Source organism: Equus przewalskii, chromosome 3, assembly GCF_037783145.1.
Source record: "Equus przewalskii isolate Varuska chromosome 3, EquPr2, whole genome shotgun sequence".
Lineage (NCBI taxonomy): Eukaryota > Metazoa > Chordata > Mammalia > Perissodactyla > Equidae > Equus > Equus przewalskii.
The window spans coordinates 33,169,331-33,309,702 of NC_091833.1; the positions used below are offsets into that span (position 1 = coordinate 33,169,331).

At 53.7% G+C, this 140,372-nt stretch overlaps 4 protein-coding genes and 2 long non-coding RNA genes across 19 annotated transcripts; 4 read left to right on the top strand and 2 right to left on the bottom strand.

The window, feature by feature from the left end:
- Positions 1–8,738: 8,738 nt before the first annotated feature.
- On the bottom strand, positions 8,739–31,993 carry LOC139082249 (uncharacterized). Its single transcript, XR_011538058.1, has 3 exons — positions 31,711–31,993; positions 9,436–9,981; positions 8,739–9,196 (listed from the first exon to the last, which is right to left on the bottom strand). It is a non-coding gene; the product is annotated as an uncharacterized lncRNA (long non-coding RNA).
- On the top strand, positions 30,544–32,044 carry LOC139082250 (uncharacterized). Its single transcript, XR_011538059.1, has 2 exons — positions 30,544–30,676; positions 31,249–32,044. It is a non-coding gene; the product is annotated as an uncharacterized lncRNA (long non-coding RNA).
- Positions 32,045–32,649: 605 nt separating this feature from the next.
- FOXF1 (forkhead box F1) lies at positions 32,650–37,493 on the top strand. Its single transcript, XM_070612440.1, has 2 exons — positions 32,650–34,571; positions 36,036–37,493. The coding sequence occupies exons 1-2, from the start codon at positions 33,437–33,439 to the stop codon at positions 36,194–36,196; spliced, it is 1,296 nt and encodes a 431-aa protein (XP_070468541.1). The 5' UTR covers positions 32,650–33,436; the 3' UTR covers positions 36,197–37,493.
- A 13,912-nt stretch (positions 37,494–51,405) lies between these two features.
- On the bottom strand, positions 51,406–76,145 carry MTHFSD (methenyltetrahydrofolate synthetase domain containing). Of its 10 annotated transcripts, none has more exons than XM_070612441.1 (8): positions 75,280–76,145; positions 71,595–71,698; positions 70,100–70,213; positions 67,079–67,192; positions 64,897–64,987; positions 61,813–61,925; positions 61,402–61,527; positions 51,406–53,075 (listed from the first exon to the last, which is right to left on the bottom strand). In XM_070612441.1, exons 1-8 carry the CDS (start codon positions 75,293–75,295, stop codon positions 52,581–52,583), a joined length of 1,173 nt encoding a protein of 390 aa, XP_070468542.1. In that variant the 5' UTR covers positions 75,296–76,145; the 3' UTR covers positions 51,406–52,580. The 10 variants fall into 10 exon arrangements, with proteins under 10 accessions (XP_070468542.1, XP_070468543.1, XP_070468546.1 ...); XM_070612442.1 differs by lacking the exon at positions 70,100–70,213 and adding an exon at positions 70,246–70,359 and having other exon boundaries at positions 75,280–75,417; XM_070612445.1 differs by having other exon boundaries at positions 70,100–70,359; positions 75,280–75,336.
- Positions 76,146–87,410: 11,265 nt separating this feature from the next.
- FOXC2 (forkhead box C2) lies at positions 87,411–90,309 on the top strand. Its single transcript, XM_070612452.1, has one exon. The coding sequence runs from the start codon at positions 87,943–87,945 to the stop codon at positions 89,449–89,451; it is 1,509 nt and encodes a 502-aa protein (XP_070468553.1). The 5' UTR covers positions 87,411–87,942; the 3' UTR covers positions 89,452–90,309.
- Positions 90,310–96,747: 6,438 nt separating this feature from the next.
- On the top strand, positions 96,748–102,168 carry FOXL1 (forkhead box L1). Of its 5 annotated transcripts, XM_070612455.1 has the most exons (4): positions 96,770–96,880; positions 98,439–98,561; positions 99,022–100,018; positions 100,192–102,168. In XM_070612455.1, exons 3-4 carry the CDS (start codon positions 99,184–99,186, stop codon positions 100,314–100,316), a joined length of 960 nt encoding a protein of 319 aa, XP_070468556.1. In that variant the 5' UTR covers positions 96,770–96,880; positions 98,439–98,561; positions 99,022–99,183; the 3' UTR covers positions 100,317–102,168. The 5 variants fall into 5 exon arrangements, with proteins under 5 accessions (XP_008514966.2, XP_070468556.1, XP_070468554.1 ...); XM_070612453.1 differs by having other exon boundaries at positions 96,775–96,880; positions 99,022–102,168; XM_008516746.2 differs by lacking the exon at positions 98,439–98,561 and having other exon boundaries at positions 96,775–96,880.
- The last annotated feature ends 38,204 nt before the right edge of the window (positions 102,169–140,372 follow it).

Below are 140,372 nucleotides of genomic sequence, written 5' to 3' on the forward strand. Positions count from 1 at the left end.
CTGGAGAAGGAGGAATTCTGCCTCAAGACAGCAGCCTGAGCTCCTGCTGGAGTTTCCTGCCCACTTTATGGATTTCGGACTTGCCCATCCCGTGATGGCATGAGCCAGGTCCTCGAAGTAAATATGAATATTTGTATAAATAAATATATATCTATATCTCATATCACATGATGATATCCCTGATATATATTGTATCTCACATGTATAATGTGTCTCGTGTGCATTATATTTACATACCTGTCTCCTATTGGTGTTGTTTCTCTGGAGACCCCTGACTGCTGGGTGGAGCAGGAGGGGCCCTCCTCTCACTGTTACGACAATAAGATGACCAGCCACAGCTGTTTCTTCAGCGCCGGGCACAGCGCTGAGGGAGTCCATGGATCTTCTCACTCAACCAGTGTCCTTCCTTTGTTTCTGGAGACTTCTGAGTGAGAGCCTGCTGCCTCTAAGGGTGTGTGCATTTAAAATTTATATTTCTATGGGCCGGCCCAGTGGCGCAGTGGTTAAGCGCCCATGTTCTGCTTCAGTGGCCGGGGGTTCACCGGTTCAGATCCCGGGTGCGGACATGGCGCCGCTTGGCACACCATGCTGTGATAGGCGTCCCACGTATAAAGTAGAGGAAAATGGGCACGGATGTGAGCTCAGGGCCAGGCTTCCTCAGCAAAAAAGAGGAGGATTGGCAGCAGTTAGCTCAGGGCTAATCTTCTCAAGAAAAATAAAAAATACAAAATAAAGTAAAATTTCTATTTCTAGACGGCGTTCCCTAGAGAGTCCAGCGATTGACATGCCCACCAATAACAGATTTCATCCAATGGGGAAGAAACGTTATCTTGGGAGCTTTTTCATTGTGGTAAAAACCACACGACATAGCATTTACCGTCTTCCCCGTTTTTAAGTGTCCGGTTCAATAGTGTTGAATGTACTCACATCGCTGTGAAACAGGTCGCCCTAACTTCGTCTTGCAAATCTGAAACTCTGCACCCGGGAACATCAACTTTTCTCTTCCCCTCCCCCGGCCCCTGGCACCCACCGTTCCGCTTTCTGTCTACGAATGTGACAACCCTAGGGACCTCCTCCAAGCATCCTCCCCCGACCAGAAAGGAACGTGGGGCGAGTCACGCATATGGGGCGGCCGCCTGTGGTCGTGGGACGAACCAGAAAGACAGCAGTTCTGGACGCCGAGGCGGCGGACTGCCCTCCGTCCACTCCCCATCCCTCCCACGGTGCACCCCAAAAGCCACTGGGGGCCAGATGCTGTTTCTGTCGTCGTCTAGACGCGCGTTGTTCTGGCCTCTATGCAGCCGCCAGGCCCAGGCCCTGCTAACACATCTTCCACCGCCCGCTCCAGATTTGCTTCCCAGGCAAGTGAAAGGGAAGCGTTTCCTACCACGACGCCCCCCATCGCAGCACAGCGGAGGGTCTCCGCACGGCCGCTGCCGGCTGAAAGACGGCCCCCAAAGACAAATGCCCACGTCCTATGAACCTGTGGACGCGACCTCTCCTGGACAAAGTGTCTTCGCAGGTGTGAGTTCAGAAGCTTGCAGGCAGCTCATCCCGGATGAGGATGGGCCCTGAGTCCCGACAGTGTCCTTCTAAGACAGAGGGGAGGACAGGCCGTGTGAAGATGGAGCAGAGACTGGAGTGACGAGGCCACAAGCCAAGGGACCCCTGGGGCCCCCGGGAGCCGGACGAGGCAGGGAGGACCATCCCCCGGAGCCTCTGGAGGGAACGCGACTCTGCCACACCTGGGTTTTGGACTCCTGGCCTCCAGGACCGTGAGAGGAGAACTGGCTGTTGCTTTAAGCTGGCCAGCTCATGGTCATTTGTCTCGGTGGCCCCAGGACACTCAGACGTGGGGTTACCGCCGTTCTCTGCCACCTCGGAGGTCTTGTCTCCTTTCTGCTGGGGAGTGTGGTTCCACGTAGAAAGCCTGGGACGGGGGTCCAGGGTCAGGGTGCTACTGGCCTACAGCTCTCAGACCCCCTGCGTCTCTGAATGCGCCCACCACACCCGCCCCTCAGGCCAGGCTGCAGCACCCAGCCGAGTCCCAGGGCCTGGCCTCGCTCCTCTCGGCTTCCCCCTCCACGCCCGGTCTTGGGTGCGGGCAGCCGCCCCTCTACCTGGGGCTGGCGCGAGGCCCCGTTTTGCTTCTTGACGTGCAAAGGGCGGTTAGCAGCAGAGACTCCGGGCCCTCCAGACTCCCGGGATGGGACGCCAGGGCCCAGACAGCCTGATTTGGAAGTCGAGAGTTTCTCTGCGCATTCCTGCCATAGCATCCTAATCCCCCCTGGTGAAACACAGAAGAGGCCCCACGGTCACCAGTCACAGAGCGGAGGGGACGGACCCCAGCACAGCGGCTCCCACGGCAGAGCGTCGGCGTCCCCTGCTCACACGCACAGAAGAGAAGTCAGGCAGACGGTTCCAGGATGGCATGGAGGCGCCGCGGGCTCCCAGACCTGCGACCTGGGCCCCTCTGCTGAGCTACCCTGTGCACATCATGCTTCATGTCACGAGACGCCCATGAAGCTGAGAACAGCACCTCACCCTGGGCCAGACATTTCGCTTATCCTGGCTTGTTCAAGACTCACAACCTCCAGACTTGGCCCTGTTTTCAGAAGAGAAAACAGGCCCAGGAGTGGTGGTGGCATAACACGCCCACAGTCACAACCAGTAATTGGGGGAGCAGGGGTTTGAACCCAATCTGTCTCCAGAATTGGAACTCACAACAACTATGCAAAGCCACGTGAAGCACCCTCCTGTGTGTTTCTTCCCTGATAAAAGCAAAGTCTCTTTTCCACTTGCCTCCTTCTTTCTTGCTTGGGGTGTGGGAGGAAGGGTGTGATGTTTGAGCTGTGGCAGCCATCTTGTAACCATGAGATGAGAAGCCAAGGGTCGACGTGTTGAAGACAGCAGAGCATCAGGATGAAGAAACCCTGGTCCTCAATGACATGATGGCATCATTGAGACACCACATCTGACCTGGCCTGCTCACCAGCAGATGCTTTATGATGTGAGAAACATACATGTCCTCATTGCTGAAGCCAGTTTTTCTGTGATGTGCAGCCAAAATGCATCCTAACTGATGTGGCAATGAGTGTGGGGCATGGCAAAGCAGGCGGTTATCCAGTGGAAGGACAGGTACGGAATTTAAGGAATAGGGAAGTACCACGCTTCCGGAAGGAACAACCTAGGGTCGCACTGGGGACCAGTGACCTCCCTCGAGATGCTTCCTCCGGTGAAGGCACAATTCCTGTGACTTGTCTTCTAACCCTGCGTGCGGAAGAGTCACCTGGGGAGCCTGTCACAACACAGGCTGCTGATTCAGTGGGTCTGGGGTGGAGCCTGGCAATCTGCATTTCTAACAAGTTCCCAGGTGACACTGATGCTGCTGATGGGGGACCCAATTCGAGAACCCCCACAGCCGGCTCCAGGAGGAAAGACTCAGATTGTCTCAACTAAGCTCAGCCGAGCAGCCCTGGATGTGTCAGCTGCTGCCCGGGACCAGACGGAGCTCCTCCCTGAGGGGAGAGGATGAGTAAGCCGGGAACCTGCCCGCAGCCCCCAACACTGGGAGCCCATGTCGGGAGACACCCATCCTCACTAACAACATCCTTATTCTGAACCCAAATCCGAACCCCAAGTTCCTCCCGTCCATCCTGGTTCTGCTCTAAGTCAACACAGAAAACACAGACTTATTTTGTGGCCATCATTTTTAACCAAACGTTAACTCATTAGCAAGAAATAAGACGGTTTATGACAACCAAGGGATCGCACTTTCCCTCAAGCGCATTTTGACGTTCTCCTGGGACTCGGAGGGTGACACCGGGTCAGCGTGGGGGAGGTGTTCCCGGGGCTGGGCGTGGAGACGTCCCTAGGACGCCATCAGCCCCCACCGCGAATCGTTGCACCCAGGAAGGGGGCGCCTGTTGCCTGCGCTGGAGAAGCAGGGCGGGCCCGGCGAGGCGGACACGGGAATGGCATGCGGACGCCCCCGTGGGCAGCAAGGCCGTGTGGGTCTGGGGTGAACACCGCGGGCAGCATCACCCCACAGCCTGCGTGCGGCCTGGAAACAGCAGCCCCGGCCGTCCGCGGGGCCATCAGGACAAGCCCACGTCCTCCCTGAAAGGCAAAAGCGATGGGCGCGAACAGGGCGAGGCTGCTCGCCCGAGAGGAGATGGGCCCACTTCCCGGGGAGGCCACCCCGCTCTCTAACCACAGGCCCGGGAGCATCTCCTCTGGAAGAGGAACTCGGGGCTCCACTTGCTCCCATCCCGAAAGGCTGCCAAAGCAGATGGGGGTTCCTCCGGCCGGGTGAGGACATCTGGGAAGGGCCATGAGGGAACTTTCTGGAATGATGGAAATGCTCTCTCTCTTGACTGTGGTAGTGGTTTCACGGGTGCACGTGTGTCCAAACTCATTGGAATGCACACACAAAATGAGTGTGTCTTACTGGATGTAAACTAGACCTCAGCAGAGCTGATTTTTAAAAAATGAAACACAAGCAGTGTTGCAGCAAATATTTCTTACTGCCTGCCCAGGAGCCATCCTTCCTTTTTGATAGTAGGAGAGCCCACCTCCCACCAGAGAGCCTGACAATGCCAGCTTCTCATTTCCTGTTTCCTTGCAGCCAGGAGAGGAACGTGTGACCCAATTTGGGTCAACAGATCCTAAACAGAAGGGCTTCTAGGAAGATTGTGTGTGTCTTCTTTCGCACTCACATGGTTGTATCTGATGTGACAGCTGGAGCTGCTGCCCCCATTTTGTGAGCTTGAGGAAAGACTTCCCCGGCTGAGCAGCATGATGGAAGGACCAGATTCCAAGGTGTTATCAAGAACCACGGAGCTGCCCTGCCTGTAGGATTCTTGCTGTGCAAAGGGACAAAATCTGTTCCTTTTTTCAGCCACTATTGGTTGAATATTCTGTCAGTTTATGATACAAATGCTAATATCACCCCCAACCAAAATAAATAACAACTTTTCATTCCTCTGCACTCGACCCGTAATTCCTCTGTATGTGCCTCTAGGCCACGGTCCTCAGACCGGCACCCCCTGGTCCCCTCCCTGACGCGAGCTATGATTTATCAACGCCCTTCACAAAATGCAGTGCCCAGAAGCAGACGCCAGGTTCTGCATGTGCGCAGACAGGCACAGCACTGGGGCAACACTAATTCCCTTGGCCACACCCAACCAAGCCTGAGGTGGGTCCTGGTCATCAGCGTCGTCCTCTGGGTTCTGATGACCCTCGGCCCCGCTGGCCTCCGCCTCCTCCATCTGCCCGGCTCTCGCTGTGTGGACAGGCTCTCTTGCTCACTTTCCTTCTCTGCCCTTGGATCTCCCCAGCTGTTCCATTCTGGGTGGGAGAGGAAAATGCAGCAGCGAAGAGTCCAGACTCTGGGGGGAGCCTGCCACGGTTCGCTACTTCCGAGTCGTGTGACCCTGGGCAATTACTCATCTCTCCGAGCCTCAGTTTCCTCTCGAATAAAACGACAATGAAGGAAACGCCTTCTGACGTCGACAGCTCTTAGCAGAGTGCCTGCTGCACGCTGACAGCTCCGTTAAGAACTAGCGGCTGTCCCTATGTGTGTGTTTGGGGCCTAACAGACCCAACTGTCCAGAACAAGGTTGTCCAGACGGGCCATCAGAGGCAGCAGGAGGATGAAAGTTCAGTGTCACAGGAATGAGATGGAGTCCCAAGGCCGGCAGTGGGCCGCCGTGAGAAGCTTATGAAAACCACATGGCCGCGTATGTCTTTCCAGAGACCTCTGCTCTGGGACCACCTGTCTGTGGGCAAAATGAAGACCGTGGTTGTTTTCATAGCTACCTGATTACAACGCCTAATTTAAAAAAATGTTTGCCAAAGCCCAACCGAAATACAGCTCTGATGGGATCTACACGGAACCTGCACCTTTTATAGACATACTTTCATTTAGAAGCGGATGCCTTAACGTAAAAATAAATCTGATATCTTAATCTAGGTGGAGTGATCGCAAATCAAATTTACCATGATGTGGAACTAATTTTTGCAACGTGTCCCTTGACGCGCGGTCTGTCAGAGTCAGAGAGAGAAACACCCCACTGGAGCGAAGTCGCGTTTCCAGGTGGAGAATCCTGGGCCCAGGCTCTCAGCCTTTCTCTTCTTCGTTCAGTTTTGCTGAGAACAGAAGCTCTTTCCCTTCTGACATTAAGATATTCTTGTGGGTCTCAACCTTCCAGACATAAAACTTCTGGAATCTTGTCCTTAGTTTCCGCTTCACCTTCCACCGCCTGTGAGAAGGCCCCTCAGAGCAGAGTTGGGCAGGAGTCTGCGGGGCGCCGGGGAGGCCTGGGCTTCTGTGTCCCCAGCGGTCCCCTCCTGAGGACCAAACCGCCCCGAGAGGCAGTGGCTGCAAACGGCCGTCGTTGACCGAGTTCAGAAATCTGCAGTTTGGGCCGGGCTCATGGTGAGAGCTGGTTTTCTCTGCGGTCTCGGCTGGGAAGGTTTCCTGGGGCTGCAGGACCCACATCCAAGACGGCATGCCCACGCAGCTGGGTGCAGGGCCGGCTGTGGGCTGAGAGCAAGCCGGGGCTGGGGGCCGGGGGCCTTGGGGCCTCTCCATGTGGCCTCTCCCAGGCCACTTGGGCTTCCTCGAAGCATAATGGCTGGGTTCCAAGAGCGAGGGTCCCAAAACCTTGGAAATCCCATCCCGTCACTCATGCTGTCCCCTCGGGTAGGGCTCGTCACAGAGCCTGCCCAGAATCAATGGGAGGGGACACAAGCTCTGCCCCTTGATGGGAGAGAGGCAAGGTCTAGAAAAGCATGTGGGATGGGAGAGATCGGTACCCCCAGCATCAAAGAGACCTGGGTTTTAGCCCAACTCTGTCGTATGTTAGCTGTGTGGCCTTGGGCAAGCTCCTTAACTTCTCTGAGCTTCAGTTTCCCCAAATATGAAATGGGGTCACTCTTCCTAATGTTTGGAGAACTAAAGGAAGTGAGGGGTCCGACAAGCTGTAGATCGACACACGTCGGTGTCCTTTATCGTTTCCCCACTGAGAGGAGTGAGATTTTTCATTCACAATTATAGAAAAGTGCTTTAGAAACTGGTGACCTGATGTATAATCAATAGTTTTTGTTGCAAATCCGTTTCATGAACCGAACAGGACTCGACAGAGAGCAGGCGGAAGCAAACATGCCCCCTGCCCTCTCACCCCCCTGAACTCTGTCTGGGACCTCGTGACCCGCTCCCGGGTGAGCTCGCAGGTGTCTACCGGCTCCCAAACTTTCTGACCCAAGTGGTACAGTCCCTCTGTCTTGGCTTCATCAGTCCTGCTTGGCGGGCGCTCTGCTGGGGTGGCCTCGCTTTGTGGGGCCACCTGACACCCACCGCCTGGTTTCTGGGGCCTCTATCAGAACCTCAAGACAAGGAGATGCGGCTTCAGCATCCTGTCACAGCATTCTTGACTCCGGACAACAAGGGGAACTGTCCTGGGAATGTTCCTAAAACCCGCTCCCCAGGCTAGACTGCAGGCGGGAGGCTGGTGCCCTGGCCATGTGGCTGGGGGGCTCCGGGAGCTGGGGGCCAGCGGCCAGTTCACCTCCTACCGTGTGACTCGGCTTCTCCCCACCCCAACCTCCTCGTGTTGGACGGGGCGGCCGCGGTCTTCCCACTGAGGGCTGAGAGCCGAGCCCTCGGCGGGCCCCGTGCAGACAGAGCGGCTCGGGGAGCAACGTCTGCGCACATGTTCTCTGCGGATCCTGAGGTCAGACCCGATTTGCTCCTGTGCCCCCAACAGCGCCCGTGGCTGGGGCGTTCCTTGCACCAGGCTGCAGGAACCGGCACGTCGGAGCCCACTCCGTCCAGGTGGCAGGAGGTGACCTCTGAGAACAGGACAGAACGCTCCCCACCCTCAGGACACGGCCTTCGAGAGGGCGCTTTAGACACCAGGCAAACAGCACAACTGCGGATGGCGACGAGCGAGGGAGGAAAATGAAATGAGGGGGCGTCCGTGACGGTGTGGCAGGGGCCTTGGCGGTGGGGCGGCCGCTCCACGCAGGTGAGGCGGGGCGGGGCCTGAGGAAGAGTCCACGTGGGCTGCTGTGTCTCCAAGACCCCCTCGCCCCTCCTTACCCCTTCCCATCCTTCCCCAGCCTCCAAGAGGCCACAAGTGGAGAGCTGGACAGTGGGTGCAGTGGGGAAAGTGACTGGACCTCTCTGTGCCTCAGTTTCCCCCCTGTAGACTGGGGATGATGGTGAGAATAGTCTGGCCTCCTAGAATTGCCGAGGGGACTAAATGAACGGTTGCCCAGCGAGGGTCGAGAACAGGATTCCCATCACTTTGTTTCCAAAGACATGGGTGCTGAGCACAGGAGGCCAGCGCCACTGGAGGCCCTGGGATGGAGGAGGTCACAGGAGTGGGGGCCTGTCCCGGAGTGAGGCGGCTCCCGCCTGCAGCCCGGCTCGGAGGGGCAAACCCCGACCCAGTCCCGGAGCAGCTGGCCCTGCGGCCGTCCGGGACCGAGCGCGCTGGTGAGCACTTCTGGGAAAGGCCCCCTCCCCCTGGAGATGGGCAGAGCCCCAAGGTCCACAGACGCCGCCACACACGCGCTGTCTGGAGCCCCCACCCCACTGCCACGCCGGTGGGATGGTTAACCCACTGAAGTCACTGAACCCTTTCTGTTTGTTTCATAAAAAAATGTTTTCTCTTGGTTTTAGCCACATTGTTGTTTAAAGGAATGAAATAATTGAAACACGAGGAACTCTATGAAGGCTTGGATTTTTATCTCTATGAGCACATCAATTATATAGACAACATTCGGTCTTTTTTTTTTAACCAACACAATTTAACGAATTTTATTCACTGCCACTGATTTATAATGCCATCTCTTTTATTGAACAAATACATACATATGCACGAAAAATGAGATCTCTAAACCTGTACGCGGTCCTGGGGCTGCCACACCCGTGTACCGCTCACTGGGGAGCTTAAAACAGCAGAAATTGAGTCTCTCGCGGTTGCGGGGTCAGAAGCCTGGAATCGAGCGGTCGGCAGGGTCGGTTCTTTCCGGGGCCTCTGGTGGAGGATCGATTTCAAGCTCCTCTCCCAGCTCCTGGTGTGGCCGCCGTCCTCGGCATTCTACTCCCTCCAGTCACTGCCTCTGCCGTCACGTGGCCTCTCCCCAGGTCTCCGTGTCTTCACATGGTGTCCTCCTCTCTGTGTATCTGTCTCCATCAATTTTAAAACCAATTTCTTTGCCCATCTCTGGCTAAGCTGGATGAAAAACCCTTTCTCCATTTCTATGGAGTCCACACGCTGCCACTGTCTGGGTTGTGGAGGAGGGTGTGCCCTTGGGAACCCAAGCCAGAGGGAGCAGCAGGGTCTGTCAGTTGGGATGAGGCCAAGGGAGGTTGGGATTCTCCCTCAGTCAGTGCTCACCCCCAGGGGCCCTGGGAGGGCTGACCTTTAATGCAGAAGTCGAGGTGAAGATGAGGAGGGCATGGAGGTGATTCTTCAGTCCCAGGGGACTCTGAGCACACACTCCTCTCTGCACGGCAGCCAGAGTGGTCCTCCTCGAGTGGCAATCAGCCCCACGGTTCGCTCCTAAGCTCCAAAGATGCTCCCCAACAATGCCACCCGGCCTGAGGTGCAAGGCGGGCTCCTGTCCAGAGATGGAGCCCTCCCCTCGAGTCCAGGCTGGGCCTCTACTGCTCTGGCCAATAGAATGGTGGTCTGGGACATCTGAACCCAGGTCTTAAGAAGGCTGGAAGCTTCCACATCGTCTTCTGGGGATCCAGGCACCCTGTTATTAGAAGCTGGAGCCACGTGGCGAGGCCACAGGGAGAACTCACGTGCTCCGGTGAGAAGTCCCGGCTGAGCTCCCCGCAACGGCCAGCACCAACCAGCAACCAGGAGACCCAGCGGCCTGGACGTCCAGCCCAGCTCATGCTATGGAGCATCACACAGAGCAGAAGAACCGCCCGGCGGAGCCCAGGCCAGCCACGGAAACCTGAGGAAGAAGAAGATGGTCATTGTCGTAAGCCACTACATTTTACGGTGGTCTCTTACACGTCAAGAGACATGGCAACAATAGCGAACAGAAATACAGATCTGTGTCTGCCAAAAGTCAAGCGCTACAAAATTTGTAACACCACGATTGATGATAGTCTCAAACTGGGACTGAGGGCAAGTCCCTCGATAGCAGGACGACCAACAGCCTGCATCCTGTGTGCGCTGGGATGCCAGACAGTGGTGGAGACGAATAAACCACGACTCCATGCAATGACCCGGACAAATCGCACACGATGCCACAGAGGGAGGGATGCCAGGTCACAGCGCGCATTCTGAATCATGGCATTTACACCACGCGCACGAGGAGGCAGGACTCCACTGCGCCTGCGTGGAGAGCGCTCCCCTTTGGGTGCGTCGGAGTCAGCTCGGGCTGCTAGAGCAAAAATACCGTCGACTGGGCGGCTTAGACACCCAGCACTTATTTCTCACAGTTCTGGAGACTGCGAGGTCCCAGATCAAGGCGCCAACAGACTCGGTGTCTGGGGAGAGCCCACTTCCTCGTCCATCAACGGTGCCTTCTTGCTGTGTCCTCACCCGGCCGCGGAAGGGCCGGGGAGCTCTGCGGGGTCTCTTCTGTGAGGGCATGAACCCCATTCAGGAGGGCTCCCCCCTTGTCACCTAGTTCCCCCTCCAAGGCCCAACTTCCAAATACCTTCACGGGACTGGGGACTAGGATTATAACATACGGACTTTGGGGTGACACAGACACTCGGTCCGTTGCAGGGTGGTGGTGATGGCAGCCGGGCACGAGGGGCTGCCGGGGGAGGCGGATGATGTGTCTGCGTCTGCTCGCCACTTAGAGTGTGCGTTGCCTTTGAGAAAACCCATCGAGCTAATTTGTGGACGTCTCTGTGTACATGTTCTATTTCAATAAAGAGTTCGTTTTCAAAGTGTAAATAGAATTTTTTTCTGGTTATCTACTGCTGCATAACAAATCATGCCAAAATGGAGTGGCTTTACTATTTCACCCAGTTTCTGTAGGTCAGGAATTCGAGAGGGCTGGGCTGAGTGGCTCTGGCTGGAGGGCTCTCCTGTGGGCGCAGTCGCAGGGGGCTGGGCGTGGGTCGTCTTCTTCACTCTCACTTCCCACCTGAGCTCGGGAGACTGGAAGGGTGGGGTGGGGGCCGGGGTGGCGGGGGCTCTGGGCATCTCTCTTATCTTCATGTGGCCTCTGCACATGGTCTCTCCAGCACCGGGCCTTCTGAGTACCCTGACTCCCTACAAGGCTATCTGAGCTCCAAAGGCATGTGTCCTGAGACAGCAGCCACCTCCTTTCCTCTCCTGGCCTTGGAAGTCACACGATGTAACTTCTGCCACATGCTATTTGCAGTCTCAAAGGTCTGCCCAGGTTCAAGTGAGGGTCATACTGACCTTGGACTCCCTCTGAGAGAAGGGGTATCAAAGAATTGCAGACACATTTTTAAAACCACCAAGACACCAACTCACTCTCCTTGTCAAAAACCACCAACGGTTGGCCATCACATTTAGAAGAAATCCACACACTTTTCCTGGCCCTCCAGACCAGCAGGGTCACCCTAGCCCTGCCCACCTTTCCCAGCCCTCTCTGCCTCCTCTGCTTTCTACTCCCCGCACCCCAGCCAGACTGGCCTCCTCTTGGATCCTGGAAGACAGCACACTGCTTGCACCCCAGGGCCTTTGCACGTGCTGTTTCTTGGTAGAACGCTCTTCTTCCTGATTATTGCCTGTCCCACTCCTTGTCCTCCAGGCCGTAGCTTAAATGGCACCACCTCAGATGTGCCCTTCTTTCCCACCCCTCTTTTCCCACTGCCTGGTTTTGTTTGCTTCATCACACTTCAGTCTCTTGGAAATTAGCTTTCCTGTTGATTTGTCCTTTCTTGTTGTTAATCGTCTGCCTCTCCCAACCAGAATGGAAGCTCCTTATTAACCACCAGGGCAACGCCTGGTGCTTAGTAAATATTTACTGAATGAATAGATGGGTGGATACTAGATGGACTGATGACACAAATACAGAACTAAAGCGTCCTTTTCATGTATGTGCTTGGCACTGTGCTGGATGCTGGGGACAGACGATGGCCGAGGTGCAGGGAGACGGAGGCCCACACCTCCAGCCAATCACAGGCAGCTGGTCGAGTGCTCGGCCCGTGCCATGAACAGAGCCCTCTCTGGGCACAGGGAGGGACTGTGCTGCCGTGGTGCTGCATCTGATTGGCTGTCAGCATGCACTCCTCCGTTCTCACGTGACTTCCTGGTCTGCAAAGTAAAGAACTACATTTCCCAGACTCCCTTGCAGCCAAAGTGCTGGACGTGAATGAGATTCAGCCAGCGAGATGCCTTCGCACAAGACCAGGAGGCAGAAGGGAGGCACCCTGGCATCGGGGCGGGGGGCTGGGCTCTGTGGGCGCGTGCAGGCCTGGAGACTCGGTGCTTTCTGGGGCGGTGCTCCAGCCTCCAGTCACCTGTCTCCGGGGGTCAAGAGGCCAGTGGGGTGGGGACTTCCTGATCCTGGACCGCAGGCACAGCTCTGTTCCTTAATTCAGTAGATCCAGGGGCGACTTCCTGCTTTGTGTGTGAGAGAAACATGTGGCTCTCTTGGCAGGTCAATTCTGTTTTGCTCCAGAGTCAGTTCTGGAGGCCCAGTGAGAACACACTCCTCCAGCCTGTCGATGGTTTTGGAATCCCCTAACCCCCAGTTTTAAGACCCAGTCTATGTAAATACTTGGAGTGCATATCACCTGCCACGACTGGGATGGCTGAAGAGATGAGGAGAGTGTGAGGGAGCAACGTCCAGCCACTGCATTTACAGATATTTCAGCAGATCCCAAAACATCCTAAGAAAACGGAAGACACAGCCCGCCACCTAGAAGCTCCAGCCACGAGACAGTGCAGCATCCTGATAGTTGGTGTCCAGGTGGCTCGTTGCTTTGTTCACCTTTTTATCCAGGTGTTGAGCATAAGATTTTTTTTCTTGAGGAAGATTAGCCCTGAGCTAACATCTACTGCCAATCCTCCTCTTTTTGCTGAGGAAGACTGGCGCTGAGCTAATATCCATGCCCATCTTCCTCTACTTTATATGTGGGACGCCTACCACAGCATGGCATTTTGCCAAGCGGTGCCATGTCCGCACCCGGGATCCAAACCAGCGAACCCTGGGCCGCCGAGAAGTGGAACGTGCCCACTTAACCACTGTGCCACCGAGCCAGCCCCCTGAGCATAAGATTTGGTCGACTGCCTGCTTCAGTGATTTTATAGAACAGCAAATACTCAATTATTTTCTTCTGCTCCATGACACAGTTAAAAAAAAAAAAAGGACCAGAAGTCTATGTTGTTACGCAGTCTAGTCCTGACACTACCACTACCACTGCTGTGCAAACTGGATCAGCCGCTTACCCTTTCTGGTCTTCATATTTCTCACTGCAAAATGAGAGAAGGAAACAAAACCACATCAAGTTTCCTTCCAGCTTTAAATGTCTAGGAATCCTTTCTATTCTTCTGGATGTGTGAGTGTGTGTATGTGTGTGTGTGTTGTGTACGTGCATGTGTGCATGGGTTTAATTCATCCTTATAACCAGTGAACTCTGCACAGCTCCCTGGCCCACTACCTACCTGGCCATGTTGGTTCCTATGAGCTCAAGAAAGGTGATTTTAATTAAAAAAAAAAATTGACCATGGAAAAAAATCAAGTACACAAAAGTAAGGAAAACACCATAAGCAGCCCCATCTGCCTTTTGTCGGCTTCAACAACGTATCAACTCATGTGCAATCTTGTCTTGTCTCCATCCCTTCCCAGGTCCCCTTGCCCCTGGGTTATTTTGAGGCAAGCCCCATCTGTACGTATTTCACGTAGTATCTTTAAAAGACGAGGACGGAGCTATTTTTGATGGTGATGCAATTGCCGGTCCAAGTAAACCTTTTCATCCCAAAGTTAGCTTCAAATTCGGGTCACAAATTCTCTTTGCAAATCCTGCTTGGAAAAGAGCCCTTCACGAGCACAGATGCTCCAGATGTCGCACAAACACTAAAACACGAATAAAAACACCCTCCCCCCATGCATTTATTCCTTAGAATGCAATTTTTAGAGCATCAGGAGTGATTCTCGGGTGGTCTACAGTCAGCCATTTTTCAGGAAACTATAAACTCAATATGGAAATTGGGCAATTCATTTTAACATCCACCCTCGCCAGGCGCCAGCCTCCGCACTATCCCCTGCAGCGCCTTCATCTTGCACGGGCAGAATTCCTCCTCCTGAGTCTGATATGCAGTGTCAGTGGCGCTGATGAGTGGATCCCCAGGTCCCCTAAGCACAGAGGGAGGCTCTGGAGCCCGGTGCCACACCAGCCCCTGGCTCTTCCACTCAGAAATGTGTGACTGCAGACAAGTCACGACAGGTCTCCAGGCCTCCATGACCTCATCCACAGAACAGGGATGGTAATCTCCAAGTCACCCTTGGAATGTTGCTTGGAGAGTAAACGAGCTAACAGAACACTCAGCTGGGTGCTGCCACGCAGAGAGGCTCTGCAAACACTGTGGTCTCAGCATCTTCATCCTGTTTTACAAACTGGGGTGAGGGTTCCTGAGGCCAGACGCCAATTGTACTCAGCGTCAGTCTCCCCACAGGGCAGCTGTCAAAAATCTGTGTTAAACCGAGAGAACAGACTCAAATCTGATCCCAAAAGGGAAAAAAGCTGTCTGAGTACACCCCATCCTTCTGGATCTTCTGCGATTTCCTCCATTGCTTGAGCAAGCCGGCCACAAGGAAGGCATTCAGGCTCATGTCCACAGGGGGAGAAAGCAGAGAAAAACTCTTTTTTCACAAAAAGGACTTAGTTTGTGCAAGAACTGCAATTTCGAGGCCCCGGACGACACAATTGGAGTATTGTACTTCGGGCTCCTCGTCGGGGCAGCCAGCTCTCCCGACAGTAAACACGCTTCTAATGAAATAAAAGTTTTGGGCAGCAGATTCTCCCGCCGTGAGTAACAGGCAGTGTGCTTCCAAGAGCATGTCAGACTGAATGAATTTGTCATCTCGGATGGAGACCCTCCCAGCAACAAAACAACCTGAACAGCGGCAAGGAAGCCAGCCCTGCATATGGATCCCAGCTTCTGATTCAGTCCACAGTTTGTCGAAGTCAGCGCTTTTGGACCCACCTGAGGCTAATGAACACGAGTGGGATCACCCAGCAACACGTTTATGCCTTTCCTGCCCAACCATTCTTTCTGGGTTTTGTTCTTGGAGCTCCTGGGTAACACAATGTGCAGCCCAAAGAAACTCAAGCCCTTAACGCACATTGTCTTAAAATAACAAACCACATATATATTTCTATGAATCAACAAAAAATACATCTTGCAACATCATGTCATAGGAATTCTGCATGATTAAATCTGTTGAGTTTCTCCCTGTGTCCCCCACCCCCCTGAGTCCCTGAGCCTTCAAAGAAGCCTGGGTCCAGAGTGACCTTGGGCTTGAACACCTGTGAAGTACCTGGATCATGCTTCGTGAAGGTGATGGGGCTGGGGACGGGGATGATGCCCCCACAAGAGGCAAGCCAATCAAACTAAGAAGCAGGGTCACACCACCGAACATGAGAGGTAGAAGGCCTAGCCTCTAGAGAGCCAACACGCAATCCCCATTTCCCAGAAGCAGCAGCAGAGGCTTGGAGACGGGCGGGACCCGGCCAAGGTCACGCAGCTGTGAGTGACAGCACAGCATCAGCACACAGTCCAGCACTCTCCCCTTGGAACTGCAAACACCTCCAGAAATGGCCACGACGCGTAAAGATGAAGAAAGAGCGTTGGCACCCCTCCCTTCGCAGGACTCAAGTTCAGAGGGCCCCGGGACTCCCTGCTGTCTGTTTCCAGATGGGCAGTGGGCAAGAAAGGAAACAGGTGAACCGAAAGGACAGCGCCCCAGGACAGTGGGAGGCTGCCCTAAGAAGGCAGTGTTGGGGATCTGGTTGGTGTGTGTGTGTATGTGTGTGTGTGTATGTGTGTGTGTCTGTGTCTGTGTGTGTGTATTTAAAGGGGGGGTCAAGGAGGTCTGCACTTGCCCCAACACAACCCACATCTATCTGGCAGGAGCTCCCAGAATCTCCGGGCAGGACGTCCACAGGGAGGGGATGGAGGCATTGGTGTCCCGCCCAGCCTGGAAGCCAGGGAAGTTGGGCCTTGGCCAGCAGGAGTTGGGGGCCACAGCGCCTTTCCTCTAGGACACACCTGCCCTGCCTGGGAGAGGGGCCCATTAGCCTCATGATTAATCTACTCCCTTGGAGGTCTTGGGCAAACATTTAGACTGGGGACTCCCTCGTCTCATTTGTCCAAATATTTGTAGCTTGTGGGTCACCCGGTCACTTCCTGAGAGGCTAAATTTGGGGTGGTTTGGACCCACACAAATACCCATCCCCCTAGCATTGCCAGGACCAAGCCGAGTGTCACCAGTGTTTCTGGAAGCCTCTGGTGCCAACCAGGGCCACCATGACATCCAGGATGTTGGGCGGGGGGGGGGGAGGCAGGGAGTGAGATAACATTTGGGCATCTTCTTTCACGGGGAGCTCCTCACTGGAGACCATGCAGTGGATCTCAGCTACTCCTGGCAACTGTGGGTCTGGTAGTCTTCAAAGATGAGGACGATGGGGTCCAGACAGGGCAAGTAAGTTACCCAAACTGGTGGGCACAGCTGGTGAGGGCCCAGGCCCCATCCAAACTTGGGTCTGTCCAACCCTGGACTCAAACCTCCCACACCTTCTGACATAAGTGGTTTCATTCATTCATTCATTCCATCAGCCTGTAAAGTTGCTTTTTACCAGCATCCTCCTGGTTTTTCTTTTGGCCACCATTTACTGATCTTCCAGCCTGAGTCAGGAGCTAGGCTCCAGCCTTCACATTAATATGTGATTTGATTCTCTGAGCCTCCCGGAGTTGGGGGGGGGGGGAGATATGACTTCTCTCTCCATTTATAAATTAAGCTACTGAGGTTCAGCAAGGCTGGGTAACTCATTCAAGGCTGCACAGTGGAAGTAGACCCACTCTAGAAGTCACATGTGTTGACCATACCAAGCTCCAGACCATTCCTCGCATGGTTGCTGTGCCACATTCTTACAACACTACCAATGGCTTTCTCCTTGCAAACCAAGCAACGGTGCCGCGGGAACTCGGAATTTGGGAGCCAAGACCAGACGCGGTGGATGTAAACGATCTCTTTGCCACTTAGTGATGTTGCTCCTCAGCGGCCGCAGACCAGTGCGCACGGAGGCGGCGCCTTCTGGCCCTCGGGAAGCAGCACGGAGGCCGCACCCGGTGCCAGGCGTGGGGCGGGGGCGCAGGCGAAGCCGGAAAGGGCCTGGAAGCTCAGCTCCGTCCTGCCTGGGGTCGCCTGGAAGCCGAGCCTGTACTTAGTTCTCCCTGGTAAATAACAGCTCTGGTTTCTGCTAAAAGGATTCATTCCCAGAACACAATAATTTTCATCTCCTCCTCACTACAACCCGTAGTTTACGGCTAAATATACGCCATAATGAGCCGCCGGCCTGATAGCGTCGTTAAGGAGATATTTGACCTCGGGTTTAATTGCAGGATGGAATAAATGGTTGGGACGCGCAGAAGGGGCCCCCTGCCAGCCTGAAGGCGAGTTCAAGGCTCGGCTCTGAAATCCACCAGCCCCGGAGAAAGTGGTGGTGGTGCGGGTGGGGAAAGCGGCTCCCCCGAGCCCGGGCCAGGCCGCCAGGGCGGTGAAGGCTCAGCAGCCAAGTGTGGCTGATTTGGCCCTTGGCCGGGGCTGCCTCTGGAACCCTTCTGTGTGGGTGGACAAGGGAGACAGCTTAACCCTGGAGAGCAGCCCTCACGGGACCCGCTCCCTCTTTTCACCTGCCCCCCTGCTTTCCAAAGTCCCTCAGAGCAAAGCCACTCCCACCCCCACGGGCAGAACACAAGGTCAGCTGGGCACACGGCTGGGAATGCACATCGGCCACCAATCGTGACAGACTAAATGCCAGCTTGAGGTGGCTGGCCAGAACGCAAGGGGAGCCGGGTATGCTGACGACCCGGCACCTGCTGAAGGCTATTGAGCGAATAAAACACGTGCTGGCAGACAAATTGGCGACGTGGAGCCCAGCAGAAGCTCTGAGAGCAACTGCGCCGGGGTCTCTCACCGCTGGGCCTGCGACCCCAGCGCTTCTGCATGAAAAACGTGGCCGGCCAGGAGCCTGTGACCCCGTGCCCAGAGGAGAGGGGGCGGATTCCGGCCTGCAGCAGCGGAGGGTGCTGTACGGCACCCGGCTCCCCTCCTGGATTTTTCCCTCTTCTGCTCAATGTCAAGGCTACAAAACCCGTCAAGGGAGTGTCAGCGGAGTGCACGAGTTTGACAAATGGCAACTCTTCGAAAGAAAGGGGTGCCAATAACTGACTTAGGCCCAATTTGTCGGATCTTGGTGGTTCTTACTTGGGGGGGGGGGCAGTTGTTAGGGATTTTGAGAGACCAGTGAAAGCTATGGTGCTGCTATTCCCCCAAATGCACCCACACAACTGGTTTTGCACCTCCCACCTCCAGATGCTTTGATTTCAAGTTAAGAATGCTCCCCACACGCACACACAGCAGGGTGATGGACTCCATCACCTAAGATGCAGGAGGCACACAGATCCACCCTCCCAACCCCATCAAAGGGGTCCCACGTCAGTTTCCAGGAGTTGGCAGGGAACCCTGAGGTGGCAGAGGAGAGAGGAGCCACCGTCCTCAAACAGAGGTCCTCTCTCCGTGTAACTCACCCTCACACGTGCACACACTCCACCTAAATCTAGGGGTTAGAATGAATCGCCCTAAGAACAATTCTCCCCCAGATGGGAGAAAGTCTACACGCAGAATTCTAATTCAGCTGAGTAATTATCCTCCTAATTCCCTCTTCCCTGAGAGAATTTTTTTCCTTTGGTTCTCTCCACTTCTTTACTGCTGGGATCCAGGCAGATTGCTGAGTCAGAACGAGCCTGGCCTTCCAAGCCTTTTTGAGTAATGCGTCTGCTTTGTAGTGATGGGGGAAGCAGAGATTCAAACTGGGGGATGTGGCCCCAAGGCTGCTGGCAGAGCCCACTCTCCAGGTTGGAAGCCCCAGGCCAGGGTGTTCTCTAGGCCGCCGCCTTCCATCTGCAGTGGCCGGGCACCCTATGTGACAAGTCCGAAGCGGAGCTGATTGGAAAGGGCGGCCAGCAGCGTCTACACAAGCAGAGTGTGGTGAAGAGCTGTGGAAATGTACCGGGAAAAGCCAAATCTCCCCAGAACGAGGTCCTCTAGGAAAAGATTAGACAAGGCCCTGAATTTTCCACCGGGCTAGCCACTCGCCGGTGTCTGTTTCACTTTGCCCGTGGAGACGCAGCCGCATAGTGTTGGGAAAGGGGCCGGGGATGCGTTTGCAAGAGGAAGGGCGCTGCGCATCCGCGCGGGGCGCGGTCCCGCATCAGCCCCGCTCCCCTGGCCCAGGCGACACCCGTCCCGCCGGCCACGGCAGGCCTCCCGCGCCGTCGGAATCTCTCCACCGGCTGCGGGCGCGCTCTCCTTCCAGCTGGGTCCCGCCTGTTTTTACTCTGGGTTCTCATTTAACTAAAGACAAGGAGTCACAAGCCGCCAGGCGCCGCCGCGGTCCTTTCCAACCAAGGGAGGAAAAGAGAGCGGTGGGTGCTGAGAAAGAGAGAACATTTCCTCTTGGGATGGGGGCCTTGGAGCGGCCTATGGAAACACAACTGCTTTTCCCCAGAAAAAAAGTCATCCAGGCCGGAAAGCGAATGTCAAAGCCAGAGCTAATTATATTATTTTAAAATAAAGAAAAGAAGAGGGAAAGGCGGCCGTGAGAGGGAGGAGGGAGACTGAACCCCCACCCGAGTGACCCGCCCCAGTTATCTGGGTGCGCTTTAAAAAAAAGGCGCTGCGGGACTTAAATTCGGGTTTTTCTTATCCAGAAACCTGACTGTGCTACTGCGGGGTGGGGGGTTGGGATGCCAATTCCACTCAGTTAGAGGAAGGGGGAGGGAGGTCCCGCCAAAGGTCCGGAGCGGGCCCAGCGCGCGCGCCCCTTTGATTGGGCCTGGACGCAGCACCGCGAGGCCCCGGCGGCTGCAGCGCGATCGGCGGGCTGTTTGTAATTCCATCCTTTTTTCATTAACATAAACACCACTTGAACAAAAATATACATGGCCACCTACTTCGCCGGGAAACACGGCCCAGCGCCCACCGGCCCGCGCTCGCCCGCCGGCCAGGCCCCTGCCCTCACGGCGCGCCCGGGCGCCCAGGTCCACGCGGTCCACGCGGCGCGCGGGGCCCAGGCCGAGGCCGAGGCCGCCTTGGGGCGGCTTTGAAGCCTCAGGCCTCCGGGCTCTGGGGCGGCCCCCCACAGCTCAGCTTGTCATCCCGGCTGGCCGCCGCCGGAGCCCCGACGGAGGTGCTGAGTTGTCAACGTAAATTCCTAGTTAAGCCACTTGTTGATAAAGCCCCGGGGCAAATTGGTTCCTCTTTACCTGCGCGCCCCGCCCCCGCCCTCGCCGGCGCGGCCCTAATTGCAGGAGGAGCTCGTCGCCGGCGGCGGCCTCGGCAGCGAGTTAATTGAGTTGGAACGAGCGCGGTCTCCGTTCGGCGGGACGCCTGGCGGGGTGAAGGAAGGAGCTGGGGGGCGGGGGGAGACGCCGGTGGGACCTCCGGCCTCGGAGGCTCACGCTTGTCCGGGTGGGCTTTCGGTGGAGCAATAATGGGGGCGAGGGGGTGGACTCGGTGACCATCTGGCGGCTCTCGTTTGTGTGCGGGCCTCCCCCGTCCGCGTTCACGCAGTCCGGATCTCTGGTTTGCAACCCCCACACCCCGCGCGGGTGCGTATGCGCGGGTTCCTCGGGCCCAGCCGGATCTCCTCCAGCCCCAAATCAGAGCTGACCAGCGTCGGCGGGAGTCCTGGGTCTGTCTGGGCTTCGCCCTCTTCCACCCCCGTCTGCAGCCCCACTGCGGCCCCCACGCCCGCCCGAATTAAGAATTAGGAGAGTTTTGGAAGCTGCATTGAGAAATCAGCCCGACGGGTCCAGTGACCCCGCTCCAGGCTCGTCTACGCAGGCACGGGCAGGTGGCAAACAGAGCCAGTTTCCCGCATACGTTCCGGTCCCAAGCCACGTAGCTGGAATAGTCCAAACAGTAGACCTTTGATGTGCATTTTGCCCTTTGCATGACTGCATAATCTTGGGCATCCGCTAGTTCCCATTACCAGTATAGACACGTCCCAAACAATCTTGCACTCAAAAGGCATTTCCCGGCTTCGCAGGGAAAACCAACCAACCAACCAACCCGGTTGGAGGCACCCAAGCTTCGGGGACCTTAGACTTCGATCCAGGCGTCACCCTCTAGCGGCAACCCGGGTTGCATCCGGAGTCCAGCGCCCAGAACCTTCCTATATGCCCGTCTTCTTTCCTGCGCCGGGCGGCCGCGGTATCCCAGGCTGGGCAGTCCCACCACGGTCAAAGTGGGGCGTCGGGGCCTGAAGACGCGCGCAGACTTGGTCTCCAGAAGGCGCCCCTCCGCGAGCGTGAGTCCCAGGTGCGCCCCGCTGCCCAAGGCCCCCCAGCCTCTGCTCAGACGCGCGCTGGAGAAGGCTGAGCCCCCCGTCACCTCTCACCGAGGCAGGGCCCAGCGAGTGAGAAAGGGGTGCCCACTGCCCCCACCCACCGAGACCCTTCCCCAGCCTGAGAGTTTTCCCATTTGCAGCTCCAGCGTCCCTCACCCGGTGCCCAGGCGCGCGCCCCCTTTCCCGGGATGGTCGAGGTAAAATAAACACCGCGTTCACGCTAGCAGAACCCATCATTAGCCCAAACCACGGGGAAAATAATTGCTTCGTCGCACAACGAGAGCGGCAGTAACCAGCCGGGTCTGCCCGGGACCCTCCCGCCGCCGCCGCCGGGGCCTCGGGGCCCGCGGAGCCGCATCGCAGCCAGGGCCAGCCCCGACCTCGGGGGACGGCGCCCCCAGAGCCCCGCCGGGCCTGGTCCGCGCCGGGAGAAACCCGTTGCGCGCTTCCGGCGAGTCCCAGGCACCGCCTCGGCCGAACGCCAGCCGTCGGCGATTCTTTTCTGGGAGGCAACGTAAAGAATGCTCGAGTCAGACTCGCAAACCGGAGTGAGTGTCGGCTGCCTGAAGAGGGGGGAGAGAGAGAGGAGTCCGGGGCAGGTGGGCGGTGGCGAAGGGCGGCTGCCCCGAAGCGAAGTCCTGCGGAAAATGCTGCTGGGCGGCGGAGAACCCGGGGGCGGTGGCGAGGAGGCTGTTAGAACGCTTATTGCTGGTCTTTGAAAAAAAGAGTGAATTTGATTCCTAATTGCGTTAGTTTTCATGGCGAATTAAATGGGTCTTAGCCCAATTTGGGGAGGTGGGAATGACCCCGGGGGGTGGGGGTGGGGGGAAGCTTTGCCTGCAGCTGCCACGTGGACCTAACTCACTCTCAAGTTTTAACAGCCAAAAGGGAGGTGGGAGGAAAAGCGAGATAAAAGGATCAATTTTGACCTTGGGAATCTAACAACATGTTTAAAATACTTGGAGGTTTATGCTTTTTAAAATAGCGGTCTTATACATCTTCCCATGTCAGAGGGAGAATTTTTGCTGGTAATTATTAAGAAAAAACACCCAGGGTAAAAATTAATTGGTGCCCGGGTAGAGAAATGAAATGCACGTCTGAAAACCAGGCACCCCAAGGTAATTACTTTTAAAAACGAACCCCAGCTAGCGTGAGATCAAATCGTTCACGGATTTGATCTCAAGCATCGAGAAAAGACGTTTCAAAATAAAAGGACTAGAAAGTTTGAGTGGCCGCTTTAAGTTTTCACCTTGGTTTGATTTTTAAATTCTACCGCATGGAAAGCCACTGGCTGGTAAGAAGGTGACACTGAGCCAGAGGCAGAAATAATAATAGTAAAAAGGGACAAAGCCACATTTTCCACGCAAGGAGCTCCAACCGTTAGGCAGAGGAGAGCAGCTGGCGGGGTGTTCAGCAATCACTCCAGAGGGAGACCTGGTGCCCGACCCCTGCTCCAAGGAATCCCCCTGGAGGTCGGCTCCCCGGGGGCTCAGGGACCCCACAGCCTCCAAGGCGCTAAGTGGGGGCTGCTCCAGTGTCTGCATAGCCATAAGCCCTCTTGCCCCAATTCTGTGCCACCAAAAGAGGGAGGTGAACATTTCCCCTGAGCACCCTGGGAGGGGGCAGTCTAGGGGCTACGAGCCCCCCAGCAGGATGCAAGCCGGGTGCAGGTCCAGGCCAGGCCCCCACCGCCCACTGCCCCGGCCTTTCTCAGAAACTGGACGGTCGGGGAGGGTGCTGGGAAGCGGGGTGGGTGTTGGGGGGGCCTCCACGGGAGCCCTCAGCTTCACCCCCCCTGCCCGGTGGCTCGGGTGGGGACAGGGCGGGACACGGGCTGGAGGCTGTTATTTTGGTATTACCTGTGGTGGAAAGCTGGGGGCTTCGTTAGGTGGAGCCTCTGAGTTTAGGGGGGTGACAGTCTCCGTCTTCTTCCTGGATTTGCCAATGGCAGCCCAGGGTCGGGAGGAAGGAGGGAAGCGTCTTACAGCTGACGGCACAATCGTGGAGCCCTCGCTGTACCTCGCTATCGAGTCTGTGAAGTGGGCTCAGCAGCACCTTAGCACAGGCCGGGACACTGCCGGGCTCAGTGAGCCTCTAAGGACCACGCTGCTCTCATTTCATCTTCCCAACAGCCCTGGGCGGAGGCACCTTTACTTTGACTGTCGTGCAAATGAGAAAGGGGGCTCAGAGAGGTCAAGAAGCTGTGCAGAGGTCACACAGCAGCTAGGGCTGGGAAGTGGGATTCTAACCCAGGTCTTCGGCCAGGCCAGGCCCTGTTCCAGGAGGCCACCCTACGAGGGGAGGTAGGGGCTCTGTTGACTGCAGAGGGTGACCAGGGACCAAGCCTGGCCCATGTGTGAGTGGCGAGCACACCTGAGGCTTCAGGATCCTTCCACATGTCAGGAAGTTGGTTCCTAGTCATCAAATGGCCCCGGGAGCTGCCTCTCCACCTGACACACAGCTCTCTCAGTCCGTGTGGGGATTTCAAGCTACTTGTCCTTCCATACTGCCTGGGGCGGGGGGCTGGGGGGGGGGGGCGTGTGTCACTGGAGCCCACAGACAAGCGACTTGTCCAAAGTCTACATGGGCTGATTCCCCTGTTGTGTTCACTCCCCAGGCTGGGGCCCCACAGGTCTTCGGGGACTGCAGGAGAAGGGGTGAGGAGTCCCCCCAGCACCCCAACCAATAACAACCAGGCTAACAATGACTCCTTTACTGACCCTTCTCAACTACCCAGAAGGGAGGGACTATCACTGTTCTTGTTCTGCAGAGGAGGAAACTGAGGCACAGAGAGGTAAGGCCACCAGCCCTGGGCCACGCAGCAATGGAGCCAAGTCTCCATGCGGTTTTGTTTGTTTAGCAGTTCTGCCATGGTTCCGTTGACGGTGTCCACTCCCACCCCACCGCCACCCTGCATAGACCCCTTCCAGCACTTGTCCTCTGCTCCTCAGGCCAGCTCTGTGCATGGGTACTGACGTTATCCCCCCTTAAGATAGGGAAACTGAGGCACCCAGAGTTTAAATCATCTGCCAGGGCTCTCCTGGTCTGCCTTGCCCTTGGCTTCCTCGGCCTTTACTCACAAACCTCCCCTGGGACTCTGCAAATGGCCCCTACAGAGACCCTGCCAGACTCTCTTGGGAAAGCCCCACCCCAGGGCTAAATAGGATGAGGTCCTGGCCCCCCCAGGAAAAGTGGATGCAGAGCAACTCCAAGGTCAGAGAGGTCAGAGCGGCCACTGCCTGCCCGAGGGCCTGGAGCCCCAGAGAGGCTGTCCAGGGTGTGCCCAGCAGGGGCTGCGCCCCAGACATCCCCTTCTCCCCCTCTCCTCCTCCCTCCCTGGCCCCTCTCTCTGTCTCTTGCTTCCGCCCTCCCTGTCCCCTGCTGTCTCTCTCTCTGTCTCTGTCTCTGTCTCTCCCCACCCCTGCCGCCTACACACACTCCTCCCTGCAGTCTGGGCCTTCCTGTCTGACCCCAGCCATGGCCCCTAGCTTTCTAGCTGCCCCCACAGCCCGAAGCAGACCATGGGAATCCATCCATCCATGTGAGTTCTCTCTCTCTCTCTCTCTCTCTCTCAACCTTGGCTTTGCTCTGGTCTGTTCTTGTCTCTCTCCCTGATTTGCTCACAATCTCTGTGTGTCTCTTGGGGCCTCAGTCTCTGCCTCTCTGACCTGCTTGTCTCTGGGTTCTGATGACACAGTATCTGCGGTCTCTCTCTGGGCGGGGGATGAGGGGGGTCTCCGTGTCCCCTGGCCATGTGTGTCTCTGTTCCAGTACACAGGGCAGGCTGCCCAGCACCCAACCCGGCCAGCTGACTTCCCGGGAGCTGTGTCGCCCTCACCCATGTCACGCACACACAAGAGCTGGCTCTCTAGTCAACTGTGCAAAAAGCAGGCCCAGCAAAGCCGTGGAAGCCCATGCATGCCCAAGTGGAAATCCTTCCAGGGGCCCTGGGGCAGCGAAGTTACAACCCGGCTGGCACAAAAGGACCCACGCCAGACCTGGGGATGGCGTGGGAAGAGGGTGTCACCTCCCTTTTCTCAGCAAACCCTTGGCTGTGGGCCACGCCCTCCAACAGGTAGAGCCCGTCCTCTCTCCCCCATCCTGAGCTGGGCCAGGGCTGAGCGGATTTTGGTTTCTCCCTAAAAATAACACTTGTTTTCCTCATTTTTAACACCCTTTAAACGGGAAGAGACAGAGCGGTGCCAGCTATCAGAGACCGATGGGCGCATTTCAAGACACACGGGCAGGTTTCTGGGAGAAAATTGCTGCTTTTCATTAAGACACAAATCTGAGCACACCCCCCTCCCCTCCCTGTCTCGCCCAGCCCTGTTTCCCCGGGTCTCACTCTGTTCTAACTCCCTCTTCCCTAGGGGGTTGTATGTGTGTCTTATTTGATCTCCCCCTCAAATCTGAGAAACAGAATACCTGGCCCTTGAAATTTAATTTATATTTTCCTTTGGGTTTGGTGGGGATTTTCTTTTTTTGGAAACGCATTCCTTTTTCATCTCTCTCAACACTGTCCCCCACTCCCACCTCAGAAGGACAGATGGCCACTGGGAGAGTGACAGTCCCCATGTCTCTGTTGCACCTTGAGCACCCGCTCTCTCCTTCTGTGTGGACCCTTTGCTCAGAAACAAAATCTGAGGGACACACGCTCCCCCCACACACATCCTCACACACCCCCGTGCTGGCAGGAACATCCCGCCATCTTTCTGAGCATGGCCGTCCAGGCAGCGGGGATAAAAATATATCAGGATGGTTTGGAGGCTGCCTCTGTGGGAAGGGGAGCTGCAGCCGCGCCAGGCATCCGTCTGGGAGCCCAGGACGCTCATGTCCCCAGAGCGCTCTGTTTCTTAGAGCAGTATGCACTGCTAATGCCAGAAAACTCCCAAAAATCTCGCAGGGAAGAGGGCTGTAAATTCCTGGGCTGCAATGTTGTCAAATATTTCATTGAAGAACGTCATGGAAAATGCGTGCTTTCGGGTAAAAGGGCCAAGTGGAGGCGGCAAGCTCAGGCTGCAGCAGCGCACACACCAGCTGCTTTTTTTTTTTTCTTGACCAAAATATGAACCTCTCTCTAATGTACAGCTGACAGGGGAGATTAACTGCCAGGGCCTGGGTGCAGGGTAACCCCTGCCCCAGCTGCTCCCCAAACCTGGCCCTGGTGGTCTGCACAGGTGGGGTGCTGAGGGCATCTGGTAGGGCTGGGCAAGGCCAGGGGTGCCGCCTCCCTCTCTCCCTCACCTTGGGATACCCTCATGCAGAGTCTCCAGGGGCCCTAGAATCTGGCTTGCTACTGACAAGAGGGGACAATGAGACTACCTTGGTTTGAAGTTTGCTTAGGTAGCAATGGGCACACGGGGGGACAGCGCCCCGAAGTGTGGGTGTGCAGCTCCAATCAGGAGCTTTCCCAAAGGCCCTGGCACACTCGGGCGTTGGGGACCCCCAGGATTCAGGGCCCCCTTCCGGTGCCCATTCTATACACATCTCTTGTCTCTGCATCTTCTCTGCGCCTAATGCAGACAGAGGGTCACCTCGTCCCCAGCTCACAGCCTCTCCAAGACCCATACAGAAGATGCCCCGTCCCCACATCTCCATCCCATTCCACGAACCGCCCACTCTCTCCAGCACGACAAAGCGAGGAAAAGTTGCTCCGACACCACAAAAACAAAGTGGGAGAGTCATTCTGCTTCCTCAGGACCTGAGATCAAAACAGACCCTGCCTCACAGGGCTACAGTGGGGGTTTCATCTGCTAGCAGTGACCTCAGGGTGCCTCTGAAGGGCACAGCCAGGCCTCGATAACCGTTAGCTGGGCGACCACCGCGTCTTTATTTTTGTGTTAGATCGCATGCAAACCTCCTGACAGCCTTCCATTCCCGTCGCCATGCTCTACTGTCCACACGCTGCCTGACGCCTGGGGAGACAGGGTGCCACCATGCAGACCCCTCTCCTTGCCATATGTGGTCCCCAGGATGCACACCGCATCGCCTACAATCACCCACGCTGTTCTGTGCCACAGGCGTGGAATTGTGCGTATTTTACAAGGTTCGTGTAAACCCATACCATGTACGATATAACCCGTTCTATCACACACGCACCCTACAGCAGTCTGTGTAATGCTATATCATACGGTCTGCAGAGCCGACAATATTCTAGGTCTGGAATACATTATGTTGTACACACCCCCAGACTATACCCTATGTGTGACCTGCTATGCTCCACACGTTTAGAATGTCCTGTGTATGGAACACCTCACAGTGTGCACGAATATTCTGCATACACAATGTGCTATATTGTTCATATCTTAAAACACTCACTATGCACGCAGTCACTGCACCGGACCCACGTCTTAGAACGTTCAGCGTAGGAAATGTGTTCTGTTTGCATGCCTCACGCTATTCTGGGCGCACAGCCCTTATGCTGTGCACCCGCCTGAGTCTTCAGTGCCTCTCTCGGTCCACAGTTCTTGCCCCTCTGGGCAATATCATGCATACTGGCATGCACGATATGTGTGCACATCTCGAGTGTGTAGAGAAATATCCTACTTATTTTGTGCACAGATCATTTTATAATCCGGGGGAGGGAGCACGCTCTGTCTCTTCCTGACCCTGACATTTCTCCGCCCAGTCCCCTGTCCCCAAAGCCACATCCTCAGCCACAAATATCCCACCCTATCGGCCCCTCGGTTCTCCCTATCGACGCCCCCAGGCCAGGCGGCTTTCTGTACTGCCCAACGCCCACCTCAGGTCTAGGGCCCGGCCCGCCCTACCTTGTGTCGCCTTTGGACGTCGCCTGGAAGGAGTTGGAGGGAGCAGGGGCGAGGGAGGCGCAGGCCGGCGCTAATGCAGAGCAGGGGCGGCGGCGGCGGCGGGCAGGGCGGCTGCCCTCGCGGTGGGTGGTCGGCGGCCGCCCCTGCCCCCGCCTGCGCGGCCGGCCCGGGCACGATCCGAGCTGGATCTGGTTCCCTGCTCGGGTTACGGCGGCGCGCTCTCTGCCGGGGCGGCTTCAGTTAAGCAATTAGCCAGTAAAAATACCTTGGGCTTGGGGAGTGGGAGACATCCAGGCGTGTCTGTTTTTACACCCCCCTCCCCGTTTTGGGATTCCTGGTGCCCGCGCGGAGGCGCAGATTTGCTGTGGGACGGGATGGGGTCTTCACGGATTTTTAAGTGAACACCGAAAAGCTGGCCCCCTCCCTCTCCGCGTTTGCTCCGTTCGCCCCTCCAGCTGGGCCCCGGGTTTTGCTGGTTCTGTTGGACTGTCCACCTTTCCCTGCCGCCTTGTCCAAGGCTTCCGGAAGCCCTAAGAAATACATCCCACTATTCGTCCCATTTTTTTTAGGTGAAGGTTGGCATGGTGATTAGAGCTAATAACACTGTATCATATAATTGAATGTTGCTAAGAGAGTAGATCTTAAATGTTCTCGCCACAGAAAAGAGATGGTAACTATGTGACGGCATGGAGGTGGCAGCTAACTCAATGGTGGAAATCCTTTTGAACATATAAATGTATCAAACCAATACATTGTACACCTCGAACTTCTACAATGTTATGTGTCAATTATATCTCAATAAAGCTGGAAAAAAATTAATCAACGAACAACCCCTTCCCCCCAAAAGAAACGAAGACACAAGGAGCTTATGCCACATCTCTGCACCGTGGAGGCTGTCAGCCTCCACGGTGACCGTGAGTCTGGGGGGAGAGGGTCTCTCTGCCTGGCCTCTGCTGGCGTGCACCCCGCGGCCCCAGGCTTCATCCCTGGTCCTGCTGTCAGTCCTGGGTTTGTATCCTGGCTCTGCAGGGTGACCTAGGACATGGGTAACCTTGCTGAGCCCCATCTGTAAAGGGACAGTAACGATGATCTGGTAGGGGCTTCTGTGAAGATTAAACAAGCATCTCTGGGGCGTTTAACCAGGGTCCTGGGTCCAAAGATGGGAGGTCATGGGCTCGTGGGTGGGCTCCAGGTGTTTGGAGAAGCCTTTAAAATTATTCCACAGACGTCGCAGGTGTGAGCCTCGCGGGGGATAGGATGTAATTTTCAACAGTTTATCAAAGGGATTCACGGCCCAGAGAAAGGTTAAGAACATCCAAGGGGGTGTTTGTAAGGCAATGACCAGTACGTGGTGCGTGGCCAGCAAGTGAGAAGTCCTATTATCACTATCGTGTTTGTGGTGGTTGTTATTTTATCCCCGTCAGTTGTCGGATGGGTCTCTCTGTGCCCTTGAACTTGGGAAGCCTGGGGTGTGTGGGGCGACAGAAGCTTTTCCAAACCCCACTCTCTCCACTCCTGGCCTGTAATGAGGCATCCGGTAAATGCAATGATGGTCTGTCCTTGGAGTTAGAGAGGAAATGTGGAGGGAGGTTCACCTGGCAGCCCTGGGTGACCCAGGCCAGGGCCTCACTGGGTCTCAGTTTCCCCATCCCCAAAATGCAAGATCAGGAGAGCTCTCGGGGCATCTTAAAAGCTGAGAGCATAGTCTCTGGGCCCGTGGGAAAGCCTCTGTGCTGTGGCTGTGGTTTTTCCCAGAATTGAGGGGGGTCCCCTCCAAATTACAGAGCAGGAGCCCATTCCTTCTCCCTCTCTCTCAGGCCCCCACCTCTACCTCCCCCCTCGGTGGGGATTAGGGGCTGGGGAGAGCCTCCATCTCCCACATGCCTGAGGCTCCGCGGCCACTGGCTGGCCCCCTCTCCCTGGACCCGGTGACTGCTGTCCCTCCCCTGCAGAGTCTGGTTTGGTGTCAGAGCCTGAGGGGTAAGTGGAGGCCAGGTAGGGCCCCGACTTCACACTTCCTCCCCAGGAAGGTGGAAGCACCCTCACCCCACAACACACAGGAGCCCCCAAGGGGAGCGCGTGAGAGACATGATGTGCAGGAGGGAAGAAAACTGACCTGGGGCGTAGCCACAGATGGAACCTGCCGGCCGCTCCCTCCCAGCTGGGGAGGGCCTAAGAGGAAAGGCGGCCACTGGGAAAAGGGGCCCCCAACTTCACGCTCTACAGAGCCCCCCACTTTGGAGGGCTCCGTTGCGGGGGCGAGCGAGAGAACGGGAGCCATGACTGTCACTTTCTGGGAGCCGCGGGGGTAAGCGATGCTGCCCCCAATTTAGCTCGGGAGCCGGGCTGCCTCCCCCGCTCGCCTCTCTTCTAAAGGCCAGATGTGCTCCCAGCAGCTGGCGGTAGCGACCCCTTCGCGGGAACTTCCCTCCCGGCGCCGCCGGGGCCTCCTAGCCTGCAGCTGCCGTTTGGCAAAAAAAAAAAAAAAAAAAAAAAAAATAGCGATGGAGGGAGAGAATGTGAGAAAGTGTGTGTGCGTGTGCGCTCGTGTGGAGCGGCCGCGCGTGCGACTGTCTGCGCGCGTGCGGCTGGCTGTGCGTGGGCGAACGCCCGGGGAAGGAGTGTGTGTCCTTAACCGAAAGTGTGCTCTCCGCGGTGGGCAGGCTGTGCGCTCGTGCGAGGGTTGGGGGCGCCTGAGCTGTGCGAGGGGTGTTCTCTGGGAAGATGTGCTCGAGGCCGTGCGCGGCGCTCGGGGTGTCTGGTCCGTGGACGCTGGCCGGACTGTGTAAAGTGGAGGTGGGTCCGCCAGCGCGCAATTACCTGCGTGAAGACACAACCACACACAAGGCAGTCACGTCCCACACTCGCTCTTTCCCCTAGGCCTGCCGGGCTCTCTGCGCGCGGAGCCGAGGCCCGGAGCGCCGGGCGGAAGCGCAGCGCGGAGAAGGTGACTGTCATCTGAGAGCGCGGCTCCACCGGGGAAGGCGGCGACCGCCCGGCAGGCTACGCAGGCGAGCCCCCCAGCTCCTCGCAAGGACGTGCCAGGCGCCCCGAAGGCGACCAGGCGTCTACCACCGACGCTGCAGGCGTCCGAGCGAGGAGAGGAGTCAGCGGGGGACGAGGAGGCCAGAGAAACCCGAGAGGCCGGTGGGCTTTGAAAAGCGCCGCGGGCCGCACTCCGAGCCCGGCACAAGCCTCTCGCCCCAGCTCGCGCCAGGACACGGCGTCCTGGCTCCTCGCGACGACCCTCGAAAACATCCCTCGGCTCCCTCCTCCCAACCCTGGGCCCTGGCCCGAGGGGCCGGCCGGGTGCCCCTCAGTCTACGCGCGAGCAGCACTCACCTGGGTCCCTGCGCACCGCGTTGCGCCCGGCTCCAGCGCCGTCCTGCGCTCGGCGCCACTGTCCCCCCTCCCCGGTCCTAGCCCGAACCCCAGCGCTGCGAGGTTGGCGGGGGAAGGCGTGCGTGGAAGCCCCTGCTGCGGGCAGCCAGGCGCGCGAGGGCCACCCAGGCCCGCGCTCTCCGCCCGCGCAGACTGCTTTCCGGAACCTGGCCGGGCGCGCAGTGTCAGAGGCCCCCGCGGCGGCGGCAGGCCGAGCCCACAGGGGCATTAGGCCAACTCCCCCGGCGCACGCGGAATTCTCTATTATTATTATTAAAGAACCCCCCAGAACGTGTTTACGTTGAACCGTATAAACTTCCTGCCAGGGCCTTTACCATCTACGAGAAATCAGAACCTGCTCTCGGAAAGTGGGGACACCGGGGCTCCGGGGCCAAATAGGCGGGTTTTCAGTGTGTGTATGGGGGAGGGGGTCAACTGGGTTACTTGTGGGCTCGGATCCGAGCGTGGCTAGAGTACACGTGAGTGAGGGTAGGCGCGAATTTACGCTCCTGTGGACCTACTGTGTGTGAGTGAGCCTGAGCACTGTGTATGCGTGAGTGGGAAGGCACGCTTGGGTGCAAGTTTGCACATCTGAGTCTGCGTAATTTACCGGGTTTGCATGTGCATCAGTGCATGCGCGTGTGTGCATGCATACACGAATGCACGGGTGAGTGAATGAGCGGGGCCGCTTGTTCGGGGAGCCTGTGCGGTTTTGGTCCCCGCAGGGCCAGCTGCTCTCACTCGCTCCCGACCGGCCCGCGGCGCTGGAGACAAAGCGGCAGCGACCCGCCCAGCGCTTTCGTTTTCCGCCCGCGCTCGGCTCCGGCGGCCGCCCGCCTGCTCGCGCGCTGCTGGGCGAGTCCGAAAAGTCCCGGGCGCGGCGCAGTCCTTCCCGGGGCGGGGAGAATGGGTAGGCGGTCCCTCGCGGGAACACACGCCCGCTGGCCGCGGGGACCCGTAGCCGAGTTGGCTGTGCCCGCGATGGCCAGGACCCGGAGGCCGCCGCCGCCGCCGCCGCAGTTGCGATTTGCCACCGGGCTGTATGTGTCGGGGAAGGCCAGGGACCCGGGGTGCGTTTCCCTCCGCGCCGCCCGAGCAGGGAAGGCGGGGGCCTGCGCGCAGCGGGGCTGAACCGCGGGCCGAGGGCGCTTTAACACTTGCTCGCCAGGTTGGTGGAGGCGGGGCGGGTTCTGCAGGCGGTCGCTGGGCGGCGAGGGTGGGGGCCCTTTAAGCGCCCACCAACGCGGGGGCCGGAGGGGGGCAGGGAGGGGAGGGAACTCCTGGAGGGTCTTACGCCGGCCCGCGAGACGCTGCCGAGAAGAGATGCAGAGAGGGCGGCCCCGGCTGGAGTCGTAGAGCCGAGCGCCGCGGGTGGCGGGGACCTAGCGCTGCTCCCCGCGGGGGCGCACGGCCGCAGGCCCTGGAGGTGGTGCCTCCCCCAAGAAACCGGTGGGGGGGCTTCCTCGCGGCCTCCGCCCGGGCTGCCAAGGCGCTGCTCTCAGCCTCCGCTCGGCTCCTTCCCTTGTGGGAGGGCGAGAGGGAAAGAGGGAGGAGAGAGAGGTGGGGGAGGAGGGAGCTGGAGAGAGGGGGACTCTGCGCCAACCGCCGGCGGATCCAGCAGCTCCTCGAGGAGGACGCGCGGGCGGGGGAGGGCGCGCCGAGGCTCGCTCGGGAGAAGCGGCCGCCGATGACGGCAGAGGTGCAGCCAGCCCCGCGCGCGCAGCCCCCTCCCCCTCGCCCTCCTCCCCCTCCTCCTCCTCTTCCTCCTCCTCCTCCTCCTCCCGGCTCGTCCGCGGCGCAGAGCAGCGGCGGCAGCGGCGGCGGCGGCAGCAGCCACCCGATGTCTTCGGCGCCCGAGAAGCAGCAGCCACCGCACGGCGGCGGCGTTGGCGGCGGCGGGGGAGGCGGCGCGGCCATGGACCCCGCGTCGTCCGGCCCGTCCAAGGCCAAGAAGACGAACGCCGGCATCCGGCGCCCCGAGAAGCCGCCCTACTCGTACATCGCGCTCATCGTCATGGCCATCCAGAGCTCGCCCACCAAGCGCCTGACGCTCAGCGAGATCTACCAGTTCCTGCAGAGCCGCTTCCCCTTCTTCCGCGGCTCCTACCAGGGCTGGAAGAACTCGGTGCGCCACAACCTCTCGCTCAACGAGTGCTTCATCAAGCTGCCCAAGGGCCTCGGGCGGCCGGGCAAGGGCCACTACTGGACCATCGACCCGGCCAGCGAGTTCATGTTCGAGGAGGGCTCCTTTCGGCGGCGGCCGCGCGGCTTCCGAAGGAAATGCCAGGCGCTCAAGCCCATGTACACCATGATGAACGGGCTGGGCTTCAACCACCTCCCCGACACCTACGGCTTCCAGAGCTCGGCCGGCGGCCTCTCCTGCCCGCCCAACAGCCTGGCGCTCGAGGGCGGCCTGGGCATGATGAACGGCCACTTGCCGGGCAACGTGGACGGCATGGCTTTGCCCAGCCACTCGGTGCCCCACCTGCCCGCCAACGGTGGCCACTCGTACATGGGCAGCTGCGGCGGCGCGGCGGCCGGCGAGTATCCGCACCACGACAGCTCGGTTCCCGCCTCCCCGCTGCTGCCCGCCGCCGCCGGAGGGGTCATGGAGCCGCACGCCGTCTACTCGGGCTCCCCGGCCGCCTGGCCGCCCTCGGCCTCGGCGGCGGCGCTCAACAGCGGCGCCTCCTACATCAAGCAGCAGCCCCTGTCCCCTTGCAACCCCGCGGCTAACCCCCTGTCCGGCAGCCTCTCCACGCACTCCCTGGACCAGCCGTATCTGCACCAGAACAGCCACAACGCCCCAGCTGAGCTGCAAGGTGAGTGGGGAGCCTCTGTCCCAGCCCCTGGGGGACGGGACATCTGTGAGCACTCTGGCAACCCCAGACGCCCAAGCCCTGACCGCCCTGGGCAACAGCCGGCACCACTTCTGTTGGGTGCCAACGCCAACGCTCTGGGCAGGCATCTGCGCTCCAGGTTGTCCCTCTGCCCCACCTCACCCCCTTTGAGGGGTGAATGCAGCTTGGGGCCCCCAGTCTGGGCCAAAGTCTCCTTATTTCTCTTTTTCTGTTTCAACTGCCGGCTGCGGGCGGCCCAGAGCCTGGCCAGGTAGGCCTCATTCTCCCCAAAATGTCTCCAACCGCAATATTCTACATCCCTTCCAGTTCCTTAGCCCCCTCACGCCTCAACAAGTCCCCAGGATGGAGCTGGGACCCCAGCCCGGGCCAGCTGGCTCACCCTCCTAGGGAGGTCACCCAGAAAGCTGCCAGGAGCGCCACCTCTGCTCCGGCCTGGGCAGGGCGGCTGAGTTAGGCCCAAGGCCGCCTGGCCCAGCACTTGGACCCCCACGCCGGCCTTTCAGGGGACCAGGTCTGGCTGTGCCAGCCTGGAGTCAGGGACACTTTGTGGAGACGGGAAGAGGGGTGCCGTGGCCAGGCCCAGAGGAGGCTCTGAGTGGCAGGCCCCACAGACTCTTTGTTTCTCAGGATCCAGGTTTTCGGGTCCCCGGGTCCCACCCCATCCTCTGAGAAAGAAGATTCACGACCATCTCGGCTCCTGAGCTCTCCATCTCAGCACCCGCCAGCAGCCCTCGGGGCCTAGTTCTGGAAAGAGCGTGCGGGGAGCTAAGCAGGGCCTGTCGCGGGCAGCTGTCAGCAGCCTGCGGGAGGCAGGAGCCAGGCTGGAGGCCGAGGGCTGCCTCTCCTCAGGGGTCGCCCTGCTGGGGCTGCTTCAAACTCCTGGCCTCCATCTGCCCTGTCCTCCTGGAGGCCGCCCTCATCCTGGACGGTCCCGCCGCTTCCCTGCTCCGGGCACGGCCTCGGCTGCACCGGGGCCTCCGCAGCCTTTGGAGCTGGGAGGCGGCTGCCTGGCGGCCGGGTGCAGGCCGGGCTGCCTTTGGGGGGGAGGCCGCCGGAGCCCTCGCTGGCGTCTGCCGGTCCGCTTTGGCCCCTCATCGCTTCCCCTGCAGCCTCCGGAAGCCCCCAGGGCCGGGTGGGTGTCCCAGGCGAGAGAGGCTGAGGCAGCGGGTGCTCTGGGGAGCAGGGATCGTCACTGGTGTCCCGGAGCCGTCCGTTCCTTGGGGCGCACAGGCGAGGGCCGAGCCCCGGGGCTGCCTGGTCCCGACCCAGGGCCGGGCACGGCGGGAGGGCGGGCGCCCGGGCCCTGCGCCCCAGCGGGGCTGGGCTGCCCGTGCGCCCCGCCGGCCGCGCCGCTTCGCCGCCTTGAATCTGGCCCCAGACGCTAACTCTTGACTCCCCCACCCCTCTTGTCGCCTCGCCTTGCAGGCATCCCGCGGTATCACTCTCAGTCGCCCAGCATGTGTGACCGAAAGGAGTTCGTCTTCTCTTTCAACACCATGGCGTCCTCGTCCATGCACTCGGCTGGCGGCGGCTCCTACTACCACCAGCAGGTCACCTACCAAGACATCAAGCCCTGCGTGATGTGAGGCCGCGGGCGTTCCCGGCTCGGGCGCCCGCGCAGGGACCTCGGACCCATCGCCAGAAACTGCTTTATTCTCGAGGTATAACCGTCGGCAGAAGAAAAGGGTTTGACCCCTCCCCAACCGGATTATTCGGAAAGCGGTCCCCAAGGCAAAGACCCAGCGCGGTGGTCGGCACCTCCTCCCCCACGCCCTCAAAAATTCAAAAAATGGTGGCGGCGGGGCCTGATCTGACTGCAGCTGTTGGTAAATAAATATCTATTTTTGATCCAATTGAAACCGACCGAGAAGGTGCTGCATTGGGGAAACCCTCACCATCTACACAAGATTCTGCTGCGGTCTCTCCCCCTCCCCACCGAAGGCCAAAGTGGGGAGGTTTATAGGAAAAAGGCAAGCATGTGAGACCGTCATTATCAAATACTTTATTTTTTGGTTGAGTATTTATCTTTTTATTTTTAATTTTTTTTTGGAAAGAATGTCTTGGAACGCGCAAGTCTCCTTTTAGAGCCGTCTTTGCAGGGAAGGGGGGGCACGAGACACCTCGCTCCCCCCCCACCTCAGAAGTCCTCCGTGACCACAGGTGGATCTTTGTGCAAACAACTTGCATTTCTGAAGCCACTGTTCGTCTTAAAAAAGAAACCAGAAGGAGCCCAGAAGCGGGCGGCCCTCGGGCCTCTGCCGTCCCCCTCCGCCTTCCTCTCCTGCCTTCTCTTCAGTCTTTCTGGTTTTGTTTCGAATTTTCTTTGGACTTTCTTGGTGGGTTATTCCTCCGGAACCCCGGCTGCCTCCCCATCTCTACTGTAAACCTTCCGGGGCGAGAGCGAGGCGAGCAGGGCGCCCGCCGCGGGGACTGGGCAGGCCCGGCGCGTGGAGTCAGCGTCGCGGGAGCAGGAAGGTTAAGGCACTTTTAAAACTCTAGCAAGGCTCATCCTGTTATTTATTCTACTTTCTTTCCCTAATAATCGAAACACCGCATAGGCTCCTCCGTTTATCAGTATTAATGGTGTAACTTTGTTGGCAATATTTGCCGAGTAGAATTTTTTTTTTAGATATCCATTGTAAATTTGAAACAAAGTCCGATCTGTGTAAAAACAAATTTCCATATGTTTTATATAAATATATATATAAAATGAAGGACTACCCCCCCCTTTTTTTAGTATTTTGGCTGCTGGGGTGCAGCGTTTGTGACACGTATTTTAAATTTCCTTCTGCACTGTATAAAATGACAATTTGAGGATGTTTTGCCTTTGTGTATTTTTTCCTAAAAAAAAAAGAACAAAAATAAAAATGTATAACATTTGTATCTGGCCTTTAACATTGTATCAACTAGAAATAAAATCGCATGAGCATCTGATGGGGACTGGGTTTGCCCAATATCTTCCAAACTCCAAAGTGTAGACAGAAACCGCCTGGGACCTCCGGACTTTTTTCTTTTTTTGGTATTTAAAATATGGGTGATTCTTAATACTTTTTTTTCTTTTTCTTTTTTATTTGTTGGCTAACGCTCCTCTTTTCACTCTTCATTTCACATTGAAGTGAAATGTGGATAAGAGTAACAATTTTTCTTGGCTTCTGTTTTTTAAGAAAAGCCCTCCATCCCTCTGAATGTCATTGCTCGTTTTAAAGAAATAATCAAACGTTTAAAGAAAAACTGTAGTCCTCCTTCCCGCAGGGAAAACCGTATCTATGTAAAAAAATATATATAAATATATACAAATTATATTTTTTACCTTTTTTGCCACTCCAAGACCAACGAGCGTTTTACTTTGTTTCAGACTTTACGTTCCCATGTTCTATCTTTTATAAATGATGAAAGGACTTTAAGTTTTGTGGTGTTCTGTTTTGTTTTGTTGGTGCTCGATGTGTGGTTTCCCCCGCTGGAGAGGAGACTACAATTTGAGCGAGAAAAGGGCCTCCGATGGGAGAGCAGGGTGATGGGAAATTTTTCCAATCAGGTAACATTCCCCCCAAAATCATTAGGGGAGGAAACATTATTTTAAGCCTGTGTCGCCTCCTGGCCACCCTCTTTCTATTCCAATTCCCGGCTACCCAGGAAAACAAACAGTGAAGTCACTTTGTTGACGCGGCGGTTCGAGACCCACCGCAGTTTCTCCGCGTCGTGGGGTCCTGAGTCTCTGAACCTGGTTCTTCTCAAATTTGACATTTTGGACGTGAGGGCAATCTCTCCGGTGCTCTGTAACATCAAAATTATCAATAAACTCGCCCAGGCAATTAATGTCCCTAGCTAACAGCTGTCCATAAAACGGAGTGGGGATAGAAAGGCCGGTGACTCGCCCCTCTGGGTCTCGGGCGGGACGAAGCGGCGGCCCGGAATGTCCCGGGGTGTCCCGGGGTGTCCTGGGCGCAGCGCAGTGTCGCCCGCACGCGCCTAGCGCTGAGCTCTGGGAGCAGGTTCGCAGAGGGCGGAGAAGGCACCGTCCCCGGGCGGAGGCCACCTCTCTGCATCCCCGCCTCCGAAGGTCGCCCTGGAAAACAAGACCAGAGAAAAGCCCCCAGGCCTCCAGCGCGGGACATTGTGCTCGTTCGCATGCAGACCACCTCAGCAGGCGAGAGCGGGGCCCCTCCTCCCTCCGTCGGAGACTGCGCCCCAATTAGGCTAGGACGGAGGCTGCGGGGGAAGTGGGGCTGATTAGGAGAAACCCAATGCCAGCCCAGCCGGCGCGCTCGCTCCCTGGTCTCCTACAGCGACTCCAGGCCCCGCGCCCACTCGCTCGGCCCCTCGGCGCGCCAGAGACCTTCGTGCGCCTGGTTGTGCGTGGCTTTGGCGCCGCTGGACCAGAGTCCGGGGCAGCGGTGAACCCGGCTTCCTGTTCATCTCCCTGACGGCGCCTTTATTTCGGCGGGATCTCCCAGGGCGCCCACATCCTGGCCGGCCAGGCTGGGCGGGGGGCACCCAGAACGGCCTGTGCAGGAAAACCGGCCCGGGGATGCTCCTGGCCTCTGTCTCCCGGCCTGACCCGGGGCCTGGAGACGAGAGAAAAGTCCAGCCTTCCCCGCAGAGACAGCTTGGCTCCAGGCAAGCCCGAAAGCGCCGGATTCCGCAGGCAAAATTGCCTGCGCGCCCACGTCGGAGATTTCTCACCGCCGCAGCTGCCGCGTGGAGACGGCGCTCGCTTGGCTTGTGTCTCCGCAGGGCCCATTTCGGCCCTGGCTCGCCCGGGGGCTGCGGGGCGAAGCGCCCACCGCCGTGCGCTGCCACAAAAGCGTGCCTGGCATGTGCAAGTTACAAACGAGCTTAAAATGTAAAGGCCCATCTGAGCCTGGTGCAAAATGGCGGGCCCTGCATGCGTGACCAGTATCTTTCTAGCATCCTCGATAGAATTAATTCAAAATCTCTGCACATACCTTTAGAAGGTTTGTCTTGGAACAATGCGGTCAAGATGCCCTAAGTGTATGAATCCCCAGAATAATATAAGGCCCGGAGGCGGGAAAGTGGCAAGGATGGATGGACGCTATAGGGTTTCTGTTTGGGATTACACGTCCTGAGGACGCCGCGGTTGTCGATTGGGACTGACGGGCACGCCAGAGTCTCTGCGGCTTTTGCCCCTTGCAGCCCAAGCAGGGCAGCAGGAGTGCCTCGTTGCGGCTGCCGGCTTCCTCACTGCAGGCGGACCGGCCCCCGGTTGCCTGGGGCTCGCTGGCTCCCAGGTCCCACGTCCGGAGCTGCAGCGCTGGGTGGGTGGAAGGCACACAGGGTGTGCGCTTCTGATGGGAGGGTGACTGGCCCGCCAAGGCCCGCTCTATCCCACTGTTTTCTTTTCCCTTTGGGGCTGAAGAGCTGGGCACGATGAGGGGGATGGTGGTGCGGGAAGGCCTGGCTCCCCGCCTTCCAGCAGCCCTCTGGCAGGCAGCTCTCCCTGAGTAGTAGAAAGAGGAAGCTAGAGTCCCCGCTCTGCCAGCGTGTGACCTGGGCAAGCCGCACCACCTCGGAGCCTCGGTTTCCTCCTTCAGGAATACTGTCCTTGCGCTCTGTGGGGGCAGGGGCTGTTTGAGGAGGTGATGCTGGTCAGGAGTAAAAGGCTCGCCCAGCTCTGTGGTACCCAGACAGGAGTGGCTGTGAGACCCACCCATTTCTCAGCCTCCTCTCCTAGAGGTCTGCTGGTGTGTGCGTTTGAGGAGGTGGGAGTGGTGCCACACAGGTTCAAGAATTCATATTTTACAAGGTCCCCTGCTCAGGCGCCCGACGAGCAACTAGTTTGGTAACTGGTACGCTCTTGATCTTCCAGTATGACACGCCTGGACTTTCGCTCCCTCCCCAGGGAGAAGGAAGACATCCCACAGGACTCAAGAGATGAGATTTTGACAATGGGGTTGGGTCTAAGGCTTGGACGTGGACCCACCCCCAGGATCTCCTAACCTCCAGGCCAGAAGCCCCCAGAGCCGACGACATCATTTTTGATGGTGGTGCGGCCCAGGAACGGCTCTCATCAGGAATACTCGGGGTGTCTGCTCAAACTGCAGATTTGAGGGGCGCGGGCACCCAGAGCCCCTGGTTTAGAATCTCTGAGGTGGGACCCAGGGACCCACAGTCTTCACAGATTTCCAGATGGTCCTGGTGAGTGCTAACGCTTAGAGTCTCTGGGCTCCTGAGAAAACCCTGGAGAAGGCGGCTCAGCGTGGCCTCTGCTGCCCCCTTCTGCCCATCGGCCCTGGGCCGGTTTGTGAGTCTGAAAATCAGCCCATTGAGAGAAGGTGGAGGCCAGGCAAGCAGACACATGGCTGACGTTTGCAAGGCCAACCGTGTGCGAGGCCCTGTGCTGAACCCTCTTCACACACCGTCTCAGTCATCCCCACGGCGGTCCTCTTAGGCAGGTGCTGTTACGACTCCCGCTGTCCAGATGCAGAAACTGAGCTCAGCCAGCTTAGGGGACGTGCTCTGGACACTGCTGATAACAGGCGGAATTTGGATTCAGACCCAGAACGTTCTGACCCCAAAGCCCCTGCACCTAACCATTGTGATACATGGCTCCTGAACGGCCATTTTCCTCCAGCCCCAGGGCCTAGTGAATAAAGAGGAAGGCTGAAGAGTGGTCCATGCTCCAGCCTCTGCCGGCTGCCAGCCGGGAGATGGCAATGGCAGGGGCCACACCTCCCAGAGCCCTCCCTGCCCTTGAGCTGGGGGCACTTATGCAGATGAGGTGGGGAGACTGGCCCAGCAGGACCAGCTCAGACCCCTGACATTTGCCTCCTCTCTGGGGTGCTGGACTTAGATTTCATGGGTTTCCACCACGGCTCCCTATGAAAGCTCCCTTTGCCTCCTTGGGACCCCCTAGTCCAGCGGAGAAAAACTCAAGTCAAAGTTGAAGCTCAAGGTAAGAGATGCCAGCTAGGGCAGTGCAGGTGGCTGTGCCTCCCGGTTCTGCTTCTGGAATCTTCTGGGTATCAATAGCTCAGCGTTCTGTGCTGTTTTAAGGAGAGAGGTCCTTGCTCAGCATCTCCCAAAGGCAAGCCATGTCCATTCACGATGGGACACTGAGTTATCATAGGACCGAGACAAATCACGGCCCTTTAACAATCATACTGATTTATATGCTTTGGGGATGGGCAGGGCAGAGGGTTGACTGATGTTTGCAAGTATGAAACATCGTTGGCATGAAACAACAGACAGACAGAGGAGGAGCGCCTGAGATTCATCCCCTCGAGGCATGGAGCGCCTGCCCCAGGCTGCCATTGGACTGGACTAGATCCAGAGACGATATCACCAAGGCCAGGGCACCCCGACCCCAGCAGAGGCAGAACACTGGCGCTGTTAGAGCCCCCGGTGTGAGCACGGTCGCCAGGGGAGCCCCTCCAACTCCTGCAGCCTAGGCTGCCTGTCTGGGGCCTCTGGACTGGTCCACAGTGGACAAGCTCGCTGGGGTCAGGCGTAGGCCATACCCAATGGCTTGTTCCCCCAGTGCTTTGTGTCAGCAGGACGGCAGTGCAGGGAGAAATAATGCAGCCCAACAGTGGTGACAAGGCCATTAGAGCATCTTATTAAACCAGCGACAGCACATAGGGAGAAGGCATAGACCATGCGACCTGCTGTCTACCGCCACAGGGGAGCGTGCAGGTCCTCAAACGTCCCCTGGAAAAGGATGGAAACGACTGTGTCTCTGGAAATTTCCCCCAAAGCAGGCAGCGTGTTACTGGGTCCCCCCGTGACCCCTCCACGTGGTTGCAGCTCTTGTGAAGCTGGGAGGGCTGGGCCACCTCTGTCCAAAGGGCCAGAGGCTGGCAGGACGTGGGCAGTGGGTCTGGTTAACTTTCCAGGGGCCTTCACCGTGATGCCCTCAGCAGGGACAGACCTCAGGGTCAGGGGACCCTCCTTGGGAGAGGAGGGGCAGCCCAGCGGGCATCCCACCCATCCCGGGGAGGTCGGCCGGCTCTTTCTCTATGAGGCGGCAGCGCCACCTGCTGTCCGCTTCGCCGTTCGTGTTGGGGCGACTGCAGAGACTGACGCAAAACTCACCAAGGACGAAGGGTTTCACCCAAACGTGCACAGCAGAAGATGTGTACAGACGAACCTGATTGCTGTGTTTCAGCCCCTTTGACCTTTGTTAAGGGGTAGCTGGTTCTTGGGGGGAGTGGATCAAAGTAAATTAATTTAGACTTTTCCTAATTACATAAATGATAGGGCTATTTAAAATAAAATAAATAAACCCTAGAAAAGTGAAAAAAAAACAAACACTGCCTCAAACTCTGGCCCCGAGACATCTGTGTGGGCCCAGGAAACGTCTGCCTGCACACAGACCCCCGCTGTTCCGGGAGAAGCAGAAAACCAACGTCATGGTCCAGACTGTGGGAGCCCAGGACCAGAGTCTGAGGTCTGGCTCCACCCCTTCCCAACTGTGTGACCTTGGGCGGGTGCTTCCCTGCTCTGTGCCTCAGCTTCCCCATCCATAAAATGGAATGATGGTACGAACACTCTTCTCAAAGCATTGTGGTGAGGCTTAAGTGAATTAAAAATCTATGAGGCACTTACAGGTGAAGAAATCAAGGCACAGAGAGGGTAAGCACTTTGACTGAGGACACACAGCTAGGATATGTCAGAACTGGACTCGCTGCAAACCCTGCTGTGAATGGCTTCAACACCACGTTCCTCAACCACTGAATCATCTCTCTGGCATTCCTACAAGCCACTGTGGCTTCCTGTCACCCCCGAGGCCCTGCTGGTGGTCAAGAGATGATCAATCAGTGTTTCTCCGGAGGATGAGCTCCTCCCTTGCCAACCGGGAGAGGCCCTGGGGCTGAAAGCCAGCTTTGCTGTGTGACCTTAGCATGTCACATCACCTCTCTGAGCCACATCTTTCTCACCTGGAGAGTGGGAACATATCAGAAGCCACTTCGTGGGATCCTTCCAAGGGTGAGTGAGTTAATCCGCCCTCCAAAGCGGGGAGGGATGTCGAGTTTGCTCACAACTCAGCACCTCAGGGCCTGAGCTTATTGCTTCCAAAGTGCAAAACGTCCACATTGCATGGTCACACGTCAGCTCCCATTTTAACCTTTGTGATTTATGGACATCGAAATAAAGGGTTCCATTCACAGGAAGAAATCCTGCCCCCTGGAGCACCAGGAGGGTGGGCTCCTCCGTTTAGAAGTCTCTGCCTGTTTGAAAGATCGCCAAGGCGCTCTCCAGGGAGAACCTGGGAAGATGATAAGGACCGGCAAAGGATGGGGACTCGGGGGGAGAGCGTGGTGGGGGACGAGCGGGGCTCTGCCAAGCAGAGGGAACCAGCCGCCACAACTGGTGCCTTGGTTTCCTCATCCTCAAATGCAATAAGGTACCGGACTATTTCCAGCTACAGAGGCAAGGCTGGCCCAGCGCCCGCCGCGTGATGGGCTCCCAACAGGGGCGGCTGCTTAGCAATGTGCAGGTCAGAACTGAAGGCAGGACAGGCGCACACGGAGTGCGGACCAAACCCGCTGCCAGGGGCCCCTCCTGCAGGCTTCTGCACTGAGCAGACCGGGCCCACCACCCACCCCTGCACCCCTCTCCCAGAAAATGCCCCGGGTTCGTCTGCCCCTTTCTCCCTTGGGTGGCAAGTGAAGACAAGCCACGGGGAGGGAGGACACACGGACGATTCTGGCTCAGGCTGTGATCAGCTACGATGCAACTCTTGGCTTCAAGACGGACCGGCTGGGGGACTACGGACAAGTCAGTTCCTCTCTCTGCACCTCGGTTATCAGTCCGTGGAACAGCCAGGCCCCTCAAAAGTGACTGGGAGGATTAGGTAAAATTACGTATTTGCATATTGATGTTTATAATTTATATTTATATATCTTCAGTAATATACGTGTTTACAAATAAATACGTATAATTTATATATGAATATTATCTACAATATAAGTGAAACTATGCAACTGATTATTAATGAAGAACAAACACCCTCCAAACTGAAAGCAACAAAGTCACTCATGTCCCTCGGGGACGCAGCGGGAGGGGCTCAGAGGAACGGCCCGCCTCCGATCCAGGAGGCGCTGGCCGAGACAGCTCACCCGGGGCTGGGGGATCCACTTCCAAGATGGCGCCCCCACACGGCTGGCCAGGGGATGCTGGCTGGCGGTCCTCTCCGGGGGGCAACTTGGGCTTCCTCACAGCATGGTGGCTGGGTTCCAAGAACCAGCGTCCCAGGGAGACAAGGCGGAAGCTGCTGGTTTCTCAGCCTCCTCATGTGCGCTGGCACAGTGTCACTTCTGCGGCAGCCTATCAACCAGGCTGGCCCAGAGCCCAGAGGCAAGGGGATGGGGCACAGACCCCTTCTCCGGATGGAGGGAGCGTTGAAGAACTTTGGGGCCGTGTTTTACAGCTTCCACAGCATTTAAAACAGCTCAGGAAATTGGGGCCATTAGCATCAGAAGGGAAGTGCAGCTGGCACCAGATGCCAACCCAGTTGAGGACGTGGCCCTCCCTGAGCTGCAGGAGACGGGGGCCAGGGAGGCAACACCCCGGAAAGAACGCTGTTGGGAAGCCTCACACATTCACCCGCACGCTGGCCTCTCCTTTGCTTTCCCGTACGGGGTTCTGTGGAAGATTTATTCTGAAGAAAGGCCCCCCGAGGACCCCGCCTCGTAAAACATTTTGAAAGTGACTAGAGTCCGTGGTCCTTCAGTTTTAGGGTTATCTGTTCCGTTTGGAGCATCGGTTGGATTGGATCCAGATAAAGGGGAAGTGAGTGTAGTTACCCGAGTCCGGCTGTTTCTGCCTGGGGCTGGGCATGTGGGAAGCAGAGTGGAAATGCTGGGAGCAGAGCCCTCTTGAGCCAGGCACTCCCAGGGGGCCTGCGGGGGAGGGAGGTGATGATGCACGTAATGCTCCCCAGGAAGGTTAGAAGAAGCGAAGGGAAGGAGTCCTCATTTTTGCTCTTTGGCAGAAGTGCAGAACCCTTCATTATCTCAAGCCAAATAAGATCGTCTGGGCCTGGTTCCTTAAAGCGCAGAGCGAAGGTTTCTCAGGCTCAGCCAGCAGGAGTGCAGGGGTCGGTTACTGATGTCTGCGGGGGGCAGGATTCCGAAGGAGGAGAGCTCACCTGACTTTACCAGCCCTAGACCCGTCTCTGTAAATGTTGCTCTCATCTGACGTTTTATCCTCTCTCCAGTATCTCTTCACCAAACGTAAGCGCTTTTGTTGTTTTAGCTGCCCCGGCTCCCTTTTCCTGGGTAGTTTTGTTCTCAGCCTTTCTTAGTTATGGTCTTGTGTCATCATCAGTTTCTCTCTCCTTATGCAGTGTCCGGGGTGAGGTACACATGGGTCACTGGACGAGAACCAGGTAGGCCAGATTATGCCCAAAGGATAACGGGAGGGCGGGCCTACAGAGGAGGTGGGTAGGACCCCTCTCCCAAGAGTCTAGGCTCAGGGGCTGCTGGCTGGGTTGTGGGGGATGGGATGTAAATGGCGCTATCCTTGCTCGTCACCTGGCAGAGAAAGTAAGTAATGGAGGGAAGTGGGCACAGCTCTTGGGGGCAGAGACCAGGGTCTGAGCACCAGCTTCACCTCTGCCTGAGTCGGAACCCTGCCCAAGTCCCTCAAGCCTTCTGAGAACAGCTCTTTCTGTTTGCAGCCATCCTTTCGTTCACGCGTGTAAGGAATCCTCACCAAAAGGCTGGGCTTTCGCCCACGGGCAGGTGCAGCCCAGCCTCAGGGAGCCTCCAGCCCAGCAGGACCCAGAGGTGAGGACGGGGTGCAGAAGCGGGAAGAAGTCTGGAGCGATTATCTCTACGGGCTCAGCTCTGCCAGAACCGGCTGTGGTGTCGGGTGGGGGAGTCCCTTCCTCCTGAGCCGCCTCAGTCTTCTCATTTGCGAAAGTGGGGAGAGCATCGTTTCCCACTTCACGGGGCTGAGACGGTGTGTGCTGGGGCCTGGCCCACAGGGAGCACGTGACACGTGCTAGTCCGCATGGGCAGCCAGCCGCCGAGGACGAGGAGGGACATGCTCACCTGTGTGTATAGAGGGACCCGCCCCAGCCCCGCCTTGAGCGTTCTGGAGGTTGATTTTAGAAGTGGGAGACAAATGGAAGGAACAATTATCCTGCCCATCATTCCCAAAACGATTTAAGTAAAACGAAGTGAAGTCACCTACCCAGAGTGACGAATATTAGGAAAGAGCACACGGAAATTACCATGGTCTCCGAGGGGGTGGGACTGCTCTTTGCCTGGCATTTCCTGAACATTCTATCACGCTTGTCCTTAAGAGTCCTCTCCCGCCGTCATGTTCTCATCACTTTGAGGCATGCTGGGAACCCTATGCACACAGTCTTTTCAACCAACAGCAGAGCTGGGTCCCTGAGTGAAATACTTCGAATGGAGAACAAGGGTTCGGGGGACTTCTCCCAGGACCACTGCTGCTCTTTATCTCTCTGGGAAAACACTTCTGCGCTACTTGCATCGCTCAGGTGCCGCCGCACAGAGACCATCGGTGCAGAAGCCCTGCAGTGTCACTGCGGAGCCCTGGCGCTTCAGTGCCTGCATCACGGCTCTGCTGCTCAATCAGGCAACGGAGGAAAGAGGCCTCGGTCTTGTCCGGCCGGCCAGCCGCGTGTCCCACCCATTTCATCGGGCCGTGTGGTGGCCTTTAGGGAAGATGGGAGCAAGGAAGGAAGGTGGAAGAGACTGAACACCCAGGAGTTGGGGTTTCCTCCTGAAGACGGAATTCTTTTCCGGACGTTAAACTGCATTGTGCTATCAGCTTCCCCCTCCTCCGCCAGGAATCGGTGCCCGTCCCCAGGCACCACCGAGAGGCCGAGTCGTCTACGCCTGCGGCTTTATCAGCCGACTCCGGGGAGCAGATTCGCGGGCCACGTTTTTGTACAGCTGAAGTTAAGAGGTTCTTTATGGGCTGCACTTGGCAGCGTCAACAAGGGTGATGCTGAGTAACGGCCCAGGACGCACTCGCTGACTCTGCTCCTGGGAGGGCTCCTCAGCGAGCGCCTCCTGGAGGCTCATGTGGATTCCGTACCATCAAAACCCGACATCCTAAGGGGGACCAAGCAATCAGTTCCTCCTCACATTCCGAGTCCCGCTCAGGAAGCCCGTCCCTATCCCGACACTAGAAGCCTCCTCCTGCACTATCGCCAAACTCCTTTCTGCTTCTCTGTCTGTTTAGACACTTGATGGCACCGGGTCTCACTGTTCTGTGTGGGATGATTCAGGAACCCGAGTTGATTGATTCACCCTTCAAACAACGGCCGGTACATCTCACTCCATTTCTTAAACAAACCCTTCCCCCTCTGAAATTACTCTTATGTTCTAGATCCCCGCCTGCTTTGGAACTTTCTATTCTGTTCCGCCGATGTGCCGATTTGCTGACGCCATCCTGCTCTAAGTACTGAAGCCGTGTAGTAGCTTGACACCCAGAGGGCAGACCCCTTTTCCTCGCACTTCACTATCCTTGAGCGATTACGGTCCACCTTATTGAGTGTCGTGAACAAACCCTGTTGGGATTTTGACTGTCAGCTATAGAGTGTCTTACCGTCTTCACGATGTTGAGCCTTCCACCTAGAACACAGCACGTCTCTCTATTCAGCTCTCATCTTTTTCCGGAAAGTGTTGTAATTCTATCCATATGAGCTCTGGACTGCCACGAGGTGTATCCCCAAGTACTTAGCAGTTTTTGTTGTTACTACATTAAAAACGAAGCTTTCAACCAGTTACTGACACTGGATGAGAAGGACACTCATTTATCTGCTTCCCTCGTTTTGGACTTTGAGGACATCTTCAATCTCAGGTCAAATCTGTCTCCAGCTGACGAGAGTTTCAATTCAATTACTTGCCCGCTGTTTCATACCTGTCGTCTCCAGCCCCTTTGCACTGGTGTCAGGAAGAATCACGTGGCTTAATCTTCTGACTCGCTGCGTCTATGTCGTCTGCTTTCAGCTTGACTCCTAAGTTTATTCTACGTTATTTTCTAAAAAGTGTTTTTTTCTTTCTCACTAGTTTTTCTGTTTGATGGATACGATGGCTTTCTACTTACCTTCTGATTCCTGTTCTGACATTTCCCCAAGGGTTAGATACTGTTCTGAGTTGCTGATTTTCCTCAAATGATTGGTGACTCAACGTCTGCTCCCATGCGTAGGTGAGGGCCTGGGTTGGCGGTGCTGGTGAATTCCTCCCCACTCCAGCATCCTGTTATGGGAAGTACACGCAGGCTGAAGAAGTCCGTGCTCCGATGCTGCCTTCCGCAGCCGAGGGGCGCTCTTCTGTGGCTTTGATTGTCACGTGCTCTTGCCTCCTGTTGGCCGTCGCTCGCCATTGTCTCTTTTCCATTCTCTCTCCTGCTTGCTGTCTTTCTTCTCTCTCCTCCACATCACATCTTCTAATACAGCTGCCAATGTTATACTCACACATTTTTCTTTTTAAAAATACCTTTACTATCCTGCTCAGCTCTTTTCATTTTGGCCTACTTTTGGCAAGCTCTCTTTGGAGCATGTTGACCGTGGGACTTTTAATTTGAGAGCCCACCATTCCCTGTGTATTTCGAGATCAGAGCAGAAAAGGGCAACATTTGACACTTTTTCACAGAAAAGTGGAAACTATCTTCTCAGGTTTCTCAGGAGCACAGAGCAGATGTTGCCTGAAGTTTACTTCCGTGCCCAGGAGTAAATCTTTCTCACAAATGCTCTTCCTTCCCACCTTGATGGTGTGTCAGGTCCTTCAACTCCGAGATGGCCTTCCGAAGGTGTCTTCAGCAGCGCTCAGGGTGTGTCTTTCGGAGCACACAGCCGGCGCCCATAGGTCCTGCCTTTTCACTTGAGTGCCGTCACAGACGCTCCGATCTCAAACCAGCCAGTCCAACGACCACGCCACGTACAGGCGGCTCCTCAGGCAGGGGAACATAGTTGTGTGCACCTTCTTCTGTCTTGGGTGAAACCCATAAGCCAGAGGCCAGACCCCATGACACCCAGCCTCCCTCTCGAGCAGGATTACCCGCTGCTTCCAGGCTTTTCCAGCTGCTGTGCTGACCCACCCCCTCCTGAGATGCTCTCCAGCAAGCTCAGAGCCGCTGTCACCACTGCCCTCTTCCACCAGGTTTCAGTGTTCATGACAACTTTCTCACCTGAGAAATGGCTCCAGGGCCGTCACCACCATCGCTGATGCCCGAGCCCAGGGCCTGCTATGGGTGCTGCCTCAGACCCTTGTTCTGGACACAAGGCCATCAGATGGGCACTCTGGGGCAGTCCCAAGGTCTGCCCCCCTTGGAGCTGCCCTGCTCCATCTGAGAGGCGATCAGTGGGGTGTATGAGCAGCCGGGCCCCAGTGCCCTCGACAGTGAGCCCACGGTCAGAGCACTTGCCACGTGCAATCCATGAACTTTCAAGGCGCTATGTCATCTAACCCCCACAAATCTCCAGGGGGTACTGTTGCTATGCCCATCTACAGACGAGCACATGGAAGTTCAGCGATTAAGGACCTCCCATACCAAATGGTGGCAAAACTGATGCTCCCAGCCAAAATCTGTGTGATTCTGAAGCACACGTTGTTTAAAACCACACAGAAGAAAGACTGGAAATAAGTAAGGGGCGATGTCAAGGCTGCTTAAGTGGTGGGGTGATCTATACTTCTGACATGCCAAAATTTCCAGAATGGGTGTTTATTTTATAAACAGAAAACAGTCTAAGTGATGGTGTGCAGTGGGCCTCAAAAGAGACACACAGGCTGTTAGAACTGGCTGGGCCTTAGAAATCAAGTTCAACCCTTCTGTGCTAAAGGTGAGGAAGCTAAAACCCAGACAGGCTACGTGCCTTGCCCACAGCACTGGAACTGGGGGCAGAGACGCAGTGGGACAGGGCTCCGGGCTCCCGGGGTGCAGCGCTCACTGTGTAGAGCGAGGGGTGAGCTGCTGGGAACTGGGCAGCTGCACATTCGGCAGGAGTCTCCTCCCCGCCCGCTGGCAAAGCCACCCACCACGCAGGCAAGTAGAGGACGGGCCCAGGCATCAGACAGCTCCCCGTGGAGGGCCCGCAGATGCTCAGCACCTCGTCAGGTGGCCATTGCCCGTGACTTTCCCTCATCATGAATTTTACGACGACGATGCTGACAATACTCAAGAGGTGTGGGAACAAAAAGCGGGGCCACTGAGCACTGCCTTGTAATCTGGCAGGCAGCCCTGGGATGCACCACCCCTCCCAGGACTGCCCGAGGCAGGAAGGAGCAGGAAAGGCTGCGGCTGGTCCATCCGGGGTCTCCGCTCAGGCGCTCACTCTTTAGTTTTCCTTATACTAATCTATTTTCCACAATACCAAAATGATAAACTGATCCGTATTATCTGTATATCAATGTATCTGGACTATTCTGGCTGCAGGCGACAGGGAACCCAGGAGACCTGGCTTAACCGGGAGGGGTCATCACTGAGTGCAGGACTCCGCGGTCTCAGGCAGGTGGCGGCAGGCAAGGCCGCATGCAGGGCTCCCTGTGGTGGGATCAGGATCCAGTTTTTCCCTCTAATGGTGGCAAATCAACGCTAGAAAAGTCAACAAAAACTAAACCAGAACACGTCAAGTATGGGACAGGTTTTGGAAAAAAGAAGACAGAAACCAGAGTGAGGGGTTATGATGGTCAGCTCGCTGCTCTGGGTGGGGGGGGTGAGTGGGCCTCTGACACCCGAGCTGAACGCCAAGGGACAAAAACACCACGAGGACCAGCTGTGCGGACGGGCACGGACGGTTCAGGCCGAGAAAGAGGGAGCCGAGAGGCCCCAGGCTCGTTTAATTCACAGCAACTTAGAAAAGGAGTGCGTTTAATGAGCAAATCTTAGGACAGATTTTCTGTCTGAAGTCTCCACAGTATTTTCACTGTGAAACCAATGAGAAAACACCGTCTCAAAGGGAGACTGATGGCCTTGACAACGTTTTCTTGAAAGCCCGTGCAAGGCCTGCCCTCTTGAGGCAAATAATGCACTTAAAACATGCTCAGTAAGACCCTTGGCGAAAAAGTTAAAGTTTCCAATGTATATACATGTGAAAAAAATAAAATCTCCACTTAAATGCTTATTTTGACTTTTTGCCCAGGATCAACTGCAAAAGTGCTTCTGTTTAGAAAGCACAGTTCAGCCAAAATCCAGCGTGTTTTTTAGGAACCGAGGACTGGAGGAAAAACCCAGAACACATCAGGCACTGGGCACGCATGAGTGTGTGTGTAAGACTCTGTCTACTACGTAGGCCGGGACAATGCGTCTTCGGAAGCCAGTGTCTCCCAGGGGCAGAGCTTCCTGCTGCATGAGGACAGCTGGCTGAGAGCGGCGGGGGCTCACCCAGAGGGTGGGCTGGCTGGAAAGGTAAGGTGGGGACGGAGGTGGGACCTGTTCGACCCAGGCTCCATGCGGGACCGACTCTCATCTCTGACACTAGGACTGAGTGGTGACAAGCAGTTTGTACCCAGGGGACTGACTACCTGGCTTCTGCAGTTTGCACACAGCCCCCTCCAGCAGTGGCAGCCAAGGAGCCAAGCACACGAGGGCATTTTCTGGTTTTGGCCCTCTGTGCTCCTGCACTTGGTCCCTGCCAGGGCCTCTCCTGGCAGGATCCTCTGTTCCTCTTAATTCCCACTCCCCTCAAATCCAGAGCACGCACTCTCCCAAATGGCTGTCACCACTTACTCCCACTTGTTTATTGCTCACTCAACCCCCTGAACCCTCCGAACTGCTGTCTCTACGGAGAGAGCCACAGGTCTATACCACCCGGCTGGCCAAAGGACCGAGATAAACTAGAGCCTGCACACACTGGGTTCCCAGCCTCCCGCACGTGGGAAGGGTGTCACTGCTCACTCCCTACCCATCAGGAGACTGCCAGGCAGTAACGAAGGCTGTGACTCCCTAGGAAAGGCTCATGCAGCCACAGCTCTGCGTGTCCTGCTCCGTGGGCCGCTGAAGCTCCACGGGGACTGGAGCAGGGCATTGTCATAGGTCAGCGACGGCCGGGCGACGGTTAGGGTGCGGTTCTCCAGGGCGGGTGTCCACCAAGTCACTGGGCCTCTGCTGCCTGGCCAGTGCCACCCTCAGGCTGTTGGCACCCAGGCGTAAGTCCTGCAGGCAGGAGACGGCCTGCTGGGCTGAGGCGGCGTCCGGGTAGTGGAGGAAGGCCCTGCGCTGTGGCCCCTGCCAGCTGAGCCGCAGGGGGGCCGCGCCACGGGCTCTGAGGGCCGTCTTCAGCTCGCTCACTTGGGCATCCCGGGGGAGGTTCCCAACGTAAACAGTGTCAGCAGGCACGTCTTCCCGCTGCGTGGCTAGGGGTAGGGCCTGGGGTCCCCTGAGTGCACGCAGTGGCGCCGTCTGCAGGCGGCTGGCGTCCAGGTCCCGTGGCTCATCCTGCAGGCTGACATCCTTCCCAGCCTGCTTCTCTCGGCTGCGAAGGCTCCTCAGTACTGGGATTTTCTCCATCATCTCACAGCTGATCTGAAAGAGTAAAACAGCCTGGCTATTCTCAGGGTGTCCACAGGGGACCACGACATGATCACACAGGAGGGGGAAGTGAAGTCACAGGGGGCCTCTGCCAGGTGCTCTCGTGAGCAGCCTCCACCTGCCACACTGCACCAGAGGAGTAGACGATGAATGGCCCAGCCTGGCCCTCTGGGAAGTGGGACCCCCACTGTCCTAACCAGGAGCTTTGACCCCCCAGCTTGTCACTAGAATGAGGGCTGTGATGGACCTGGTGACCCACAGGATACTGGGGGTCCCCGCCTCACGCCTGCCCCCTCCCTATCCCTTTGGGTGGGGTGCAGTCTTTAACAGATTCACAGGGCTCACCTCCCCCTCGTCTCCACCCCTCCACTGAAGGAGCGCATCTCAGCAACTGGAGCTGCCAAGGTTTGCTGAGAAAGCGCAAGCAAGGGAACCTGAACTAGAACGCCACCTTTGCAAAGATGTCTAGCAACGGGCCATCAAGCTACAACATAATGACTACTGCGCAAAAGGTTAAGTTCCAAGGAAGGGGACTTCTATCCGCAGGTCTGATCCAAGCATTCCCCGAAACCTGCCACAACCGGGCGGCACGAGAAGCCCGGTACGGGAGGCTCGGCCAGGGTGAACAGCTGGCATCGGCTCCATCCAGCCCGGAATGAGACTGCAGCCTCCATCCCGGGGGCGGTGTGCTGGGGGCTGCCCACAGGCTCAGGCGGCATCTGGATAACTGAGCCGAGGGCAGGGTTGGTCTCACGTTGTTGGAGGAATCACACGGCAGAAGAGGAAGAGAAAGACACTGGTTTGTACTTTCTGAAAATTCTTTCTATAGAGATGCTTTCTGTGTTTCTTTTGGGCTCAAAGCTTGTAAATGATCATAGTTACCAAGAGGCAAGCAATGGTCCCAACTCGGGGCTTCCCACAGACGTGGGTCTGTCAGAATACGGATCAGCACACAAGGTAGACAGGGACAATTTTTCTACAAAATTAAACAGTTCACTAGTATCAATGGTCTCGTTATTTTCAGGATCAAATGTAACTTGGAGCGATGGTTCTTATCCTCGGCAGGAATCAGGGACCTCGGAGAGAAGCTGGGGTTCCTTCTCAAGAGGGGCTCCCCACAATTATGTGTACAACTTCCCAAGGTCTGTTCATGGGCCTCCAAACCACAGGAGCCACACGAGCCCCCGCTAAGACGCAATGAGTCAGGTAAGATTTAGAGAAACACAAACACAGAACAGTGCTTTGCCTTCTCGCAAGCCTCAAGGCTGCTAGTGCGCATTGATTTAGGACGTGGCTCTCTCCTGGTGCGGAGGAGAGGATGCTCCCCACCTCAGCAAAGCCTCCTCTGTGGGTCAGGGCCCCCCACCGTCGCTGCCCTCGCTCCCCGCACTGCCGCACGCAGCAGGAGCCTCCGCGGCGGCACCCGTCCACTCTGGTCTTCGGGCGGGACAGACTCAGCTGCCAGAGAAGGACGCAAAGCCAGGCCCGCTCCTTCTAATGTTTCCCATTGTTCAGACGCAAAGAAAAAACAAAGAACCATCACGTCTATGCCATGGAGACAGTCACAAGATGTGACTGCTCTTGTATAATCAAAAAGAAGTTTTCCCTTTCACCCTCTGCAACGTTTTTCAATCGATTCATCCGCAGGTGACTGTACCCACAGACCAGCATCCTGGAGCTCTGGGTCCCAAAGAACCCAAAGGTGATCCAAGTCCAGCCAACAGCTCCTTCCCGAGCCCCTGGTCTACCTCCTTATCTGTCAGAATAGTTAAAAACAGATCGAACTGGGCATCATTAGATTCTTCAGGATTTCTTCAGTTACTACACCTAGTATTCAGAAAGGATGAGAAAATTCAAGCTGCGATTACAGTCAGAGACAAAGTGTGAGTAAAGTGAAAGAACTACACGTTACTCCACTCCGAGCGCGGCTGTGGGAGCCCCGAGGCGTGCCTCCCGGGAGGCACAGCGCCCGCTCGAGCTCTGGGCCAGGGGCCACCCTGCAGGGCCGTGACTCCCGGGTGTTTCTGCCGGCGGAACCACAGGGCTCCCTGGGGCAGAAGGAAGTGTCAGGAAACAAGGCTCCATACCCAGGCAGCAGAAATCCATTCTGAAACACGTCGTGTGACGCAGAAACACACGCTCCGGCGCACAGCACGGGGAGCCGCTTCATCCCGAGCCGGTGCACGCGCCAACCAATGAGCCAGAGGATCGTGAAAACGTGTACCACAGTACGAACTTATGGAACGGCCGCGGCACACCCGGCCGAGGCAGACGGGTCTGCAGAAATGGAAACGGTCGTTTCGGGAGCGAGGTCAGCCCCCCTTCCACACTCCCCCACAAGTCCAATGGAAAAATCTCCCTGAGCAGGAGCTGGCTTTTGCCACTTGCCCGGTTGTTTGCCATTTCTGGACTCTGCGGGCCAGCCTTGGTTGGTTGCTGTCCCCACAGACAGAAAGGCCTCTGTGAGCCCACAGGATGGGGGGCTCTTGCTGGGGACAGGGCCACGGGGGCAGTGCTCGGTTTCTCCTGGTTGACAATTAGCAAGATTTGTTACGTTTTGTCAATTTGCCATGCGAAATGGAAGATTTTGCTTGTTAATCAAACAGAAAAAAATATTTCTGCCCTTCTGTAACTAATCATTCCATTTAAAAAATCATATAAAGCAAATTTGATTTTCTTTCATATGCTACAACCACTCTTCACGGAGGCGTACAGGTGTCATTTATAAATACGTATTCTCTTTCAAGATGAAATTTACAGACTTGTCCCCTAGAAGCATGCGATAAGTCTAATACAGATGAGAACTCAGACTCTCAAGGTGTCTGCTGCCAACGCAAGAGGAAGAGACGCGAGCTGTAACCATACCTCCGCTACACACTGGTTTTACAATCGTGGGCAAGTCACTCTTCTTCCTGCCTCTCACTGTCCTCGACCAGAAGGTAAGGAGACTGGCACAGATGATCTTTAAAGTGCCTCTGGGTCTAAAATGCTACAATGTGTTTGAGCAGCTGCTGGCAAAGATAAACAGAAACACTGGGGTTTTCTGTGAAGTAGAACTTAGGCACCGATTGTCAGTTCTCTTGCGTGAGATTAAAGCTTATTCACTGACGGAAATGCGTTTGGGTACCTCCAGATGACCAAGGTGAAATGACTCCAGGATGAGGCATGCTTAGGGGCAGAGCCCAGCACCTGCAGGGCACCCACGCCCGGAGGCAGCTATTCCCTTCCTAACCACAGTGTCTCAATCATAATGCAGCTCACTGAAGACACCTTGTTGCATACAGCTGATCAAAGGTGCCACTTAACAGAAGTCTCCATAGGTTTGCCCCTTGAAGGACAGGCAGGGGCAATGACCACACCATCACTGAATTGGACGGTGCCCCAGTGTCAGGAAGAGACAGGCTACTTGGAGCGGCATGGAAGTCAGTACAAATTACTTAGCAGGGGCCGGCCCCATGGCATAGTGGTTACATTTGTGCACTCTACTTCAGCGTCCCAGGTTTGTGGGTTCAGATCCCAGGCACGGACACACACCACTCGTCGGCCATGCTGTGGAGGTATCCCACATACAAAACAGAGGAAGACTGGCACAGATGTTAGCTCAGGGTGAATCTTCCTCAGGAAAAAAAATAGTGAAAAACATTGTTATTTTCTGGTGTCCATGGTGTTCCATATCCCAGAACATCAGCCCCTTGGGGAAGAGCAGGCATAAGCTTTGCACAAACATGTTGGACAGAGCAGTGGACACAAGCTCACATACACAAGCACACGAATTCTAAGAACCGGTGGACCTTGAACTCTCATCTTTACCACCTCTGAGTGCACTGGGAACAGAGACTATACAGCTTAATGCTGTGAAACCAGATTCAAACACAGCTAGGATGAAAGTCCAGCTTGGAAGATGGTTACCAAATCTGCTGTCTTCTCCACTGATGAGTTTGATTGGGAAAGTAGCATGTGCTTGCTGTGGGAAATGTTGGGGGGAAAAGGAGAAAAGAAATCTGAAACCCTACCTCGCAGAGATAACTAGCTAATATTCTGGTATATTTCTTTCCATCTATTTTCTACGCACATTTTAACATAATGAGAACACAAAATTACATATCAAACATATAAATTTATATTCTGCTTTTTCCACTTGATACGTATTACCCCAGGAGCATCTTCTCAGGCCATCAAATATCACTGTGTGCACTTGAACTGTTGGGTTGGTGTTTAAGTGACTAACCTTTCCCCCTATTTTGAGGCACTGCCTTAGACCTGAATACATACAAATCAACCTTCACCTGAATTTATAAATATTTCCCTAGGACAGATTCCCAGAAGGTGAGCTATTGGGTCAAATACAGTAATTGTTTTAAGATGAAAGCATCTGGCAGCCCTCCTACCCCGCTGGCCCCATTGCAGGTAGGTGTCAGTTCATTCAGCTGTTGCTTCCAGAGAATGCGCGTTTATGTGGGATCTGAAGCTGAGCTTCAGTTCCCAGGGCTGCGGCCCCTCAGACGAGCTCCTTTCCCCAAACCCTTTTTCTTGAGGAGTCTGTCATTCTCAAGAAGGCGATCAATGCAGCACGTTGTGACCATCGGAGAACACCCTCCCAGACAGGCTGTGCAGGGTAAAGAGGCCATGCTGTGGAAGCTACAAAATGACCTGTTTCTTTGAGTCTAAACACGAGAACAACCCTGGCAGAATCCCATTTCCTTAATTAAGGAGAAAATGAGCTGAGCTGAGAAAGTGAGACACCCAGATTTTGGTCCATGGTGTCACGCTGCCATCCCCGGGAAGCAGGACGATACCTTTACGGCAGTTACTGAGGGGAGCACGGGGTGCAGTCGCTCGACCTGTGGCTGTGCCAGGGGGTGGGCACAGTCTTGTGGGTGCCCTGGGCCCCTCCAGGACAGCTGTTTCTCCGGACCTGCAGCCACACCCCGCGGTCTGCCCACGTCTCCAGGGTATTCCTAAAGTCGGTCCTTTACCCTCCCTCTGCCTCAATCGAGCTCACAGGAAATAATAAAAAACGCATGGATCTCGGCTGTCCAGAGGTCCAGCCCCTCGGGGCTGTGCGAGGGGAGCCGGGGGACACGGGACAGGCCTGGCCTCGTCCCATGGTGGGCTCCATCCTGCCGCAGCTGTCTCGACGCGCGCCTGGGTCTAGCAGGCGGCTATGCTCCTGAGCAGGACGTTTCACTGCTTGGCTGCGATTCACCGCACGACTTGCAGCCCCGGAGCCGACGGGCTGAGGGTGGGGCTGCCGGAGGCTGGCTGGTCAGGGACCTCGGCCACCTGCAGTTTACTTCTGCCAGAGCCCAGGCATCTGGGCCAATGGTCTCGGCCCATCACAGATCATCTCGCACACGGCTGTCCCCAGGTAGGGACAGCAAACGGTCACCTGAGCTGGAAGAAGCGCCCGCGGTTCAGGACGATGCCCCACCCCAGCCTTCAGGTGTCCTGCACCGTCCTCTGCCCAGCAGAGACCACGGGGAATGCGCTGCCCTCCCCGGGGGGACTTGGGGCTTGGGCCCAGGGAGTGCTGGGCTCTCAGGGGAGGTGGCCTGTGGATGAGGGGAGTGGTCGTGGCACCTTGTAGCTCGGACAAGTCTCCTGAGTTCTATAGGTCACCTGGCGAGGAGACCACCCTGAGGGACAGAGGGACCCCACATGCAGAGCAGACGTACCTTCCAGGAGGAGGAGGGGAAAGCAGAACGTGTGTGGGCCTCCCTCCCTCCTTCCTGCGTCTCTGTCCTCCTCCTTCACTGAGAGGCAGTAAAGCGCACGGCGAGGCCCCACGTGACAACACACAGCCACAGAGAGACATGGGTGAGACCCAGTCTCGGCTCAGTGAACCACCCAAAGGACTATCGTGAGGACTCTGCCGCCAGCACCAAGATGGACACTGGGCAACAGGCTCCAGGCAGATCTCTCACAGTGACTAACCACCATCTCACGTTCGTGACCATGACGACAGCCAAGGCTCACCAGGCGCTGGGCGAGGCACTTTACACACGCGGCCTCCCACCAACCCTGCGAGGACAGGACTGACAGCATCCTCGTTTCACAGACAAACAAATGGGGGCCTTGGAGAGGGAGCGCCCGAGGTTACAGGTACAGCGACTAAGTGGGGCAATGTCACCTTCTAAGCTCACGCTCTCAAGCACCAGACCGTCTGGCCTCCCGTATTCAAGTTCACGAGGCACAGGCGGAGCAAAGCCGCGTGACCTCAGAAGGCCGGTCGAAGAGATCCACTGCTGGAAGCGACTACAGTCGGGCAACAGTCCACACCAGGCTGGTCTCCAGGCTGGGGCAGGACCTTCGCTGCTTGAAAAGCTGGAACGAAGGCCAGGGATTCAAATGCTGCACTATCTTTGTGTATGAAGAAGGAGTAAAAAAATGCATCACATTTTGTGCTTATTTCACAACCTTCATTTGAGTGGTCTACAGTGTTTAGAAGAAAAACACAATTCCAGACATTCCAATAAAATAGACAAGAGACAAATCCTTGGATTTTAATACCTACATGATAAGGAGTCTGTGGGTAGAATACTGTGGAAAGATATACCAATGTTTGCCAAATAGCCGATCTGAAATAGTATCATAACCCAGCATCAAACTCCCCCCGCCCCTCCCCGAATCTTCAGTGGAACACAGGGACTTGCCCCACGTCGACGAAAATGCACTCTGGCTGCACTGCAGCAAGGCCAGAACGGAAACCCCAGGGGCCAGGGAAAGCCACTGCCTCCGTACGATGCACGCAAAGGGACGACCACTGGGTGGTAGAACCGAGAACACAGGACCCAAATACGAGAAACGGCCTTTTAAAAGTGTGAGATTCTTGCCCAGGCCTCATGAACAGTTAGCATCTTCCGGGAAGAGGGGACGAAGTTGAGGTCCCAACAAGCAGCAAGGGCCCCGAGGCCCCACACACATCAGTGTGGCTGACCACGTCTTCAGAAGCTTTGGCTGAGTTTGTTTTTTATGTAAGAGCGATTATATTTGTCTAACCCGACCGATGCCCTAATTTGTTGCTATTTTTATATTTTTCTTGTTAAGATCTGCAGAATGTAACCATGGCTATTCCCCAAGGCACCATCTCTCTCTCCCTGCAGAGGCCACCCAGACCCCTCCTGACGTGCGCTGCATCTGCCCTCATCTACGAAGCACAGGCCCCCCGGGGACCTGCAGCTTCGCAGTGGCCAGCCCCGTGTGCAACCTCCCCAGGCCCGTGTTCCCAGCTCTGGGCAAACGCCACCTTGCCCCTATGACCCGCGCGTCAGCCTCCCCTTACAGGGAAGCGGTGGATCTGAATTGCAAGGTGAACCCAGGTTCTTATGAAAGACACCAAGGGATGTTTTAATATTCACCAAGGGTGCCACCACCTTCTCCCTGGTGCTCAGGGGGCACTCACTTCTGAGTCTCGCAAGCTCCTCCTCTCTGCTTTTATCAGGGGCTAACCTGGAAGGGGTGCAGACCCCCGACGGCCCAAACCCCGCCTGGCTGTGGCGCCTGTGTGCGTGCAGGACGTTTCGGCTCAGCGTTCACCCTTGGAGGTGGATGTTGCTGACTGCCTGTCCCCAAAGGCAGGCTGCCTTCCAACTCTGGGGGATTCAGGTTTGAGGAACGGGAAGATGGACAAACACGCTTCTTTAGCCGAGTCTCATTCCAAGGGAAGCACAGCTTCACCCGCTTGCTCAGTAATTCTGGCTGCTTGCCAGCAGACGGCGTCACAACCCTCTGACATGCCGGCCTAAGGCTGGCTGCTGGGTCCAACTCCTATTGCAGACTAACCTGTAGTATGTGCCCCTGCCTATTCTGGAGATAAAAGTCAGGAAGGCAGCAGCTGAGGAGGGCTTTGGGTACTGCCTCCCACTTGATTTAGTTCTGCCTGCAGATCCAGACTGCAGGAAGAAAATCTGGGTTTGCGAAAGGGAAAACCGTTGAGACAGGACGTTACTGTGATAGGACGTAGGAAGACAACTCAGAAATGAAAAGCAGGAGGCAAACAGATCCAGGGCATTACCCCTCCCAGTGGATGTGCTCACTGCTGCCATCTACAGCGACGTGTCTTGTAGCAGTAGACCTTAAACCTAGTGCTTGTCAGAACCTGCGGTTCGAAAAGTAGATTTTTGGGCCCATCCCTGGAGACTGATTCAGGAGCTGAACTGTTCAAAAGCTCACGGGTGACTCCAACGTAGAGCCATGCCAGGTCTGGGGACAGCCGCTGTGCCAGACAGAGAACACAGTAAAACAGGAGACGCCTCTAGGCTATGGGCCAGAGCTGGCTACGGGACCCTGCGGCCTCCCTCGAGGCCACGCAGTGACCCACCTTTGACCAGATGATTCCTGCTGGCTTCGGGCGCTCACACCCCGTGGCAATGACCCTCGTTGGAGTGAGAATATAGTCCACTGTGAGGTCGTGATCCTCAAGGAGCGCTTCAGGTATGTCAACGACCTGGGCAAACAGAAGACGGTAGAGGGGCTGTCAGGGAACCGGCTCGTAATGTCCATCATGTCCATTGCACTACTCAGTTCCATGCGGTGCGTCAGTACGACGTTCCCAAACCCACTCCGGATGAGGCCTGCCTGCTCTGTCAGCAACCAGATCCAGCTCCGGCCAGTCGACACCACTCACGACACGGCAGAGCCAAGGCAGAGACCAGTCCCTCCCACCCCATCCCATACCACCCCCCAAGAGGAGCATGGCGGTGGATCTGAGTGGCCCCTTCCCAGGAAGCACCTGGCAGTCGTGGACGATGGTGACCACTGGCGTCTCCGGGCTAACTGCTCCCATGGACACCATCATGGCATATTCTAGATCAGCATAACCTTCTCCCTTCCCAATTCTCCAGCCTAAGAGACAACACAGAAAATCACCATCTCTGTGGAGTCTGGCTGAAAATTATTCAGGAGTAAATTTTTAACCACATCACAATGGAAGGAGAAACTTGGACCCAACATCCCTGGCTCTTCCGTGGAAACTTCCATAATAACCCCACAGGCAGCCCACCAAAAACGGACTTACAGGAGTTAGAGAGGAATAACACTACTGATTATGTACAGTGGCTACCACTCAGTAAAGTGAACTTCAAACCTCTGAAACAGGGAAACCTTTCCCTACAAAGGAGACCCAGCTTGCATTCACCTGAGTTTTATGTTGGCAGGACTCACATTTCAAAGTAATGAGAGAGTAGTTTTTAAAAAGACTAAGAACAAATTCCTATTAATGGGAAAATCTTTTTCATGCGTTTCCCTTGGAGAGAATATAAAAACTCAAAAATCAGGGATACCGACGTGACTGAAGACAGCACAGCCTTGTCTTGTAAAAAGCATTCAACAGTTACCCCATTCAACCCTAAAGTTCCTGAGGAAAGGGCGGGTTAAGGAGCGCTAGCCCCATTTCGCACATTCGTAAACGGTGGCAGTAGAAAAGGATCACCTGAAGCTCGAGGAGAAGCTAAGCAGGAGGAAAGAACGCAGCAAGACAGGACACGTTAAAATGCCTTCTACCTCCCAAAGGAGTCCACATGTTCCCCTCCTTAGGAGGCCCATGGCGTTTCAGAAATTGTGACTTCTACCTAACATCACACCAGTGTCGTCACCAAGATTATAAACATCATCGCTCATGCGTCTTTCTAAGATTCTGATCTGATCATGCTGCTTTTACAAATAAAAGCTGTGCATGCAAAGAAACAAGAGAAAGGCAATTCAACAGAAAAACAGCAAATGATATGAACAGTCCCCAGAAAGAGTCAGGCAGATGAACAGAAAGCAAGTGAAACACCATTGTCCACTATCTCAGGGGTAAAAATTAAAGCTGGATAATTCTAGTTATTAATAAGGGAGCGGGGAGAGAGGCAAGGCACTAGGTGTTGGGGATGTGAGGCAGACAACCTTTCTGGTGGGTAATTTGGCAACATCCATCAGGATTTATAACCCACCCTTTGGTTGGCATCTCCTCTCCTAGGAATTACCCCATGGACAGTCCTCAAAGCACATCTAGACCATATGACAAGATTCTACCTCACTCTAGCATTATCTGTAAGGGCAAAGTCAAAAGCAAACCCTGGAGATAACATAAGTGTCTGTTAGTCAGGGCTATTCAACAGGAGGACGCCCACCCGTCCGCATGACGGGCAAAGACGGCGGAGACCCATCCTCCGCATGGCACAGAGTGCCGAGTGCTGCTGCCCCTCCTGCAGAGCGGAAACAGGATGGACACACAGCCTATGCAAGGAACGCACAGGACACCCGGACCTCACGCGGCGCTGGCGTCACATGCAGGGGCACAAGGAACTGCCAATGGGGGCGTGGGGACAGGAAGAGGGCAGGTGCCGGGTGATGCTTCCATGCTATTCAAATTTTATAAACATGTGCACAGTGATTTTGTTGCTTTAACCAGGGGGTTATCTGGAGGATGACACTTACAAAACATTGTTTTCTTCTACAAACATCCTGAGCTAAAACAGAAAACTCCTGATGATCTTTCAAAAGAAGAAATCTTTGCTAATTTCCATAGCCCAAAGAGAATAGCCCAAACCCCTTCACTGGGCCTCAAGGCCTCTGGAAAGGCAGCCCCAGCCACCAAAGGGTCAAGCTACATGACCACACTGCTCCTTCTCACTCTCCTGCGCCACCTGCCCTGAAAACACCCAGCACGAGACGGAGCCCTGAGGTCACCTCTGAGATGATGCTCCAGGCTTGCGGGTCGCTCCTCCGAGCCCGCTAAAGTACATTCTGACTTCTGTTTCTAGCGCCAAGCATGTCGACTCATAGTTCAGCTATCCTGTCGGCTCCTCCACTCACTGTGGGCCCAAGGCAGAGACACGCAGTGTCCGCCTGGCACACAGGAAAAGTGTGCCCATGTGTACCCAGCCCTGATGACACACATAAAGCATGTGTAACTGAGAGTACACGGAAAGAAAAGATTAAGAACTATAACATCTCACACACGAGCCAGAGCGAGGGTGGGGAAAAGAGTAAATTGAAGGTGAAGATACTAAAGGCCAGCATTTAAAAACACGGCGCTCAGGGTTTGGATCGAACGACTTAGAGCATCTCTCTCCAACTATTTCCCGGGAACCTCTCTTGAAGGCAGAACTGGGCTGTGGCCGACTAATTTTCACAGAGAGTTTTGGGGACGAGCGTCTTCGGACAGTTCTCGCCTTTTTCTCTGGGAAGGACGGGAGGCGAGGACGCTTCCCCAGGGGGCCCAAAGGACAGGGTCCAAGCGCAGGTCTGAGATGGGCTGATCCCACCGGAGCCCGCTGCTCCCGCTGCAGCATACGCAGACTGTTCTCAAAGAGCACCCAGCCGGGGCTGGGGCAGAGCAGTGCGGACGGGGACGAGGGCCACAGGGGCCCGGTCCCGAGGGCGGCTCAGCAGAGCGCCAGGCCTTCAGGCAGGCCCGGGGCACCGTGCTGTCCAGGAGGCTGCTGCTTCATCACAAAGACAAAGCTTAGAACCAAGGTCTCTCCGTGTAACTGGAGCGCTCCAAAACCCACTATTTACGGACATACCGCAGTGCACTCAGCTCCAGTTAACGTAAGACCAGAGGGAAAAGCTCTCACCAGCTGAAGAGCGCTTACTTCCCTTTATCTGTCCTGTGAAGGACAGCGCAAACACGGGAGCGGTGCTCACAGGGCCGGGAATGGGAAGGCCTGGGTCCATTCTCCCAAGTGAATGAGAGGGGCAGCGGCGGGGGCCAGGCACGTGTCCAGAAAGCGAGATGACTTACCGTCCACGCCCAAAAGACAAGAAGGGTGGGGGACAGCAAGCTGCAGGGAAAGCGATCACACCCGAGGATTCCCATGTTGAATCTTACCTTTCTCAGAAACAGCCACGGACCCCACCACAACCAAGTCCACCTGGACCCTGGCGTCCAAGCCCACGGGAGTGCTGAAGCTCCTCACGCCCTGTCAACACAGACGGCGGCCTGAGAGCCTGCCGGCAGCAAGCGGCGACCCCCTCCTCACGCTCGGGGAGGAGCACTCGGGGTCTGCAGCAGCTCCTGCATGGAGCAAGGACTAGCAGGCCTTACAGCAAACACGAGGTGCTGTGGAGAGGCACCGCAGGGAGCCCAGGGCTCAGAGCCCGTGGGAGAATAATTCCCCAACTGCTTCCCCAGGAAAGAGGCCAGGAGGACCCGACAGCACTGCTGAACAGGATATTAATTTCCTAAAATTTAGGGAATTATTTTTTTCTCATGGGCAGTCAAATAGTGGTGAGAACACAGGCTCGGGAGTCCCACGGAACTGGGTCCAGGTCCCTCCTAGCCCTCTGACCTCAGTTTCCTCAGGACTGCTGTGGGAACGAAACGAGAGAGCAGAGGTAACGCATCTGGCATGTCAGACACGGTCAGTAACTGGGTGTGACACCTGCATTGCGTATGAAATCCTGGAGGCCATTATTTTCACGTACAGCATATCCCTTCTGAAATATTGCTTATTCAACCAAAATGCACCAAAAGCGCACCTACTTACACTAACTACTGGACGCCTGTATTTAAAGACTCGGGCGCTGACGGGGTCTGATTCTCAGATAAGGAGGGTACCGGTAAATCTAGGAAAGCAGATCAGGGCACTGTAGGGACCAGGACCTGGCAGTAGCAGGTCACCGGCTGTGGTACGGGGCCCTGTCTACAAGTGTGTGACAAGTCACTTAGAGGAGCAGTAGGTGTGATTAGTAAGGGGACCCCCAACAGTCCTTGGCTCGAAAGTCCTCGAGAACGAAAATCCCTTTGAGGTTCACGTCTCTGGATCTCTGATTTTGATGAGGATCTCATGTTATAAAACGCCAAAAGCTGCCGTTCAGTCCCACCACAAGCTCAGTTGTGAGAGCTGGTCTGGCATCACCCTGGGCCTGGCCACACTGTGAGGAGCACCCAGGAGGGACCAGCCCGTGCCACAGCTTCACAGGGCACTCCTGGCAACCAGCAGTGCAGCAGCCACCTTTCGGGCGGGGCAGGGGGTGCAGAGACGCTGGTAAGGGTGACACAGGCCACCACACGAGCACCATGGGTGTATCTGACCTGGACCACAATCCCAGGAAAAGGCCTGCTCTGACTGTCTGAGACCTACGCTTTATCACTGCTCACACTCCTGCTGGCACTAGGAGATGTGGGCTCCAATCTGGGGCCCACGTCCGCCGACTGCAGAGGGGCACACACTTTACATTTCTGAACACTGACCAGAATCACGCTTGTCTCCTAGTTTTCTACCTTTATTTTCCCTTTGCTCTTTTTCCTATATTTTATTATTTTACTTTATTATACGCATTTTGTAAGCCACTTCAAATTCTATTTTTGGAATAAGACAGGTTATCAATAAGTAATAAAATATTCAACTTTTATTCATCAAACTTAAGTAGAAAATCACTTTAAAAAAAAGAGAATATGTCGATGCCCTATTTTTTATTCCCAGTAGATTAGGACTCTGAAAAAAGTCATCAAATTCTACTTCTTTATCTGTAAAGTACAAGGAGAGTCCATTATAATGCACCTCCGTGTAATGTTTACACATTTTGGTTTTACGACATCGTGAGGCACTCAATAAAGTCACATTACTAAATTGCTAAAGCCATTATCACTTTAGAACTGGTGAGGCAATTTCCAGTGGAACACATCTTAGAAATTTTACTGTGTCCCCAACTGCTCTGGTGGCATTCAAGAAAAGGCCATAGGGCGCCAGGGCGATGTCGCAGGTTACCGCTAGAGGGCTCCACAGCACCAGACGACTTGTTTTTCTTTTTTTCCAAGAGGAAATTTTAGATTTTCCAACTTGGTGCAAAATAGAAAGTCACACTGAGTTACACAAACAGAATACATGTACTCACATTGTTTTTACTCCTTTAACGTCGGGATTGCTGAATAGTTTACCGTCTCTTTTCATTTGGCTTTATTAACATAGATTCCAACCTTGTGGGGGATTTTACGTGATTCTAACTCACCAGAAGTCTCAGATGGGAACAGTTCCTTCCTCGTGGGTGCTGCTGCTTCTCGCACTTACCTGAGAGGTGGCACATTTTCTCAAGATGTCTTTAGTTGCCCCAGGGGGTGGTGTGATCTTATTAAACAATCCCGTTCTCAGTCGTGGTGTTGGAACCAACAATGTTTTTCTGCTCTTTTAAAAGAAAGACAATCAATAAATTACAAAATGAAGCAGTACTTTCGTGTCTATGTTTTTAACGTTTCAGGAATGGAAACAAGTTACTGTTATCTGCATTTTCTGGTGTGTGCCAAGGAAATGACCTGTTTGCAAATCCAATTAAACAATATGTGGGGGTCAAGTATACTTAGAGCCACAATTCTACCCTGCCTTAGGATGAAGAGGCAGGGCGTTCGTTAAAGTTGCTAATTCTAATTTACTTGCTGTTCAAAATCGTTATAGGTACAAAATGATAATGCAAATCCAAAGAAAGATCTGTTCTCATAGAGATTCCAACCATAACTTTCCTGGGGCGCCTGTTCTCAGCATTAAGCCCTACACAGTTTCGATGTTTTAATTTGAAACCGACACGGCACAGCTACATTTAAAATGTTATTCCATCATTTCTATCTAGTTTGCCATTCAAACTCGATTGTACTCATTGCAATCAATATTTAACACCGACCTGCGTCAACAGCTCTTTTCTTCTTTTTATCTCTCAGGTGCCTCACTGTGAGTCCCAGAGCGGGGACTCTCACAGTGGGTGCCCCGGGCAGCAGCATCAGCAGCCCCTGGGCCCTGGTTAGAAATCATCCGAGGCTCTGGGGCTGGGGCCCAGCACTGCGCTTTAATAAGCCCACAGAGTGATTCTGCCGCACAGGAAAGGCTGAGAACCACTGCCCAAGGGTGTCTCTGTAGATTATACAGGGGTAGGCCGTGAGGCAATCATAAAATTTATAAAATATTTCATGTGAAAAATAGTCTGTTTTAGTTTTTGTGCAGGAGATGACAGCCTGAGATAACAAAAGGCCTATACAATCACAGTCTGGCTTCCTTAAAGGTTTGCAACCACAAGGAAGAGTATGTGACACGAGCCACGACTGTGTGCTATTTCCTTTGGGTACTAAAGAGCTTGGGCTCATTCCACCTGCAGCCTCCAGACTCTGGCGGACAGGGGATTATTCCCATTACTCCCTCTTTGCTGGCAGCCGCTCACCTCCGGCTCAGGGGCTCTCAGCCCTAGTCATTCATTGGAATCACCTGGGGAGCTTTAAGACCTACTGAGGTCCAGACCCTCAGAGCCTCTGATTCAGAACCTGACCTTCGCAGCAGAGAGGTGTCCAAGCTCCGTGGCGGGGGGCCCAACATGCAGCCAGGGTTGGCAGATGCTACCCTGCCCAGGACAGTGCTTCCCAAAGGACCATCGAGTGTTTATTAAAAATGGACTCTAGCAACCAATGCAAGGTCTGGGGTTGAGTCTGGGAAGTTGTGCAACCCCGAGCACAGGCCACGGTGTCCCCAGGTGTGGGCTGTGCCATGTGCATCCCCGTCCCTGCCTGCAGTCAGGTAGAGCTGAGGCAGCTGCAGGTTCACCTGCTTCCCAGGTGATTCTTGACCCACTAGTTTCCGGAAAGCACTGAGAAGCCCGTGGCCCTAAAGTGCAGGGAGCACACGTCTCTGCGTTTCCACCAGCACATCCCCGTGCCCGGCGCAGACCTGGGACACGCAGATCCTGCACAGCTCAGCTGCTGACTTCCCGGAATAAATGAGGCAACGGTGAGGTCTCGGCTACTGCATCCTGCCACCTGGCCGCACTCCCCTGACAGGCTGCCTTGACCTAATCTCTAGCACATTTGAGGCCTTTGAGTTTGCGCTCTGAGGGGCTGCGAGGTAAGAACGCCCTGACCCTCACACATGAGGGGAGCAGGTTCTGGAGTCACGTGGTGGGTCAGAATCTCGGCTCCACCATTCCTGACGTGTGGCTTGGCCCAGACACTTGCCCTCTCCGTGTCTGGTTTCTTCAAAGTCATAAGGGCATGGAGATCACTCTTAGGGGTTGTTGGTAGAGTTAAATGGAGTAACACAGGGAAGTGTTTCGCTGGAACAGTGCCTCACACACAGTAACTGCTCACTTGCTCACTGCGGGGCCTTCTCTAGTTCATCAAAGTGATTTCCTGACTGGGAAAATGAAGGTGGCAAGAAAGAATGCTTCCAGAAGAGCCTAAACAGGAGGCCTCTCTTGGGGCTGAACCACTATTAGCAAACGATCTCCTACAGAAGACAGTTCAAAGACCCAGAACACGACCCCAGCGCCCCTCATTCCCTGTTCAGTTCTTTTCTGACTTATTTACTTCGCCAAGCAGGACGAAAGGCGCCGCGTGACCACAGCTCCTCAGGAGTCTGCGAGAACCGGGTCACCACGCAAGCTGTGGCAGCACAGGCAGAACTGCAAAGATCCTGCATGGCTACATTCAGCAGCAGGTCCCCAGTATCAGCAGTGATTTGTTTCAGCAAAAGAACACCAGCCCTCAGATTAAATCAGTGCTGTTATTTGGATGTTATTGCTTTCATCGTTTTGTTTATATTTAATTTATATGCTTATTTTGATTGTATAGGTGCAAAAGAGCTACGAGCATTAAAATTTATACCCAGTTTTACGTTTATAATTATTAAATTAAATTGTAACAAATTAATTTAAAGCAACCCTAGGGGAATTCTTTTTTTCTTGAAAAGGGGCCTACATATATAAGAAACACTGTTTTAATTTATATATTTTGGGGACTCATTTATCAAACCATGGATCATCAAGTTTCAAAGAATTATATTACAAAGGCAGCAGAAGGAAATAAACATTGCAACCTTTCTCTTCCGATGAAGCGCATCAGAGGTGAGAACGCCTCGGTGTCATCACTTTGAATGTCATTTGTCTTTGAATCTAGAAATAGTCAGGACTTCTGACTGACTGACTGCTAACAACCGAAAGACCGCAGCACTGTTCCTGGAAGCCCCAGCCTTCTAAATGCAGGACCGCACGCACTGCCAGCCACCTGGAGGACGCGGTCCGGCAGGAGCCCGGGCTCCAGCCCGGGGAAGGAAGATTACCTGCAGTGCCAGCAGCCGAACACCTTCCAGCGGTTTATCAGGGTCCACTTTAACTTCCTGCATTCTGGCAAAAACTTCTAGGTCTTTGATGTTTTGGCAAGCCAGATAAGAGCCCTGGTTAGGCAAAGAGAAAGAGTGGCACTTACGTCGAGGACGAGGAAGCGAGCATTTTTCTGGGGAGCATCAGGATTGACTTTAATGGTTCTGGCCATTTTGAACGCCTGCAAGCGTGGGAAATGCTCGGCAGCACGAGGAGCACCCTGTTTTTAAAGGCAATTGCAAGTTACTGAGGAGACAACATGATGGTGGGCCAAGTGCAGCCTGAGCAGTTTGGTCCTGTATCCCACCCAGCCAGGCAGGGCGCGCTACTGAGACGAGACTGAAGAGCCACCCAGAAACGTCTAAGAAAGCAGGCAGGGGAGAAAGGGGCTGAGAAAGCTAGCCGAGCCCCAGTTTATTTTTTACTGAAATAAAACACACTTCACAAAAAGTGTACAAATCATGGGTGTACGGTTTGATGAATTTTCACAAAATGAACACACTTGCGTAACCACCGCCTAAATCAAGAAATAGCTTATTCCCACTAACCCAGAACCCCCGTCCTTCTCCTAGTTGACGCCTTTTTAAAGATTTTTTTACTAATTCTGTGCATCTTTCCTGTTTTCCCTGTACTTCATGTACATTTCTCTCCCTGAGGTAACAAGCACAGAAACAAAACAAAGTAGCAACAAAAACCATACAAAAACAGGTGTTTCAAAGGGACAGGATGGCCCCTGGACCAGCTCAGCTGAGGACCAGAGACCGGCTGGGGTTTGCTTCTGAGAAGCCAGGCGCGGGGAGAGCCCAGCCCAAGTGGAGAGGGTGATGGCAAACGTCCTCAAGCCTGACGGGGCCGTCGGTGTATTGTCAACAAGCACTTTCTTTTTCTCGTGGAAAGCGTGCATGTCGAAGACCATGAGTTGTCTTGTGTTGCCAATTTTGAGCAAACTTTTTTCTATGAATAGCATCACAGACAGACATCTTTGATTGTCTTCTGTTCTGAACAGTAGGGAAACTGAGGCCCGGAGCTGGCAGGGCCTAGCGAGGCCTGCCTCTCTGCCCAAAGGCGCCGGCAGCGGGGCCTCCCTCTGGGCCCGCATCACTCCTCACCGCTTTTAGGGAGCCAATTTTGTGAAAAGGCACAATGACATGCTTCCAGCCAGGATAAATATCTCACTCTGCATTGACTGGCGACCAGTGGGCTTTGCACCACTTCGTGGCAAGACAGAACCCACCCTGCACAGAAAAGTAAGAGACTCTGCGAGTGACGATCGAGTAACACGAGGGACGTCTGGAAGCACAAAAACGCCCCGGCCAGCTGGTTTGGATTTCACGCCACCACTCCCCATCCACCGAATTCAAATGCACCATGAAGCAGGACGGAACTGTATTACTAATGTCGCTCATTTAGGAATGTCCCGGCTTCCTTTCCAACGCTCCAGGAACGCTTCAGTACCTTGAAGTTGGGAATCCTGTGATGAACAGGCCGGGGAAAGTCAGCTAGATTTTGTGATTCCATGTAGTCCCAAATCTGCTCACGAATGTCCTGTTTGGAAACACCTATTGCAAGAAACGGTGCGCCTGATTAATACAGCAGAAAGGACTCCCATAGCACAGGCAGTCCCGGGGCCTATCACGGGCCTGCTCCTGCTGCCCCCTCAGCCCTGCCACGCCAGACCAGAATCTAGGACTTCTCGTGTCTGCGTGGGAAAATCGGGGCTAGTGAGTACTCTTACACTCACGACAAACTGCTCAAGTCCAAAAACAGAGTAAATTCAACAGAGTCCAAGTGTTTAACCTAGTTCTACTGGCCTGTAGCAATATGAGAACAAAATGCAACCCAAACCACATACGCAAGCACGCCTAGAGCCCTCCCTCGGAGACTCGAGTTCTGTCCTCTCACACTCAGTCTATTTAGTCTGGGGACAGCTACAATTAGCTGACGTCTGCTGTCAATCCAGCAAGCCTGTCCGAGCCCTAAGTGATTTGCAGGCCGGTCATTATTTCGGATTGCCACCCATGATCTCCTTCATTAGGGTGGGAATCTTCTATTCTATACTCAACTTTGGAAACGCAGTTTTAGGTGACAAATATACTTTAGTATTATTTGACGAGGGCAGTCCTAATAAAATCTGCAGTAATTATGTACTCCTCTTGGAGTAGAGAAATATAAAAAGCATTTTCCATTTAACTAGAAAAAACACAAAACCAGCACATTCACATAGAAACATTTAAAAATGTTCACTGAGTCTTTTAGTTGGTCCAAAAGGCTATCCTTGTACTTGTACAGAAGTTTGTTTCAAATCACTCTCATATCAACTACTTGATTTATTTTCATAACAACTTCCTATACGGCCAGCATTGTGAATTACGAAGCAGGGAATTTCATGTGGTAATCTCATTCGCTGGAATACTTTTCCTCCCAACCTGGCAGGAGATTCAGTGCCCAAACGTAACTCAGGCTGAAGAGGGCTATGTACCCTACGCTATCCGGGAGCCTCCGCAGGCGACACACACACTGTGCTGAGAGCGTGTGCATCTCTGAGGCTGGGAGCTGCAGGTCGACCTCTTCTGTTCAGAGAACTCAGACGGTGCTCGCCATAACTGAACACACCGATCGCGAACATGAGGTTCTCCCCACCGGGTGTGTGGCTGGGGGACCTCTCATCACCGAGCAGGGAGGGGCAGCTTTAACCCCTCAGGTCCTCAGTCTCCGTTAAATGAGTGGAGGCTGCTCAAAAGTGACACAAGGGCGCAGCCCCACGGCCAGAGAGAACCGGAGTCGCGGGGATGGGAGGTGGCAGGGGCTGGGAGGCGGCTCCTCACCGTGAACATTTCTGAATTGTGTGGCTTTGAATCATGTAAATAAATTACATTCTAAAAGCTTAATTCTTTGTAAATGGATTTTTAAAACAAACAAACAGATCTACAATGAAAACCCTCTCTGCTTGCTGTCTGCCAGGTCCCAGGTCCCTTCCCCCCAGGCAATCCGTGCGCCCGTTAGTGCTGTGAATTCCTCCCCAGGGAGCTCGGGCTTCACCCAGGAGACGGGGTTCTCACCCGCCTGCTCTCTCCCTAAGGTCGGGCACTATACACGCAGCTACCCACTGCTCTGCACTTGGCTGTTGCTTTTAGTTACTATTTTGCAGAGGAGTCCATTCAGTACGAAGCACCCTCTGCCCTCTGCAGATGCACAGTGCTCCCCTAAAGGACAGGTCAAATTGTGCTCAGGCAGCCCCTTTTGTCACTGATGCATAGTCTACCGCCCCGCCCCCGCCCATTGATATCAATTTGTTAAACCTCTATGCATAGTTTTAAGGTGTAAGGGCCACAGCTAAAAGTTTCTGCTGCTGAGGCCCCCAGCTAGACCTAATGCCCTCGGCAGTGTGCAGACAAGGCCCCTCACAGTCAGGCTCAGGGCCTCCTGGAGGCCACTGCAGCACGACTGGTGCCTCTTGACCCTAGCTGTGCTTCTGAACCACTCCAGAAATCAAAACTGCAGATGGGGCCGTGCTCAGGGAATGCCCGTCTCCAACGATGCAGGCTGAGATTACACTGTGTCAGCGTGGGTAGGGCCACACAGGCAGTTTCCAGCACTTGGCTTATTCTTTCCTGCTGGGAGCTCTCCGCTTGCTGTTCTCTACTGGAAAGTCGGCTTGGCTCTCTGTCCCTCCAGCAAACCCTCACTCCTCAAGGCCCAGCTTGGGCACCACCTCCAGGAAGTCTCCCCTCCATTCTGCTCCAGTGCCCTGTGGATCCCTCTGTCACAGGGTACACAATGAGCTGGAAAGCCCTGCTGGCCACTTCAGCCTTATCTCCCATCACCCTCACCTCGAATGCAAAAAGTGGCTCAACCACTATTGGTTCCTGCCCCACACACCTGCCCACCTCTCTCTCTCCCTTAGGAGAGCCCCCTTTGGACCTCCTCTCCTCTCCTTCCTGGTCCAGCCCTTCTCTCCCTCCCCGGGGAAACATTATCTGAGTGCTTAGTCGCAGACAGATGCCCCTTCTTTAGGAACCCAGGGCACCCTCCCTATCTGTTTGATTTTTTTCAAACAGAAACAATTACACTGGCACAACTATTTAAGGTTTTTACACTTATCACTTTCACTAACAACCCATAGGTCGTACAACATCCCCAACACTGTGCAGGATACTGTGTGGGACACAAGAAATGTAGAAATGGTGGCCGTTGCTCTGGAGAGTCCATTAATCACAAACATTTAAGCGACTCCCATTTAGAAAGCAACGGGCTAATTGGAAGGGGAGAGGGCGAAAAAAACGGCAGGTCCCTGCCCTTGGAAAGTTAGGAAAACATGGGGAATGATGAGGATAACAAAAGGCGACGTATATTAATGTGTGAAATGCCTGAACCCTGTTCTGTAACGGCCTCTTTACTCCCCTCCACCGGCTCTGGGCCTGTCGGGTCAGCTCGGGTCCCATTCATCCTTCTACCTCTAGCTCTGAGCCCAGTGCTGGCGCTCCGCGGGTCTGTGTTATCATCCCACGGTATCATGGGCTTGTTACATGCCACACATGTGGGAAGGGCAGGAGTGGACTTCCTCCTGGCTCTGGAACTTGGCTTTAACAGAGCCTGGCGCATCAAGGGCCCTAGCAGGATTCTCCTTGCCAGGCAATCAGTCACCAAAGCTCTTCTCCACTAGAGGGTGACCTAGAGCCCCGGGGCTCGGGGCGAGCTTCCCAGCGCCTGGGACAGGCCCCGGTACAGCCGAGGCCCGGGAAGCATTTAAGAGCACAGTAGCGAAGACCCCGTTAAACTGGTTTCCAGTCCTGCCTCGGCCAGCAGCCGGGAGCCTCAGTTTCCCCTGCTGTCAGATGGGGATGATGCAGGAGTACAGATCCCCCGGGGTAGTTATGACGATTGGCACGGGGGCTCACGGACGCCACCACGTGCCCAGAGGTGGCCTTCCCTCCTCTTCACCCACTATTTTTAACCCACCGACACGGTCGAGCAACTGGGTCCAAGTCCGCCGCCAGTTCCACTCCGAACCCCACCCAGACCCCTCCGCGCCGCCCGCCCGCCCCCGGCGGCCCTGCTGTAGCCCCCGTCCTTCTCCAGGGCTCCCCGGCGCCACCCCAGTCTCTCCGGCGACCTCCCTCCATCCCCGGCGACCTCTCACCCGCACTCAGCTCCATGACGACGCCGCCAGTGCGCGACGCCTCCAGGGGCGGAGTCCGGCGCTCAGTGACGTCACACGCCTGCGCTCTCCCCGCGCCTGCGCGCTGGCCGGGAGGGTGGCGGTCATGTGCCCTGGGAGGCCCACTGCAGACTGGCCAGGGCGCGCATGCGCGTGCGACGCCGCGGGCCTGGAGGAGGGAGGTACGCGGAAAGACTCCTGCGGCTTCCAGGCCTGTGGCTTGTTTATGGGGCGAGTCCGTGTTGCCCCTGCCTTGCCCATTTGCCGGGCTCCGGGGCTACCGAAGTGAGCACGCCCCTGGCCTCTCGGAGCCCTCTGCCAATTCCAACGCAACCCACCCCTCTTGTGGTCCGCAGAGGCCGCCTCCGGGAGGCCGGCCTTGATTGCTCCTCCAGGAGGAGATTTCTCTCCTCTGAGACCCTGCAGACACTCAGGTGCTCACACCTGGGTGTGTGTCCGACTCAGCCGGGGGTACCAGTTTGAAATGTCAGGTTGCTGGGATTCACTGGGTCTGGAGTCCCACCCAGCCCCGCTCCTGGGTGAGTCCTCTGCGGCTCCGAGGCCGCACTTTGAGCTCACACCCGTTAGATTTTGCCGTGGATTTGGCCTCTGGATCTCCTAGAGACCGAAGGAATGTGGCCGCCTGAGTTTGTTCGGCTGCATCATTCATTCATTTGTTCTCTCATGCGCTCAACACACCGGATGTAACCTAAGGGCGGCTGGAAGAGACGGGGCTGAACGGACAACCAAGTCCATGCCTTCCCCTGGCTCTAATCTAGCGGGAGGATGTTTGGCGGAGCATTCAAGCCTTAGGAAGATGACCCCTCCACCACCACAAAAGGAGGGGTGGGAAACCAAGCCACTAGTACCCACTCCCTAATGTGTGATTGCATAGCCTAACAATGAGCCTAGTGTGTCATAAGGGCTCAAGAAGTGGTACCTACTTTCCAAAGTTAGATATCCGATACTTTATACATCCTCCCGGCAAACGTGTGAAATAGACAAAGATTCGCCCTGAGCTAACATCTGCTGCACATCTTCCTCTATTTTGTATGTGGGCCACCACCACAGCATGGCCACTGACCAGCGGTGTAGGTCCATGTGGCGAACTGAACCTGTGTCACTGAAGTGGGGCAGAGGGCATGGAACTTAACCTCTAGGCCACTGAGGCTGGCCCTAGACAAAGCATTTTAATACCTGCTTTACAGGTACTGCAAATGAGTTTCTGGGTGTTCCAGGGACTTATTCAGGGTCTCAGGAGCTGATCCTATGCCCTTTGTCTTCATCAGATGGAACGTAATTAATGACCATAATAAACAAGGCTACTAATGTGTCAGGCACTGGGCTAAGTTCCTTAGAAGTCTTATCTGAATATAATCCCCACAACAACCTCAGGCGCAAGTGTGACTGGCATTCTAGAGAAGAGGGAACAAACAGACTCAGGATGTTAAAGAACCTCACCTGAGGTCACCCGGCTGGGAAGGGGCAGAGCATGACGTAACCCCAATGGGCTTCATTGCAAATCGTGTGGCTCCTGGTCACAATTCTACGTTCCTATGTGGTCTCCGTAGCATTAACACATAAACACATTAAGGGGCCTTAGTACTGCATGAGAGTGTCTTTTACCAGGCTCGCAAAAGGAGTACAAAGCATCACTTTGGACGGTAGAGGTTATAAAGTAAAATCTCTCAGAGGGGTTGGTGTTCGTTCCCACTTTCAGGGAAGCATGGGAGATCTGTGCAGAGCATGTCATGCAAGTGGACCTGGCCCAGGCAGTGGAAACGTGTGCAGGGCTCACTGTGCTCAGAGCAGTGACTGGGACGCTAACCAACAGCCAAGGCCCCCAGATGGTAATGAGACACGGGACGGTCTCCCCAGTGGCGATGCTAGAAAGCAGATGGTGCCAGAAGGAAGGATGTCCCTTTAGTTCCTTCACACCGTGTTTCCCAGTTAGAAGCACCCCAGATGCCTTGGTGCTTAAAAGAATAAATAGTTATGAAAGAGCTCGCTTAGAAGAATTGGCTGGCTCTTTTGTAAAAGATGTTTTAGAATGTTCACCTACATGCTTCAAACTCCATCTTATATGTAAATTTGCATTGGGTCGCTTGAGGATTTTTTTTAATAGACTTTATTGTTTAGAGCAGTTTTAGGTTCACAGCAAAATTGAAAAGAAGGTACAGAGAGTTCCCATACACCCCCTGGTGCCCCACACACAACCTCTCCCAGTATCAGCATCGTTACACTGACACATCGTTATCGCCGTGGACTGAGTGTTTGTGTCCTCCCAAAATTCCTGCGGTGAAACCCAATCCCCATGTGATGCTGCTAGGAGATGGGGCCTTTGGGAGGTGACCGGGTCATGAGAGCAGAGCCCTTGTGAGTGGGATTATTGCCCTTATAAAAGGGCCCCCAGGGATCTCCCTCCCCACTCCACCGTGTGGGGACACAGCAAGAAGACAGCCGTCTGTGAACGAGGAAGCAGGCCCTCACCAGATACTGAATCGGTCAGCACCTTGATCTTGGACTTCCAGCCTCCAAAACTGTGAGAAATAAATGTTTCCTGTCTAAGTCGCCCCGTCTGTGGTGTTTTTGTTGCAGCAGCCGGAGCTGACTAAGATCCCCCCGAAGGTCACGGTTTACATTAGGGTTCACTCTTGGTGTTGGACGTTCTGTGGATTTAGGCAAAGGTATAATTACATGTATTCACCATTATAGGATCATACAGAATAACTTCGCTGCCCTGCAAATCCTCTGTGCTCTGCCTGGTCGCCCCTCCCCACTCTCACCCTTGGCAACCACTGATCTTTTCACAGTCCCCATAGTTTTGTGTTTTCCAAAATGCCACAGAGTGGGAGTCATACAGCACGTGGCCTTTTTGGATTGGCTTCTCTCACTTAGTGATGTGCATTTAAGGCTCCTCTACGTCTTTTTAGGGATTGACAGCTCATGTCTTATCAGTGCTGAGTAATATTCCACTGTCTGGCTGCACCACAGCTTGTTCATGCATTTACCCACTGAGGGACATCATGATTGCTTCCAAGTTCTGGCAGTTATGAATAAAACTGCTGTAAATTCTCATGTGCAAGTTCACTTGAATATTTTATTTTTTCTGTTTGGGGGTGGGTGGGTGAGGAAGATTGTCACTGAGCTAACATCTGTGCCAATCTTCCTATATTTTATGTGGGACACTGCCACAGCGTGGCCTGACAAGCAGTGCCAGGTCCACGCCTGGGATCTGAACCTGTGAACCCTGGGCCACTGAAGCAGACTGTGCAAGCTCAACCACTATGCCACCGGGCCACCCCGAAGGTTTTAATGCTTGTCACAGACATTACCTCACAAATTCTTACTACCCCTTTAGAAGTTGGCCAGTAGGAGTGTAGTTAAAAAGGTGAGCACATGAAGAGCTCGGGCATGGAACTCTGAGCTATGTGACTGCGGGTAAGTAACTCCATCTCTCGAGCTTCGGCTCCCTCTTCTGTAAAGTGTGGGGGCGTGATTTCTCTGTTAGAGTTGGTGAGAGGACTGGGTCGGCTGGTATCGGGAGTCCAGGCACAGAACCTGCCCAGCCCTCAGCAAGCGCCCTAGAGATGTTAGCGTTCATTGTTCCATAGCGATCCTATGAGATTGAAAAGAGAAGGCAGGTGTTGAGAGATGAGGGCCAATGGCCCACGCAGGTGCCGGGTGCTGAGAGCCAGACCTCCCCCGTGTGGGCTTCCAAAATGCCAGCTCTTGCAGCCCCTACGCTTCACAGGTAGGGGCTTTGAGCCTTAAATGCCACAGTCTGCTTTCAGCCCTGACTTCTCCCTGCGTCAGATGCACATACACACACAACTCGTAAAGTGCCAAAAAGAAAAAAATAACATGAATGGGTCTAATAACAACAAAGGCTGCTCCTGAGAAGCTAGCAGAGTCCCTTCCACCTTCAGGCACTCCTGTCAGCTGGCTCTGCGCCCGTCCTGGGATCAGGTGAGGCCCATCCCTCAGCACCTGGCCTTTCATGGGAGATTGGCAAGACGAGGACGTCTGCAGTGTCGCAATGATGCCTTGCTATTCCCGCTGCCACCACCCACCCAAGGGTGTGTCACCGTGCTTCAGACTGCAGCCACCTCCTGCCTCCCAACTGTGCTCTCTCCCATGTCCTCCCCCTCCTTCTCCTCCTCTCCTCTCTCCCCATCCTCCCCTGCTTTCCCTCTTTCTTGCCCTCCTTCCACCTGAACTCCACCTCTCTATCTTCCACCTGTGAGCTGGTGGCTCCATTGCCTGCACCTTGCAAAGCACAAAACTCTCCCCTGGACAGTCCAGCCTCGCCTGGCCGCCAGCTCGTCTCTCAGCCACACAGCCTCCCTATCAACTCAGCTCTTCCTTCCTCCTCCTCCTGGTTTTCTTCTTCTTTTTCCTGCCCCAGAAATGCCTTCCCCACCCTCACCCCCAACTTTTGCAGGTCACAAATCCCACCCCAGATGGGCCTGGTGACTGGCACGACGGAAGGGTGGGGAGCCAACCAGCTCCTCTGACAGAGTGGAGAGTCAACCGACGCGAGCACGGTGAGAGTCGAAGGAAGGCGCACCGAGAGCAAAGAGGCAGGACTTAAGGGCACAGATGGAACCCGCGGAGGACGGAGAGAAATCTCCTGGGGAAGCTGGCGGAGGGGCCGAGGGAGGGTTGAATGATGCCCGCACAATGCACTGGCACCCTCTGGAGAACCAAGTGCCCATTTAAAATATACACACTGTGTGACCATTACACAACAGGGGTAAGTGGGAACCATTTGGGTCATGTTCTAAAGTGTCCCCCTTGCACACGGGAACCAGCCAATTTCTCCTAAGTGAACTCATTACCATCTTTAAACACAGAGCGGGAAGGCAGAGGTCACAGCCATAGTTGCTAAAAAAAAGAAATAGCAGCAAAGCCTCTTTTTTTGAGAGACTTTGGTAACTGCCAGAAGAAACAGTGAAAGGAGTTAGTGGTCTCGGAGTCCAGGAGGGGTGGCAAGAAGATGCTCTTCTCATTTTGGAGTCTTCTGTCCTCCCGGGATTTATAGCCGTTTAACATGCGACACTCGTGCTTTTTAAAAATGAGTGTAATTTCTTCCATATCCCAAGCTTCGGGCAATCCATCGACATCTCCTGTATCCAGCCGGGCACACACAGTTACCGAGCAAAGTAAAGACACTCTCCTGTTATGCTCTCCTTGTACTGTGAACTTTAACAATACATAGCTATTTGAAGCTGTGTCTGATACTTAATAAACGCAAGACTGTTTAATAAACTAATAACCAAAAAGGTGTTTGAAGGACTTCTGTTTTCCCCAGTGGGTTGCCAGACGAAATACAGGATCCCCAGTTAAATCTGGTTTCAGATAAACCATGAATAGTTCTGTCGGTGTATATGTCTGCCCGATGTAGAATGTGGGCATTAGTGTTTTTATTTGCTAAACCTGGCAACCCGCAGCGTGAAGGAAGAAGAAAGACGCTTGCAGGTGAAGTTTTGCTTTGCCCACGTCTCAAGGCCCAGCTTGATCGGCAGCTTCTCGAGAAAACTTCTCAGCTCCTCTTCTGCCCCTTTCTGAGTCTCCGCTAGCTCAGCCCAGCCCCTCTGTCCGTGCCTGACGGCCCCACGAGGGGACAGTGCCACAGCGGAGGGCTGAGCGCGGGGCCCTCTGGTTCGAATGGCAGGGCTGCAGCTCGCCAGCGGTGCGCCTGGGCAAGTCCCTGGTGCTCTCCGTGCCTCGCTTTCTCCCTCTATAGAACGAGGATGACGGCACTGCTGGCATCTCCCTCTCGAGGCTGGTGAGGATGAGTGCTGAGTTTGAGCATAGCCACCCGGCGAGGGCTCTCTGTGTGTTTGTTAAAATAAGAGTTTCAGCCCGTGAGCTCCCTCAGGAACAGCCTCGGGGCGCATGATGCTGCCTGCCCACCCCTGCTGCACCGTCTGCCTAAGATAAGTGCCGTCAATGTTTGAACTGAGTTCTGGGTTTGAACTGCTAAATGGGAGACTGGCATGTGGTTATGGAGGGAGAGGAAGTGACTCTGAAGCTGCAAGGTGACATCCACTCATTCGGTTTATAGTTCCAGAGCGTGGAGTCTTGCCGAGCAGAGCAATGGGGGGCTGGGTGTAGCGGGGTGCATGGGGCAGACCAGGGCCCTGCCTCCCTTCCTGTGGCTGCATCGCGGTGTTGGGGGGCAAACAGATGAACAGACAGGATCATGTCAGACAGTGAAAATGAGTCAGGGTGAGGGGTGGAGCAAGGGGACAGGGAGGAAGCAGGTGGGTGATTGCCTGAGGCCTTAGGAGAGGTGGCACTGCAGCACGGAACTGAGTACGAGGGGCCCCAATCAAAGGGCACGGCACATGCAAAGGCCCTGTGGAGGGTCCAGGCTGGTCTGGCATTGGAATTCCCCTGTGTGAATGCGTATGTGCAAAGGCTGGGAGCCAGTGTGGGTGTGTTCCTAGCTTTCTGGGATTCTTAAAGGGGGAAGCACATCCTGTGCCAGCGATGATCTGATTCTCCTGGGAGAGCCACTCTGTGCTCCTGACTTCATCCCATTCCTTAGATGTTCCCCTGGGGCCTCCCTCAGTTGTTGCCACCGTGAGACCCAGGAGTCACTTTGAGGCACTGGCCAAAGCTGCCCCTAGATTGTGATTCCAAGTCTGGCTTATTCCCTGGGGCTCAGAACACCCGCCCCACAGGCTGCAAATTCGGTGAAAATCAAGTAGGCTGCTCTCATCTTTCTCCCTGCCCTTGTCCGACAATCCCGGCCCTGTCTGCACCTCCCAGGGAGCCGGCCGCTTTTTATGGGCTCTGAGAATGAGCCCATTTACCCGACAGACTTAATTACAGGGTTTCAAGCTGATGATATAAAAAGCTAGAATTTCACAGACATTGAGTCATGTGTTCAGAAGCCATGCCTTCGTGCACACGCTATTGACTGTGTATATATGGTTATGAAATTATATGTACATGTTTCCATGTAGACTTTTTATTTATATAGAAGTTCCTATTTTAGCTTCAGAAGTCTTCTCCAATTTCCAAGGCCCTAACTCTAACCTCAAAAAGGCAGCAAAGTAATGGGTTAAGAGATCCCCATTCCATCGCTAGCAGCTGCAAGACTTGGGTTAGTGATTTAAGATCTCTAAACCTCCGTTTCCTCCCCTGTGAAATGGTGACATTGACAGGACCTATTCTGAAAGAGGATTAAATGAGATGCCATGGGCAGAACATTCGGCAGGGAGCTCGGCACACAGTGCGCATGCATTACATTGTCCATTATGTAGTAGGGAGAAAAATACGGGAAACGTCATACATTCATTCAGTAAACACTTCTTGTGCACCTACTGTGTGCCGAGGTATTGTGCAGGGCAGTGGGCTGCAGAGAGAAGAAACAAGGCAGGCCACCCGAGGAGCTGGGGTCGGGTCAAGTCACTGAGGCTTGAGGTGTTTGTTACTTAGCAGACACTGGCTCAACTGACGGATACACAGTGTAACTCATTTACATAGCAATACGGACAAGGGCAAGTCTATAGGACCTGGATGATACAGGCAGCATAGAGCAGCATGTAATCAACTCTCTTTAGAAAGAAACATGTGTATCTTTAATCATCTGTTTTGAAAACATCTGTAACGCTCTATTGAGTTTCTTGTGTCTTTGACTTATCAATTGTGGTAACACTTGCATTATAAGACAGCTAAGCTCCTTAGAGAGTCAACTATTTTTTTCCTTTGAAAATCGTAAGTTAATGTGATAAACTCCACAGATGTGGAAGATTGTTTTTCAGAAATTTCCAGAACATAAGGAGAGGGGACCCAGGGGCCAGGTTGGACCTCCACTGGGGTTTGCAACTTTTTCCATGGAAAAAGTTGCTTTGTGTCACAAACGTTTTTTAATTTTCAGAGTAACAAAGGTCTTTTTCTCCCATTTTCTTTTTTAAATTTTGAAAAATTTCAAACTTCCAGAAAAATGACGAGAACAGCACACAGTGAATACCCACATACCATAGGTTCAGCAATGGCTCTCATGTTACTTCGCTTTACATGACTTTCTCTCTCCTTCCCCCCTCCGTGCTCCCTCCCCAACTCTGGCAGAATCTTTTAAAAGTTGCAGAGAAGCTGAATATCAGCCCTAAATATTTTGACGTGTACCTTCTGAAAACAAGGACGTGTTCATACCTGACCATGTGTAATTATCACACTCAAGAATTTTAACCTTGATACAAGATGATTATCTAATCCTCCAGATTCAAATTTCCCCGGGTATTCTCAAACCTGCCCTTTATTAGTTTTTTTCCCCCCTCTTGATCTAGAATAAGGATTGCATTTAGTTGTTCTGTTTCTTTAATCTTTTAACCAGGAAGGCTCCTCATCTTCCATTATTTTGTTGTTCACGGCAGGGCCATTTGTGAATGGCGCCATGTCGCTTTAACTCCTTGGGAAGGTCGTGCTCAGTAAAATGGGTGCGGACAGATTCCATCAGGGACGCACTGTTTGTCCTGGAAGAAGATAATTTCTAGGAGCTGGATTAGAATGGAGTTTTGAACAGCAGCATTGACTCTGTTTAACCCAAGGATTCATCAGATTCCAAGCAGCTCCTGCAAGCCTGGGACTCCTCTTAAACCTGGGCCCTTTCCCTAAAACCTGGGGCATCTCGGGAGCCCAGAAGGGAAATGTTTGAAGGATATTGGGCCCAATGTATTGAAAACGGCGAGAGAAGACACAAAACTCCTTTCACGTGTCCCCTCTGTGAGTTCTTTGCTGTGCCTCTGAAGCAGAAGGGGCTGCAGACGCGTTTACGTCTCCCTCTTGTTAAAACCAATACCATACACACACGCAGGACAGACGTTTTGCTGACGAATTCCCTGAAATTCACGCCACACGCGGGTCACGAAGACAGCTGCCGTGAGAAGACACCCACGGATGAGCAATTTGTTTAACAACCCTGGAAAAAAAAAATACCCAGACTTCTAGCCACCTAAGAGGCACAGATTTTATTTGCTTAAAACTTCAGCGAATCTCCCTAGAGAGGATTTCTTGCTCCCCCAGCAGTTTCAAAGACATTTCTGTTTTCCAACAGATCATGTTCTTGACACATTGCAAAGCTATGGAAAATGTTTTGGTTTTTCTTAATCGACGCGCCGCACACGGTTTATTTACCTTCTCTCTCCCTTGCAGATTTTGAAGGCTTTATTGCTGGCCGTGCAATGCTAGGGTGCAGCCATAAGGTGTCAGCACCTGCATTGTAACCAGAAGGGTCGCGTGGGTTTTTTTTTTTTTTTTTTTCTTTTTAAAGAGTAGTTCCCGTATTGGCCTCAAGGTGGCGACAACACCACAGGCCGGCCAGAGCCGCCTCCAGGTGCAGGAGCCGGCGGCGCCCAGGCGGGGATGCATGGCGGTGGAGGGAAAGTGACTGGAATATCTTTTGCTTTATCATCGCTTATTATTCTAGTAACACACAGGGCTCTCTGGGGCCCGATTCCGCTTTCGGCTCACTGACAGCAAGGTCAGGAAAGGAAAAAAATCAGCAAGATATTAGCAGCCCCCAATCCAAAACAAAAAAAAAAAACCAAAAACCCTGGCAGGTTAAAGAAAAGATCCGAAATATGGTTTTTGCAAAGTCCAGGTGTATGGAAGGTGTTGTTTTAATAACCTGAACAAACATCTCTCCCGGAGTCCCACTGAGAGGAGAAGAAACCTAATTCCAGGGCAAAGGAAAACGTTTCTCTCACCTTTTCTGTCTTGATTATGAGGATTTCTTCCCCTCCCACCCCCACTTTTTTTTTTTTTTAGAGGGGGTAATAATTCTGGCAACTCACGTTAGTTCTTTTGAGATGACATTGGTTTAAACCTGGACACCCTTGTAGATGCAAACTCAGGCAGAAACTGCCATTTTGGAATTTCTTTTCCTCCGTCCTTAGCTATTTTGGGTTTTGCCCTGTGCTGTGATAAAGCTTAAAAAAAAAGAAAGAAAAAGAAAAAACCCCGTAAAAGCAGAGTAAATAATATTCCTCCAGGAAGCCTATAGACTGAGGAGTGTTTCTTGATCAATAGTTTGCATTTCCAGTAAAATCGTGAGCAGATTTCAGAGTGCCTGTCACACACTCCGGGAGAAAGGCGCCTTTTGCCAGTTTTTGTTTTTTTTAAAGATGGATGTGAAAATACTAGAGGTATTAAAAAATAATAAAGTCTTAGTGGGAGTTGGGGGTAGCTAGGAGAACGCTCAAACCATTCACCTGTGAGCTGACGACTGACTAGCTTTATTTTACTTCGTTGCAAAAAAAAAAAAAAAATCGAGTTGGAGAAAGAACTTAGAGCACGCGTAAAAAATATAGTGAATATTTCAGAAGTAGAATATTCGAGGTCATAGGAACCTGTTTTGGACTTTGTCTTCGATCCTGAAGTTGTCAGGAGATAATACCATTCATAGATAATGCACATAAATAATATATATATTTTTTGCTCTTTTATTGAAAATGAATGACGGATCCCCAATGCCCTCTGTTCATCTCCCAAGAGATAAGCGTTGTGGGTCGATTCTCTCAAATCCTTTCCCTGGGAATCTAATAAGCTAATCTAATAAACTGATGGAAGAGTTAGGAGGGCAAAGGACACCTGAACTCCGGAAGTTTTCTTTGAAGTCTTCCTCCCTGCTCATCTGGACTGGACACCTTCCAGAAGAGTTCTGACCCATTTAGCCCTCCTTATGGGGGAACCCTGCCTCTTCAAGGGAAGCGGCAAGGGAGGATCTGATTCTTCGAGGTGTTGAAGGAATAAATACTCAGTCCACACACAAACCACCTTTCCGCGATTCCTCGAGGGAAGGAGGAAGCGTCGAGGGCGAGGACCTCCGCGCCGCTCCAGGTCAAAGTCCCAAATGACACCATCTCTGCGGGGCCTTGAACCGTCTGCAATCGCTTACCCCGTCCTCGTCCTCGCACGGAGCCCCGGTGCCCAAATCACCTTATCAAACACCAACTAAACAAAAAAGACTGAGATATAGGAAGTCAAGTCGGAGATACCCAAGGCGGCTTTGCCGGGAGCGGGAGCCAGGGAGCGCGTCTTGGGTGGGTGTCCCAGCCGGCCGGCGCGGGGTTAGGAGCCCCCAGCAGGGATGCGCGTCCTGCAGCGAAGCCCCCCGCGCAAAGCGGCTCGGGTTTCTCCTCGCGGGCAGAGGAGCCGGCTCTGCCCGGCCCGGTGGCTCGCTGCGGCATTGTTCCCGTCTTTGGGGAGCGCGGGAGTCAGCTTGTCAAAGGGAATTTATCTCTGGGAAAAGCGAGAGACGCCGAGAAGCTGGCGTTGGTGGGCTGCAGGCGTCTACGCGGGAAGGGAAAGGGGGAAATGAGCAGAGTTATTTCACTCTCTTCCCCAAACCCCACAAAAATCCTCACGATGACGCGGATGATTTGCCGAATCCACGGCGAATTTAAAAGGATTAAATTTTCAAAACGTTGCTGACTTCCCCAGTCCGCTTTGCCCTGTAGACGTCTCGGCCTGCCTCCCCAGGTGGGGGTGAGGGGCCTTCAGACGCTATAATTTGTCTCTAAAACCTTTATAGGTTATTCTTGACGGCCCAGAACCTGCAAACTCACTGTTGGTTATTAATTATTTGCTTAAACAATGACAACATCCATGGGAGGCCCCTTCCATTCATCTCCCACGCCTGCTTTGCCTCCATTACACCTGGGCCCCGATAATTAGGAAATCTAATTATTCGCCTCATCACTCATTAATAAGAAAAGTAGTCCCAGGGTCTCGGCTTCTTACATGATCTTTGGGGAGATATTTGACTGCATTAATCAATTCGATTTTATATTTCAAACTTTTTTCTGCAAAGGAGCATCGGGGTTGTTTTCTTTTTCCCCTCTGGGCACGTGGGCCCATTAGCCAAAATGTGATAATAAAATAAATTTTAATAAGATATAACTTTTTGAAAAAAATCTTTTCAAGTTAAGACTGAGCTGCATGAAAGTCTGGTTCTGCGCGGCTGGGTCTTAGAGCCGACGGATTCCGGCGCTCCTCGCCCTGATTGGCGCCAACTCCCCACAGCTGCCGGGTTATTGGTCCAAAGTTCCCGGAGGGGGCGTGGCCGGAGGAAAGTAAAAACTCGCTTTCAGCAAGAAGACTTTTGAAACTTTTCCCAATCCCTAAAAGGGACTTTGCCTCTTTTTCCGGGCTCGGCAGGGCAGCCACTCTGGACCCCGGCTCGCTGACCCTCAGGGCTGCCGATTTGCTGGGGGGCTTGGAGAGCCGCCTTTCCCCCGTGGCGCGGACCGAGGGGCCAGCGTCCGTCCGCGGCGCGCGCGGCGTCTCCGCTCCGCTCCCCGCCGCCCGCCCGGGCTGCCACCCGCCGGTCCCGAGAGCGAGGGAGCGAGCAGGGGCCGGCGCTGCGCTCGCCGGGGCGCGCCCTCCAGGATGCTGATCCGCCCGGTCCGCTGAAAACCAGGGCCCCTTCTCCGCCCGAAGGCGGGCGCCGAGCGCCGGCGCCTCCTCCAGCTCGCCCCTGAAAGCTTCCAGGCGCCCGGGGCTCCCCCCGCCGGCTCCCTTCCCCTCTCTCTCGCTCTCGCTCTCTCTCTCTCTCGCTCTCTCTCGCTCTCGCAGGGCCTTCTTCGCGGTCGGTGCGCGCAGGCGGTGGCGAGCCGTCTCGGACGCAGCATGCAGGCGCGCTACTCCGTGTCCGACCCCAACGCCCTGGGAGTGGTCCCCTACTTGAGCGAGCAGAATTACTACCGGGCGGCGGGCAGCTACGGCGGCATGGCCAGCCCCATGGGCGTCTACTCGGGCCACCCGGAGCAGTACGGCGCGGGCATGGGCCGCTCCTACGCGCCCTACCACCACCATCAGCCCGCGGCGCCCAAGGACCTCGTCAAGCCGCCCTACAGCTACATCGCGCTCATAACCATGGCGATCCAGAACGCGCCCGAGAAGAAGATCACCCTGAACGGCATCTACCAGTTCATCATGGACCGCTTCCCTTTCTACCGGGAGAACAAGCAGGGCTGGCAGAACAGCATCCGCCACAACCTCTCGCTCAACGAGTGCTTCGTCAAGGTGCCCCGCGACGACAAGAAACCGGGCAAGGGCAGCTACTGGACCCTGGACCCCGACTCCTACAACATGTTCGAGAACGGCAGCTTCCTGCGGCGCCGGCGACGCTTCAAGAAGAAGGACGTGCCCAAGGAGAAGGAGGAGCGGGCCCACCTCAAGGAGCCGCCCCCCGCAGCGTCCAAGGGCACCCCGGCCGGGCCCCCCCTAGCGGACGCCCCCAAGGAGGCCGAGAAGAAGGTGGTGATCAAGAGCGAGGCGGCGTCGCCGGCGCTGCCGGTCATCACCAAGGTGGAGACGCTGAGCCCCGAGAGCGCGCTGCAGGGCAGCCCGCGCAGCGCGGCCTCCACGCCCGCCGGCTCCCCAGACGGCTCGCTGCCGGAGCACCACGCCGGCGCGCCCAACGGGCTGCCTGGCTTCAGCGTGGAGAACATCATGACGCTGCGAACGTCGCCGCCCGGCGGCGAGCTGAGCCCCGCGGCCGGGCGCGCGGGCCTGGTGGTGCCGCCGCTGGCGCTGCCCTACGCCGCCGCGCCGCCCGCCGCCTACGGCCAGCCTTGCGCGCAGGGCCTGGAGGCCGGGGGCGCCGGGGGCTACCAGTGCAGCATGCGCGCCATGAGCCTGTACACCGGGGCCGAGCGGCCGGCGCACATGTGCGTCCCGCCCGCGCTGGACGAGGCCCTCTCGGACCACCCGAGCGGCCCCACGTCGCCCCTGAGCGCCCTCAACCTCGCCGCCGGCCAGGAGGGCGCGCTCGCCGCCGCCGGCCACCACCACCAGCATCACGGCCACCACCACCCGCAGGCGCCGCCGCCGCCGCCGCCGGCTCCCCAGCCCCAGCCGGCGCCGCAGCCCGGGGCCGCCGCGGCCCAGGCGGCCTCCTGGTATCTCAACCACAGCGGGGACCTGAACCACCTCCCCGGCCACACGTTCGCGGCCCAGCAGCAGACTTTCCCCAACGTCCGGGAGATGTTCAACTCCCACCGGCTGGGGATTGAGAACTCGACCCTCGGGGAACCGCAGGTGAGCAGCAACGCGAGCTGTCAGCTGCCCTATAGATCCACGCCGTCTCTCTACCGCCACGCAGCCCCCTATTCCTACGACTGCACGAAATACTGACCTGCCCGGCCGCTCCGGCTTCGCCTCCCAGACACGACTCTCTCAGACAGTTCAGGCTGCAGAGACGCAGGAAGACCCAAAACTTGTCCACCAGCTTTTTCTCAGACCCGGGAGCAGAGAGAGCGCGCGCGCCAGCCTCAGCCCTCTGTGAAGCTGCAGGTAACTTTAATTCGCCACCCGGGTTCCGAGATTGCAAGAAGCCCCTGTAAAGGGACGCAGCCCAACGAGCTGAATATTGATTTTTAAAACCCCTCTCCCTTCCCAGGATGGCTGTGCTCACTACTCCAGTCGGGGTTTCAAAAATCAGTTATGGACCAAATCCCATAGCCACCCAGTAATGACTCTCTGTAGGGACCCCCATAGGTTTATGGGGGTCTCTATAGATTATATACGTGCTGTGTGTAATTTTAAATTTCTTTAACCGTGCTGTACAAATGTGTGGATTTGTAATCAGGCTGTTTTGTTGTTGTTGTTCAGAGCCATTAATATAATATTTAAAGTTGAGTTCACTGGATAATTTTTCATCTTGCCCAACCATTTCTAACTGCCAAATTGAGAACTCGAGAAACCTAGGTGGGATTTCTTCCCCCTGTACAATTATGAGACGTGATTTTTTTCCAAGTTGTAGGTCTTTTACAGAACAGGAAAATAATTTATTTTTTGTTGTTGGCGGATAAAGAAGTCGAGTATCTGATACTTTTTATTTGCAAAGTGTGATGGTTTGTATAGTAGATGCCTCCCTGAGCATTCCTAAAAGAAAAAAAAAACAAAAAAATTTCACTTCACCTGTGTTTGTCTTATGTGGTCTTAATTGTTGTACTTACCTTAAAATAAACCCGTGTTGTTTTTCTGCCCAAAGTCCGGACAGTGTATTTGTGTTCTCGCATTTTTTAAAAACAAGGTGTGTTTGCAAATCCACCTGTTTGGATAATTTTTGTTACGCAGGTGGGTAAATGTGTAGACAGATACAGATGATCACAGAGGAATGGGGGCACCAATCTATTGTCTTGTTAGTGACGGAAAAGGCTTTCAATTAGTTCAAAATCGGACCCTGGCCGGGGCAATCGGGGAAACAGTTCTGGGCGGACGCAGCTGCATGGAGGACAGCACTCTGTAATCTCATTTGCTGTAATGCATTTTGCTAAATGCAGAAAAACATGCCAATTGTCACAACAAACAGTGCCATTCCCTCTTCATGTCCAGCCATCCCCAATTTAGGAGGCAAGGGAGGGGAAGGATAAACATTTTCCATCAGCTAACTACAAACCAGGGGTGTGCTGTCCCTGAATTTCCTAAAATGCGGACTTCCTTGCCCACGCTGATGTTTTTTCAGTAAAGAATTTGAATTGAGCCAGTGAAAGTCCGAAAGGGATCGATTCTCCAGCCTTTAACGACCGTCCGGGCGGTGGCCGGATCAGAGGTGGATTCCAGACCTCTTCACTTCTTGATTTGATTTCCAAATCCTGACCCTATTGCAGTGAAAAATGTTAAAGCCTCATTGCCCTTCAAAAATAATTTACACTGCTTTTAGAGTTCTAAATATATCAACTTTGCCAGGACTTTAAATGCTAGGGAGATGATTTTTCTCTTCAATTTTGATGTCTCGTCTTTTTTTTTTTTTTTTTTTTTTTTTAATAACAACGTAGCTTTGTGAGACATGGCCGAGGGGAAATAGCTTTATTCTCTATTTCACTGGCCGAAACCCACAGCTCCCCTCCTGGTCTCTGCGTGTGAATTTGGGGGCCAGAGCTCCAAATTGGGAACTAGTTTCCCACCCCAGCAGGTGAGCTGTACTTTGCTAAGGGTGGAATTCCCGGGGAAGCCAGCATTTCAGGCCGTGATGATGTCCCGAGAGGCGGTTTTGCTTGACGCGGTGGTGTCGATCGTAACCTGGGTGTTGTGTTGCTTGAAATGTCATTTTGTCTCTGGGTTATACTGAAATAGAACTGGGGGAAGCTCAAGCACAATAATATTGCCCATATGTGCAGCACACATTTTTTAAATCTGTGGCCCCAGAGGTGACATATGGTTAAAACTGTAAGGCTGCATTTTATTCCTTTTCAGAACTCGCAGGAGCCGGGAAACCTGGTGGTTGGTGCCTGACTTCCAGCAGGCCCCCAGGCCACTGTGCTTTGCTTGAGGGAGCCGGCCAGCCAGTTACAGTGGGAGGGGGGAGAGAGAGAGACAGAGAGAGACCCCCCTCTCCAAGCTGCAGAATGACAGGGGCCAGGGCTCCTTGCCCAGCTCTGGCAATCCGTTTCACTCTGCCCTGTTCTCTTTATGCTGTTTGGGCTGCAGGAGGTGAGAAGAGTGTTCTAGCTGGCTTGCTGCTTCCCCAGATGTTTCGAAGAGTCCTCTCTGAAAATGTTCCCTCAGCTTAAGATTTGGAACTCAGAGGAGGTCTGAGAGACACATGGAAAATAAGGGAGAGAGGAGTGGGCCACAGCGGGGTGGGAGACCCTGCACTGGCCCTGAAGCCACGCTGGGGTCTTCTACCTTTGGGAAGGCCTCTTCAAGAAGTCCCAAGTGGGTGATGGAGAGGGGCTCCCTACCACATGGAGGCCGCAGCCAGCGGGGGAGCCCTTGCATTCCCTGGGGGACGTGGTCAACTGGGGGGATTGTATTCGGGGCTTTATCCAGGCTTCTGGAGGCAGCAGAGTGGAGGGGTGTATGATGCCAGGGCGCTTTGGGAGGCCCGGACCAGGAAGGCTTCCCCAGTCTGAAGCCCTGGGGGCCGGGGAAGGTGCGGGTAAGTGCTAGGAGGCCGGTGCTGGGACTAGGGGAAGCTCGGCTCAGCCCCGGCCATCCGCCATGTGGTGGACCTCCTAGGGGCTTAGCAGCCTCGGGTGTCTGTCTGTCCCCACGGAGTAGGAAGACCCTGCCGCAGCGCGATGCTGAGCAGCCCGGCCCTACCTGGCGCGTCTTCGCGGCCGCCTTGTGCGCAAAGACTGCGTGCGCCTGGCATGGCCGGCCTTGCGCCACGGATCCGCTCTCTGCCCCTTCTTTCGCCGCTTGGTCCTCCAGAGGCAGGGCCTTTCAGGAAAAGGGGGAAGGAGCTTGCAGATGCAAGGGCCAGAATGCCTGTCGCAGCCTGCTGGGGTACCTTGGCTGGAGCAGGAGGGGGATTGCTATGTGGTCCCCTGAATGCAGTTTGCACGAAGGTGTGTTCTCTAGCCATGTTCTTTCCTGACCCAAGAAGATACAGTTCGTCAGGTCTGAAAGGTACTGCAAATAAAATGGAAGCAACACAAACACCATGGCAGAGACCTTTTCCCATAGAGTTAACCCTGCGTCCCCAAGTGGCCTTGGCTGGGTGGACTGTCTCTCTAACCAGGTCCAGTTTTGAGGATACTGGCAGGCCAGAGAGACCCGTGGCCTCTGAGCATCCTGCTGCTCCCTACTCCCGGAGAGGCTGCAGCTGGAGTAACCTTTGCTTCTCCTGAGACTCAGGAGGGACACCCAAGCTCACGGCTCTCAGGGAGAGGGACTGGCAGTGTGTGGCCCAGCCCTGGCCTCTCTCCCATGGCCAGACTGGAGCCTGTGGCCAGGTGGTCCTCCTTGCCCTCGTTCAAGTGGCCTGTCCCCGAGGACGCCAAAATCGTGACTTGCATCCTGGAGTTGTGGGAACACTGGGCTAGGAATTAGAAGACCACATCGTGCTGTGAGGACAAGCCCCTCCCCCTCCCTGGCCTCAGTCTTCTCGTCTGTAAGATGACCAGGTGAGTGCGAGGGCATTTTGCGGCCCGGCACTTTCCTCCCCAGCATAGCGGGGCCTCCTGCAACCTACCCTCACTTACCCGACTCCCGTTCCCCACTGCGAGAAACTGAGATCAGAAGTGAGAGGGAGAAGAAATGCAGGGCCTTGGAACTTCAGCATTGGGCTCATAAATTTTTCGGGGTCCATCTCCTCCCCTTTACCCCATCACTGCCTGGGGGGTCACCTCCAGGCCTGGGAGGGGCTGGTGAGCTGCACTCAAAGAACAGAGAGCAGCTCCCTGGAAACGAGCCCTGGTGCCTGAGCGTTGCCTCTTGGCTGCTCATCCCCACCCCAAATCCAGAAACCTGGATGGAGTGTCAGGCAAGGTTGGTCCAAGGGGAACCTATTGATAACCATCCACATGAGGTAGGTGGAGAGAGTGACACTGAGAAAAGACACCCATGGATTAATGGGCAGAACCAAGTTTTAGGAGAATGTGGACACTGCGTCCTGGAGCCCGTGCCTGGCGCCTCAGGGAATGTGTGCCTGCGTCGTCCCAGACCATACGTTCCTGCCTCTCAGGGACGAGGAGAGATCTGAGGCGTTATGCCTTAGGTGCAGCCAGGCCAGGGATGTCTGGGGGCTACCCCCAGGTGAGCGGGACACACTGGGTCAGAGCCACCACTGAGTCCTTCTGGCACTACGCACTGGAAATGCTTTCCCAAACTTTGAGAAGCATTCCCCGCCTGCCTCTTTCTTGCATAGCCTCAGCTCGCCAAGCGTTTGAAATGTCTGCTTTTTGACATAGGCATGTAAGGAAGGGAGTGGAATGTTTCAGGGCGTTTGGAAGGCTGGGCAGCTGCAGTCGGGGACAGCGGCTGTGCCTGGGAAGACGCCACCGCCTGGACTTGTGCAAGCCTTTCCCTGGGTTTTGCACATTCCTGCTCCACAGCAGAAGCAGAAAGACGCTGCTCTCGGAGTTGGATTCTTGAATGCGTCTCTCCTGGTTTGGGTTTTCCCAGCGTCAGACTCGTGGGCACTTTATCCTGGGGCTGTGAGTGTGTGAAAGCTGAAATGGAGCGAAGTGGGCTTAACACATTGACGAGCTCGCCAGCATTGCAGGTCCCTTAAAGGAATGGAGTTGGGGAGCATGGAGGTGGCGTCCCCCCCTCGGGGGCCTGGGGTGCAGCTTTGTGCTCACTCTACATGCCCACCCAGGGTGGGAGGTCATGGAGGCCAGAGGGGCCCCTCTGACCCCTGACTCAGTGGCCTTGGCCCTGGGCCTTCTCCTCCAGCCGCCCCTTGGGGACTCTCTCTCTGCCTCCAAGATATTTTTACGGGCAGGGTCCCCCACAGAGTCTTTCTCTCTAGGATGAACCCACATGCACCAACTCAGGCCCTACACACAGGCCAGCTGAGGCTTCACGTGGCCTCGGGCATGCTACCTCAAGCTCCCTGGGCCCATTTCCCAACTGAACATGGTGGGATCATCGAATAGGGTTATCGAGAGTATTAATGAACCCAATACACATTGGGAAAGTGCATTTGATGGTGCCCACCCGTGGATAAGACTCACTGTAGGCTGTTAGGACTTGCCTGGACAACAGAAGAGAAAGGATTCTTTGGTCTCAATTAACTGCATATATTTACCAGGCTAAATGCGGATACTCGGGCAGGGCAGTGGCCGTGCCCTAACTACCCCTGTCTAGACCCTTTAAATCATTTCTGGGAACAAGGTGAGTGCTAAAGAAATCAGTCATTTGGAAAATTCTCCCTGCTCTCTGGGGTTGCTCAGCATCAGCTGACTGGCCCACCCTCACCTTCATGGCCCCCTCCCCAGGAGAAGCGGCAGGAGAGCCTCCTCCCCCTCCTCTCAAAGCGGGAGAGGAGGGGGAGGAGGAGAGTGTTCTGGGTTTGGGTAGGATGTTGGTGACGACTTGGATTTCCTACATCTAATGCCCCAAATGTCCCAGCTCTGGAGGTGCCACACACCTCTCCTGTCTGGAGGGCCCCCTTTCCATCTGTTTATTCCTGACACATCGCCGGGAGCCTCTGCAGACACCTGAGGTGTCAGACCTCAGAGAGTCCACCTTCCGAAGAAATCACGTGAGTTCCAATCCCTGTTCTGCTGTTTACTACCTCCACTGTCTTGGGGTGCTCTGTGCCCAGCCTGTTTCATCATCTGTAAAACGGGCGAATCCATCACCCCTGGCGTTCATGGATGCTGAGCGGGTTCTCGAGAGAGAACTTCCACAGGGCCCTTAGCCTCCACACACAGCAGCTGTGATAATGTGATTGTTTCCTGCCCTGGCAACACTTCCTCACAGGAGACCTGAGGCGAGTGAACTTCCTGGCCTCAGTTTCCTGGTCTGCAGAATGGGAATGATAAAGATTTCTGTTTCTTTTTAGGATGGCTGTGAGGATGGAGTGATTTAATACAGGGAAAGCATTAGAACGGTGCCAGCACATGTTAGCATTGGAAACATCTTAGTCGTCGATATTATCCTTGTTGTTATCATGGCCTCAGATGTGTTCAGGTTGTCGGCAGGGTGCCCAGGCTGAGTAAGTCCTGCATCCTTCCGCCCTCACTGTTTGCAGACACAGTGCACACAGGGTGGAATCATTCACTCCTGTACATGTGTACATATACATATACTCCATTAACTGTCTCCACATTTAGAAAAGTGATGTAGATATCTGGAAAGATGATGCAGACATCGTTAACTTGAGTGTCTGCTTTCATATTTAGGGGGGAGCAGGGGAAGGGGAGATGCCCCTGATGTGGGTAGCAGTGTGAAGGGCTCTTGTCTCTGCCCCCAGCCTTTTTTTCTGAGGCCTCTTTGGTCCCAGGGCCTGGTGCCTGGCCTCCGCCCAGCCTGCCCAAGGGGCACACCTTCTCCCCGAGAGGTGGGGGTGGGGTGGGTGGGGAATGGTACTCTCTGCCCTCATCCCACGCTGAGCCAGATTTCTGCTCGGGCCCCAGAGATGGAACTGCTACGGTCCTTCCTGGAGCATCCGGGCAGGCGGGAGAGCTCAGGTCTTTCTCTCGGGCCGGTGGGGCGCTGCGCTGGCACTGACTTCTTTTCTGGGGTCTGAAGACTCAAGAACTTGCAGGGTACTTTCAGGGTCCCCGTTTGGCTCTTTGGGACACGCTCTGCCCGGGCTGTCTCCCAGGCTCGGCGGCTCCCCCACCGGGCCTCGGCTCCGCTGGGTCCTCACCGGATAGAGCTTCCGCACGAGGGCGCATCCGCTCTCGGACGCTAGGGGCTCTTGCCCTGCGCTCCCCGGAAATACGCGCCCGCACGGGGTTCCTTCCTACCGCGGCCTCTCCTAGGCTCAAGTTACAAACTCTTCACCTGGGAACCCAGGATTCGCACCCTGCCAGAGGGGCCGGGTTGGGGCGTCATTCTGGAGTTCTAAGGCTGGAACCTCCCGGAGACTTTGCAAACTTCTGCAAGCGCGCGGGACTGGATGTATCTCTCCAGACCGCAACTAGAACTTGGGTTTTTTTTCCCTTTTACTATCAGTGCCCCGCCCACCAGCCGCGCGTGTCTCCGCCTGCGTCCGGCCCATGCCCAAATTGGGCGGTGTTTATTATTGTGCGAATTCAAGCTCGGATTTGCCTTAGAGTTTAGAAGAAGCGCTGCGGCGGCGCGCCTTGTGGAGAGGCAGGGATGTGCGTGCTGGACTTCGGGTGCCCAGGAAGCTCCAGGAAGGGCTCCGAGCGCGGAGGTGGGGGAGTGCGTAGGGACACCCGTTCATCTCTTGCTTTGGGTCTGTTAGAGCGGGCGCCAAGGCTGGAGACCGAACTGGATCCAACCTTGAACTTGCTGGGGACGCGCTGGTCTGGAGAGGTTGGATGACCCCGGGGACTGTGGGACCCGCGGGTTGCAGGAGCGCGGGCATTGAGGTTCTTTTTTCACCCCACGGTTGGAAGGGGCGCTCTAGTGAGGGCCAGAGAGAAGACAGCGCCCCGCCCCCTCCTGGCTGGAGGGCCATCCCTAAGACCTAGGCCGGGGCCAGGCTGGGCTGAACGGTTGGCCTAAGTTAGAAATGCAGCGCCGTGGAGGGAGGCCTGGAGGTGTCCCGGGGCCTGGCCTTGCGCTCCCTGAAGCCATGCCGGCACCCAAACCGGTTTTTCGACCCTGGTTGCGACTTCCATTTGGGTATTTCAAACGTCCCCCCTCCCCTGCGGTCTCTTCGGAACCCCCAAACACATGTTACTTTCCGGATTCCCCATTTTGGAGGGGAACCTCCTCGCTTTTCCGTATTCAGAGGTGGCTTGAGAGTCCGCTACCGGTCCCCAGCGTGGTGTCCTCTCTCTGCGACAGCAGCATCGGCCGACCCCCTCCCCATTCACGCACGTTTACCGCCTCTTTCTCCTTCCCGGCGGGCGGGAGCGCTGGGGTGGGCCGTTTCTATGCCCACCTGCCGTCCTCACCCCTCCCTCTTCTCCGCGGCATCGGCATCGAGGCACGATTTACTCAATGAAACGTTAATTCAGTTATCCCGTGTTTCTTTTTTTTTTTTTTCCTTTTAAAAAGAATTCAGAGATCATAAACAGGAACTAGTCACGCCAATGCCTCTCCAAAGCGGTGGAGTGGGAGGAGGGACACCTCCTTCCGAATCAGCATCATTCAGGGATTTTGATTCAAACTGTGACGTGGCTAAATGTAAAACGGGGGTGGGGGGTGGGATAGGGCGGGGTGGGGGGTGCTTACACCCAGAGTGAGTGAGTGGGTGGGTGGGTGGGTGGGGGGAGAGCACCAGGCTTCCCAAATGCTTAATGTAATCACGGGCCAGCTGCGTGCACTTGTAAAGTTGTTATAACCCCCCTCCTTGGTATAAACAGGAAAGCGCAGAATATAAAGCAAGAGACCCGCATTCACAAATACCAGCTCTCCCGCGCCAGCTGCCAAATTCCCCTTTTATGGTGTTCCTCGCTTGCAACCTCAGCCCCATCAGAGAGACCTTAGTTTCCTCCCCTGAACTCTCCAAATGGGTTTATTTGAAACTTCCCTCCACTGAGCTGTGGACCAGGTACCCCAAGCCCTCTGCAGCTCCCCAGAGTCCTAAGCACTGGCCTCAGAGAAGCTGGGTTCCTGGAGCCCTCTTCCCCAGGTCCCCAGGGGGCCCTGGAGGGGGAGGCTTGCCCATTATGCGATAGTAGGCCCCTAGGAAGCCCCTGACTCCTGCAGGGCATGTGGAGGATGCCCTCTCCTAAGAGGGCTGCATCCTCTTCTCATCAGACTCTCAAATCTCTCAGACATGCCTCTCCCTCCTAAAATAGCTAGACGCTTTCAAAGACCTCCGAAGGCATTTTATGAGACTGTGCCATCTCGCCATCTCCTATTAAGCCTGCGAGAAGAGAAGACCTTTTGTGGGAGGCCCAGGGATTACGGAGCTCCCCCAGGCAAGTGGTAAAACTCAGCCCTGCGCCCACCCCCCCATCTCCACCTCTCCTTCCTGGCCCGGCAGACCCCGCGCGGAGCCATCGCGGTCCACATCCTGCCTCACTGACTGTGTGTGCTTACAGCGTCAAGGGGTGGACGTGATATTTCAAACATCAGATCAGTGCGTTTATATATTGGGTGCCCGGAAATTTTTCCAAATAAACACAGCTTGATTCAACTTGGGTGGGCGGACTTATCAACAGACTAATTCTATAAACAAATGAAGGAATAGCCCCGAAACCGATTGGCTGGTATCAAAAAGACACGTGGAGAGAAAAGCTTGGAGTTTTTCAGCAATGAAATTTTAATTAATGTGGGTGGGCTGAGAACACAACGACTGTTTATCATAGACAATTTATTTTCCAGCGCTAAGTCAACATATAATAGCAAACTTACAACAATTATTTAACATTTTTAAAGCCATGAAGAAGGGACAGAGCGCGGAGCGGCGGGGGAGAGCGGCAGAGCAGGAGGCAGACGCACGGCGGGCTCCCCCGGAGGGCCCTCCCGGCGCGGGGCGCAGTCCCTAAGCCGCCCGGGTTCCCTGCGTCGCGGAGAGCGCAGCGCCGGCGCCCACTCGCCATGAGCCACCTCTTCAGTCCCCGGCTGCCTGCTCTGGCCGCCTCGCCCATGCTTTATCTGTACGGCCCCGAGAGACCCGGGCTGCCTCTGGCCTTCGCCCCCGCGGCCGCTTTGGCCGCCTCGGGCCGGGCGGAGCCCCCCCAGAAGCCGCCCTACAGCTACATCGCGCTCATAGCCATGGCGATCCAGGACGCGCCGGAGCAGAGGGTCACGCTCAACGGCATCTACCAGTTCATCATGGACCGCTTCCCCTTCTACCACGACAACCGGCAGGGCTGGCAGAACAGCATCCGCCACAACCTTTCGCTCAACGACTGCTTCGTCAAGGTGCCCCGCGAGAAAGGGCGACCGGGCAAGGGCAGCTACTGGACGCTGGACCCTCGCTGTCTGGATATGTTCGAGAACGGCAACTACCGGCGCCGGAAGAGGAAGCCCAAGCCGGGCCCCGGGGCCCCGGAGGCCAAGCGAGCCCGCGTAGAGACGCAGGAGCGCGGCGCAGAGGCGCAGCCAGAGGCGGGGAACGGGGCAGGGCGCCCCGTGCCCGCGAGCCCCCGCCACGAGGAAAAGCCCGTGCGCCCGTCGCCCCTGCGGGAAGGCGCCTCTCCGCCGGCGGCCCTGCACTGGCCCAGGCCCGCGTCCCCAGAGGTGGACGCAGGCGACGCTGTCCAGGGCGCAGCAGCCGTGGCCGTCGGCCAGCCAGCGCGCACGGTGAATGGCCCGGGGTCCCCTCGGCGCTGCATCTCCCGCAGCTCTCCGAATTGCTCCGACAAATCCAAGAGCTTCAGCATAGACAGCATCCTGGCGGGCCGGCAGGGCCAGAAGTCGGCTGGAGGGGGTGAGCTCCTGGGTGGCGCCAAGCAGGGGCCGGGTGGCTGTCTGGGCGCCTCGCTTCTGGCCACCTCCTCCAGCCTCCGTCCGCCTTTCAACGCTTCCCTGATGCTCGACCCACACGTCCAGGGAGGCTTTTACCAGCTCGGGATCCCTTTCCTCTCCTATTTCCCTCTGCAGCTCCCCGACACGGTGCTTCCCTTCCAGTAAAGCCAGCAGTGGCGTGGGTCTGTCCCGGGTCCTGGTCTGAGCTGCTTGTGAGCGACCACGGCTCCCACCGCTGGGGGAAGGAGTCACGTTTTTAAAGAATGATCTTTTCCTCTGCCGACATGTGGATCCTGGGAAGTGTTACCAACTTCTGCGCTCAGGTGAGCACCCTCACTGGCCTACCTCCACCAGGGGAGACCTTCCCAGAACCAGGAGCGTCTTGGAGATTTAAAAGACCCTTCACCAGCTGGGACTTGGGCAACTCAGACCTCCTACAGCACCAGCAGAAGAATTCCTTGACCTTAGGTCAGTCTGATGGTGTGATCTTCCGATACCCACCCCAAGTCCTGCGTGGCCGGGGCACTGGAGGGCCCACACAGCCCAAGGGCAGGACAGACGGACTCAGTGTGGTCGTTTTAGTCTGAGAGCCACGGTCCGACTGTCGCCAGCTCAGTTGTGGTTGTGGCCCAGGCCTTGGCTTTGAGCCCGTCGTGGGGATGGTTACCCACAGCCGGGTTTGTCCCTGAAGTCCAGTTGTGGGGACGCCGAGGGTGACCCCTGTTTTTCAGGTTCTTTGGCAGATCTACGGCCTCCTGAGGATTTCGGACTGATGTCCAGGTGGAAGCTGAGAAACCACACTTTTATTTTAAATAGAGTTTTTCTCTTTTTTCCTTTCTAGACAGTAAAGGGAACATCCTATATTCTTTGGCTAAATACTTGACTCTTTTTACTATAACAATCGCCCTGTGGAAACGTCTATATTAACAACTTCTACTAAGAAGGTGCACTCTACATAATATAGCATTTTGTTGCATTACAACAGCTCATTAGTCAATACGCACGTTCTCCAATGCATGTTACCAACCATAGGAGTGGTCCTGTCTTTTTGCTTTTGTTTTTAAGGGATCAAAAGATTTCAGGGGACACTGGAAGTGCGCGAGGGGGAGGGACGGTGTCTCAGACAACGTAAGATTTTCAATTTCCATGCTTTTTCAAGATCTAGGATTGATTTTGCTACATTTTCTAGAGTTGTGTAGTGAAAGACTGCATTTAATCCAAAAAGTTGGGTGAAACAGACACAGGGAAGGCAGGTAAAGGGAGAGATGGGTTAGGGCCCAGAAGAGCAAGGGCCTCTGCTGGTGTCTTCGGGAGGCCGCTCTGTGGAACCCAGAGAGCATGGAGCTTCCAGAGATCCCCAGCCTACTGCATCCCTGCCTGCAACTTGGCTCCTCCCTCCAAGCCCCCACCAAGCAGGCCCAGGGCCTGCGGCTAAATAAACACCTGAGGGAGGTGACTGGAAGTCTGGCAGGAGGGGTGGGCAGGAAGGCAGGGGTCTGCAACAAAGACCTGGTTAAGAACGTGGAGATTTTCCCAGCCCTGTTCAGTTCAGCTTGGACCTTTTGGGAAATGCGTCTAACCTCTTAGGGTATCTCCTTGGTTGCTTTGGGGCTTTTGACTTTGAGTTCCTGAACCCCCACGTTACTTTAGTCTTACTCGCTCTGGGAAAGGCGCAGCGAGTCATGAGGTCTTGGAGACTGGCTGAGATAGGTCTGCAAAATTACTTCTTCAGTAGTTTCCAGGACTTCTATAAAAATGAACACAAACTTTACATCCAGAGAGCCTGTTGGTTAATATGTTGGAAAGGACATTTCGGACAAGCATAATAATTTAGTAATTAGTAGGCACAGAGTTGACTTTCTGAGGGTTCCTTCTTAAAGTTGTGTGCTGCTGACGGGTGCATATCTCCCTGACCTCATTCTACCCAGGCTGGGGGCATGCTTGGTGAGCTGCAGCGCGTCCGCGTCCGTGATTTTAAGAGCTTTGATGAGATCCCATTGTGGAGGTCCAGGCTCGCTGTGATTAACTTAAAATATGCTGGAAGGGCTGTCATTGGATATTTTGTTATCCCAAAGCCTCAGCCTTTGTGAATAAAGTTGTTTTTTTCATTAACCTGTCAGTGACTGGCTCAGTGGATTATTGGAGGGGATAAACAACGAGTGTTACAGGAAAGAGGGCACAGGCTATATTTGGGATGCTGTCGGCATCTCCAGGGGCCCTGGCTTCCGACAGTAGGTGCACACACAGTCTGTAGGGGCAGGAGCAGAAAAGCCTAGTGGATGCTGCTTGGATGTCAGAAAGTAAGATGAAAATTCCCCTGTATAGGATATATTTTTAATTTTTTCTTCTCGTGTTTGACTTGCTATCTCGTGTGCTTTGTTAATTTATGATGGCTGTTTTCTGGAGAAGCCAATAATCTAATACTGCCTTTTAAAAGGATAGTATGATAGTATTTTAGAGTTGCAATTCCAAAAAGTATAGTATAAACACTATTTTTACGGCACAGAAAAAAGGCAGGAGTATGTATCTATTTGGTAAGGGTGTTTATACATACATAAGGATAAATTCTGTTATCTGATCCCCGTATTCATCTGGTTTAGGAAAGCTAGGAGAAATGTACGGTGGGGTCATTTTCTATGGAATCTCTACAATTCTGTGCATCTTCCTTCCTACTGAGGAGAAAGAGGGGTTTTGAGTCTTAGTAATCCAAATAGTTTTTCTAATTTTCCAGATTTAACCATGGGCTCCAAATTATGGATCAACGAGACCAAGAAATGATTTCTACTCTTAATTCAAACAAAATCTCAGCTATATTTGGGGTAAATCAGAAGCAACTATCTTGTTCTACTCTTAGGCACTCTGAAGGTATGCCTCTGTGCTCCCATCTAAACAAAGGGAACAGAGTCTGTTTCCCGTAAGTGATCTTGGTTCAAGCCCTGGTAAAACACACAGACACACATACACACTGGTGAGCCTGCTGATCGTAATGGGGGCATGGCAGGTGTGTGTACAATGATAAATAAGTGTATATATGTATGTGTATATACATGTATACTTGTATGTGTGTGCATATGCGTCTGTGTGTGTATGTATGTTCTGTACATAGGAACGCTCAGAAGTTAAGCTTTTTTGCATATAAGTGGGAGAGATGGACTCAAATCAAGTGCTGAATCCTTTGAAATTAACCCAAGTGTTGATACTTTGGGGAAGATTTTCTTTTTCTATGTCGTTCAAGTCAGGGATAGTTTGTTTTTTTGTTTTATTATAGTGAAATTAACAAAGACTTAGATAAAAGGATCTTGGGAGACATATCGGCTTTGAGAAGTTTATGTCCGTGATTTTTCCAAGGATGAGAGAACTTTGCAAAGGCCGTTTGCTTAGTCTGGCCTTGGCTATTTGCTGGCTCCTGGGGAAGCTGACGGCCTCCTGGATCTGAAATGCCCCATAAGGTTTTCCAGAACCTGGGCAGGACATGTTTTGCCATTTGTGGATATAACTGGGTCTCTCTGAAAAGGAATCATGTGTGGTCTCCACCATTTCATGCAGAGCGGCCAGTGTATATCTGTGTGTGGGTTAAAGAATTAGCCACATGTGATGTCATTGTTACAGCCGAAGGCCGAGCCTGTCTGCCCAGACACTGGTAAGCTAATGTTAACATCGCAAAAGTGGGGGACGTTTCCAGGAACCGTGTCCTTCCCATCTTCCCAGTGGCTGGCGTCTTGCTTCCATAGAGTCAAAAATACACACGATGATAAGCAAAGTTTATTATTAAAATTAAAGGACATGAGTTTGTTGGAAAAATAGAATTCTTTTAATCCACATTTCAAGCAGTTTTTACAAAAATGCCTGAATAGCCAATGGCAAGTTCTTTACTGCACGTGCCTTATCCAGAGGCCCCAAACTCGGGGTTCTCCAGAGTCAGGCAGATACCATAGATGTGTACAACGACCTGCGGTGGCACAACAGGGAGTGGGGGCCTGGGCTGAACTGGGGGGTCTCTTCCAATGGTGTCCATATGCCAGTTGCACTGGGCAAACCAAATGAGTGACTCATAGGCCAGATGTGGATTCAAGCCCAGGGTTTACACCATGGTGGGCAGCTGAGACCAAGCACAAAATTCAGCTCTCCCCCTTGGAGGTGACTGGGGGAACATGTCGTGAGTCCCGGGGGCACATGGTCAAGTCAGGTGTCTTTCTTTACCCCGCCAGTGAGGAGGGAGCGTGAAGGGGAGGTGGCGGGGTGAAGATTTGGTCCCAAACTTGTTTTTCCATCAGGCACGAGAGTCAGGGTTCTGGAGGAAACAGAAACCCACTTGGACGGGCCACTGGGAAAGACGAGGGTGGAAGGACTATTTATGGGAGAGTGGGCCAGGAGAAGAGACACCCTCCCCCCCGGGGTGAGCAAGGGTAGATGTGGGTGCAGATATGGAGCTGGCACAGGCAGGAGCTGAGGCAAAATACCATACCTGTCTCCCCTCCCATCTTCCAGCCTCCTGTTGATACTTCTCATGGGCTGAATGCCACCAGAGGTCCAGCCTGCAGGGGGCCCAGGTAATGCGGTCCATAGGGGTCAGCCTGCAGGGGCAGAGAGGGGCTCCAAATGCACCATGGTGGGGATGGGGCAAACAGAACATGGCTGGCACAGCGGGGTCCTTCCTCCAGGGCCAGTTGGCTGCAGCTGCCCTGACCACACTGTTGATGTCCAAGAACCCAGACTAGGACATCTCCAACAACACCGGCGGCTGCACCCGGAATTCTAGGAGACTGGATTCTGCTATCTGGCAAGCTTCCAAGAGAAGGTGGCTCTAGATCCTAATCTGAGACCCTCTTAACCGGGCGGGGTCTGGACCTAGCTCCCGAGGGCCCAGCGCCTGGCCCTACCATCTCTGCTTTCACATCTTTGAGCCTGGAAAGGACTTGCCGAGTTGCTGGGGGCTGCGTGTGACTATCCATGGATTTGTATCAGTTTGTCAAACATTTGGAACAAAGTTATCCCTCCCTGGGTAGCATCCTGAAATTGTTTGGTGCTAGCTACTCTCCTAGAATGTGCGGCCGACACGTTGAGGAGGACGTCCTCCAGCCCAAGTCCAGAGGACGTAGGGCACAAACGAAGCGTCTCAGCCCCAGGCAGTGTCTAGGTTGGGCCTCTCGGAAGAGGGGAGGGAGGACATCTTGGTGTGCACAAGACCACATCACCTTAGACAACACGAACTCTAAACCATGACTCAGGTCCCTAGCATGTGCAGTGTAAAATATTATAAATATCGTGCCTGTCCTGGCATCCTGGTGTCACGCATCTTTCCCACGTTGCAGGTCACCATCTACTCTTTGTTCTCTTCCACGTTTCTCTAGACACACCTACAAGTGGGGAAGATTCCTCTCATTAATGTCTGATTGATTCATTACCATTCAATAATTTGATGTTCGGGTGTGGGGGCGGGGGAGGAGTATGTCAGCTTCGTCCAGAGTGTAATTAGCCAGACAGAGGCTAGTTACCTAGCTCTGCCCTTACTTGCTGTGTGACATCAGGAAAGTGACCTGACTCTTCTGTGCCTTAACTTTCTCATCTGTACAAACAGGGATGATATTAATAAGTGCTTCCTCGAGCTGTTGTGAGGAGTGACTCAAATGATGGGTATAAATTCATAGGACAGGGTCTGCCCCAGTTCTCATCTGCAAGAGGGGACTAGTCAGGATGCCTCCCGCACAGGGCCCTGGGCAGAATTAAGTTAGGTAATACATGTAAAATGTCTGGCACACGGGAAGCCTTCGAGAAATGGGAGGTCTTATCGCTGTCCACAGACATAGCCTCTAATCTAAACACTTTTGTTTTATGAGTCCATTTGCGACTTCTTAGTTTGGTAACAAAATCATGAATCAACAACTCTGCTCACGTTGCATAATTCTGGAGGTAACGGAAGACTCCTGGGGGCTGACTTCTCCGGCGGGGCTGGGACCCATCTTCATCTCTTCATTGCCGTGTTATGTCTCTTGAGATGCTCCCACCGTTTGAACACGAAACCAAAAGCAAAATAAGCCGCTACACACGGCAGGGGCCTCTAGGAAAACCACAGGAGAGCCGATGCTCACGGCCGAGGAGGGCAAAGTGCCTTTGGCGTTTCTTTGCTGTGTCCGGGAGGTACAAGGATCTTAGAAGGGGCTTCCCAGGGCTGGCCGGCTAGCCATTGTGAGCACAAGGGCCTTGGGAATGACTAAAATTCTTCATTTCTGACCCCAGCACCGAGATGGATCATTCCTGTAGGCCAAGGAGACGCTCCACCCCTCTCCTGGGCAGAAAGGGACCAGACCCGGGAGCAATTTTTCCTAAACTTCTGCGTCTCGTAGCCCGCCTTATAAAGTGTAAGGAACATTTCTTTAAATGCTGTGGCTAAATATAGCAGGGGCGTGGTCAGCTAGAACATTTTTAGAAAGCACATTACAAATCAGGAATGTTTTGGAGAAATAAATAAACTTTCCCACATTTTTGGACTTCAAGTCTGCACCGCGGGCTCCATCTTGAGAGCTTGATGGTGTGTGTGGGGGCTGATGAATAATTCATGCTCGGGCTCTCGCCGGTCCCTTGCTTCACTGCGTGTGGGGTTACAGGACAAGGATGGGTGGGGGTGGGAGACACCGTCAGCTTAAGGACAGCCCAGCGTCTGAATAAGGGCCACTCAGTGACATAAGGAAGTGGGGATTAAAGAGAAATAAATCCATTTCCGAAGCGTTTCATTTCTCGTCTCTGCTGTTTGTTCCGGATGTTTACTGGACTTCCATGTGAAATGAGAACAGATGCAGGACTGTGGGGCCCACCCCTGTGTGGCAGGAAGACCTGGAGCTCTTGCACCCTCCCAGGGCCTGTGTCCTGTGCCCAGGGAGCCCTAAGCAACTGGCCTGCAGTGGGACCGGACACTGTTTCTCTAAAAGCTCTTCAGGCGACCCAGCTGTGCGGCTGGAATTGAGAGCCGGGCGGTGAGGGGCCCACGCCATCGGCTGGGCCGGGAGGGTCGGCGGAGTGCTGTGAGGCGGTTCGTTCGTCTCTTCTTCTTTCTTTGCGTCCATCCGTATTTGTACACAGTTTCCACCGGGTCAGAATGGACTCTTTGCTTCTCTCCACGACCTCAATGTCCTTCTTTACTTTGGGTAGAGTTATCTTCCACCAAAACACCCACAGTGGGAGTTATACGAGTTCAAGCAAGAAATGGGGAGTATTTGGAGAAGTATTAAAAAGAGAACAAATTTGTAATCTCATGATCCTCTGTAATAATCCTACCTCCAAGAGATATTGGCTGGTGTTTTCAATATATTTTGGTATGTCTTTGTAGACTATACATACATGTAAAAATTGTTTTTTACTTCACCAGTGCTATCACCACCACCATCATCATCACCATCATCATCACCATCATTACCACCACCATCACTACCACCACCATCACCACCATCACCGTCATCACCATCACCATCATCATCATCATCATCACCATCATCACCACCATCATCACCACCACCACCATCACCATCATCACCATCATTACCATCACCATCACCACCATCATCATCATCACCATCATCACCATCACCATCATCATCACCATCATTACCACCACCATCACTACCACCACCATCACCACCATCACCATCATCACCATCACCATCATCATCATCATCATCACCATCACCATCATCACCACCACCATCATCATCATCATCATCATCACCATCATCACCACCATCATCACCACCACCACCATCACCATCATCACCATCATCATCACCACCATCACCACCATCACCATCACCATCATCACCATCATCATCACCATCATCATCACCATCATCACCATCATCATCATCACCATCATCATCACCATCATCATCACCACCATCACCATCATCATCACCATCATCACCACCATCACCATCACCATCATCACCATCATCACCATCATCATCATCACCATCATCATCATCACCATCATCATTATCACCACCATCACCACCATCATCACCATCACCAATTCCCTGTGCACTGCACACACAGAGTACTGGAGACAGAGACCTCTATAAGGCACAATCCTTTTATTTCAATTGCTGATATCCTGGCAACAGAAAGAGATGAACAGAAAATAGATTTATTTATTAAAACTTCTTATTGTGAAGGTCGGCCCGATCATGCAGCAGTTAAGTTCATACGTTCCACTTTTGTGGCCCGGGGTTCACCAGTTTGGATCCTGGGTGCCAACTTATGCACCGCTGTCAAGCCATGCTGTGGCAGGCGTCCCACATATAAAGTAGAGGAAGATGGGCATGGATGTTGGCTCAGGGCCAGTCTTCCTCAGCAAAAAGAGGAGGATTGGCAGCAGATGTTTGCTCAGGGCTAATCTTCCTCAAAAAAAAACACCTTATTTTGAAATACTTATAGATTCACAGGAAAATGCAAAGAAGTGTACAGGCAGATGAGAGAGACTTATTTTGTATAAGAATTTTCACAGCCATTTTCTCATTTAATTTCAACCACCCTCATGTAAGGTGGGCATTACTACCATCTCATCTTACACACACGCACACATGCACACTCAGAGAGGACAGGTGGCTTGTCCTAACACACATAGTTAGCCAGTTTCAGAATGAGTCCTGGAGCACACCCCCAGCCCTGAGGTTCTTTCTGACTCCCTGCTGTGATGTCTGGCACCAGGGGCTGGCGACAGAGACCCCCACCCAGTGACCACTGGTTGACAGATCCAATCATTGACCTCTCTGTGCCCTCCCTCCTTGTCGCGGGGGCACCATGCTGGCTTCTCTGTCTAAGCCACATCAGAACCTAAGTTCCATTTTCTTGTTGGTGTCTATTCTTCCAACAGTTACAGAAATAGCCACCGGTTAGAAACTTGACTTTTGTCGACTGTTTAGACGAGTGGCTCTCTGGCTGGAGTAAAGCCTGGAATCACCACGGGGGCTTTAAAAAATGCTGACAGCTGGGTCACAGCCCCACATGGTACTTTAGAAACCTCTCCAAATCATCCTGGTGTGCAGCTGAGTTTGGGAACTGGTGGTTTTGATACCAGTAGCGGAAGGCGTGAGGTCAAGTGCCCGGATTATTCCAAAAAACCCGCTTGGCATGAGGAAACCAAAAAGTCAGTTTGGGGCTGAATGAGGCAGAGCAGCTGTCGACATCACTCAAGGCTCATGTCTTCGCCTGTCCTTCCACATCCTCTTGGAGGAAGGTATTAAGCACGTAATCTTTGCCACACATCATCTCATTTAATCATTTCAACAACCCTATGAGGTTGCCCGGAGTCTTCTGAGCCGATGGATGAGAAGTCGAGGTTGGGGTTAGGAAAGTGGACCCGTAGCAGCACCTGGTTAGGAGGAACCTGAGTCAGACATCGAGGCCAGTTCTTGCTCAAGCTCCCGCTCTCTTTCACGCCGTCCTCGATGCTGCACATGCTGGAGTTTCACCAGTGCAAACAAGCACACAAGTGCATTCAGGGATATGCACGCAGGGTGAGGAGGGTTTATGTTTTCGGTGACCAGGAGCGTGAGTTGTATCAAGTGGCCTTCGTAGTGAGAATAGTTTGTCATTCTTCATCTTACAAATAGTGAGTGCCCATTCACTGCCAGCCTGCGACACGCCTTAGGAATATACAAACGAGCCAGACCCAGGGCCTGCCCTCGAGGGGCTTATGTTCAGGTGGGGAAAACTAGAGAAGCAAATTGGCATGCACCAGCTAACAAGCTTTGGACGTTTACGGTTTCTCAAAGTCTTTGAAACACTCTCCACTTGCTGGTAGATTCCCACACTTCCAGTCCATTCTTCCCTGTATAAAATGAAAAGAAAGAAACCTCTGTCTCTGTGTGCTGAGGTGGGTCTGCCACCCAGATGCACAGGTGTGAAGATGGGAGCCAGGTGGGCAAAGCGGAGGGCGTGGTGTGTCTGCTCTGATGCTGTGGACTGTGAAGCTGGCCCTGGAGCCAGACGCCGAGACAACCACTTGCTGATTCGAAGTCTTCTGATCCTAGAGGAGGCAGCGGTTTCCTTGGGGGTCCACCCTGCGGTACCGTGCAGGGAGCTATTCTGAAAGCGCCACCTAGAATCCGTTTTGCAGCCTTTGCTGAGATTCTGTGAGCTCTGTGCATCCTTTCATATAAACCCTTTCTGTGTAAACGAATGAGAGTTTGCAGTAAAAACTTAAGCCGATAAAAGATGGGGTCTGGGTTCAGGCCCTCTGGCTCTGGAGCACCTGTCATGACTGCACTCAGGTCCTCCTCGTGTTAGGAGCACATGTCACCTGGCACGTGTCAAGCTCTGTCTTGAGGCCTTTACGTGCACGGTCTCTTTAGTCTTTAAACAATCCAGGAGGTGAGTATCACTGTGTCCGCTTTATCAGCGCTGTTTCTCTCGTTGTTTGCTCAGATGGCAAAGCGAGTCCTTGGCAAAGTGTCACACCAGGTGTGCCTGTCTTTAAAGCTTGTTGCCACTCTTCTGTATCACCTGAGCAGGTGCAAAAGTAGCGGGCACACAGTGAAAATACAGCTCACCTCATAGAGTGAAAGACGGGTAAAGAGACCCACCCTCCCACCAACCAGCATCCTATACAGAGCTCCTCCATCGGGGCTGCACTCCAGCACCATCTAGGGAGCTTAGCAAAGTGTGGTACGCGGACCCCAGCCCCACAGATGCTGAGGTATGTGACCTGGGGTGGGGTCCATGCTCAGATGATGATTCTAATGCAGAGTTGTGGCGGAGAGGCGTTACTCCCACAGATGCCAGCATTGGTCTAGTACGGTGGTCCTCAACTGGGGGCAGTTTTAGTTCCCCTCCCCGGGGCAACGTCTGGAGACATTTTGGTTGTCACAGCTGGGGTGTGCTACTGGCATCCAGTGGGCTGAGGCCAGGGATGCTATTAATCATCCCACAGTGCACAGAACAGACTCCCACAATGGACAGTTATCCGACTCAAGATGTCAAGGCGCTGAGGGTCGAGAAACCCTATAATCCCTCTCTGTGAGATCTCGACGCCCAAAGACGCCGCTAACGGCATAAACCACGTTTCTGTCCGCTTCTCGTCTCTCTGGGGGCCTCCAGCTAAGGGGCCGCATCGTGCCTCTGCATCAGGAGTGCCTTTTTTAACCTTCTAGACCAGCGAGCCAAAAAAGAGTCGTTCAACAATTTTTCGTAGCCACATTTAAAAAAACTAAAAAGAAACAGATGAAGTTAACTGTCGCAATATATTTTATTTAACCCCACATAACAAAAATTTTATCATTTCAACACATGGTTTAAAATAAAAAGTGATTGAGATCCTTCACATCTTTTTGGTACTAAGTCCTCGAAATCCAGTGCCTATTCTGTGCTCACGGCACATCTTACTTCAGATGAGCCTCCTGTCACGTGCTCCAGGGTGACGCCCACCGTGGGGCTGCCCTGGAGGACGGCACAGCTTCAGATTCTCTTTGGTGGCCGTTTCACACTTTATAGAATTCTGCGATTCTTTCTAGTACTTATCCCAGCTGCAATTAAGTAATTATCTGCCCAGTAATGAGTTTCACATCTGTCTCCCCCACCGAGCAATAAACTCCATGTGGGCAAAGGTTACAGTGTCATTTTTGTTACATTCCTTTTTTCCTGCAACATCTTGCCTGGTGCCTGCCACACAGTAGGCATCCCAAAAGCCTTTGTTCCAGGATATTTCTTTTGATGCCTGACTCCCCTGCTAGAGCGAACGTCCCTCGGCTGATACAAGCAATGGCTTGGTGCATAACAGACAGCAAGTGCTTGTAGAATAGACACATAATCTTATGACGGCACTTCCCCAACTCCTCGTGCTTCTTTCCATACTGGGCTCCACACTCCTTTTATCCCTCAGCCCAGGGCGGACAGGGGGGCTAAGGTGGTCCAGAGCTGCCATTGACTAGTGGGCAAGCCTGTTGCTTACCACAGTAAAAGCCACAGTCTCCAACTGAGCTTTTAAAATACATGTTTTGACTTCTTTCTGCCCAATCCTGTCATTTCCCAGAGGCTTCAGAATTCAGGCAATCTCCTAGTTTTACTGGCAAGAATCCCATCGAGGAGCAGGGAGGAGAAGCCAACTCTCCAAGGCATGAACTCCTATAGTGGAGGGTCCTGTGGGGGCCCAGCTCCCAGCGTGGAGCGCAGCGGGTGGAGCTGCAGCTCGTGAGAACAATGCGAACTGGAAGAGCAGCTCTGACTCTGGACGCGCCTCTGCAGGCAAGGACCTTCCGGAAGAGTCAAAGAGGGAGGCAGTCTGGACACCCCCGTGGACAGGACGCAGGGGTTCCATTTTCAGTCTCCACGACTTCCCAGAGGACAGGGAGACCGCTCAAACTGCAGGCTCGGCCTCTGGATTTATAGGTTTTCGAGTGAGCTGTATGTCCGTCTCCTCTGGCGAGAAGGATGCTGCCTGCAAGCTGGAGCTGTGGGGGTGGGGGATGGGGTAGGAACAGGGAGGGGTGGCAGCCCGGGCCTGTGAGAAACAGGAAGAGTCCTTCGAGCTCCATTAAGAGCGAGCGGTTGTCTTTCCCAGCAACAGAAATTCTCCATGGGCCCCATAATTCATCCCGCAGAGCTGAGCTTGATATTAGCTCAGAGAGGCTGCACTCGCTATGACCACGTGATCAGGACGTGTGAGTGGGGTTGTGGTTGAGCGTGTGTGGTTGTGCATGTAGTATATATGATTGTGTGTGTGGTTGTGTGTATGTGTGGTTGTGTGTGAGTGTAGTTGTGCACGTATGGTTGTATGTAGTTGTGTGTGAGTGGTTGTATGAGTGTGGTTGTGTGTCAGCGTGGTTGTGTGTGAGTGTGGCTGTGTGCGGTTGTGTATGTGTTTGTGTGTCAGTGTGATTGTGTCAGTGTGGTTGTGTGTAAGTGCGATTGTGTAAGTGTGGTTGTGTGTAAGTGTGATTGTGTAAGTGTGGTTGTAGGACTGTGGTTGTGTGTGAGCATGGTTGCATGTGAGTATGGCTGTGTGTGGTTGTGTATGTGGTTGTGTGTGAGTGTGATTGTGAAAGTACGGTTGTGTGTGAGTGTGTGAGTGGCTGCGTGTGAGAGTGGTTGTGTGTGATTGTGTATGAGTGTGGTTGTGTGTGTAGTTATGCATGAGTGTGGTTGTGTAAGTGGTTGTGTATGAGTGTAGTTGTGTGTATGGGGGGCAAAGTTGGGAGACAAGGAGACTCTGAAGGGATGTGGCTCTCCGACACTGACCCTTCCTCTGCTGGCAGCTGGACGGGTCCTGCCAGCCTCCCAGGGCTCTCTCCTCCTCTCGGGTCCGGGTCTGTAGCAATCCCTCCGGTTCCCAAGTCAGTGTCTCAGGCTTCCCAAGTCTTTGTTTTCATTAGCAAAGCAATATGTAATAATAGTTGTTAAAATAATTGTATTTCTGTTTTTACATCTGTAAAGATTAAGTTAAACAGTATGAAGCCCATTAAACGATTTCATGACACGCTGCCGTAAATTGCCCTTCATTCCCTCTGCTGCTATTATTCCAGAGGAAACTTCAGAGATCTGGCGGCTGCCACGAAGGGTTATTTATAGCGGCTCATTCATCAATAAAAAACTTCAAAAGGAATCTGTTACTCTTCTATTAGGGAGCCAAAGAAAACTCACATAAAGACAGCCCTGTTAGGAAACAAAGCGGAGCGACCACAGGACATTCAGTTAAGTAAAATCCTGATTTCGAACAAATACCATGTCGCAAAAAGAGATTGCTGGCAGCGTGACTCCATTTAAGCAGCTCTTTCCCATTGGATAGTTAACCCAAGCTGTTGAACACTTGTATTTACGTTGGCTTCAAAGGGCCTAGGCCTCCTCTCCGGGTTTTAGAAGTGTAATAGGTTTGTGATCTTGACGTGGCGAAGCGAGTCCTTTCATCTTAAGCAAGCCCGGGGGACCGACTCATCCCTCTGCCTGTTGCTTACGTTTGAACCCACAGCGCTCCTGGCTCCTAGGGCGAAAGCGGACTGGGGGCTGGAGCACAGTCTGCAGCACTGGGAACGCCATTACCGAGCGCTCACTGTGTCCTGGGTACCACCCTTTAGAAGCAGCTATTATTGGCTCCATTTTGCAGATAGACGGACGGAAGTTGAGGCCAGTTCAGTCCACCTCCATCATGCTGGGCTGAAGATATATCTCGTCGGCGTGACCCCAGGTCTGGCAACATCTTAGAATTGGAGTGATTTGTTTGGTATCAGATCTGGAGGCGAGATCAGAGGCAGCCATTCGCACGTTCACAGACGAAGCAACCAGCAAACGCCTGGCTCGCCCGTGAAGGCAAATCCCAAAATGTCAGTGGAGAAGTGCAGACAGTGGGAGCCCCGGCATTCCTTTGTATTTCTACGCCTCGATTCTGGACGGGTTCTGGCAGGCATGATGCTGAGGACCGGGCTATGCAGTAGAGACGAGCTGTAGAAAGGAGCCTGCGTTTGAAGGACTCTGCGTTATGGAGACATTTCGTGCTTCTGGAGGCGGAGGCCGGAACATTGGCAGTGACAACACAGTCCTGAGCACTCACAATTATCGGGCAATTAGCATGTGCTGGGAACCCTGCCAAGCGAGAGCGTTATAGGTCTTCTGCCATTTATTTTTCCCAGCCTTGTAACGTAAGCACTAACATTAGGCCCACTTTGCAGACGAGGGGATTGAGGCTCAGTGAATTAACTTGCTCAGGGTTACCCAGCTGGGTGGTGGCAGAGCTGGCATTGGAGCTCACTCAGAGCCCTGGACGCTGCACTGGAGTGGCTGTCCCCTCCTTAGCTCTCTGCCCGTGCTCAGCCAACAGGAGGGGAGGCCCTGGATTCAGACAGGGTCGTGGCGATTGGCCCTGCAGCTTGTTCCCTGCACAGAACTAACCAAGGGGTGGGGTGAATATCAACCTCCCTCTGCTTGCCAAGTGGCGCCCCTTGGAGAAGAGGTACCTTCTGGGTTCCAGGTGGCCTGGGAGCCGGCCCTATCTGCACTGGCAATCTGGCTTTGCTACTTGTCAGCAAGTTATTCAGCCTCTTGGAGCCTCAGATTCCTCATGCCTCAAATGGGGTAATGACATCGAGGCGTTGGTGAGTAGTAAGTGGGATGAAGTCATTTATCTGCGGTGACTGGCATAGCGTGATAATCAAAACAATGAGCATCGACAGAGCGCTTACCCCGGGCCAGCCCAACGCCAACAACCTTACATGTAGAAACTCAGGCAGTCCCTCCAACCGTGCTCTGAGATGGGAGCCATGATTATCCTCATTTTGTAGATGGGCCAACTGGGCCACAGAGAGGGTAGGCAGCTTGCCCGACATCACACAGCTCTAAGTGGTAGAGCTGGGAGGCAAGCCCAGGCAGGTTGGCTTTAGCGTCTATTCTCTTATGGCTGTTCTCATCCATCTCTCTAGCGGGTTCTCAGTAAATACGGATGGAATGGGTGCTAACCTTTAGAAAGCACCGACTTGGCAAAGGTGAGAGTTGGTACCTATTCTGGAAATGCGTTGGCCGCTGATGCATCTTTTGCACCACTCCAGGGACACAGTCCACAAGGATTCTCAGGGTTATGCTCTAGAATGCTCCCCTGGAGTTGCGCGGCACCTGGTCCAGTATGCAACCTGTGCGTGTGGCTTTGGAATCCCGAAGTGGGTCCCATTACTGGCATCCCTGCTGTATATCTCAACGGGTGACTCCCAGCAGGGCCCTGCGCTCTCTGGACTCAGTTTCCCTACCTGTATTAAATGGGGGTTAGCTCCAGTGATGGCCAAGGACTGTTCAGTCTCTGCCCTTTGACCTCAGAGGAGCCCCTGTCGTGGATGCCTGAGCCCAGACCCTCCTTTGAGAGTCCAGACTTTGATTCTCAAAGAGCACGAGCTTTGCTTTTGTTCCGAGCTTGAGGCGGGGCCCAGTCTCACGCCCCCAGAGCGGGGACTCCATCCCTTTCCTTGGCGGGAGCCATCCTGGTTTCCGATAGGTGGCTGCAGGGGGAATTTTGGAAGGCATTTCTAATTGGGAGTGGGGACGAGAACAAAATGGAAATGCTGCCTTTTGCAATTTCCTCTAACTTCCTTTAATGCAGTTATCAAGAAGAACAGGGCGCCTACAGAGACCAGAAACACTTTGTGGCCCGTTCACTGGAGTCTTCAGCTCACGGCTTTCTGGCCTGGCCAAGGGGCCCCTGCGCCGTCAGAGGAGGAGCAGCCGCCCCCGCCCCGGCCTGGCGTCCTCTGCTTGTTCTGCGGGATCTTCTCCTCAGCCTGCTATTCGCACTGGAGGAGTTCCTGCATTTTGAATTTGCCGACCATCTCACACTGTTTGTAAAATGCTTGGGGTTTGATAAAACCGAAAAGGTATTTGCCAAGCCCCTTTCCCCTTCATTTTAAAACCCATGTGGATTTTAAGGGGAATTTAATCCATATGTTTCTGATTCATTTGCTCTTAACTCATCAAAACCTTGTTTCGAAAGTTATTTGATGTCCAAGGAGCTTTTGGAGTTGGGTTTTAAACCATTTAAAGTCTTCCCGTCCGGGCTTTGAAATGAGAGGTTGCCTTTTGCCAAGCATCAGTGAGCTCCCAGGCTGCAAGAAGGTTCATGTGTGGTTCACAATTAGAGAACTGTGAATTCTCAATGGGCTGTGAAATGGCAAAACCTGCCTCCTTTGAAGACCTGTCAGGACCCCTCCCCCAAATCCAGGGCCAGCGTCCCACAGCCTTTGAGTCCTGCAGCCGTGTCGTCGGCAGGGTGAGCGACAAGGATCCTGGGCTCTGTTGCCTTAGCACCTTGGTTCTGCCTGGAGAAGGGCGGCCTGGAAGGCATTTGTGAGGACTGGTCGCCCCACGTTTTAGGGGAATATAAGTCAGGAGGAACTTCTAATTTGTTTATAAATTATTTTCAATTGAAGTATTTTAAGCTTTTTATGATGAAAAGGTTAAGCCATGTAAGAGTGTAGGGCACACCCCCATGTCCTACTCACCATGCTTCCGTGATGACCGGGTCAGGACCACTCTTGATTTTGAAATGGATCCTGGATTTCACACGATTTCATTCTTAAATATTTCAGAATGTATCTCTAAACATGAGGAAGGACTCTTAAAAAAGTCCACAGGACCCTGATCCCAAACTGACAATAAATTCTTAAGTGGCACACAACACCGTGACACGGATTAATTTCCTCCTATTTTCTCATGAATTTTTTGTTTTTAGAAATTGGATTCTTCAAATCAGGATCTAAACAGGGCACTTGGCTGCTGTGTCTCGTAGGCGGCTTTCAATCTTTCGGTTACTCTTCTCTTTCTCTTTCGGTAATTTTTCTGTTGAAGAAACAAGTCGTTTATCACGCGGCACACGTATCCCACGTTTTGGATTTTTCTGGTTATGTCTTTGCATTTAACAAGTTTCTCTTCCTCTTCAAAATATGAATCCTTAAGGTGTATGTAAAAAAATACTTCATGCAGTCAATCCTATTAGAACAATTTATTTCACATTTTGATGGGCCTAATATTTCCTTTTTGCTACCTTGAAATATACCTTTTTGCCCTGCATATAACTCCATTCTCTGGGTATATCTCATACACACACACACACACACACACACACACAAGCGGTTTATTTGTTTGGACCCACAGTCACAAGACATCAAGTGTGGCAGTGGCAGGCCCCTGTTGCATCATGTACTGAGACCAGACAGGAAGGAGGGGCAGGAAGGACCAGGGAGATCCTGACAATGAACACACAACTAAAACCAGCAGGTTTTCCACAGGTAGTTTTCACGTGGTGCTCCGAGGCAGCATTATCTATCATTGAGTCACCCAGTGAGAAAGCTTCTCCCTCTTTCATTGTCCTCCACACTGCGTGACTGCATCGAGGAGCGTCTCAGTCTGGCATGGGCCGTCTCTAACTTCTCTCTAACACCCGCCAATCTTCTCGTTTAGCGAAGGCAGATCAAGGCCTGGGCACGGAGCCTCGGGCAGGTGACAATGTCTAGCTAGAGTTGAATACCGTGGCTTTCTTTTTATTGCATCTACTTTTAGCTGCAGTCCACTTATCCAGAGATGTTTCACTGATGGCAATCCTTCAAGCTTTATTTTTAAAAATTATTAAAGTAAGAAGTGTGAGTCGACTTAAAGGAGATACTCACCACAAAGTGGAACGGCGGTCAGTCCTATGGTTGTCTTCACGCCCGGGGAATGGCTGATGTTCGGGGAGAAGAGCAGGGGAGCAGGGAGATTTGGGGGGGCAGCGAGGAAGTCTGGGTCTTTTTCCTCTTCTTTGTAATCTGACAAGTGACTGCAGGACACGTCACTTCACCTCTCTGCAACCTGCCGGTCTCACCTGCAGAGTGGGGAGGGTCTCTCTGACCTGAACCCCAGACCCACCTCAGGGTTTCAGTTGAGGAGCAGAGACGAGGAATGTGAAAGCGCCTGTAAACCGCAGTTATTATGCGTAATTTAATCATCTCGTCGCACTCCTCTAGCCAGCATTTCTTCTCTCCTCCTCCTTCATTATAGTCTTTACACTCTCTTCTTGTTTCCCCGACTCACTCAACATCTTTCTGGAACTATAAAAGGATGGACTGCAGGCTGTTGGGTACAGACTATAAAGAAAACCACAAATCTTTGTTTGAGGGACCAGAAATAACCCACCAGTAGTTCTGTCTGTATCAGACTCCACCCCTGGGCCACAGTGATTGGCCCAGCTTCTGACATGTGACTCCTATTGGGCCAATCAGGATCCACCGCAGGATTTTTCTCACTGGAGCTGGCCGGCTAGTACTCTTTCTGTGAGAGAGGATGGGAGCCTGGAGATGCTGCGACCCTGGGTCCAGCCTGTTGGTGGGGGGATGGAGATGACCTGAGAGTCACCAGTGAGAAAGCATTCCCCCCTCAGGATTCTTCTCCTCACCGTCTGATTGCGTTGAGGAGGTGGCTTCATTTTGGTGATTTCTTGTTTTTTGGGAGAAATAAGAGCCGAAGGATGGAGAGAGAGGGAGCAAAACAGCATTCGAGTCCCTGAGGCTCCTGACACTTGATTAGAGGAGCTGATAAATTCTTAAGCCAGTTTGTGTTGTATGTTTTGTCACCTTCATCCGGAAGAGTTCTCATGAAATACATCTGACAAAATTATATTTTTAAGCACATACAGGACAGTTTGGTGGCTAGAAAACAAAGCATTTGCAAACGGAATTTCAGACCAGCCCAGTGGCTCTGCAGTGACCTGCCTGAGGTGCTTCGGAGAGAGAAGCCGCATTCCTGGTTCAGGTGCCTGAGCTGTAAGTTTCTGCAGTGTCATCATTGCTAAGAGCTGGCCTGCTGTGACAGACCACTTCAGCTGGTGCCTGGCGTTTTCCTAGCCTTGCTAAGTGTTGTCAAATTTACCATTTCTTTCTCAGAGCACCCCTTTGATATGGCCAAGAATGATTGATTAATTAATTTGATCAAGCATCCTCGCTGAGTACCTACCATGAGTGGGGTGCCCTGGGGGGATGTTCAGTGATGAGTAAGATGGAGTTTCTTTGCCTAGTAGATGACACTCAAGAATCGTCAGCCATTTGATGAAGAAACTGAGGCACGGAGCGAGGTCGAGGGTCTTTCCTGAGCAGTCTCAGGGCCGCACATGGAACAGGGGTAGGCACACCTCCTTGAACTGCCCTGTCGGGGTCCTTCCATGCAGCCTGCTGCCCCCATGGCAGCATTTGAAAGAAGCTCACTCCTGGATACTTCCCTCAGTCTGCTTTCTATTGCTTGGCTGTGCCAGCTTGGGCAGGTCCCTTTGTGTCTCTGGACACAAACTGTGACACCCTCTGGACTCCCATCTGTAAAACAAAGGATTGCATACAGAGGGTGCAGACTTGCGGTTTACGGCTGGAGACACGCAAGCCTTGGCTGTTTTCTTTGGTTCAACAATATCTTAAGACACGCCGTGTCTTGCCGATCGCATCCTCGGTCACAGTCTGAGCAGCCCAGAGTCCACGGTCCCACGCCGGGCCCACAGCAGCCGCTTTTACTCTCTGCCTGGCCCCTGTAGACTTTTGAGTTTGCAACCCCCAGATCACAGGTGGCCTCTTAGGCACTTTCCAGTCCTGACATTTTTATGTTCACATCTTATTCTCCAAAAAAAAAAAAAAAAAATAGAGAGGTACTACATACATAAAGCTTTACACATGTGCACACTTTCAGTGACCTCTCAGGTTATGACATGGAATATGTCTGTCACACAGGAAGTTCCCTCGTGCCCTTTCCCAGTCAACACCCCCCATCCGAGGGGTAAGCGCCATTGTCACTTCTATCACCAAGCTTAGTTTTGTCTGCTCTTGACGGTCATGTAACTGGAATGACGCAGCGTGGGCTCCTCTGTGTGGGGCTTCTGTTCTTTGGCACGTGGTGCAGACTCGTCCTTGTGGCTGTGTAGCAGTGGTGTGTTCCTTTTTCCCTGCAGTGTGCTATTCTCACAGGAATATACTGCGGTCTGCTCCCCTACGTGAACGCACCACGATTTGTGTTCCCTTCTGCTGTTGACCAAGGCTCAGGTTGTTTGCATTCTGGACTGTTAGGAGTAAAGTTGCTGGGTGCATTCTTGAAACACATAAGCCCTCATTTCTCTTGGGTATATACTCAGAAGAGGAATTGCTGGTCACGGGGTGTGTGCATTTTTAGCCCTGGGAGCCCCTGCCAGACGGTCCCCTGGGGAAGCCGAGCTCGGGCTCCTCCATTTACTCCTCACGGGGGCTGCAGTGACATGTGCTCTTCTCCTCCTCCCTCAACATGTGGTACGAACCTGGCATGGAGCAGGTGTTCAGCGGATGCAGTTAATTTTGGGGAATGAAGACTGAACACGCCCCCTTCCCATTACACAACCATCCTCATTACTGTCACCGCCAGCATCCTCATCACCATCACGGATGACGTTTGTGCGCTGCTCACGATGTACCTGATCACCTCTAATCTTCACAAGGACCCAGGAGGCTGGCATCATCATACCCGCTTCCCAGATGATGGAGCTGAGGCTCAGTGGGCAGAGTTGCTCTGCCCCCACGTTCCTAAGCGGTGGAGCTGGGATCCGGATCCACTGGAGGCCCATGTGCTCAGTCGTGATCCTGTCCACCTCTGTCCAGCTCCTCTGCCTTTGCTTCTCCCCGACAGCCCATTTCCCAGATAGCTCTCGGCAGCTCGTCTGTTACTGTGGCATTGTTTTTGGGGACAAGTGCATTTCTAAATAGTTTGGCTTCCCCTGGGATGTCTCCAGGGGCTACAGTCTGTTTATAAATGGCCCCTGGGCCTTTTCCTTTACTGGCCTCTACTGACAAATAAATGGTTGACTCACAAGAGTAAAAATATGCTTCTGGTTCAGCGCTGTGTCAAGTTATTAAAAGTTTGTTGTGTCTACTCAAATGGCGCAGCCCCTGCCTGCCCGAGGAGGAGGCAGCTGACCTGACCGTGGGACAAATATAGACAAACGATTCTTCTCCTGACTCAGTCACCGCCATATGTTGTAGGTCACGGTGACGAGGCTCACAACAGCTCTGTCATTTCCCAGTTGTGTGACCTTGGGCAAGTCACCTAGCCTCCTGGAGACTCCCCCCCCAGTTGAAAAGTGGGGCACATAAACCTGCCTCCCATGTTGTTAGGAGGAGTGAGCAATGGTGGATGCTGCAAATATGATTTCAAACCAGTTGCTAGATGGACCATTCTGAGACAGGAAGAGCTGGCCTGACAGGTTCATGGAGAGGAGGTAGGGTCAGATAAGGAGTGGGGTCACTATGGTTTGGGGGTGCCGAGTATATGGCACATGTTCTGCCACCTCCCCCCACCCCGTGACCTTGGCAGACATTGCTAATCGATCTCAGTGATTTTCCTGCTGGGGCTGAAGATGGAATCACACAGGACAACCTCTCAGGACGTGGCACAGGCGGCCACCACCAACTGATGAGTGTTTGCGGGGAATTAAAAACTCGTTTGCAGTTCTTGCCGAAGGTCATACCTTCCAAATTGTGAGCCACATCCCACTGGGCATTCTTAAGGTGGTGTCCATGGGACCTCAGGCCTTATGTTCAATGCATTTGAGTTAAAACTGCAGAAAGTGATTTTTCTTTCACTCCTTGAAGACTTCTGGTTATTCAAAGGGAGCCCTCTCTGCCCGGCCTTGCTCTGCCTTGACCCCTGTCTCACTACTTCCTGATCTCCCTTTTAATGAAGAGAGCCAAGCCTCAGCTCAGGCCGCCAGAGTGTCTGGTTAGATGCTAACAAACACTGTTTTGTTTTCTTGGCATTTATTTCCAAGGTTACTTTCTCTTGATGGTCCCCACTGTGGGTTTTCCATTTACAGTCATGTTTCGCTTAACGACAGGGACACGTTCCGAGAAATGCATCTTTAGGCGATTTTGTCGTTGTGCGAACATCACAGAGGGCATTTACACGAGCCTGGATGGTCCAGCCTACCGCACACCTAGGCTTTGTGGAACTGCTCTCATGGGTCCATCCTCGTGCATGTGGGCCGTCACTGACCGAAACGTCATCATGCAGCTCAGGCCTGTCATTAGAGACATGAAGTTTTCTTGTAAAGTGAAATTTGTGACATGAAAGCAAGTCAGTTTAGAGAAGGATGTAGTAAAGAAGGGCCCAGGGGTGTGACTATGTCAAAACTCATCAAGATGCTCTGCAGTGGTGCTGGCTGTGGCTCCAACTCTGACGGTCATACAAGCAAGGATCTACAAAATTCAGGCGAGTCGGTCCTAAGCTCTGGGGAGCCATGTTCCCATGGGCAGGGCGGGCAGGCCTGGGGTGGCTTCAGCCCGACCTGGGGCAGCAGGAGGGGAGTGAGTGGACCCGGGGCGGGGCGGATGCAGACGAGGGTGGGAAGAATAGTGGGGCTTTGGTATGGGTGGGTTTGGGGAGGGGATGAGGGAGTGCTAGCGGTCACCTAGGATTTGTGCCTTGGTGACGAGTTTCCGGGATGTGCCGTTCACCAACAGATTCCTGGGAGCAGGGAGCAAGTGCTGCTGTGACGTCTCCTGCTGCAGTTTGCCTATTTCCCGACCTCAATCTTTATTTTTTTAACTCTTAAAAATTTTAGTAAAATACGTATAACATAAACTTTACCGTCTTAACCTTTTTTTTAATAATTTTTTTTTCTTTGAGGAAGATTGACCCTGAGCTAACATCTGTGCCCATCCTCCTCTATTGTATATGTGGGACAGCATGGCTTGATGAGTGGTGAGTAGGTCGGATCCGAACCTGTGAACCCCAGGCCACCGAGGTGGAGTGTGCGAACTGAATTGCTGCGCCACTGGGCCGGCTCCCAGTTCCGTGGTATTAAGTACATTAAGATTGTTGTGCAACCATCCCACCAACCATTTCCAGAACTTTTCCATCTTCCCAAACTAAAAGTCTGTCTCCATTAAACATTCACTCCCCATCCCAAACCCCCAGCCCCTGGCACCCACCGTCCTGCTTTCTGTCACCATGACTTTGACAATTCTAGGGACCGTATATACGTGGAATCAAACAGTATTCATCATTTGTCGACTGGCTACTTTCACTGAGCATAATGTCCTCAAGGTTCATCCACGTTGTAGCATGGGCCAGAATTTCCTTCCTTTTTAAGGCTGAGTAATATTCCATTGCATGGATGGACCACATTTTGTTTATTCACTCATCTATCAATGGACACTTGGGTTGCATCCACCTTTTGGCTGTTGTGAATAATGCTGCCATGAACAGGGGTGAACAAATACCTCTTTGAGACCTTGCTCTCAATTCTTTTGGTACAGATACACCCAGAAGCGGAATCACGGGATCAAATGATTAGACCTCAATCTTTAAACCCCACAGAATGAATCTCTAGTGACAGAATTCAGGGGTGAGTGATAGGCCTGTGACAGCAGATGTTGTAGGGGAGAAAGAGCTTTCCTGACACCCTTTCAATCATAAGAAACATGCCTAAGCTCAGGTTTTCCAAAAGCAGAGCCTGAGACAAGGATTGGGTGTAAGAAGTTTACCTGGGAGGTGGTCCCAGGCAGCACTGGCAAGGGAGTGGGGAAGTGAGGCAGGGAAGGGACGGAGCCAACAGACATGCATTAACCAGGAGGTGACTTCTGAGGGCACTGGGCTCAGTGACCCTGGGGGCCTCGGGAGACCAGAATTGTCCCACCCAAGGGGTAAGGGTGCTGGCATATTTACCCCCCAACTCTGGTTCGCCCTTGGCTGAGGGCTTCTCCTGGGGCTGGGCGCTGCTCTTCCCGGCATGAATGAGGGCTGAGCGCCTGTGGCCAGGGCTGTCCTCAGGCAGGTCTGAGGAGCTTGCAGTGGGAAGCCGCTGGATGGACAGGCAGGGTGACGGTGTACGGGTGGAGCACCAGCAGCATCTGTCACAGCAGAGGCCACCCAGGCCTGCCGGGAAGCTGCTCCACTCCAGAGGCTGCAGAAAGAGCCGTGCTTAGTTCAAAACCCCCCTGAGGCAGCGACCCTTCTGCTCTCGGACTCTGCCGTGCCCCAGCCCCCTCTCAACGGCCAAGTCCAGACCTTCTGACGACGGCGAAAGAGAGGCAGGAGGTACGTGTGAGCAAAACAGTAAAGACATACTGCAACGCCAGAAATGAAGGCGGACATCATTCACCCGGGGCTGGCAGGTAGGGGCTCCCATGTCCTGCTCCACGCCTTTCCCGCCCGCCGCCTCCCTTGAAGCTCTGAGTCCCCGCCGGACGGGAGTTGGCACACGCCAGCAGCCCTTCCACCTCCAGCGCCGCTCTCACCTCCCTCACTTCATGGTCGAGGAGTTGAGGTCAGGAGCGATGGGTGGCTCGGCCGGGGCCCTCCGGAAGCAAAGCCGTGCCTTGAACCCAGACCTGCTGCCTCCCAGACTGCGGGCCCCTTCTCTGGCACCGCGGGGCGGCAGTGCGCTGTGGTCTGGGCCGTGGGGGGCACCCTTGGGGGTTGTTTCTGTCCCTTGCGGTCTCCCGAGCCTGGACACCAAAGAGCCAGGGCGGACCCGCCTGGCTGTGTCCCAGGGATGGACTTTTGCAACTGTGGTGAGACAGTATTTAACATTTCGGAGACAGAAACGGCCATCCGAAAAGCCTAGAATGATATGTTCTGGCCCCGTCTCTGACCTTTGGAAGGACGCCCAGCTTCCGACAGTCTCTGATGCTCTTTTTTGGGAGGAAACCTTGTGTTGAAGCAACGCACACTGCTTCCCTCCAACGTTCCAGTCACTTCCATTTCACCGCAGACGCTGCGTCCCACGATGTTCTCCACCCCCTCCATGTGGGGCATCCCTGGACCCCAGTGTCAGAGCCTGGACGGTCTTTCCAGGAAGGCATAAAGGGGAAAAAGCCTTCTGAGAAAGAATTACTCCTACCTCCAAAATACTCACGGCTCCTCGCAAGAAAACGCATTCCCACAGTGACTTGAAAAACCTCCTCGGTTAAGTCCTTTTCTCAGGAAGGAACGTCACCCCTCAGCGACCACCTCGTAGAAAACAGACGTGCTCTGCGACTCGCGGAACGAACGCTGGCTGCAGTCGCTCGGCTCTTGGAGAGCCTGTCACCGCAGATCACATTTACAGCCGTACGTAGAATCTGGGAATCTGAATCAGATGAAGACATGGTTTCATCTGGGAACAGCAACAAGGGAAAACCTAGAACCATAGTTTTAAAAAACCGGTTTGTTGAATCGGCTGAAAAAATCAACGCTAATGGGTTATTTATAAGAATAACTGCTTACTGCTTTCCCTTTCTCTTTCACGCTTTTTGAGCCTGGTCTTGTATTTGACTTGAGTATATACAGTTTTGACTTGAACTCCGAGGTGACTGAAGCGGAATGAGGGAAGTGAGATGTGGCCTTGCTGGCACTGGGTCGTCTTGAGTCGGGATTTGAGTCTGGGTCTGTTTCTTCGTCTGGAACACAGATGATTTGAAGTCAGTCATCCTCCTACTGCTACTATTTAATAAGAAGAAAATTAACGTCAAAAGCACAGAGGTTTGTACCATGATTGCTGAGAAGAGCACTGTCCAGTGGAACGTCCTGTGACAACGGAAATGTTCTGTGACACAGCATGCGCGTGCTCTCCTGTGTGGTAGCAGTTGCCACACGGGGCTACCGAGCACCTGAAGTGTGATGAGAGCAATTGAGGAGCTGAATTTTAAATTTGGTTTAGTTTTAATTCATCTAAATTTAAGTAGCCACATGTGGCTAGCGGCTATGGTGTTGGGCTCACAGGCTCGGGGAGAAAGTCTGCAAACTGGAGAACATGGTAGGTGGTTTTCCCCTCTGAGCCTCAGTTTTCTCACCAGAAAAAGAAAAATTTGGACATATTAGAACTTCTTAAAATTTTCCACCAGAGTACCATATCACAATCAGGATCCAGTTAGGAAAGCAGAAGCCACACTAGGTATTTCAGAGGAAATGGACTGGATGTGGGGAATTAGATGTTTACAAAATCATCAGAAAGCCTGGGAGAGTGGAATCAGGAGAGGCTGCATCCAGCTTCAGTTTTGTCACTGTCAGTGTAATTTAACGCCGCGACAAGTCGGTGCTGTTGCCCAGAGTTCATAAAACTGCAGGAAACCACTGCTGACAAGGCTGCCTTGCAGCCCCGAGCTGGGTGGCTGGGTAGGGAACACGGAGGCGGCTACAGAAACCTACACTTGCCAAAGCCCACACATCCTCTGCGGGTGCCAGAGCAGCAAGAACGGCCTCTGCCTTCCAAGCCTTGCGTGAGAGTTTCCCATCGATGGAATGCACGTCGTGTGTGGAGCTCCAGAGGCCAGAAGTCTGGGAGAAACGTCGTTCTCCATCTTCTAGCTCTGCAATAAGTGAGGTGGAAATACACGTTGACTGCCCCCGACAGTGTCCAGCCGCTGCTTCCAACATCACAGGAGGGTGAACCAGAGATGGGAGCGAGCACAGGGGGTGTGGCCCTGCCTCAGGGACAAGATTGACACCTTCCTTTTGCCGCCTCCGTATCCGGTTTCCTGTGATTTTCCGTGGGTGCCACCCCTCCCCCACACTCAGTCCATGTGGTCTGGGTGGGGGTACCTTACTTCTGTGTCCAGAAGCGGCCTGGGGATTCAGCCTGGCCAGCCAGCTCATTCCCTCACAGCTCCCCCGTCACAGTGCTTGGTCCGGGATGCATATGGGACCTATGGAAACCAAAGAGACTCCCTGGTTATGGACCACTGGGAAAGGAATTTCTCTGTTTGGCTGGTGTAGTTTAGGGCGATAGGATGCAGGCCCGGTGCTCAGGCAGCCATCTTGCCTCAATGAGGGGCAGTTCCTGCTTGAGAGTAGAGCCAACGGAGAGGACGATAGAATTACAAGGTGGTGCTGTGGTCTGAATGTTGTGTCCCCCCCGACAAAATACATCTGTTGAAACCCTCATCCCCAAAGGTGACGGTGTTAGGAGGTGGGGAGGTGGTTAGGTCATGAAAACGAAGCCCCCAAGAATGGGATTAGTGCCCTTATGAAAGAGACCCCAGAGGGCTTCTTGTGAGGGCACAGCGAGAAGGTGGCCATCCACAACCCCGGAGAGGGTCCTTGGAACCCGCTTAGTCACTTTTCATAAAAACGATGAGAAAGCAAAGCAGCACACAGGTTATCCTCTCTCACCATATTTGGTGCACTTCTTAAGTTAGATTGGAAGCACTTAGAGAAGCATCTGGAATGTTCTTTTTGCTCTCTCCAAAGTAAAGAGAATGCAAATATTTACTACGCCTTATTGTTAGCAGAGGGGGAACCTGCGATCAGGAGAATAAGAAGAAGATAACCTTCTCCAAGGCTTACGAAGTACTGGGTGCTGAGTTTCAAAGAAACGTTCTTCATAGCCACCTTCCTTTAAAGTACTTCCCCCAACAGCAAAATTAATGTGTATTTGACAAAATTCAGGCATCACAGATGCACAGCAGTTTACCTTTTTTTTTTTTTTTTAAAGATTTTATTTTTTCCTTTTTCTCCCCAAAGCTCCCCGGTACATAGTTGTATATTCTTCGTTGTGGGTCCTTCTAGTTGTGGCATGTGGGACGCTGCCTCAGCGTGGTTTGATGAGCAGTGCCATGTCTGCGCCCAGGATTCAAACCAACGAAACACTGGGCTGCCTGCAGCGGAGCGCGGGAACTTAACCACTCGGCCACGGGGCCAGCCCCCAGCAGAATTTACTTTTAAAAATTTTCATTCGACGCACTTTCTGGGATTTCAAACTATAATTTCCTATGATCACATTTTGTATTACATATTGTCTATATTGTATTTATATTTTGTCCACTTCTATTTTATTTAAACATGTTCTTAAATAAACAAGTGACATAGAGTTATTTTCAGAAAAAATTCACATAACATTCAGTGTGTAATGCAGGGGTGTCAGTTCCCCTCTCAGGATAACTCCACTGAGAGACTGTGGGGCGTATGTGCGCGTCCATCCAGCGTATATTATTTTTATTTATTTTTAATAAAAAGGGAGACTTGCCCTTACTCCCTGCTTTACTACGTCTTTTCCAGTTAATGGCAGGCTTCGGCCCTTCTCCATGCTTCTGCCCACAGGTCTCGTCCTCTTGAGTGGCTGGAGGGTTTTCTGTGAGGTTCTAGTTTATTTAATCAGTCCTTTATTGGTGAATGTTTGGGTTGTTTCTAATCATTTGCTATGACAAATGGTGCTACAGTGAAAGTCCTTCTACAGTTATTTGGCACGTTTATGAGAGGGTTTCTCAGGATAAATTTCTTGGAGAAGAATTTTAAGTCCAAGGATAGGTACCTCTTTAAAAAATACTTCTGGCTACAACCATATGCCCCTCACTAAGCTGGTTTCAGCCAACTGGCGCTCCCAAAGGGATTTTCTTATTCCGGACCCTGTCCACCGTGCCGGACTTTACAGGGACCTAAACCCACGGTTAAGTTTTTTAAACTGTGAATTCTTGTCTAGAATTCTTGCGTGTGGTCTAGTTAACTCTAGCTGCTATTGTTATTATTAAGCAAAAACAGCAACAGCCTCCTGAATATCTGCTGCTCCTTCAGAGCTTGCTGTAACATGGCAGAGAAAACCAGGGGCTGGGGCTCCGTCTGCTGACAGCGCTGGGCCACCGACCACACTGCCTCCTAGAGCCTTCTGGTCAAGTGAGAAGATAAATCTGAATTTTTTTTCTCTCTTTTTTTTTTTTCTTTTTTGAGGAAGATTAGCCCTGAGCTACCATCTGCCGCCGATCCTCCTCTTTTTGTTGAGGAAGACTGGCCCTGAGCTCACATCCCTGCCCATCTTCCTCTACCTTATATGTGGGATGCCTACCACAGCATGGCATGCCCAACGGTGCCATGTCTGCACCCGGGATCCGAACCGGTGAACCCCGGGCTGCCGAATTGGAACGTGTGCGCTTAACCGCTGCGCCACCCGGCCAGCCCCAATCTGAACTTTTAAAGCCCCTGTGGTTGGGTGTTCTGTTCCCTGCAGCCAAACACACTCCTAGTGGACACGACTGGCTAATAATTGATGATGTATTCATACAACGGAGTACAGCTGAGCCACTAAAGGGAGGATATTGCTGCATGCTTTTATTAACACGAAGAAGTTATTATGATATATCGTTAAGTGTGAAAAAAACAAGTTGTGAAAGAGCATTTTTGTACTAATTATGTATAAAATGGACACACAAACACCCACACCCACACTTCTGCTCGTGAACGTCTATTTGTAAGAAAGACGATCTGAAAGTACAAACATCAAAATGTTACACGTGGTTGGATTTAAGCCTGTGCTTCATTTCCTTCTCTGGTGTTCTAGACTTTCTGAATTTTTTGAATTTTGTAATCAGAGAAAACTAAAGCTATAGAAGCACAGTGGGAAAGAAGTGTTTCAAATGGTGGGTGTGATGATGTGCGGGAAGCTGGTGTGTAAAAACTCCCCTCTCGCTCTCCTTTCTCTGCTCTCTCTAAGTGCTCTGCACTTTCCCGCCAGCTTCCCAAGGTGCCATAGCGAGCACATTCCCTTGGCCGCGCCAGACGGGGACGGCCGGGCTGCTGTGGCGCAGGTCGCTGGGACCGTCTCCAGGATTAGATCTCCTCTTCGTCTCTCCCTCCCTCCCTCCTTCCCTCTTGCTTCCCTCTCTCCTTTTTTCTCTCTCTCTCTTTCCATGCCTCCCACCCCTTCTCTCGCCACAGACCCTCACTGGGTACCTGCCATCAACCTGAGAACACACCGCAGAACAAGACGAGGCCCCGCCCCGTGGAGCTTCGAGTCTGGGAAGAGGCGTTGAGCAGAGTGACTATGCGTCTGTCCAGTGTTATGATGGGGAAGGGTGGGTCCACGGGGGTGTGGAACGGACCGGGTCTTGGTTTGTGCCCAGCACACATGGGCTTTGCGTAGCATCCACAATCGTTTCAGAATTATCTGTGGCAAGTGAGTTCCAGCCACTGGGCTGTTAGCTTTCTCCTGGTGGCTGCAGTTCCACTGGGGCTCTGGGTTCAGCATGGTCTTTCTGCCTGGTTACTGTGGGCCCACGTTCTGGCCTGATTCTCCGGTTGTCCCGGGATTGGGACTCTGTTCCACTTTTCCCAGGCTCTGCGACTCCTGTCCCCAAATCCAGCTTCACAGGGTGTCCTGTGAGCTCCACCCCGACCTTGCTGCCTCTGCCTCTGCGGCCTCACGCTGGGCTGGGACCCTGTCCACCTGCTGGGGCTCCTGATCCCTGACCGCCACCTGCTTCCCCAAGCCAAGCTCTCAGATTCGACAGCAGCACCTGCATCCCCCAACGCAGCCATCGAAGGTCACTCTGTCCCCAGGCCATGGCAGCTCTTCCCAGAGGCTCTACTCTGTCTAGTTTGTCAGGAGCTCACAGCCCCGACAAACCCAGTCCTTCCCTCCTCCCATCAGGTTAGTGTTGGGACCGATATTTACGTTGCTTCTTCCAGCCCCAAGCCAACCAAGTGAGTGGAGAAACTGAGTCACAGAGCGTCTGAGTTGTTCAAAACCACAGCACATTCCCAATAAATCTTTTACCAGCAGCCATTTGGAGCCCAGACGCTTAAAAGTCATCCTAGGCAGCGAGCTTCCCTCAACTCTAGAATAAACATTTAGCCCAAAGAGAAAACTACCTCAAATCTCAAGAGATCTGAGGTCAATCTGAAACCCAGGATGTGGGCGTTGAGTCCACGCTGAGCCAAAAAGCTCCCTTCCTCCTAGAGAGGAGCCATCCTCGGGACCAGACATGCCATTTCAGCTCGTGTGTCACAGTGGCTCCTTGTAAAAGGGCCGTCCTTGGTCATCAACAAATTCTGAAACGAGGAAATGATATGGTTTCGTTCTAGGTCGTTTGGGAATTGGAGGCAGTGACAGAAAGCAGGCCATCGGGGTGTCGGGCTCTGGTCGAGGCTGGGTGGGTGGAAGAGTCTTGAGCTGTTAGTGGTGAGCCATAATTGGGCTGCAGGCTCAGGCTATTTATGGTCGCCAACCACCAGCGGGAAACGGGTGGCCTTGCTGGCCTGCTTTGTATGCTGGGTACAGCTCAATGGGCATCTGGGAATGGAAAGTGGGGGAGAGACAGTGGGACACACACCAAGACTTGGGTTGAAGAGGACATTCCAGATGCAGACCCAGAGCTACCCTATGACAGAGGGACTCTAACTTGGGAAGTTAGTAACCGGCAAGATGCTGGCCGGCTCATTAACAAGAATATAATGGGCTGGCTGATTAATGCTCCTATCTACACTAGACATAATTTCTGTGAGCAGTGTCTCCCCACCAGCTCCCAGCAGGGAAGGGAGGCAGGCGGCTCCCCACAGACAAGGCTGAGTGACCTCTCCATCACCCTCACTGCACACACAATGCTCATCATCCTCACTCTTGTTTACTTGGCAACACCTCTGGGCTCATTGTCCCGACAAGAGCTGCCTCCATTTTCAGACCTTGACTCCCCCAAACAGTGTCCTCCTGGAGAACTTTCTGCAACAATGGAATGTTCTAGAACCATGTTGTCCCAGGTGGTCACCACACGCGGCTATTAGAGCACTTGAAATGTGGCTGGTGTGACTGAGGAACTGAGTTTTTAATTTCTTCTGGTTTTAGTGATTTAAATGTAAACAGCCACATGTGGCTGGTGGGTTCAGTCTTGGACCGTGGGACCTGGGACTCTGAACCCCTGCTTTGTCCATCCTTGTTTCCCCACACCAAGGGGAGCGCCTGGCAGACGATACACTGCGCCGTGAGGACCTTGTCTTACTTCTCTCCTTCCTGCCCTTTGTTGGTCCTGGAGATCCAGAAGCTTAGTGTAAGCCTCTCTAGCCTAACGTACCTTAAATTCATGACGGAATTTCACTGGCCGGGTCTGGCCGTGTGTCTACTGTCTGTACAGTAACATTTTCACACCTAAAAAATGCATAATAATTCTTCAGAATAATCAAATATCCAATTATTGCTCAAATTTTCCCAATTGCAGTGTTTATATCTGTCTATGTCATGTATTATCTATATGTCAACTACCTCGTGGTCTAGTGGTTAAGACTTGGCGCTCTCACCGCTGTGGCCCAGGTTTGTGTCCCGGTCAGGGAAGCACGTCACCCATCAACTGGTTCTCGAGCTGTCGTGGCCGCATGTGGCTGTGGTGCTGAAGGCTCTGCCATCGATGTTTCACACACCAGCAGGTCACCCGTGGTGGACAGGCTTCAGCAGAGCTTCCAGACCAAGACGGGCTAGGAGAAAGGACCTGGCCACCCACTTCTGAGAAGATCAGCCAGGAAAACCCTGTGAATAGCAGTGGAGCATTGTCTGACAGAGCACCGCAAGGTGAGAGGATGGAGGAAAAAGACCTGGCAGGGTTCCGCTCTGCTGTCCACAGAGTGACTAGGAGTCAGAATCCACTCGACTGCACTAACAATATCATCTATGTCTCTACGTACCTACCTATCTCTGTATCTATCTCTATCTATCAACTATCATCTTTCATTTATCTATCATCCATCTATCTGTCTATCTATCAACATTTCCATCCATCCATCCATTCAAGTCAGAATGCAAGCAAGGTCCACATTGCACATGACATCAGGGCCTCCACTCTTCATGACTTGGCTGTTTCTCTCATGCCTGGCCAGTGATGTGAACAGAATTGGGGGCCTTCCTCTGGGTCCATTGCTCCTTCCCACCGCCCACACTGGCTCACCTGGGCAGAGATGACTCCCCGGTCCCGAGGACCCGCCCGGCCAGCTCCCCGGGCTGACGGCTGTCGTGTCTGCCGCCCTATCTCTCCATCGGTTGCCGAGGATGCGCTTGCTGAGCGTGGAGCCCAGAGCTGGCAGCCGCACAATCTGATATGACACCGTCTCGGGGAGATTTCATCACTTCGTCCTCCTCGCAGCCCTGGCGCCAATTGCTCGGCTGAGCCCGCTGCCGAGCGGCGCTGGCAGGCCCCACAGCAGAGCGTGCAAGCTCGGACACGGCCAGGCCACGTCCAGACAATCCTGAGCGCCTGGGAAAACATCCCAGGTCTGGGCAGACTGGATTGAGCCTGACTTCCCGGAGGCTGGGAGCCCTTCTCGGCGCTGACAACCCCGGGCGCTGTTTTTAGGGCTCGTTGCTCCAGAAAGCAGCCCCTTTCCACTGAGGCTGGAAGACGGGGGGTGGCGCTGTCGCAGCTGGAAAATAGCTTTCCACTGAGAGCACTTGGGTGTTTTCTGAAAAGTTGCAACTATTTTTCCTTTTAATTTCTCCATTTTCCGACCTTCCCTCACAATCCTACCCATTCCTTCACATCTGTTTCGTTAAAGCCAGTACAATTCAAAATCATAATACTTATCATGTGCATAGAATGCCTCCTTTTATCCCCACAACAACCTTAGAGGGTTTCTTATCATTCCTGTTTTACATGGATGACGAAAGGAATCCAGAGAGGTGAAGTCACTTGCCCAAGGTCACACAGCAGAGTTGGGGTTTGAGCCTAAGTCTTTTGATTCAAAAGCTTGAAAGGAACTGATTGTCCAACAGACTCACTTTCTTTCTGTATGGCAAGGCCCCGGGGCACCCAGGAGTGGGGGAAAGGCAGAGCTGGGGGCAGAGCCTGGCAGGATCCCCAGGGGTGCTATGGGGACAAGGCCAGCTCAGCCCATGGGCCAGGCTGGGAGTGGTCTTCCTGTTTCATTGACTCTCTCTCTCCAGTCTGAACTCCAAGTGCCACAAGAACAGTGTCTTCTCAGGATGCTCCCCAATGCATCTCAACGCAGGTGAACAAAAGCTGGCGCCACCTGCTCAGCAAGTTGTCACCTGACCCGGTCTGAACCTCAGTCAGGGCCCCAGGACACACACAGCAAGCCCGTCTCACAGAAGAAGACCAACCGAGGCTCAGAGAGCAAAGGGACTCGTCCGGGGCCCCACAGCTGTGGGATCCCAAGCCAGGCGCTTCCGGATGTGTTTGTACCCATTGAAAGAGCAGCTCTCAGCCTTGACTCAAGCACGTTAGAGCCAATTGCAGGGCTTCAGGAAATAGGGGGTGCCTCTGGACCTCCAGAAACTCGCATTTGATTCATCTGGAATGGGGGGCATCCTATAGGCTCCCCAGGGAATTATTGCGTTCAGCCAGGGATTAAAATCTTGATGCTCAAAGTGGGTCCCTGGACCAGCAGCTCTCCACCAGCGGGAGGCTTGCTGGAAATGCAGAGTCTCAGACGCCACCCCGACCCTTGGAATCATCAGAATCCGCATTTTCAACAAGAACTCCAGCCATTTTATACGAATGTTAAATTTTGAAAAACGATGTTTTTTCCTCTTGTCTCGTTCGCTGGAATCACGGGGGAGCCTTAAAAGCAATAGATGCTCCCCCTCCCCCGGCCCGGGGTTCTGACTTAATTGGTCTGGGGCGTGACCTGCACACCGGGAGTGTTCAGACGTTCCAGGCGGCTCGGGTGAGCTGCAGAGTTGGCGTCCCTTGTTAGACTTCTGAGAACTGGGTGGTCCTCAGAGTGTCTTTTTAGGGTAAAGGACCCTTTCTTTAGAGTAAGAAAATATTTGTATTTATTGGCTGAGCAAATCAAAAAAAGTCATGACAAAAGGCTCCTGCTCTCACGGGCTGCCATCTTTAACCGGCTTATTAGATTCGTGCTGGCCCTGACCGCCCACCCCTCCGTCACCCCGGGAAGAACGAGGAGTGGACCAGGACATTTGAATTTAGGGGAAAGCGGGTCTTCTCAATGAGAGAATGCTAACTTTGGGGCATATGTTTTTGGAACATTTACGGCTCATGACTTATACAATCAATCCCACGGCTCATAAGCAGTGTTTTTTAAAAACAGGGAAATAGAATAGGATGAAAAAGACTAGACTAGAATAGAAAGCTCCAGGCCACACCAGAGGCAGTAAGAATATTGTTTCGCATCCCGGGGTGAGGCGTGAAGCGTATTTCCCATCGTGCGAGTGCTGCGGACAGGGGCCGAAACCCACTCTGTAGGGACTTACGTACGACACGTTCTCGATTAACCCACACGATTGTCCTAGGCGGTGGGCGTTCTTATCTTTTTATTTTAAGGGGAGGATGCAGGGGACGAGACGGCTCCTGCGTACTTCATAAAGCGCGGCGCTGGGAAGTGGGCCGTCACGCACACCTCGTCCACCTGACCCATCCGAGGGTCGTCCTGGCGGTCCCCCCAGCACCCAGAACCGGGTAAAGAACGATTCGTGATGGCTAAGCTTCTGGAGCCTGTGGACCCCTTTCCACTTACAAAAATTCCCAATCAACACCACATTTCAGAAACTATGCTTTTAGTATCCATTTATTGAGAAAGCAGATAAGCTTGTATCCACGTGGAAATAACTCTTGAATGAAATTGCATGTAATCATCCGACAGAATGTACACTGGGTACCATCAGCGGGAAACCCATCTGACCCCTGGAACTCTCAGTTCCTTGGCCTCCTCTTTGCCTGTGGCTTCACTTCCACTCGACCAAAGCAGCCCACCCCCATGGTCTCTTCCTGGAATCGTCACCACTGATCGGCCCCATCTCTGCTACGGTCAGTTCCAACATCCACTCTGACCACAGGCTCTTCTTCTCCTCCCTCTCTCACTCCTGGCACAATAATTCCTCATCCTCATCGAAGCCTCTCAGTGTCTCGACTTCTTTTCCGTCTTCCCCCACGTCGGCTCCTCCTGCCCTTCCATCTTTTCTTACCCAGCTAAAGCGTCCACGGTTTATCACTTCATCCTGTGCCCTCGCCTGTGCCCTCCATCTCGGCAGCTTCTAGGAGCCAGAAAAGGCAGGGAAAGGAAAAGGAAATAGATTCTTCCGGAGCCTGCAAAGGAATGTAGTCTGCCCACACAATGTCAGACATCTGACCTCCAGCACTTGAGGTAATGGGATCTTCAACCCCCTACAGTGGGTGCAGTTAGTAGTCTGCCAGACCCCCGGCGTCCCTTTTCTACATCTGTGCGCCCTCCCCCAGCTGCTGCAAGTCCTGCTGACGCTCGCCCCTGCCCCTTTTCCAGACTGAAGCCGTGTCCCTGGAGGGCCTGGGAGTTCACGTGCCTCGTCCCTCTGTCAGGGCAGCCCGTGGCCAACGGCTGGCAGTCCACTTCCCAGCCCCGGGGAGGGACGAAGGCTGTGCTGCAGGCCCCTCTCCAGAGCTGCGGCGAGACCCCTGCCCTGCACCTGCCTCCCGGCCCCACCTCTGCCGGCCGCCCTGCTTCCCTCCTCAGAGCATCCTTCTCAGGGCCCCCGCCACAGACCGTGGGCACAAAGTCTGCGGCTCACGCTCTGCACCTGGGGACCTCGATTCCCGTGACCCGGGGGTCAGGAACTCCTGGAGAAGACGAGGTTGGGGTTACCCCAGTGAGACCCCAACTCCGCTGGGCCCCTTCTCATGAGTCAGGCAGATCTTGGAGCCTGGGCTCCCCCGGGGGCGTCTGGTGCCTTAGTGAGGTGGGGCAGGGCTGTGCGGTCTGCGGCTCTGCCCTCCTCCCCAAGTGTAGCCTGTGGGCCGGTCAGAAGCGGGAGACTACCCTGCTGGGAAGAGCCTGCAGTCAGCACGTGGCCCCTCCCCAGCCACTAACTCATGAATCCACTGGTACCACCTCTCACGTCAAGGGGAGCCAGCCTCACCTCTCTCCCAGTCCAGGGCACCAGGACAACTTGGTTGGACCGCATCTCAGGATTCAACCACGGTCTCCTGTTAGCCAATAGTGTGCACAGGACTCCTGGCCCTGACTTCTCCAGCCCTGGAGGGACATCTGGAAGGATAATGTAAAGGCATATCTTATTTATTCATTAGGAAACTAATTATTAGACAGAAAATGAAATCTAATCACAGCGATAGCTACAATTTATTGAACTCTACTGTGTTTCAAAGTCTTTCCATGTGTTTTTGCTTTTTTTCCACAGCATTGCCGGCATCATTCACTCCCATTTCCAGATGAGGGTATTGAGGCCCAGAGGGACCAAGTAACCTGTCCAGGGTCACACAGCCAGTTGCTGGGAAAGCAAGGATTTCAACCCAGGTCTCGCTGACTTCTCAGTGTACACAGTTCCCTGCAAACCCCACCATCTCTTGAACTTCTCTCCCTGCTCAAAGGCAAAGAGCCTCGTGGGTTTATAAAATGATGTGCCCTGTTTGGTGGGCAGAACATTCTGGGGTCCAGGGAGGCCAGTAATTACAAGGGTCCCTGGCTTTTTGAAGACTCAGACCCGGTGGTTCGAGCACGTCAGTTCACAGAGGAAAGCAGTTCAGTCCTAAGATGTTAAGTCATCTGCCTAAGGTAGTGGCGGAGGAAGGTCGAAGAGCCAAGTGTCTCAAACTCGCCCGAGAGCACAATAGTTAAGAACGTCGACTTTAGAGTGTAAAATGCTGCAGCCCCTTTGGAAGACAGTTTGGCAATGTCTCATAAAGTTAAATACACTTTGATACAATCCAGCCATTGCACTCCTAGGCATTTGCCCAAGAGACGAAGACACAGCCACACAGAGACTTGTATTGAAATGCTCACCGCAGGTTGATTCCTAACGGTCCAGCCCGGAGAAAGCCCAAATGCCCAAGCAGAGGTGGATGGACAAACAAACTGGGGCACATCCGTGCAATGGAACAGCACTCAGCAATGAAAAGGAACGGACTGTGGACGCACACAACAAAAAGGAGGCATCACGAAACATTGTGCTGAGGGAGAGAAGCGGGACGCAGGCGTCCATCCTGGACGATGGCTCACATGAGATTCTAGAAGGAGCAAAACTAGTTAATAGTGACACCTGGGGCTCAGGATGAGGAGGAGTGGACGAGGGGCAAGGGGCACCCGAGGCTCCCGGAGCGATGGAAACGTTCTGTTTCTCAATTGGGGCAGTGGTTATGCGACTGTAAATGCATCAAAATTTATCAAGCTGTACACGTCGAGCAGGTGCCCTTTATTTCGAACTATACTACAAAGCTATAGGAAACAAGGCAGTATGGTACTGGCACAGAAACAGATGCAGAGATCAAAGGAAGAGAAGAGAGAGCCCAGAAATTACGCCCACACTTATATGGTCAATTAACTTCTGACAAAGGAGACGGAGCACACCATGGGGAAAAGACAGGCTCTTCCGTGAATGGTGTTGGGAGAACTGGCCGGCCATGTGCAGAAGAATGAGACTGCAGCACTTTCTTACATCAAATACAAAAATAAACTCTAAAGGGTTAAAGACCTAAATGTGAGACCTGAAACCATAAAGCTCCTGGAAGAAAACATAGGTCGTCAACTCCGACATCGGTCTTAGCAATGTTTTCTCAGGTTGTCTCCTCAGGCGAGGGCAACAACGGCAAACATGAACAATTGGGACTATGTCAAACTAAAAAGCTTCTGCACAGTGAAGGAAAACATCGACACAATGAAAAGGCGATCTGCAGAAGGGGAGAAGACATTTGCAAACCATATATCTGATAAGGGGTCGATATCCAAAACGCATAAAGAACTCATACAACTCAAATATAAAAAAAAATCCAAATAAAAAATGGGCAGAGGACCTGAATAGACATTTTTCCAAAAAAGACAAACAGGTGGCCAACAGGTGCATAAAAAGATGCTCAGCATCACTAATCATCAGGGAAACGCAAAAGAAAACCCACAGTGAGGTATCATCCCACACCTGTCAGAATGGCTATTCTCAAAAAGGCAACAAATAACCAGTGCTGGCGAGGATGCAGAGAAAAGAGGACCCTCACACACTGCTGGTGGGAAGGTAAATTGGTGCAGCCACTGCGGAAAACAGTATGGACAGTCTTCAAAAATTAAAAATAGAACTGTCACACGATCCAGTGATCCCACATCTGGGTATTTATCTGAAGAAAATGAAGGCGCTAACTCAAAAAGATATCTGCACCCCCATGTTCACCGTAGCGTTATACACACTAGCCAGGACGTGGAAACGAATCTAAGTGTCCACTGATAGACGAATGGATAAAGAAAACATGGTCTATGCAATGCAATGGACAACTCCTCAGCTGTAAGAAGGAATGAAACCCTGCCATTTGTGACAACGGGTGGATCTAGCGGGCATTACGCTAAGTGAAGCAGGTCAGAGGAAGAATAGAGGAGGATTTCACTGACGTGTGGAGTCTAAAAAAAACCCAAAACAAATGAACAAACAAAACAAAACAGAAACAGACTCATAGATACAGAGAACAAACTGGTGGTTGCCAGAGGGGAGGCTGGAGCGGAGGGGGCACGGGTGAAATAGGTGAAAGGGTTCGGGAGGAAGTTGTTCCTAAAATAAGCAAACCTTGGGGATGGAATGCACGGTATAGGGAATAGAGTCAATAATACGGTAATGACTTTGTATGGTGACAGGCGGTTACTGGCCTTATCAGGACCATCATTTTGTAACGTATTGAAATGTTGAACCACTATGTGGTATGCCTGAAATGAATCCAACGCTGTTATGTCAACGACACTTCAATAAAAATTAAAATAAAATGACGGTGCCTTTTATTACATGTCAATTATATCTCAAACAAGTTGATTTGAAGAACTGGCTTTCGGCGGCAGACGGACCTGGGTGTGAGTGACATCTCCCTCGTCAGTGACGTTCCTTTTTAATCAGCTGAGCCTCTCGGGCTCGGTTTGCTCCTCTGGGGAAGGGGGACCCGAGGGTTCTGTGGGGACTAACGGAGACAGTTCACAGGAAACACTGAGCACGGAGTCTGGGCCATTCAGCGTAAGTCCTCTGTGACCGCAGCCTTTCCACCATGGGGAGTGTCATCCCGGGCCTCCTGAGGGTCTGAGAAGAGTCAGTTACAGGGCAGGAAAGTTCCAGTTCCCAGACTGCCCTGGGAGGCCAGACGGAGCCCCGGCTGGGCGGGAGATCCCTGAGCTCTGCCTGTTCCCAGGCCGCGTCCCCGCCCCGTCGGAGGCCTCCT

Bases quoted from the DNA above. Each gene is read 5' to 3' on its own strand.
- MTHFSD (XM_070612441.1), bottom strand. The intron at 67,193-70,099 runs GTAATCTTCCTT...TTCTTTTAAAAG, and splicing joins TTCGGCTGCTGGCACTGCAG to AGCAGAAAAACATTGTTGGT. The intron at 64,988-67,078 runs GTAAGTGCGAGA...CTGTGTTGACAG, and splicing joins GAAAATGTGCCACCTCTCAG to GGCGTGAGGAGCTTCAGCAC.
- FOXL1 (XM_008516744.2), top strand. From the start codon at position 99,184: ATGAGCCACCTCTTCAGTCCCCGGCTGCCTGCTCTGGCCGCCTCGCCC.
- FOXC2 (XM_070612452.1), top strand. From the start codon at position 87,943: ATGCAGGCGCGCTACTCCGTGTCCGACCCCAACGCCCTGGGAGTGGTC.
- FOXF1 (XM_070612440.1), top strand. From the start codon at position 33,437: ATGACGGCAGAGGTGCAGCCAGCCCCGCGCGCGCAGCCCCCTCCCCCT. The intron at 34,572-36,035 runs GTGAGTGGGGAG...CTCGCCTTGCAG, and splicing joins CGCCCCAGCTGAGCTGCAAG to GCATCCCGCGGTATCACTCT.